Source organism: Hyla sarda, chromosome 7, assembly GCF_029499605.1.
Source record: "Hyla sarda isolate aHylSar1 chromosome 7, aHylSar1.hap1, whole genome shotgun sequence".
NCBI lineage: Eukaryota > Metazoa > Chordata > Amphibia > Anura > Hylidae > Hyla > Hyla sarda.
Window position 1 is genome coordinate 123,057,374 of NC_079195.1, and position 125,692 is coordinate 123,183,065.

The 125,692-nt window shown below is 42.1% G+C and overlaps 1 protein-coding gene across 5 annotated transcripts; it reads right to left on the minus strand.

Moving 5' to 3' along the window:
- Window positions 1–6,618: 6,618 nt before the first annotated feature.
- LOC130282421 (neurotrypsin-like) lies at window positions 6,619–113,001 on the minus strand. Of its 5 annotated transcripts, none has more exons than XM_056530644.1 (15): window positions 112,792–113,001; window positions 74,757–74,802; window positions 59,791–60,033; window positions 56,391–56,529; window positions 53,017–53,189; window positions 52,290–52,437; window positions 51,571–51,749; window positions 51,351–51,492; window positions 44,434–44,636; window positions 35,605–35,746; window positions 34,789–34,988; window positions 29,993–30,071; window positions 22,390–22,512; window positions 8,505–8,782; window positions 6,619–7,151 (listed from the first exon to the last, which is right to left on the minus strand). In XM_056530644.1, exons 1-15 carry the CDS (start codon window positions 112,867–112,869, stop codon window positions 6,841–6,843), a joined length of 2,484 nt encoding a protein of 827 aa, XP_056386619.1. In that variant the 5' UTR covers window positions 112,870–113,001; the 3' UTR covers window positions 6,619–6,840. The 5 variants fall into 5 exon arrangements, with proteins under 5 accessions (XP_056386619.1, XP_056386621.1, XP_056386620.1 ...); XM_056530646.1 differs by having other exon boundaries at window positions 112,797–112,879; XM_056530645.1 differs by lacking the exon at window positions 112,792–113,001 and adding an exon at window positions 102,297–102,590.
- Between the last annotated feature and the right edge of the window lie 12,691 nt (window positions 113,002–125,692).

The following is a 125,692-nucleotide window of genomic DNA, read 5'->3' on the forward strand; positions in this document are numbered from 1 at the left end:
CTTCAGATGTTGCAAAACTACTATTCCCAGCATGCCCAGACATGCTGGGCGTTGTAATTCTGCAACATCTGGCCCTTCAGATGTTGCCATTCTACAACTCCTATCATGCCTGGACAGTCTGGGTACGCTTGGAGTAGTAGTTTTGCAACATCTGGAGGTCAACAGTTTGTAGACCACTACACAGTGGTCTCCAAACTGTTCTCCAGTTGTTGCATAACTACAACTCCCAGCATGCCCTTCTGCTGTCAGTGAATGCTGGGAGTTGTAGTTTTGCAACAGCTGTAGGCGCACTGGTTGGGAAATACTGAGTTAGAGTCTGTTTCCTAACTTGAAGTTTCCCAACCCGTGTGCCTCCAGCTGTTGCAAAACTACAACTCCCAGCATCCACTGACAGACTGTGCATGCTGGGAGTTGTAGTTTTGCAACATCTGGAGACACACTGGTGGGAAGCACTGAGTTAGTCTGTTACCTAATTCTGTGTTTCCCCACCAGTCTGCCTACAGCTGTGGCAAAACTACAACTGCATGCACGATCTGTCAGTTTTGCAACAGCTGGAGGTTTGCGCATTTTCTCCTATTTCCCCTTGTGAAAATGAAATATTTGGGGTAACACCAGCATTTAAGTTATAATCCTATGCAATTAATTCCCCAACTAAATGTTCAAATCTGGGTGCAGTTATTGGTGTCCTCTACATAAGAATTTTCAATTGCTCCTGTGACAATGTTAAAAGGAATTAATTATTTGGATTACAAAAGCCCTTGGACTTGTAAAGAAAAGAAGAATAGCTCTTCTCTTAGGAAGGTTTTACATTATAATGAACATTGACCGTTGCTTTTCTGGAAGAATTGTAGGGTAAGTAGGTGAAAGTCAAAAACAAAAAGAAAATATCACTAGCAGCTTTCCCTTACTTCTACTGCACTGGTACAATTTTAGAAAATCATACATGATACGATGATGTATGATTAGATGTAATGGGCTAAGTAAAGGATAGATTCACATTTAAAGGGGTACTCCACTGGAAAACTTTTTTTTTTTTTTATCAACTGGTGCCAGAAAGTTAAACAGATTTGTCAATCACTTCTATTAAAAAAATCTTAATCCTTCCAGTACTTTTTAGGGGCTGTATACTAAAGAGAAATCCAAAAAAGAAATGCATTTCCTGTGATGTCCTGACCACAGTGCTCTCTGCTGACCTCTGCTGTCCATTTTAGGAACTGGACAAAATCCCCATAGCAAACATATGCTTCTCTGGACTGTTCCTAAAATAGACAGCAGAGGTCAGCAAAGAGCACTGTGGTCATGACATCACAGGATATGCATTTCTTTTTTGGATTTCTCTTTAGTATACAGCCCCTAAAAAGTACTGGAAGGATTAAGATTTTTTAATAGAAGCGATTTACAAATCTGTTTAACTTTCTGGCACCAGTTGATTTAAAAAAAAAAAAGGTTTCCACGGGAGAACCCCTTTAACCCCTTCACGACGAGCGACGTACATGTACGGCGCCGCGAAGTGTCACTTGGCGCGCGGCGACGTACATGTACGTCGCGGGGTTCCGGGAGCGCCGCGTCACCGGTAGCGGGGATCGGGCCGGGATGACTGCTGTTATCTAACAGCAGGCATCCCGGCACATCGCCGAGGGGGGTCCTGAGACCCCCCCCCCCCCATGACCGCAATGCGCGCAAATCGCAGGTCAATTCAGACCTGCGATCTGCGCGATTCCGGGTCATACGGGTCACTGGTGACCCGGAAAATAAGAGGGATCGGGGTTGTCCGAGATCCCCTTGAAGGGATAGGAGTTTGGTGGCAGGGGTGTCACCCCTCCTATCCCTGCTATTGGTTGGCCGAGCGACCGACCGATAGCAGACCGGGGGAGGGGGGGTTAAAGTTCGGTTCCCCCGCTTTGCCCACCTATCGGTGTCCGGGCAAAACGGGGAAACCGTCCAGGGAAGGTCGTGGCCGAAGGTCCCTTACCTGAATCCCGGATCCCCAAGCCCGATCCTCCCCCACGTGCGGCGGCGGCAGCAATGCTTCCGGGTCCTGCTAGGTGAGTTGTTGCCGCAGTTTACAGTGGTCTCTAAACCGTGGCCCGCCAGATGTTGCAAAACTACAACTCCCAGCATGCCCAGACAGCTGTTTGCTGTGTGGGCATGCTGGGACTTGTAGTTTTGCAATATTTAGAGGGGTTCAGGTTGTAGATCACTAAGTGGTCTCAAACTGTAGCCCTCCAGATGTTGCAAAACTACAACTCTCAGAATGCCCAGACAGCAGTTTGCTGTCTGGGCATGCTGCAAGTTGTAGTTGTGCAACATCTGGAGGGCCACAGTTTTGAGACCACTGGACAGTGATTTACAACCTGAACCCCTCTAAATCTTGCAAAACTACAACTCCCAGCATTCAGGAACAGCATAAGGCTGTCTTGGCATGCTGGGAGTTGTAATTGCGTGCCTCCAACCATTGCATAACTACATCTCCCAGCATGCCCTTCCGCAATCAGTACATGCTGGGAGTTGTAGTCTTGCAACAGCTGGAGGCACGCTGGTTGAAAAATACTGAGTTAGGTCATAGAACCTAACTCAAGGTTTTCCAGCCAGTGTGCCTCCAGCTGTTGCAAAACTACAACTCCCAGCATGCATGGTCTGTCAGTGCGTGCTGGGAGTTGTAGTTTTGACCCCCCTCCCATGTGAATGTACAGGCTACATTCACACTTGCGGCAGATTACAGTGAGTTCCCCGCTACAAATTTGAGCTGCGGCAAATTTTCTGCCGCAGCTCAAACTTCTAGCGGGAGACTCAGTGTAATCCGCCGTCAGTGTGAATGTAACCTAAAAACACTACACTACACTAACATAAAATAAAGAGTAAAACACTACATATACACACATACACTGCCCCCCCCCCCCCCACCACCACCCCCCTCCCCAATAAAAATGAAAAACTTATTGTATGGCAGTGTTTCTAAGATGGAGCCTCCAGCTGTTGCAAAACAAAAACTCCCAGCATTTCTGGACAGCAATTGACTGTCCAAACATGCTGGGAGTTTAGCAACAGCTGGAGGCACCCTGTTTGGGAATCACTGGCATAGAATACCCCTATATCCACCCCTATGCAAGTCCCTAATTCAGGCCTCAAATGCACACGGCGCTCTCACTTTGGAGCCCTGTTGTATTTCAAGGCAACAGAATAGGGTCACAAATGGGGTATCGCCGTACTCGGGAGAAATTGCCTAACAAATTTTGGGGGGCTTTTTCTCCTTTTACCCCTTATGAAAAGGAACAGTTGGGGTCTACACCAGCATGTTAGTGTAAAAAAATAAACATTTTTACACTAACATGCTGGTGTTACCCTATACTTTTCATTTTCACAAGAGGTAAAAGGGAAAAACGCCCCCCAAAATTTGTAACGGAATTTCTCCCGAGTACAGAGAAACCCCATATGTGGGCGCAAAGTGCTCTGGGGGCACACAACAAGGCCCAGAAGGGAGAGTGCGCCATGTACATTTGATGGGATTTGCACAGGGGTGGCTGATTGTTACAGTGGTTCTGACAAACGCAAAAAAAAAAACACACCCACATGTGACCCCATTTTGGAAACTGAACCCCTCACGGAATGTAATAAGGGGTGCAGTGAGCATTTACACCCCACAGGTGTCTGACGGATCTTTGGAACAGTGGTCCGTGAAAATGAAAAATTTTGCACAGCCCACTGTTCCAAAGATCTGTCAGACACCAGTGGGGGTAAATGCTCACTGTACCACTCATTACATTCTGTGAGGGGTCGAGTTGCCAAAATGGTATGCCATGTGTTTTTTTTTTTTTGCTGTCCTGGCACCATAGGGGCTTCCTAAATGCGACATGCCCCCCGAGCAAAATTTGCTCTCAAAAAGCCAAATATGACTCCTTCTCTTCTGAGCATTGTAGTTCGCCGATAGTGCACTTCAGGTCCACTTATGGGGTACCCCCATACTCAGAAGAGATGGGGTTACAAATTTTGGGGGGTCTTTTCTGCTATTAACCCTTGCAAAAATGTGAAATTTGGGGGGAAACCCACATTTTAGTGAAAAAATATATATATTTTTTTACATATGCAAAAGTCGTGAAACACCTGTGGGGTATTAAGGCTCACTTTATTCCTTGTTATGTTCCTCAAGGGGTCTAGTTTCCAAAATGGTATGCCATGTGTTTTTTTTTTTTTTTGCTGTTCTGGCACCATAGGGGCTTCCTAAATGCGACATGCCCCCCAAAAACCATTTCAGAAAAACGTCCTCTCTAAAATCCCCTTGTCGCTCCTTCGCTTCTGAGCCCTCTACTGCGCCCGCCGAACACTTTACATAGGTATATGAGGTATGTGCTTACTCGAGAGAAATTGGGTTACACATACAAGTATACATTTTCTCCTTTTACCCCTTGTAAAAATTCAAAAATTGGGTCTACAAGAACATGCGAGTGTAAAAAATGAAGATTTTGAATTTTCTCCTTCACTTTGCTGCTTTTCCTGTGAAACACCTAAAGGGTTAAAACATTTACTGAATGTCATTTTGAATACTTTGGGGGGTGCAGTTTTTATAATGGGGTAATTTATGGGGTATTTCTAATATGAAGACCCTTCAAATCCACTTCAAACCTGAACTGGTCCCTGAAAAATTGTGCGTTTGAAAATTTTGTGAAAAATTGGAAAATTGCTACTGCATTTTGAAGCCCTCTGGTGTCTTCCAAAAGTAAAAATATGTCAATTTTATGATGCAATCATAAAGTAGACATATTGTATATGTGAATAAAAAAAAAATTTAGGGGGAATATCCATTTTCCTTACAAGCAGCGAGCTTCAAAGTTAGAAAAATGCAAAAAAAAATTATTTTTTCATCAAATTTGGGGATTTTTCACGAAGAAAGGATGCAAGTTACCACAAAAATTTACCACTATGTTAAAGTAAAAACAATCTCAGAATCAGAATAAGTAAAAGCATTCCAGAGTTATTAGTGTTTAAAGTGACAGTGGTCAGATTTGCAAAAAAGGGCTTCGTCCTAGAGGTGAAAATGGGCTCCGTCTTTAAGGGATTAAAATCTCGGGTAGTGCATGGTAGCTAATTTACCCTTTAGATTTTTTTATTTAAATAATACCACCTGCAAGCCTCATTGGGTGTGGGGTACTATATGGCTCCATAGCAATAAGATGTTTCCCTTAATGTATTTAGAAGGTTTTTTATTGTTCTGTTTTTTAACACATAAAATCCCTAGTGGGTATGCTCTTCTATAGAGGCTGTTTATATACATTAATTTGTAGAAAAATCTAATATATATATGGCTGAGATGGAGCTTGGAACAATATGATTGCTCACAACCTGTTTTTTTTCCTTCAGCTGACCCGCTAATCCACTTACAGTAACATAGTCGATTGATGCACTGCCATACACAAATAGATTATTATTTTACTAGACTCTCCATACACTTGCAAGCTTGGCCAAGCATGTATGTTTACATATATGTTTTTGTATGTATGTTTTTATATACAGTGATCCCTCAACTTACAATGGCCTCAACATACAATAGTTTCAACATACAATGGTCTTTTCTGGACCATTGTAACGTGAAACCAGACTCAACATACAATGCTATGGAATCTGCAAAACGTGTCAATGGCTGGAAGAACCGACCAATCAGAATGGATATTACACTGGTAAAACCCCTGTATTCCTAAAGCGTATGCACTGACTGGCTGTCTGGTAGCGCCCCCTACAGTACAGGGAGGTATTACATGTTCTGTACTACTTTTAACCTATGCCATGGTTAGCTGCTCCTTTGGACACCAAGTAAGGGCGGCTCCATTTTACTTTTTTAGGACATTGCGTGTACTATCCAGGACCCTGAAGAAGTGCCTGTCCTCTACATAGACCAGTGTCCTGTGGTCGCCGGTAATCGGACCCGGAGCGAACACGCTCCGGGGACTGATTAGAAACGGGGTCCTTTGGATAGGGGATAAGATGTCTAAGCACCGAAGTACCCCTTTGATATTGTAACTTGGAGGACTACTGTATATGTTTTTATATATGGTCACTTTTAAGGCCTCTCAGCAGCTGACTAAATGTTGAGGGAGAAAAGGATTCGGCACGTTTGTTTTAACTTTGTGTTTTAAATTTGTTCATGGCATGTATATGGCAGCAACTTACCCCTCCTCTCTTCATAAAGAACCCATAAACACTTGTCTGAACCAAACGTTCATGTGTAATAAGGGAACAGAACTTCGGATCAAAGCCTGAGCAAAACTTTCTGTGCAGGGAATGGTTAGGTAGTCTTTTAAGCACTTAAGCATTCATCATACATGGCATAGAGATGTGTCAGAGAATGTTATCTGTGGCAGTGTGTATGGGTCTTCACTTAGAGACCCCCAGTGATAACATCCCACATGTCTCTATGATGCACATAGCATACTTAGTGTATGTCAAATAAATCAGATTTTTATAAAAGTACAATTTAAGTAAAAAAACTATATAACTACTATATGACTGACAACTTGTTGTAAAGTATCTGATGCCCAGATTACAGTCCAAAAGTTTTTTATGTCAAAAAAGTGTATGTATGTTATTTAGGCCAGTAAAGAATCAAACAATACACATGAAATTAAATTATGTATTTATATACACACAATATTTTTGTCACAATGACAAAGACAAAACATGAACACATTTCACAGCTTTGCTTCTTTATACATTTAAGGGCTATACATGGAATTAAGGCATGTTGTTGCGCATGTATTCTTAAAAGATGGATCTCATGGTAAAAAGTTCAGAGTTTTTTCAACATGAGTCATATATTTCACAATGAACAAAGATTGTTACGTTTTAGTCTCATTTCAGCTTTGTAACTCTCTTAATCCAAGGGATAAACCTGTTAACCTTGGTATATACTCCAGGATAATCCTTTCGTCCACATCCATATCCCCAAGAAGTTATTCCTACTATTATCCATTGTCCATTGGCATTTTGGCACATGAGAGGACCCCCACTGTCTCCTTGACAGCTATCTACTCTATTGTCTTCAGATAAATTTCCGGCACAGATCATCCTGTTAGTAAATTTCCCTTTGTAACGAAATATACATTTTTCTTTGGGAAGGATTGGAACTGCTCCCTCCAGCAGTGTCTTCGAATAGGAAGTTCCTATAACATAACATTGAAATCATTAGATAAAGATAAATTTAACTATTTCAAGCGCAACTGTCATGAAATATGGGTGCAATAACCTGCACACAGCCTTTGTACTGTGTGCAGGTGGTGGGTATAGCAATGTTTTTACCTAATATTTGCAGGCTTTCATGACCCCAAAAAATGCTTTTGATCAAAGCCACTGACGGTCGGATTGGCGTGGTGCGAGGTACGCGATGCCCCACCGCCGACATGCCCACCCCCTGTATGTCAGTGCTTGGACCGCTGTGTGATTGACACAGGTCCCAGCGCATGCGCCCTTCAGCTCATCTAACGTGCGCGCCGCTGCGTGTCATCCAGGCAAGTGCTCACTCCCCCAGCGAGCACTGGCTCCCGCCTACGTCTTCCTCCTCAGTGCGCCTGCGCAGTGCTAGGTGAAGAGAGTGCACTTCCTCTCTGCCCCTAGTATAGGGAACTGTCCTGCCTGCGCCCGTCTCCACCAGAGAAAAGAAAGAAGATAACGGGTATGTGTATAATAACCAGCCAAAAAAGTTGAGCTGAAGAGCGCATGCGCTGGGACCTGTGTGTCCCAGCGCTCACATACAGGGGGTTAATGGCTTTGATCAAAACCATTCTTTGGGGTCATGAAAGCCTGCAAATATTAGGTAAAATCATTGCCATACCCACCACCTGCACACAGTACAAAGGCTGTGTGCAGGTTATTGCACCCAGATTTCATGACAGTTGCGCTTTAAAGTTAATCTGTACTACAGTAACAAAATATTTCACATTTGTACATTTTATTTACAGCAAGGGATGACTGGGTATCCATATAATTCTGTTTATATAGTGCCTGTGGCTCTTCACACTAAACATTATGGTCACACTGCCATTGTATCAGGTATACAAAACCACGATTATTAAACGTTGCATGTTTTTTTAAATACTAGGGCAGGCATAGACAACCTTCAGCACTGCAGATGTTTTGGACTACATCTCCCATGATGCAAAGCATCATGGGAGATTTAGTCCAAAACATCTGCAGTGCCGAAGGTTGCCTATGCCTGTACTAGGGTCTTAAAGTCAGCATTTTTGTAGCTTGAATGCAGACCAGACAATGATTCTGATAACATATCAGTGTTGCAACAAATATTTATATATTGCCTAACTATTACTATTTCTGTGTAGAGAACAAAAGAAGTGGACTTTAACTCATTGTTTATGCATTCTTCGTAAGGATTATTATAGTGGTCACTGTCTTAACTCAATCTATTGTGTATGACATGCATTTATGTTGCAGGGACCAGATAATATAGACTATACAGTGATAATCTGTTACACGTGTCATATAATAATACAATATAATACCTGTGTCTCCCCATCCAGAAATGAAGCACGGCTTCTTGTATACAGATGACTCCTTCCTTTCTGGAATACATATTGGCAGAACATGGTAACTAAATGAAATGCAATGATCGTCCTTTCCTTGTAATCTGACTAATGCAATGTCATTGTCATTGCTGCCACTGTGGTATTTCTTATGTATAACAATCTTTTGCACTGGTAGTTCACGCTCAAAGTCATCTTCTACTCCAGTGTGGTAGTCACCGACCCTCAGTGAGTATTTATGAGCTTTGTCACCAAACCTGGAAGCCATACATAAAAAGGGAGTATTACATTTCACAGTATCATATCATACAGATATTTGTAATCATAGGTAAATGGGAGCTGTGGCACTAGGGAAGGCAAGATGTTGAACTGCTTGTTTATTTAGGTTTACCTGGCAGCAAAGTCTCATTGTCTAGCATCAAATTTATTCATCTGACTGGGTCCAAAGTGGCTGGTGATGTGGCGTTTTACTGATATACAGTGGTTAGTACATACCAAAAGTGGTCCAAGAAGGGACAACCACTGAAGTGGAAACAGGGTCAGGTGTGCCCAAGGCTTGAGTGTCAGGAATGTAGAGCTAGTGCAGCACCAATTGCTGGATAATAATACTGGCATTCCTAGATTACCTTTTTTTTTTTTGGGGGGGGGGGGAATAAGAGCCAGATACAGTGAGGCAAAAAAGTGTTTAGTAAGCCACCAATTGTGAAAGTTCTCCCACTTAAAAAGATGAGAGAGGCCGGTCATTTTCATCATAGGTCTAACTCAACTATGAGAGACATAATGAGAAAAAAAATCATAAAATCACATTGTCTGATTTTAAAGAATTTATTAGCAAATTATGGTGGAAAATAAGTATTTGGTGAATAACAAAAGTTCATCTCAATACTTTGTTATATACATACCCTTTGTTGGCAATGACAGAGGTCAAACGTTTTCTGTAAATCTTCACAAGGTTTTCACGCACTGTTGCTGGTATTTTGGCCCATTCCTCCATGCAGATCTTCTCTAGAGCAGTGATGTTTTGGGACTGTCGCTGGGTAACACAGACTTTCAACTCCCTCTAAAGGTTTTCTATGGGGTTGAGATCTGGAGACTGGCAAGGCCACTCCAGGACCTTGAAATGCTTCTTACGAAGCCACTCCTTCGTAGGATCATTGTCATGCTGAAAGACCCAGACACGTTTTATCTTCAATGCCCTTGCTGATGAAAGGAGGCTTTCACTCAAATTCTCACAAAACATGGCCCCATTCATTCTTTCCTTCGGATCAGTCGTCCTGGTCGCTTAGCAGAAAAACAGCCCCAAAGCATGATGTTTGCACCCCATGCTTCACAGTAGGTATGGTGTTCTTTGGATGCAACTCTGCATTCTTTCTCCCCCAAGCACGAGTTGAGTTTTTACCAAAAAGTTCTACTTTGGTTTCATCTGACCATATGACATTCTCCCAATACTCTTTTGGATCACCCAAATGCTTGTCAGGATCCGGGCTGGTAAGCGGGGAGGACACGGGTGGTGGATCCTCTGTGTCAGTGAGGTGATGATGTGGGCCGTAACAGGGGAACGTAATCTAAGGGGTTACTGGTTTTCACCAGAGCCCGCCGCAAAGCGGGATGGACTTGCAGCGACAGGTAACCTCCAGGTCGTTCCACCCGATAGCGACTCAGCCTCACTGACAGCTGAGACAGGCGCGGTACAGAAGGACAAGGCAAGAGCAAGGTCGGACGTAGCAGAAGGTCTGGGCAGGCAGCAACGGTTCGTAGTCAGGGGTAATGGCCAGGGTCTGGATACACAGGCAATGGAACACACAGAAATGCTTTCTCAGGGCACAAGGCAACAAGATCCGGCAAGGACAGGAAGGGGAAGTGGGTTTAAATAGTGTAGGGAGTGCTTGGAACTAATTGGGCCAGGCACCAATTAATGGTGCACTGGCCCTAGAGAGCGGGGCCGCACAGCCAGGACTGAGCAGAAGGACGGGGCCGGTGAGTGATACGGGATGCGATCCACGGGCGGGCACGTCCCGCCACGGGGATCGCATCCCCGCCGAGGGACACAGAGCAGCGCTCCCGGTCAGCGAGTCTGACCGGGGCGCTGCGTGCAAGAGAGAAACGACGCGAACGCTCCGGAGGGGAAGCGGGGCCCAGAGCGCTCGGCGTTACAGTACCCCCCCTTTGGTCTCCCCCTCTTTTTGGAGCCCAGGAACCTATGGATGAGCTCCTTGTCGAGGATATTGTCCTCGGGCTCCCAAGACCTCTCTTTGGGGCCACAATTCTCCCAATCAATGAGAATTTTTTTTTTTGTTACCTCTGACGACCTTGGAGGCGAGGATTTCTTTTACCGAGAAGACGTCAGAGGACCCAGTGACAGGAGCAGGAACGGTGACCTTGGGGGAAAAACGGTTAAGAATGAGAGGTTTGAGAAGGGATACATGAAAGGAGTTAGGAACATGAAGAGAAGCAGGAAGATGGAGCTTGTAGGAGTTGATTTGACTTTTGACTCTATATGGTCCGAGGTAACGAGGACCCAACTTGTAGCTAGGGACACGAAATCGAATATATTTGGCAGAGAGCCACACTTTGTCACCAGGGGCAAAGACAGGAGGAGCTCTTCTCTTCTTATTCGCATGTTTCTTCATGCGAGAAGAGGCCAGTGAGAGCGACTTTTGAGTTTCCTTCCAGAAAGAAGAGAAGTCCAGGGTCAAATCATCGACGGCAGGAACTCCAGATGAAGTGGGGATGGGGAGGGGGGGGAAGAGGGTGACAGCCGTACACCACAAAGAACGGAGACTTGGCGGATGACTCAGAGTTTTTGAAATTGTACGAGAATTCAGCCCAAGGTAACAGGTCGACCCAATCATCTTGGCGGGAGGAAACAAAATGTCGCAGGTAGTCACCAAGGATCTGGTTCACTCTCTCCACTTGTCCATTGGACTGCGGGTGGTAGGAGGACGAGAAATTTAATTTGATCTTTAATTGAATACAGAGAGCTGTTACGCCGAGCGCTCCGGGTCCCCGCTCCTCCCCGGAGCGCTCGCTACACTCTCTCCGCTGCAGCGCTCCGGTCAGATCCACTGACCCGGGGCGCTGCGATTCTGCTTCCAGCCGGGATGCGATTCGCGATGCGGGTAGCGCCCGCTCGCGATGCGCACCCCGGCTCCCGTACCTGACTCGCTCTCCCTCGGTCCTGTCCCGGCGCGCGCGGCCCCGCTCCCTAGGGCGCGCGCGCGCCGGGTCTTTGCGATTTAAAGGGCCACTGCGCCGCTGATTGGCGCAGTGATTCCAATTAGTGTCTTCACCTGTGCACTTCCCTATATCACCTCACTTCCCCTGCCGGATCTTGTTGCCATTGTGCCAGTGAAAGCGTTCCTTGTATGTTCCTAGCCTGTGTTCCAGACCTCCTGCCGTTGCCCCTGACTACGATCCTTGCTGCCTGCCCCGACCTTCTGCTACGTCCGACCTTGCTTCTGTCTACTCCCTTGTACCGCGCCTATCTTCAGCAGCCAGAGAGGTTGAGCCGTTGCTAGTGGATACGACCTGGTCACTACCGCCGCAGCAAGACCATCCCGCTTTGCGGCGGGCTCTGGTGAAAACCAGTAGTGACTTAGAACCGATCCACTAGCACGGTCCACGCCAATCCCTCTCTGGCACAGAGGATCCACTACCCGCCAGCCGGCATCGTGACAGTAGATCCGGCCATGGATCCCGCTGAAGTTCCTCTGCCAGTTGTCGCTGACCTCACCACGGTGGTCGCCCAGCAGTCACAACTGATAGCGCAACAAGGCCAACAGCTGTCTCAACTGACCGTTATGCTACAACAGTTACTACCACAGCTTCAGCAGTCATCTCCTCCGCCAGCTCCTGCACCTCCTCCGCAGCGAGTGGCCGCTCCTGGGCTACGCCTATCCTTGCCGGATAAATTTGATGGGGACTCTAAGTTTTGCCGTGGCTTTCTTTCCCAATGTTCCCTGCATCTGGAGATGATGTCGGACTTGTTTCCCACTGAAAGGTCTAAGGTGGCTTTCGTAGTCAGCCTTCTGTCCGGAAAAGCCCTGTCATGGGCCACACCGCTCTGGGACCGCAATGACCCCGTCACTGCCTCTGTACACTCCTTCTTCTCGGAAATCCGAAGTGTCTTTGAGGAACCTGCCCGAGCCTCTTCTGCTGAGACTGCCCTGTTGAACCTGGTCCAGGGTAATTCTTCCGTTGGCGAGTATGCCGTACAATTCCGTACTCTTGCTTCAGAATTGTCCTGGAATAATGAGGCCCTCTGCGCGACCTTTAAAAAAGGCCTATCCAGCAACATTAAAGATGTTCTGGCCGCACGAGAAATTCCTGCTAATCTACATGAACTTATTCACCTAGCCACTCGCATTGACATGCGTTTTTCCGAAAGGCGTCAGGAGCTCCGCCAAGATATGGACTCTGTTCGCACGAGGCGTTTCTTCTCCTCGGCTCCTCTCTCCTCTGGTCCCCTGCAATCTGTTCCTGTGCCTCCCGCCGTGGAGGCTATGCAGGTCGACCGGTCTCGCCTGACACCTCAAGAGAGGACACGACGCCGCATGGAGAACCTCTGCCTGTACTGTGCTAGTACCGAACACTTCCTGAGGGATTGTCCTATCCGTCCTCCCCGCCTGGAAAGACGTACGCTGACTCCGCACAAAGGTGAGACAGTCCTTGATGTCTACTCTGCTTCTCCACGTCTTACTGTGCCTGTGCGGATGTCTGCCTCTGCCTTCTCCTTCTCTACCGTGGCCTTCTTGGACTCTGGATCTGCAGGAAATTTTATTTTGGCCTCTCTCGTCAACAGGTTCAACATCCCAGTGACCAGTCTCGCCAGACCCCTTTACATCAATTGTGTAAACAATGAAAGATTGGACTGTACCATACGCTTCCGCACGGAGCCCCTTCTAATGAGCATCGGATCTCATCACGAGAGGATTGAACTTTTGGTCCTCCCCAATTGCACCTCGGAAATTCTCCTTGGACTTCCCTGGCTTCAACTTCATTCCCCAACCCTGGATTGGTCCACTGGGGAGATCAAGAGTTGGGGGCCCTCTTGTTCCAAGGACTGTCTAAGACCGGTTCCCAGTAACCCTTGCCGTGACTCTGTGGTTCCCTCAGTAACCGGTCTCCCTAAGGCCTATATGGACTTCGCGGATGTTTTCTGCAAAAAACAAGCTGAGACTCTACCTCCTCACAGGCCTTATGATTGCCCTATCGACCTCCTCCCGGGTACTACTCCACCCCGGGGCAGAATTTATCCTCTCTCTGCCCCAGAGACTCTTGCCATGTCTGAGTATGTCCAGGAAAATTTAAAAAAGGGCTTTATCCGTAAATCCTCCTCTCCTGCCGGAGCTGGATTTTTCTTTGTGTCCAAAAAAGATGGCTCCCTACGTCCTTGCATTGACTACCGCGGTCTTAATAAAATCACGGTTAAAAACCGCTACCCCCTACCCCTCATCTCTGAACTCTTTGATCGCCTCCAAGGTGCCCACATCTTTACTAAATTGGACTTAAGAGGCGCCTATAACCTCATCCGCATCAGAGAGGGGGATGAGTGGAAAACGGCGTTTAACACCAGAGATGGACACTTTGAGTATCTGGTCATGCCCTTTGGCCTGTGCAACGCCCCTGCTGTCTTCCAAGACTTTGTCAATGAAATTTTTCGTGATCTGCTATACTCCTGTGTTGTTGTATATCTGGACGATATCCTAATTTTTTCTGCCAATCTAGAAGAACACCGCCAGCATGTCCGTATGGTTCTTCAGAGACTTCGTGACAATCAACTCTATGCCAAAATTGAGAAATGTCTGTTTGAATGCCAATCTCTTCCTTTTCTAGGATATTTGGTCTCTGGCCAGGGACTACAAATGGATCCAGACAAACTCTCTGCCGTCTTAGATTGGCCACGCCCCTCCGGACTCCGTGCTATCCAACGCTTTTTGGGGTTCGCCAATTATTACAGGCAATTTATTCCACATTTTTCTACCGTTGTGGCTCCTATCGTGGCTTTAACCAAAAAAAATGCCGATCCCAAGTCGTGGCCTCCTCAAGCGGAAGACGCCTTTAAACGACTCAAGTCTGCCTTTTCTTCGGCTCCCGTGCTCTCCAGACCTGACCCTTCCAAACCCTTCCTATTGGAGGTTGATGCCTCCTCAGTGGGAGCTGGAGCTGTTCTTTTACAAAAAAATTCTTCCGGGCATGCTGTCACTTGTGGTTTTTTTTCTAGGACCTTCTCTCCGGCGGAGAGGAACTACTCCATCGGGGATCGAGAGCTTCTAGCCATTAAATTAGCACTTGAGGAATGGAGGCATCTGCTGGAGGGATCAAGATTTCCAGTTATTATTTACACCGACCACAAGAACCTCTCCTACCTCCAGTCTGCCCAACGGCTGAATCCTCGCCAGGCCCGGTGGTCTCTGTTCTTTGCCCGATTTAATTTTGAGATTCACTTTCGTCCTGCCGATAAGAACATTAGGGCCGATGCTCTCTCTCGTTCCTCGGATGCCTCAGAAGTTGAACTCTCTCCGCAACACATCATTCCACCTGACTGCCTGATCTCCACTTCTCCAGCCTCCATCAGGCAAACTCCTCCAGGAAAGACCTTTGTTTCTCCACGCCAACGCCTCGGAATCCTCAAATGGGGTCACTCCTCCCATCTCGCTGGTCATGTGGGCATCAAGAAATCTGTGCAACTCATCTCCCGCTTCTATTGGTGGCCGACTCTGGAGACGGATGTTGTGGACTTTGTGCGAGCCTGCACTCTGTGCCCGGGATAAGACTCCTCGCCAGAAGCCCGCTGGTTTTCTTCATCCCCTGCCTGTCCCCGAACAGCCTTGGTCTCTGATTGGTATAGATTTTATTACTGATTTACCCCCTTCCCGTGGCAACACTGTTATTTGGGTGGTCGTTGATCGATTCTCCAAAATGGCACATTTCATCCCTCTTCCTGGTCTTCCTTCAGCGCCTCAGTTGGCTAAACAATTTTTTGTACACATTTTTCGTCTTCACGGATTGCCTACGCAGATCGTCTCGGATAGAGGCGTCCAATTCGTGTCTAAATTCTGGAGGGCTCTCTGTAAACAACTCAAGATTAAATTAAATTTTTCTTCTGCATATCATCCCCAGTCCAATGGACAAGTAGAAAGAATTAACCAAGTCTTGGGTGATTATTTGCGACATTTTGTTTCCTCCCGCCAGGATGACTGGGCAGATCTCCTTCCATGGGCCGAATTCTCGTATAACTTCAGAGTCTCTGAATCTTCCTCCAAATCCCCATTTTTCGTGGTGTACGGCCGTCACCCTCTTCCCCCCCTCCCTACCCCCTTGCCCTCTGGTCTGCCCGCTGTGGATGAAATTTCTCGTGACCTTTCCATTATATGGAGAGAGACCCAAAATTCTCTCCTACAGGCTTCATCACGCATGAAGAGGTTCGCGGATAAGAAAAGAAGAGCTCCTCCCGTTTTTTCCCCTGGAGACAAGGTATGGCTCTCCGCTAAATATGTCCGCTTCCGTGTCCCTAGCTACAAGTTGGGACCACGCTATCTTGGCCCTTTCAAAATTTTGTGTCAAATTAATCCTGTCTCTTACAAACTTCTTCTTCCTCCTTCTCTTCGTATCCCTAATGCCTTTCACGTCTCTCTTCTTAAACCACTCATCCTCAACCGTTTTTCTCCCAAATCTGTTCCTCCCACTCCTGTTTCCGGCTCCTCGGACATCTTCTCTGTCAAAGAGATCTTAGCCTCTAAAAAGGTCAGAGGGAAAACTTTTTTTCTAGTGGACTGGGAGGGTTGTGGTCCTGAAGAGAGATCCTGGGAACCTGAGGACAACATCCTAGATAAAAGTCTGCTCCTCAGGTTCTCAGGCCCTAAAAAGAGGGGGAGACCCAAGGGGGGGGGGTACTGTTACGCCGAGCGCTCCGGGTCCCCGCTCCTCCCCGGAGCGCTCGCTACACTCTCTCCGCTGCAGCGCTCCGGTCAGATCCACTGACCCGGGGCGCTGCGATTCTGCTTCCAGCCGGGATGCGATTCGCGATGCGGGTAGCGCCCGCTCGCGATGCGCACCCCGGCTCCCGTACCTGACTCGCTCTCCCTCGGTCCTGTCCCGGCGCGCGCGGCCCCGCTCCCTAGGGCGCGCGCGCGCCGGGTCTTTGCGATTTAAAGGGCCACTGCGCCGCTGATTGGCGCAGTGATTCCAATTAGTGTCTTCACCTGTGCACTTCCCTATATCACCTCACTTCCCCTGCACTTCCCTGCCGGATCTTGTTGCCATTGTGCCAGTGAAAGCGTTCCTTGTATGTTCCTAGCCTGTGTTCCAGACCTCCTGCCGTTGCCCCTGACTACGATCCTTGTTGCCTGCCCCGACCTTCTGCTACGTCCGACCTTGCTTCTGTCTACTCCCTTGTACCGCGCCTATCTTCAGCAGCCAGAGAGGTTGAGCCGTTGCTAGTGGATACGACCTGGTCACTACCGCCGCAGCAAGACCATCCCGCTTTGCGGCGGGCTCTGGTGAAAACTAGTAGTGACTTAGAACCGATCCACTAGCACGGTCCACGCCAATCCCTCTCTGGCACAGAGGATCCACTACCCGCCAGCCGGCATCGTGACAAGAGCTCTCCAAAATGTAGTCACAAATTGAACTCCTCTATCCGAGACGATATGCGTGGGAAGCCCGTGAAGATGAAAGATCTGCAGAAAAAATTGCTTCGCCAACTGTGGCGCAGAAGGAAGGGCTGGAAGCGGAGTAAAGTGAGCCATTTTGGAAAAACGATCAACGACCACCCAGATGACAGTGTTGCCATGGGATACAGGAAGATCAGTGATGAAGTCCATGGCTATGTGGGACCAAGGCTGTTCAGGCACCGGCAGCGGATGGAGAAGACCTGAAGGTTTCTGACGAGGGGTCTTGTCACGTGCACATACTGTACAGGCTGGTACGAAATCGGTCACATCTTTTTCCAAGGAGGACCACCAATAGTGTCTGGCAATCAACTGTAAGGTCTTTTTTATTCCAGCGTGACCAGCCAGAAGGGAGGAATGGCCCCATTTGAGGATCCGGAGGCGAAGACGGGGAGGAACATAGGTTTTTCCTGGAGGGACAGGTACCAGAGAAGCAGGAGCAGAAGAGATCAGGCACTCAGGGGGAATGATGTGCTGAGGAAGGGTCTCGGCTTCAGAGGCATCGGTGGTACGAGATAGAGCATCAGCTCTGACATTCTTGTCTGCGGGACGAAAATGGATCTGAAAGTTGAAACGGGCAAAAAACAACGACCACCTAGCCTGGCGAGGATTTAGCCACTGGGCGGATTGGAAGTAAGACAAATTTTTGTGATCAGTATAAATGGTGATGGGGTGAAGCGATCCTTCCAGAAGATGTCTCCACTCCTCAAGGTCCAACTTAATCGCCAACAGTTCACGGTCTCCGATGGAATAATTTTTTTGGGGAGGGGAAAAGGTTTTGGAGAAAAATCCGCAAGTGACATTTTTTCCTTTAGCGGATTTTTGTAGGAGAACAGCTCCGGCTCCAACAGAGGAGGCGTCAACCTCGAGGAAGAAGGGCTTCTGAGGATCAGGTCTGGACAAGACTGGTGTAGAGGAGAAGGCGGCTTTGAGGTGGTTAAAGGCTTCCTCCACCTGTGGTGGCCAGGATTTCGGATTAGCATTTTTCTTAGTCAGTGCTACAATAGGAGCAATGATGGTGGAGAAGTGGGGAATGAATTGACGGTAGTAATTTGCAAATCCGAGAAATCTTTGGATGGCTTGCAGGCCAGTGGGACGAGGCCAATCCCTTACCGCAGAAAGTTTATCAGGATCCATTTGAAGACCTTGTCCGGACACAATGTAACCCAAGAGTGCTGCGTTCGAATAGACACTTCTCAATTTTGGCGTAAAGTTGATTTTGGCGTAGTCGCTGGAGCACTTGACGAACATGAAGGCGATGTTCCTCTAGGTTGGAGGAAAAAATGAGGATGTTGTCAAGATAGACTACCACACAAGAGTACAGCATATCCCGAAAAATTTCATTAACAAAGTCCTGAAAGACTGCTGGGGCGTTGCATAGACCAAAAGGCAAGACAAGGTATTCAAAGTGACCATCTCTGGTATTGAAGGCGGTCTTCCATTCATCACCTGCTCGAATACGGATGAGGTTATATGCGCCCCTTAGATCTAGTTTGGTGAAAATCTTAGCACCTCGCAGTCGGTTGAAGAGTTCGGAGATGAGAGGCAGAGGATATTTTTACGGTAATTTTATTGAGACCGCGGTAATCAATACAAGGGCGGAGAGATCCATCTTTTTAGCGACAAAGAAAAATCCAGCTCCAGCCGGGGAAGAAGATTTCCGGATAAAACCTCTTTTGAGGTTTTCTTGTATGTATTCAGACATAGCTTGGGTTTCCGGGGCAGAAAGTGGGTAAATCCTACCACGGGGCGGTGTGGTACCAGGGAGCAGGTCGATAGGACAGTCATAGGGTTTATGTGGTGGTAAGACCTCTGCCTGCTTTTTACAAAAGACGTCCGAAAAGTCCTGATAGGCCTTAGGAAGACCTGGCAAAGGAGTAGCCATGGAGACTTGGCAGGAAGAAACTGGGTGAAGACATCGCTTGTGGCAAGAAGATCCCCAGCTCTTAATGTCCCCGGTAACCCAGTCGAGGGTAGGCGAATGACGTTGGAGCCAGGGCAAGCCCAGAAGAATTTCAGAAGTGCAGTTGGGTAGCACAAAAAATTCAATATGTTCATGATGGTGAACTCCAACAGTCATGAGTAGCGGTTGAGTGCGGTAACGCACAGTGCAGACCAGTCTCTCTCCATTGACGCATGAAATGAAGAGAGGCTTGACAAGACGGGTAACTGGAATGTTGAATCTGTTTACTAGGGAGGCTTCAATTAAACTTCCTGCTGAACCTGAGTCCAAAAAGGCCACAACGAAGAAAGAAGTAGCATTAGGGGGTATAGCAATCCGCACAGGTAAAGTCAATCATGGAGAGGTAGAATTCACTGCTAGCAACGACTCTCCTACATTAACTAGGTGAGTGGGTGTGTTTCTCCGACGCGGAGTGCGGATAGGACAGTCTTTTAGGAAATGTTCGGAGCTTGCACAGTATAGGCACAGGTTTTCATTCCTACGGTGAGTCCTCTCTTGTTGGGTCAGGCGAGACCGATCCACTTGCATAGCTTCCTCGGCAGGAGGCACTGGAACAGATTGCAAAGGACGTTGAAAGAGAGGAGCCTGGGAGGCAAACCGCCTGGTGTGAACAAGATCCTTTTCCTGACGAAGATCCTGGCGTCTTTCCGTGAAACGCATGTCGATGCGTGTGGCCAAATGGATGAGTTCAGACAGGTTAGCAGGAATTTCTCGTGCGGCCAGGACATCTTTGATGTGACTGGATAAGCCTTTCTTGAAGGTCGCGCAGAGGGCCTCATTATTCCAGGATAGCTCAGAGGCGAGGGTGCGGAACTGGATGGCGTATTCGCCCACTGAAGAACTCCCTTGGACAAGATTCAGCAAAGCAGTCTCCCCTGAGGAAGCCCGGGCTGTATCCTCAAAGACACTACGTACTTCTGAGAAAAAGGAGTGGATTGTAGCAGTGGCAGGATTGTTGCGGTCCCAAAGCGGTGTGGCCCATGACAAGGCCTTTCCAGACAGCAGGCTGACCACGAACGCCACCTTAGACCGTTCTGTAGGAAATTGGTCAGACATCATCTCCAGGTGTAAGGAACACTGGGACAGGAACCCACGGCACTGTTTAGAGTCCCCATCAAATTTGTCTGGAAGAGACAGGCGGAATCTGGGAGCAGCCACTCGCTGCGGAGGAGATGCAGGAGCTGGCGGAGGAGATGGTTGCTGTTGTTGCGGCAGAAGCTGTTGCACTATAGCGGTCAACTGAGTCAACTGCTGTCCTTGTAGCGCGATCTGCTGTGATTGCTGGGCGAACACAGAGGTTAGGTCAGCGACACTGGGCAGCGGGACCTCAGCGGGATCCATGGCCGGATTTACTGTCAGGATCCGGGCTGGTAAGCGGGGAGGACACGGGTAGTGGATCCTCTGTGTCATGAGGTGATGACGTGGGCCATAACAGGGGAACGTAATCTAAGGGGTTGCTGGTTTTCACCAGAGCCCGCCGCAAAGTGGGATGGACTTGCAGCGGCAGGTAACCTCCAGGTCGTTCCACCCGATAGCGACTCAACCTCACTGACAGCTGAGACAGATGCGGTACAGAAGGACAAGGCAAGAGCAAGGTCGGACGTAGCAGAAGGTCTGGGCAGGCAGCAACGGTTCGTAGTCAGGGGCAACGGCAAGGGTCTGGATACACAGGCAATGGAACACACAGAAACGCTTTCTCAGGGCACAAGGCAACAAGATCCGGCAAGGACAGGAAGGGGAAGTGGGTTTACATAGTGTAGGGAGTGCTTGGAACTAATTGGGTCAGGCACCAATTAATGGTGCACTGGCCCTTTAAATCTGAGAGACCCGGCGCTCTCGCGCCCTAGAGAGCGGGGTGGCGCCGGGACTGAGCAGAAGGACAGGGCCAGTGAGTGATACGGGATGCGATCCGCAGGCGGGCACGTCCCGCCACGGGGATCGCATCCACGCCGAGGGACACAGAGCAGCGCTCCCGGTCAGCGAGTCTGACCGGGGCGCTACAGGCAAGAGAGTAACGACGCGAGCGCTCCGGAGGGAAAGCGGGGCCCGGAGCGCTCGGCATTACAATGCTCTATAGCAAACTTCAGATGGGCCCGGACATGTACTGGCTGAAGCAGGGGGACACGTCTGGCACTGCATGATTTGAGTCCCTGGCAGCATAGTGTGTTACTGATGGTAGCCTTTGTTACTTTGGTCCCAGCTCTCTGCAGGTCATTCTCTAGGTCACCCCGTGTGCTTCTGGGATTTCGACAGCTCTTTGGTCTTGGCTATAGTGAAGTTTGGCGTTTGACTGTTTGAGGTTATGGACAGGTGTCTTTTATACTGATAACAAGTTCAAACAGGTGCCATTAATACAGGTAAAGAGTGAAGGATAGAGGAGACTCTTAAAGAAGAAATCTTGCTTGTTTGTAGGTGACCAAATACTTATTTTCCACCATAACTTGCAAATAAATTCTTTAAAAATTAAGCAATGTGATTTTATGGATTTTTTTTCTCATTATGTCTCTCATGGTTGAGATTTACCTATAATGAAAATTACAGGCCTCTCTCATCTTTTTGAGTGGGAGAACTTGCACAATTGGTGGCTGACTAAATACTTTTTTGCCCCACTGTGTGTACATTATTATGAAGAAAGCCATATTGTCTGAGCTTCTGCTCTCTTAACAGCATTTATAGAAATGCTTTACAGCAGCCTTGTGTACCATAGGAAACAATAGTTTGGAGCTGACTCGTTCACTTCTAGTCCATTAGTTTTCTAGGCATGCTCTTTGACCTGTGCAGAGGTCATTGTGCAGGGATGGGGAGGAAGTGAGCTGTGACAATCCCCTATTGTTAATCATAAAGCTTTTAGTATCTATTTATTGGTGTTTCATGTAATCCTATCACAGAGGAAACTTAACTTTTTTCATTAACCCCACATATTTCTCTAACAAAGATTTGAAATGATCTCTAGCCACACTACCAATGTGTACACCAACACTTTCATATGACAATAGGCACAAACAAATGGACAGCTTGGCTGCTCACTACGTCTTTGGACATTATAACCCTGACAAACTTTTTTTTACAATTACATCCATGGATGACATAGCTGTGGGAACACAACCTGGGCTGGCAATTGCCTATGCTAAAACCTCTTACTTAATATGACAAGTCACATTTTTATTTCTTCACCTCCAGGCAGATGCCTATATTACCTATATACCAAATACTGGCACATCTCTCTAACCTTTTGAAGCAGTGTGCGGCTGTTAGAGCCCAGCAGTTGCTTATTAGAGTAGCTCCACAAAGTAGACGGGATTCTTTGCTAAATCCTTTAAGTCTCAGTGAAGCCTGCCATGGCCAGCCTCCCCTGCAGAAAGAAATTGTAAAATATTACATTTTTTTTTTTTTAATTTCTATCTTATTATTCATATAATTTATTAGACATCAGATAACAATAACATATGAATAAATAACCAAACTTATGGTGATAGCTATGGGATAACTTTCCTGGTTGGTAAAACCCTTTTAACTATAGGACACACCAATGTTTAGACAAAAGAACATAAGAAGAAAAAAAGAATTGATTAGTGGCTGAATTCCCTCTTGGTTATGGGTAGTGGTGGGTTTAAAGTGCAACAGTCACCCAGAATAGGCTTGTGAAGATGCACACATAGTGTACCAGGTATTCACAAGCCTATTCTAGGCATACCTATATAGATAAATAAGGCTGTGGTATACTATTCTATACAAATAACTCCTCTGTAATTCTTCCGGGAGTTGGGCAAACAGTTGGAGAGGCAGGACCTGGAATCGGCTATGCTTCAGTGCCACACCGCCTTTCCCCACTTACATCACACTAGTGATTGATAGCTGGCACGCACAGGAGAAGTATGTAGAGGTGAATCCTGTATGTCAATCATCTGAGTGACATAGTCAGAGAGAGGCTGTGCAGCCTCGGAGCATAGCCGACATTGGTCCCTGCCTCCTTGACTGTTGAGGAAATACAAAGGCATTATTTGTAAGTATTAAGCAGCCTGATTTATTAACACAGGTATGCCTAGAATAGGCTTGTGAAGCCCTTGTGCACTGTGTGCAACATCTAGCGGAGTAATTTAAATTCCGGTGTCCGTAGAAAGAATGGACATGTCCATTCTTTCTGCGGAATGCATTGGTGTCTATGAGATGGCGCATTTCTGAGTGGTCCTAGTGGTATGCAGAATGTTTGCACAAAGATTTCCTGTGCGGACATTCTGACATGTGAACATAGCCTTAGGGCATCTTCACATATAAATAGGGTATGTTCACACGTAAACAATCTGCTGCAAGCAGAACTCGCAGCGGATATTTACAGGTGAACATACCCTAAAGAGGGCAGCCCAGATGTCATGTGAATATACTTTGATGTAAATGGCCCTGCCTATGTTTGTTCTGCTTTCTGGGAGAACGAGGGATTCAGTGACTGCTTATATACATTAGAAGCTCTGTAGTGTCTATAATTGTTACAGAAAGCCAAGCCTATACCATAAATGTCAGTCATCGGGAAAAAAAAAACTTGAAAAGTGCTGGAGTAGAAGGCAAATAGTTTTCCAGTATTTATGCCCCACTTAGGAATGCTGCAGCAACATCTCACCTAAGACACACAGGCAGGTGCTAAACTTTACTCCATAGAGGTTCAAACTACAAGTTATCCATTAAGGCTCTGTTCCTTGGCAGTGACAGTAAAAAGTTTGTCAATAAAACTTTTATGAGGCACAGAGTATTAGTGTTTGCAGTCTACAAACATTAGGTCAGAATGGGCACTGTAATCCAGTATAGTAGTTGGTCGGCACTACTACAAAGTCTGGTGCCCGTGGATAAATAGTACAATGTAATAGAAAGAATCCCGGCACTCGTAGGAATAATGCTTCTTCTGTTTTTTATTATGGCATGCAATATTACAGCAAATGTAACGCAACACGCGTTGCGGCTGGATAGCATTTCTCAACTGCACAATTATCTACACATCAACACCTGTTTATATAGACATGAGAGGCACCTAATTAATATGTCATTAGTTTCCATAGAAACCAAGTAAGCAAAAACATAAATCAAAGAAACATAGATCCAAATACTTAAATCCACTTGACTGTATGTTGAAAGTCCCCATTTCTATCTATTCAAGTGGGTCTCTGTGAACAAAAAAATCATAATAAGCAATAGAGAATTAGACAAACATGCATATATAATATACTGGACAAAAGAAAAATTATAATTAGTAGAATCAGGAATACCTATGAATGACACTAAATGACTAATCTCATAGTCCCGGTTCATTCCCGTGGTTCCAGGGTATCCAGTTTATGGATCCAAAATGTCTCTTGTCTCAATAGCAGTTTTTTAATACTAGCTCCTCTGCGTGGGGGTAAAACCTCTTCTATAACCTGAAACTGCAGTTGTGCTATGTTATGCCCCATCTTTTTGAAATGTGCAGGTATCGGGAATAGTAAATTATTACAATGGTTGGTTGACTTGTGGCTGTTTATGCGGTCTCCTACACAACGCTTTATTGACGACATCATATGCATATGGGAGGGGCCACGTTTGGGATGAATCAAAAATTCATAATGTCAGTTTATACTGAGCAGGTTAATATTTTGGATACCCTCCTACTGAAGGATGGCAGACCACCCGTCTGTATACAGACCTCTATCAGAAACCAACAGATTAGAATAGCTTGTTATGCTATAGAAGTGCTCATCCCCCAGCTATTAAAAAATCTATTCCTTTCTCTCAGAAACAGAGGATTCAGAGAATTGTTATGGACCCTTCCATTAGAGAGATACGCATGGGGGAACTATCCAACAAATTTAGAGTGAGAGGGTACCCCGACAAGGTGATAAATGCCATTTCCACAGGTAGACCCCGGGAGAATAGATCTACGGAGAATCGTATCCCATTTGTCAGAGCGTATCACCCTTTGATGGGTAAGATTGATGCGGTTATACGTGCACATTGGCCTATTTTAGGTAAAGCATACCCTGAACTACAAGAGTTTCAGAATACCCCTTTGGTGTGTAATAAACGTATCCCAAAACTCAGAGATAAATTAATCCGTGTGGATAATGGATCCAACAAGAAATAAAAACAAACCTTACTGAGTACCAGAAAATTTGGTACATTCCCGTGTTTAAATTGTGCACAGAGCAGCAATAAAATCAGGGGGGATAGGTTTGTACATCCTCATACAGGTCAAGTTTTCCCAGTAAAAGTTTTTTTTTTCACGTGTAAATCAAAAAACTTTATATACCTGATTAAGAGTCCACGCGGTCTCCTATACGTTGTGGAAAGTTCCTAGCATGTATGAGACCCCATAAACAGACACAAATCAACAATCCGTTGTAATAATTTACTATTCCCGATACCTGCACATTACAAAAAGATGGAGCATAACATTGCACAACTGCAGTTTCAGGTTATAGAAGAGGTTTTACCACAGCACAGAGGAGGGAGTATTAAAAAAATTCCTATTGAGACAGGAGACATTTTGGATCCATAAACTGGATACCGGGACTGTGAGATTAGTCATTTAGTGTCATTTATAGGTATTCCTGATTCTACTAATTATAATTTTTCTTTTGTCCAGTATATTATATATGCATGTTTGTCTTATTCTCGATTGCTTATTATGATTTTTTTGTTCACAGAGACCCACTTGAATAGATAGAAATGGGGACTTTCAACATACAGTCAAGTGGATTCAAGTATTTGGATCCATATTTCTTTGATTTATGTTTTTGTTTACTTGGTTTCTATGGTAACTAATGACATATTAATTAGGTGCCTCCCATGTCTATATAAACAGGTGTTGATGAGCAGATAATTGTGCATTTGAGAAAGGCTATCCAGCCGCAACGCGTGTTGCGTTTCATTTGCTATAATATTGCATGCCATAATAAAATACAGAAGAAGCATTATTCCTACGGGTGCACTGTGACTGCTCTTGTCAGAGTTTCAAGGTCTAGTTTTACTGCTTGTAGCAGCCTCCTGTTATTTTCAATGGAATTCTGCTGCACTGTTCACACTGTGGAATTTCCGCTGCAGAATTTCCAATGCAGATTTGGTTCCGCCGAAATAATAAATATGTTCATTCTTTTGGCAGAATCTGTCTGGAAGGGCCCATGGGACATTGATTTCTGACACTTATTTCTGCAGTAAAATAAGTGCAGATTCCTCCCTACATTACCTCAATGTGTATGGGCACTTAGTGGAACACTGACATGCTGCACATTTGTCAGTCACAATATCTAGAAGTTTTTAACTTCTTACAAATGTCAGTAGCTTACTCTACCCTGCTTGACCTAAGGGTCTATTCACACGGGCAGAATTTCCGCTTGCAGAATTCCGCCTCAAATTAAAACCAATAGACTTCTGTGGGATTCCACACTCCCTTTCACACTTCTGAATTTCCTCGTGTAGAATTCCGCAAGCGGAATTCAGAAGTTTGAATGGGAGTGCGGAATCCCATAGAAGTCTATGAGCTTTAATTTGAGGCGGAATTCTGCAAGTGGAAATTCTGCCCTTGTGAATAGACCCTAAGGCTAGGTTCACACTCCAGAATCTCCGGGCAGAAAACTTCCGCAGGACATTCCGAGTGCAGCCAGGACCGTGTGGACACGGCAGTCTCCAATAGACTGCAATGTGTTCCACGAGTATTTCCGCTTCAAGAAAGAGCATCACCATTCTTCAGGCGGAAATTTTCAAGCGGATTTTCCATTCACAAATTCCGCTTCACAAATTTTGAAGTGTGAATTTGTAAACGCAAACCCATTCATTATACAGTACATTTTAGTAAGCAGAATTTCTGCCTGCAATTTCAAAGCGGAATTGCAGGTGGAAATTCCATAGTGTGAACCTAGCCTAATTTTCTTCTTGATTGGACCATATGCTTCTTTCCTGTGCTCATTTGACTAAAGGTGCCCCTACACCTTTTACTAAAGTCTATCTAAGGTGTAGGGAAGCCTCCCGATTCTCCACTGACAGGTGATGTCACTGGAGAGAAGGTCAGGAGTGTTTTTCAATGCCCAGTCCTTTTGTTCTAGGAGGGATAACCCAGTGCCAGAGCTGTGGCTTACCCCTCCCCATAGACAACACATGAGCATTCATCCATGACAAATGTTCCATACTTACATATTATTGTATATTTGCTTAAGTTTAGTTTACTAAATTGGCCCTCATTTCAGGCATACATCAGCTAAATCTGATAACCACTGTTGCTCTTAGCAACCAATCAGATTGATTCTTTTCATTTTGCAGAGGCCTTGTTAAAAATGAAAGAAGCAATCTGATTGGTTGCTATGGGCAACTGGGCAACTTTTCCCCTGGACAGGTTTTGATAAATCTCCCCCATTGTCTTTTAGTGATTTTGATTTGTAAAACTGCATACACATAAAATGTTACTGAACATGCTGAACAATGACTGCCCACTTAGCCAATCATCTGCTGAGACAGGACCCCATCTCACCGGCCCTCACTGTTCAGCATGATGAGGCTGTCTTGGAGGGTGGGACGAGTGTTGTGGAAAGTGGGGAAAAGCAGAGGTGAGAGACAGGTCTCAGTTTGGGCTCAGATCTCTCTCTGGGGGTGGGGGGATCCATTTGGTCAGACCGCCCGCAATCAGACATTTATCCCTTATCCTGTGGAATACCCCTTTAAGTCCTTAAAGAGACACTTCAGATTATGCAGCATAGGCTATTATTGGAGAATAATGTCGAGGTTCCTGTGTATATGTTGTGCTTACCTTTTTTTTTTTAGCTGATGTGGCAGGCATGAGGTTTGAAGTGCAATGTTAAAAAATTTATATATAGCTATTAGCCCAGACCTCTGAGGAAACTCTACAGAACGAAACATGTCAAGGTGTTGTAATCATTGTTGCTGGACGCTTGATCCTGGCAGGGTACCGGGTACCTTTTGTGGATTTTAGGGGGTTTCAGCCAGAATGCCAATCCATCACTGAAATAACCTGATAATGCTATGTACATTTCCTCTGAATCCTTTGGCTTTAAATGGGTATTCCAGGTTTATACATCTTATCCCCTATCCAAAGGGCGCTGCTTCAGAGACGGGGACGTGACGTCACGGTCACGCCCCCTTGTGATCTCACTTCATGCCCCCTCCATTCATGTCTATGAATGCCGGGGGCTGTACCGAGATCGCGGGGGTCCCCAGCGGCGGGACTCCTGTGATCATACATCTTATCCCCTATCCTCTGAATAGGGGATAAGATGCATAAACCCGGAATACCCCTTTAAGGGGTATTCACACGCTATTCCTAGCAGCAAGTTTCCCGCTGCGAGTTATGCTACCATTGATTTAAATGTGTCCACAGACAGTCAGCAATAGTGTCAGATTTGCGGACTGTCCGAAGACCCATTCAAATGAATGGTAGCGTAAATCACAGCAGGTTTCCCACAGCGGGAAACCCGCTGCTAGTTACTAGCGTGTGAACGCACCCAAATTGTGGTATTTGATAACTGCACCTGGTGATCTAATCAGGCCACTGGTCAAAGTGTTTTGACCTATAATCACAATTGAAGTGTTTTATAAAGATTTGAAGTCTTTAGGCTGTGTGCACACAATGGGGGACATGTATCAATAATGGTGTAGCAATTTGTGATTTTGTGTATGCTTTTTTGCATCAAATGGAGCATATTTGCGCCAAAATTATCAATTGTCGTAGGCAAGTTTGTAATTTTGGCACAAATGTAGCCCTACAATAGGTGCAGACCCCAGAATTCCAGGCAGTAAATCTGATTTGCGTCTAAATGAAGGTATTTGCACCTAAACTTGCGCCAAATCGAAAAGTCGCAATTAATGAATTCCAGACCAAAGAATGATTGTAACTGAAATCACGACTAACAAAGTGAAATCAGTGATTTTGTTCTAAACCATTTGGCGCAATTGTTTGTCGCAAAAAGTGACATGAAAGGAAATTTGAGACAAATCACAGTCAAAAAAACAGGGTAAAATCCTTCATACATACCCCCCATTGACTTTTTACAGAATTTTCCCATGTTTTTACTGCATTTTGGCTGCTTCTACTGATTTTCCAAAACTGTGCTAAAAATTACACATTTTAAAGTGATTTGCACAATTGTAGTAATATAACACCTTTTTTGCCCTCACAGTAAAAACTGAAAAAACGCAGCAAGTAACACGATGTGTAAACAAACCCTCAGAAGAGATGTATAACTACTATATATCCTTATATCCCATAAAGCTACAGTATACAAATACAAAGGAAAAAGGGGTCTGTGTGCTAGATGGTGAGATCTAATCGGGGATAATGTCATCCTGTAGTTCACAGGACGTCAACTGAACTAGGACTGACTTCTTTTTGATACATTAAGCCAAGTAACTTACAGGCTTAACTGGTGTTTACATGACTAAAATATATTAATAAAAGGCATAGATACATAGTGCTTTTTTTGAAAGACAAAAAAGTAAATGTTGCTACTGCAATTTAAGATTTGATCTAATTTTATACTATGATCAATTAAGATACTTTCTCTTTTACTAATGCTCCAAATGAAAACCAACATATAAAGCAACCAATAAATGTATCTTCCAACCATAACATCCCTGCATGGTCTTCATCTTGACCATGTTTGGTGAGAAATTAGAGCAATTTATCCTTATAACACAAGTGCTGTAACTATTAAATAAACATGTTCAGATGTTGAAGACACAGTCTTTTTGGCAAGTGTCAGGGATTTGAAGGGGGGTGAATAGTGCTAGTACTTTTCCATCTCTAATAAAAACAATAAATAAATAAAAAGGAAACAACTTTATACACAGGTTGCATGTAATACCTCATGGATTTGGTTCCACCAACAATTCTCTTCTTTCTCCGGGACACGTGACTTATACCACATTTGGCAGGTACTCCATCTAGTCATAAAAAATAAAAAAAAGAACACAAATCTTATTATATCAAATATTTTTAAATGTGATAGTGTGTCTTTTATATCCAGTATCACAAATATAGTAAGTCCATAAGAAAACAGTACTGTCTACAGCAGGGAGCAAGCCACTGATCGCTGACACTGTGTCCTCTTGTTCAATACAATGTTAAAAAAAAAAAAACAGCACTCCACAAATTTCAAACTGGATACCGTGATTTGAAATTTTATGGCTAAGTTCACACTTTTTTTTTTTTTATTATTATACATTAAATCTATACATTTTTAATACTCTTGATTGAGATAAAAACTTCTGTTTCCCATTTACTTACAATGTAACAAAACACACATTGCAACATGTATGCAGAAAACATACTGAAACTAAAACAGTGAAATGTAAACTTAAAACACTTATGAACCTAGCACACTAATTCTATGTAATTTATTAATGGTCAGTTATGATATTGACGCCTCCCTTCCCGCACTCTTTGCAAGGCCCACTAAATTAATATACAGTTTGTAACAAGGTACCAAGATTGAATAAATAGTATAGTGTATAGTGTAAAGATTGAATATACACAGTGACCCCCCTGACCTACGATGGCCCCGACATACGATCATTTCAACATACGATGGCCTCTCAGAGGCCATCGCATGTTGAAGGCAGCATCAACATACGATGCTATTGTATGTCGGGGCCATCGCATAAACGGCTATCCGGCAGTGCAGACGGCTTCAGCTACCACCGGATAGCTGTTTACGGTGCCCGTGTGGTCCGCTGACGATCACTTACCTGTCCTCGGGGCTCCAACGCGTCTTCTTCGGGATCCCCTTCATCATCGGCGCTCTCCATCGTCGTCATCACATTGCCACGCAGAGGCCTTGCCGGAGCATCGGGGACACCACGGGGACACAGCGACAGCGATGGAAGGCGACATCCAGGGCAGCGGTGACGAGCGGTGATGGTCCGGAGCGGCGTGGGACACGTGAGTATAACCTCCAATACCAGTGGTCTTCAACCTGCGGACCTCCAGATGTTGCAGAACTCCAACTCCCAGCATGCCCGGACAGCCGTTGGCTGTCCGGGCATGCTGGGTGTTGTAGTTTTGCAACATCTGGAGGTCCGCAGGTTGTAGACCACTGTCCCTTACTTTACATTGCACGGATCCCTCAACATACGATGGTTTCAACAAACGATGGTCCATTTGGAACAGATTACCATGGTATGTTGAGGGACCACTGTAGTGTAAAGAATCAAGCATAGAGAAAGGCTGCAAGAGGACAGCTAAAACATTGCTGTGACACTTGGTGAATAAACTGCATTGAGTTTATCACATACCGTATATCGGAGTGCTGCTGGATTTTCTTTATTGTGGATATCTATCTATCCATTTATCTATCAATTTCCCTCAAATCAGCCTGAATACTCCACATAATGTATGACACATGCTCGAAATTGACTTCCCAATTTTCCATTTAGAAATTCTATCCTTAAACCATAATGAATTATTTCAAGTTTTCAATACACAAACTGACTAACTATTCACTACTTTATTTCATCAGCACATGACGTGATCACAGTCTATTCTCTTTGTCTCTACCTCCCTGCAACCAATGAAAAGGATGGAATGTGATCCCATAACCATTGATGCCTCTTTGGTCATTATTCACATGGTGCCAACCCAAGCATCAATTTTAAACAGCAAACATGCAAAACATTTCAGCCAAATGAGTGGACTTTTTATCAAGTTGATGGAGGACATTTTAGTTTCCTAGTGTACATTATAAGTGTATATATCCAAAATGTTCATATTTGCTATATTTATACATTTCAGCCAAATTCTTCACATAGGAAGCAGTTAAATGGTTATATCCTCGGTCACGATCAACCAGGGATAACCTGATCACCTCAAAGATTTTATGCATATTGTTCGCTCCCAATAGATTCTTAAAGAATCGCGTGGCAGCTGGGTTTAGAACAATAAATATGAGGAATTAGTCAGTATGTATAAAGTTACAAAGGCTGACTTCATTACTCATTCCCAAAGGAATATTTCTTGTGGTAAATGCTGCTTTAGTGGTTGCCTTAGTTACACATTCATTAAAAAGGGTTTCTATACCCGCTTCTTTTTGTCCCTCCCCCATCTCAGTAGGAGAATGTTGGGGGTCACAGCAGAGGGTCATCACTACATGCACAATTCAATGTTTTGACAGGCTGTATCTTAGAAGTGGTTGGCATCCCAGGGAAATGTCTCTATAGCATTGTTATCATGGAAAAAGAAGAAGCGGTGGACAATTATCTGAAGGAGATGGAAAGCACTTACTTGTAATATTTAGGAGAAAGATAAAAGCTATTTTATACGTAGGACTGGCTTTAACATAGAAGAGTTCAATAGAACAGCAAGGTGCCATTTTAATTAAAAAGAAAATGAATCAATTTTTCATCAAGATTTTATGTTCAACTTTTTTTTTTAAAAGAATTTTTGGTGATTTTATTTGTCTCACATTCTAGGCTGAAAAATATACCTGAAAACTGAATTATCTCTACTCCTCTATGCAAAAACCATGGCACACAAGCAGGGGTCAAGTCCTGGGAAAAAAGGTGTGGAAACTCACCCAAGATATCCATTCAATGGGGAGATTTATCAAAACCTGTCCAGAGGAAAAGTTGCTGAGTTGCCCATAGCAACCTATCAGATTGCTTCTTTCATTTTGCACAGGCCTTGTTAAAAGTGAAAGTGCTCTTATCGGTTGCTATGGGCAACTCAGCAATTTGTCCTCTGGACAGGTTTTGATAAATCTCCCCCCAATGTCTGGATTCAATGCCAATTGGAACAGTGTTTCTGCTGAGGAAAAAAGTTCAGGAACTCCATACCCATGAGTACCTGCAGGACTTGAGCCCTGCACACAAGTAATTTGAGGCAGATCCAGGCAGAATTTACATGTGCCCCATTAATATCAACTGAAGAGGATTTTTTTCAGTGAGGAAATTCGACGAGGAAAATTTATCATAGCCTGTGTAAAGGAAAAGTTGACCAGTTGTCATAGCAACCAATTAGATTGAGTCTCTCATTTTAAGGCCTATGAAAAATAAAAGAAGATATCTAGGTTGATAAATCTTCCCCTAAACCTCATAAGGGCATGTTCCTATGGCCAAAAACTGTGCTAAAAAATTCACATAAAAATCAGCGTGGAATCTGAAATTTGTACAGTGTAATTTCCAGTGTAATTTTTTTTTCTAAGCTCCATTTCATTTTAATGGGAGTTCATAACAAAGTTGCACAGAAAAAGTGACTTTTTTTTTCTCTGTGGAAAAGCATGCAATGCAGTTTTTGAAAACTGATGGTTTTTTGTTTTTTTTTTAAGGCTAAGTTTCCACCTGTTTTTTTTCTGGCAGTTTTTGGAAAACTATCACTGCAGTTTTGGAGCCAAAGCCTGACGTGTATTCAAAAGGAATAGGACATATAAAAGAAGGACTTACACTTCTCCTCCCTTATGGATCCACTTCTGACTTTGGCTCAAAAACTGCAGTGGCATTATTCCAAAAACTGCCAGAAAAAAACATGTGGAAACTTAGCCTTAGACTATAAATGTGTGGTTTTTGAGTTGTGGTGTTGCCTGTGTAAACATATCCTTATGAGCTGACAATTCCTGTCCTGTAGAGATCACTTATCTGTAGGAATCAGGAGACCGTGTTCTAAACTCTATGTCAAGATGAAAACTTTGACTGACTTTTAGCATGTCACTTGGTCATCACTCTCAATAGGATGTTACTGAGTTGTTCAGTTGTGACAAGTTCATGACTATGTGTGTGACTTAATTTATCTTCAATATATCAGTCACCAAAAATTGTGCATGACATCGTGTGCCAGCCAAGTCAATAGCAATAGAAAACTCCTATCTCAACTATAATTTTTCTATACTACAAAAGTGGCCTGTGTATGACACATTTAAGGGGCATTTATCAATTCAAAAAATGATAAAACTTGCATTATTTTTGGCAAGGTAAAATTTTTTGCTAAATTATGCTACTTTTTGATCTTCTCCACTGAACTCGCCAAATGGGAAGGACATACTTAGGAGAGTAGGTGGTTTTGTGTAAAGGGGCATGGTCACTGCGTGCTGAATTTAATAAAGTTTACAGTTGTCAGTAAGTATAATCTGTAGTTGAAATCTCCACCATCTCAGAGCTGGCAGAAATTTCAGGGAGGGCACATGGGCAGCCTCCGATGCACAGGGATTTATGTAGAGGCATGCTTCTCCACATACATTCAGCAAGCCTGTGCCCTGGTGGGGGATTGATTCATTGCATTGGGAATTTCAGTCTTGATAAATCCCCCCTGAGTCTTTATGAGTTCTGAATATTGCATAATAATATTATAAGATATATAATGCATGTGTGATGTCTGAAGACTGATGTTTCACGTCTTATTCATTAAATGTTTTATGCATTCCCAATAAAGCAAAGCAAGTTTTACCGCTGGCCTATGTTCGTTTGTTCTCTCGATTGGAGTTCTTGGCCGTGCGGGGAAGTTGGGTGAGCGGACTTTGTGAATGACATTATGAATAAAGAGAAAGGAGACAACTATGCAACATATCACTAGTGTGTCATCTATTATATGTATTTAGACCCTAATAAGTCTTTATCCAGAGTTGAATACAAGTTGCTACATAATTGACAAGAAATCCACAATGTATTCAGGTACCTGTAAGGCCACTCATTTTCTTCTCTACATAGTCACATATGACTCCGGCATCTTCACTGTGCCAACAGTTGTGTATTCCACTGTCCTGCTTCTTGCATTCTGCTAAAGTGTTTTCTGTACCATTGCACTCTACATTATCCAAGTGAATTGGCCCTTGTCCTTCTCCAAAGTAGGCCATTGTTCTAGCCTTTGCAGGGCCCCTAAATAAAATAAATGAGATGTTTTAATTCATTCTTCTGAAGATGCACTTCAGTCAGATGACAGTAGTGTGTTCTATTTTGCTGGGTTATTACATTACATCACTGGACATTATGTCTTAGGTGACAGCCATTAATAGAAGTCAATGATGTTTCAACATGGTTGTTAGGCCACCTTTCTAAAGGTGGCCTTATCAACGACTTATTTTACACCAATTAAATCCTTTAAAAAGGATGTGGCAGCCATTTTGAGCAAAACTGCTGAATAGCCCAAATAGAAGTCCGGGAGGCCATACAAACCTGATGTCCACATCATGCAACTTGTATGAAATGAAAAAATGTTCCACTACAGAGTGCAAGAAGACCTTACTCCCTGGACACCTATGGTCAGGACATTCAATAATGTTTATCTCAGCCATCCAAGCTGCATGACCCAGACATCAGGTATATATGAACTACCTGACCAGTGTATGATACAAAAGAAAAAAATACTGAAAAAAACGTAACACGAAAAAAACCTTGCAGTGATCATCAGCATTTTGCTTGTCACTTGCAATGATCATCAGTAAGACAAGCAAGACTGCATCATACTGTATATGCAAAAGAAAGAAATATTCACCTGTGTCCTAGCTGGCGACAAACAACAACAGCATCTTTGTCATTCCAGCCATCATCGCACACGCTGCCCCACTCTCCATTCAGGAATACCTCCACTCTGCCTTCCTTAGTACCTTCCCCGTCCATCAGCCGAACAGGGGGTCCTGAAAATGTAAACCAAAGTAAACTAGGTGGCTATACTGTGGTGGTATAGATTCATAATACAGCATCCATAGCCTGCTATGGGCTTATACTACACTGCTCAGAAAAATAAAGGGAACACTTAAACAACACAACGTAACTCCAAGTCAATCACACTTCTGTGAAATCACACTGTCCACTCAGGAAGCAACACTGATTGACAATCAATTTCACATGATGTTGTGCAAATAGAACAGACAACAGGTGGAAATTATAGGCAATTAGCAAGACACCCCCAATAAAGGAGTTGTTATGCAGGTGGTGACCACAGACTACTTCTCAGTTCCTATGCTTCCTGGCTGATGTTTTGGTCACTTTTGAATGCAGGCGGTGCTTTCACTTTAGTGGTAGCATTTTTCCTCCAGTAGGCCACAAATGTGCATATGTCCACTCAAACGGTCAGAAACAGACTCCATGAGGGTGGTAAGAGAGCCCGATGTCCACAGGTGGGGGTTGTGCTTACAGCCCAACACCGTGCAGGACGTTTGGCATTTGCCAGAGAACACCAAGATTGGCAAATTCGCCACTGGCACCCTGTGCTCTTCACAGATGAAAGCAGATTCACACTGAGCACATGTGACAGACGTGACAGAGTCTGGAAACAACGTGGAGAATTTTCTGCTGACTGCAACATCCTCCAGCATGACCGGTTTGGCAGTGGGTCAGTAATGGTGTGGCGTGGCATTTCTTTGGGGGCTGCACAGCCTTTTATGTGCTTTTCAGAGGTAGCCTGACTGCCATTAGGTACCAAAATGAGATCCTCAGACCCCTTGTGAGACCATATGCTGGTGTGGTTGGCCCTTGGTCCCTCCTAATGCAAGACAATGCTAGACCTCATGTGGCTGGAGTGTGTCAGCAGTTCCTGCAAGATGAAGGCATTGATGCTATGGACTGGCCCGCCCGTTCATCAGACCTGAATCCGATTGAGCACATCTGGGACATCATGTCTCGCTCCATCCTCCAACACCACGTTGCACCACAGACTGTCCACCTCATCAGGAGCATGCCAAGGCATTGTAGGTGTTACGCCGAGCGCTCCGGGTCCCTGCTCCTCCCCGGAGCGCTCGCGGCATTCCTCTCTCTGCAGCGCCCCGGTCAGACCCGCTGACCGGGAGCGCTGCACTGACTCTGCCGGCGGGGATGCGATTCGCATAGCGGGACGCGCCCGCTCGCGAATCGCATCCCAAGTCACTCACCTGTCCCGGTCCCCGGCTGTCACGTCCGGGCGCGTGCGGCTCCGCTCCTTAGGGCGCGCGCGCGCCAGCTCTCTAAGATTTAAAGGGCCAGTGCACCAATGATTGGTGCCTGGCCCAATCAGTCTAATTAGCCTCCACCTGCTCCCTGTCTATTTAACCTCACTTCCCCCTCACTTCCTTGCCGAATCTTGTTGCCTTTGTGCCAGAGAAAGCGTTACAGTGTTTGCCTTACCAGTGTACCTGACCTCTTGCTATTGCTATTGACTACGAACCTTGCCGCCTGCCCCGACCTTCTGCTACATCTGACCTTGCCTCTGCCTAGTCCTTCTGTCCCACGCCTTCTCAGCAGTCAGCGAGATTGAGCCGTTGCCGGTGGATACGACCTGGTTGCTACCGCCGCAGCAAGACCATCCCGCTTTGCGGCAGGCTCTGGTGAATACCAGTAGCAACCCTAGAACCGGTCCACCGACACGGTCCACGCCAATCCCTCGCTGACACAGAGGATCCACATTCAGCCTGCCGAATCCTAACAGTAGGGCAGTCATACAGGCACATGGAGGCCACACACACACACTACTGAGCCTCATTTTGACTTGTTTTAAGGACATTACATCAAAGTTGGATCAGCCTGTAGTGTGGTTTTCCACTTTGATTTTGGGTGTGACTCCATATCCAGACCTCCATGGGTTGATAAATTTGATTTCCATTGATAAATTGATAAGTGTGATTTTGTTGTCAGCACATTCAACTGTGTAAAGACGAAAGTATTTCATACGATTCGTTTATTCATTCAGATCTAGGATGTGTTATCTTAGTGTTCCCTTAATTTTTTTGAGCAGTGTATATATCTGGGTGCCTTTAATTGTATGGATTGGATTGTATGGCGTTTTCTTATTGACTCTATATTATTACTTTATACAGGTACTGTTTGAGTATTACTTGTCCTTGGTAAACTACAATACAGGGGCATCAATGAGAAAGCTGTGTTTAAAATGAGTTTTCATTCTATGAAACAAAGTGAACAAATACATTATTACAGTGGTGGAATAAAAATAGTACAGTCTATGGGAACAAGCCATCATTGTTGGTGTAGGTGAACAATTTTTGTCCACCTTTATTTTGTGTGGTGCTAATGTGTACATGCGCCAAATTCTATTAAATGATCGCAAAGTATTTCCTAAATTTTGCACAGTACATATTTCCTGAAACTTTACTTTAGTACATCATTTTATATGGTTAACTTGTGAGAATGTTGAAACTTTTCATTTAGTTATACAAAAATTGGGGTAAAACTAATGATAAATTCACAGCCATTGTGATCCTCCTATATAATGTATAGATGCGGGTGGATGGCCGCTCTTCTGCACGATCCTGCACTATGTTCTGCGATCACAGATTCATATTTCCCACAGAGATCTGTGATTGGCCAAATGGTTCAAGCTAATCACAACTCCAGCCAGAGAAGAGCTGCCGCCCACATCTATACATTATACAGCAGGATAGCAACGGGTGTCAGATGTGACACTCCGGGTGATCCTTCCTTAAAGCGCAACTGTCACGGATTTTAACCCACATAAACTAGCCCAAGGATGACAAAGTTGTTAAAATTATAGTTCAAGCATACCTTTTACTGCTTTCTAGCAGCTTTAATCAAGTAAAAAAAAAGGCTTTTTTTTATTAAAGTCAGCAACAGTCGGATATCCCCTGTATGTCAGCGCTGGGACCGCTGTGTGATTGACACACAGGTCCCAGCGCATAGGCCCCTTATTCTTCTTATATGTGGTTGGCGCATAAACAGTGCCCGTTCTCCTGTGCCCAGCAGTGATGCGATGCGGGTGGCCACAGCAAGCGCTCGATCCCTAAGGCCCTATGCGTGGCATAATGCAGTAGCGGAATGAGCTGGCCGCCCATTCTCCTATCTTCCTAGAGTGCACAGCAGTGATGCGATGCGGGCAGCCACAGCAAGCTCATTCCGCTACTGCATTATGCCGCCCATGGGGAGCGAGCGCTTGCTGTGAGAGCTAGCCGCCCGCATCCCATCCCCGCTGTGCACAGGAGAACGGACACTGTTTATTCTTTTACAGTAGAAAACTCGCCACCCACATATAAGAATAAGGGGCCTATGCGCTGGGACCTGTGTGTCAATCACACAGCGGTCCCAGCGCTGACATACAGGGGATATCCGACTGTTGCTGACTTTCATAAAAAGCATTTTTTAGCCCGAATAAAGCTGCTAGAAAGCAGCAAAAGGTATGCTTGAACTGTAATATCTAACAACTTTGTCATCCTGGGGCTAGTTTATGGGGGTTAAAATCCATGACAGTTGCGCTTTAACTCCAGGTATTACTGCTCCCAACATGGAGCACACTCAGCTCCATGTTGGGAGCTGTAGTACCTGCATTAATCTACAGATCACAACAGGTATCAGAAGTGACACTCGCTGCGATCTGTCTATTAATGCAGGTACTACAGCTCCCAACATAGAGCTGAGTGTTTTCCGTGTTGGGAGCAGTAGTACCTGCAGTAAAGGAAAGATCCCAGCGGGTGTCACTCCTGACACACGTTGTGATTGTCCTGTACAATGTATAGATGCAGGGCACGGCCACTCTCCTCTGGTCCCCTGCACTGCAGTATATACCTATTATTCATTTTTACTGCAGAGAGTTCTGATTGGCTGGAATCATCTGGCCAATCACAGCTCTCTGTGGGAAATATGAATCTGTGATGTGAAGAACTTCACATGGCAGAACAAAGTGCAGGATCGTGCAGAAGAGCGGCCGGCTGCCCGCATCTATATATTATATAGGAGGATCGCAATGGGTGTCAGATCCCTGGGCAATCTGTCTATTAGTACAGGTACTACTACTCCCATCATGGAACAGTCTGTTCCATTCTGGGAGTAGTAGTACTACCTAAAAAAAATTTAAATAAAAAATATTCTATGGTTCCTCTTTGTACTGCCATTCTTATGCAAAGGGTTTTTGTTTTAGAGATTCACACTGAATTTGTGGGGAAAAAACAGTGCAGTATTGTTCAGTGCACTAGTTCTAGATGAGAATACAGCTCAATATAGAGACACCAGATGGCAGCATATGTATTGTTGCTGTACAGGGTGTGTGTACATGGCATTCCTGTTTTTTGAAACCAACAGGATTTGGATTATAGAATATTCCAGGTTTTTAGAAAATTTTTTATGTGACATTTTCTCTTCATGATTGTAGAGATAAGAGCTATATTTATGCAGTACGATGTAAATAGACCATTGAAACTGTTGTAAAGTGGTATACACAATGGGGGGGATTCATCAACCTATATAGAGTAATTTTAAGTGTATTTTCTTGCGCAAAATCTTGCGCAATTATATTTTTTGCGTTCTTTTTGTGCGTCTTTTTGGTGGAACTTTTTCTAAAGATGTCACCCTTCGGGTGTACCTTTGAGCTATTTTTCATATAGACATCGATTTACTAATTGCGGTTTTTTTTTTTGGACGCACAAAAAGAACGCAAGTCTCATTTTTTGGCGCAAATATACACCACCTCGGGAGGACACGTACCAAAGTGTGTATTTTCACACAGTATGGACTGCAACTCCCATCATGGACAGAGTCTGTCCATGATGGGAGTTGTAGTCCAGGGGCTGAGGTGCAGATCGCAGCAGGTCATTCTGCAGTGACCCGCTGCGATCCGCATTTATTAACTGTAAAAGTCGGCGGTACATGCGGCTACATCGTGCTGCCACCAGCTCCTGTATACACTGTCATAATTCATAATCCCCGCCGCCGGGAGAGGGGAGCTCTGATTGGTAATTAGCTATTCTCCAATCAGAGCTCCCCTCTCCTGGCGGGGATTACGAATTATGACAATGTATATAGAAGCCGGTGGCAGCGCGATGTAGCCGCATGTATCACCGGCTTTTTCATTTAAATACGGATCGCAGCAGATCATTCTGTAGATTTGCTGCGATCCGCATTGCATCTGTAGTGTACCAAGGGGGGGTCGTGGGGGGACTGACATGAGGCAGACATGTGGATCAGTGGAGGAGGCGGCGGCATCTGCATCAGAGGCAGCAGTGAAGCTCTTCACTGCTACTTCTGGTAGTTTCAAAACTACAACTCCCAGCATGCTGGGAGTTGTAGTTTTGCAACATCTGGAGGGCCGCAGTTTGGAGACCACTGTAATCTGTGCTCTTCCAGATGTTGCAAAACTACAACTCCCAGCATGCCCAGACAGTCCAGGCATGTTGAGAGTTGTAGTTTTGCAACATCTGGAGGGCTACAGTTTGGACACCACTACACAGTGGTATCCAAACTGTCCTCCTCCAGTTGTTGCAAAACTATAACTCTCAGCATGCCCTTTTAGCTGCCTGGGCATGCTGTGAGTTGTAGTTTTGCAACAACTGCAGGCACACTAGTTGGGAAACATTGTCTGTTTGGGAGTTGTAGTTTAGCAACAACTGGAGGCTCCCTGTTTAGGAACACACTGCATTATGTGCGCTCTTCCCAGGGGAGAGTGCAAAAAAAAGTACTGACCCATATTTCTTGTTTTTCTTTTCTTCTCATTTCAGGTACGTGAATGCGGAGGACTATGTCAGATTCGGTGGACTGCGACGATGACCAGCATTTTTTTTTTAATTTCAATGAAATGGTTCACGAGGGCTGTGGGGGAGTGTTTTTTTTTAAATAAACATTTTTTTTTCAATGTATCCGTGTTTTTTATAATTGAATTTTCAGGGTTAGTAGTGGAAGCTGTCTTATAGACAGAATCCATTACTAAGCCGGGGCTTAGCGTTAGCCCAAAAATCAGCTAGCGCTAACCCCCAATTATTACCCTGGTACCCACCACCACAGGGGTGCCGGGAAGAGCCTGTACCAACAGGCCCGGAGTGTCAAAAATGGTGCTCCTGGGCCTAGGCGGTAACAGGCTGGTGTTATTTAGGCTGGGGAGGGCCAGTAACAATGGTCCTCACCCACCCTGGTAACGCCAGGCTGTTGCTGCTTGGTTGGTATCTGGCTGATACTGAAAATAGGGGGAACCCTATGCATGTTTTTTTTTTTTTATAAATAAAAAAAAAGTGTGTGGTTCCCAAATTTTTTCAGTATCAGCCAGATACCAACCAAGCAGCATCAGCCTGGCGTTACCAGGGTGGGCGAGGACCATTGTTACTGGCCTCCCCAGCCTAAATAACGTCAGCCTATTACCGCCTAGGCCCAGGAGCGCCATTTTTGATGCTCCGGGCCTGTTGGTACCGGCTCTTCCTGGAAATCCTGTGGCGGTGGGTACCGGGGTAATAATTGGAGGTTAGCACTAGCTGTTTTGGGGGCTAACGCTATGCCCTGGCATAGTAATGGATTCTGTCTACAAGACGCCTTCCACTACTAAGCCTGAAAATTCAATTATAAAAAACACAACACAATGAAAAAAAAATGTATTAAAAAAAAAAACACTCCCCCACAGCCCTCGTTAACCCATTTATTGACATTTTTTTTAAAAATCGCTGGTCGTCGTCGCAATCCACATAATCTGACATAGTCCTCCGCATAAACGTATCTAAATTTAAAAGAAAAGGAAAAAAAAAAAGTTTAGTACATTTTTTTGTTTCCACACACCAGCAAAAATGCAATAAAAAAAAAACACAAGAAAAACTGACAAAACGCAGGAAAAAGCTGGGACAGTTTTTCTGGCATTTTTTATGATGCATAAAAAACCTCAATGGAATCCTGGCCTCAAAGCAATAGAGCAAAATCCTTATGTTCACTTTTCCTGTGAGGTAGAGAAGGATTGTACGGTAGAGCGAGGGGGGATGATTCTATATTTGCACAAGATTTATCAAAGTAGTGCAACAGCCTTAGTAAATTCTGAGTAAAAGTGTACAATAGTCAAGAGTGTAAATGGATAGAACTGTGTCTACAATAGACACATAATGATGAATCCCCCCCAATATTCCTTCTATTCATGTATTAGCTCCTCTATATAGTGTTTGTTTTTTAACGCATGTGTTCTTATAAATGTTTTTTTTCCTGTAATTGTGACTTTTTAAATCGTGAAATATTTTTTTTCTGATTATAATAAAAATGAACATTATTATTAGTGTTATTTCACACTTTCTAAATGAACTTTGATATCAATAGCTTACCAAATAGACATTACTATTAATATTATCTAGGAATTAACATTGTAATGAAAATAATAGTAAATACATAATTATATTATAAATAAAAGTATAGTGAACTTAACCCTGATAATCCAGAATATATATATATATATATATATATATATATATGAAAACATTTAGAACAACAGCTAGGATGTTTGTGTATAATTGATATAGAAGGCAATAGCCCTGATTTACTAACCTGATCCAGAATCTTTTTATCGGATTATGTGACACAATTTGTGCTGCACATTTTACTGGTAAAAACCCGACGGTTTTCCAATTACAGTGACCCCTCGACATACGATGGCCCCGACATACGATAATTTCAACATGAGATGGCCTCTCAAAGGCCATCGCATGTTGAAGGCAGCATCAACATACGATGCTTTTTTATGTCGGGGCCATCGCATGAACGGCTATCCGGCAGCGCTGACTGCTTCAGCTGCCACCGGATAGCTATTTACGGTGCCCCGTGAGCTCCGGTGATGATCACTGACCTGTCCTCGGGGCTCCGGCGCGTCCTCTTCGGGATCCTCTGCATCGTCGGCGCTCTCCTTCGACGTCATCACGTCGCTGCGCACGCCGTCCCATGATCCAATAGGAGGCGGCGATGGAGAGCGCGGTTGCCGGGGAAGCAGAGGCCTTGCCGGAGCGTCGGGGACACCTCGGGGACGCTGCGACAGCGATGGACGGCAACATCCCAGGCAGCGGTGACGAGCGGTGACGGTCCGGAGCGGCGGGGACAGGAGAGTACAACTTTCTCTAACAGTGGTCTACAACCTGCGGTCCGCAGGTTGTAGACCACTGTCCTATACTTTACAAACGATGGTCCGTTTGGAACGGATTACCATTGTATATTGAGGGACCACTGTACTCTGAGTATATTTTATATTACATTTTTCATTTTTTTATTTGTTTTTGGGAATTTCACATTTTTTTTTTTTGTAAATCTTGTCTTTCATTTCCTTTTTTTTTTCCTTTTTGTTTTTTAACCAATTAACAACTATGAATGTAAAGTTACGTCCTGGTGCAGAGTTACTTTGCTCTATTTATTTGCTTTATGCTTTATTTTTCCTGTGCCACACTTTTCTTTTCTCTGTACGACAGAATTTTCCCGACATGTGCAAAACATTGATAAATACGTGTGAGAAAAAATAGTCGGGGGGAAAAATAACACTCAGAAAATAACCCGACACTCTTAGTAAATCAGGGCTAATGTGTATGTTTGATATTTAAAGAAAAAAACTATAACCCTCAATATTATATGGCTGATGTCTGATTCAGAGGAAGCAGGATATTACCAGGTGGTGTTTCAATGATGTCATTGCTGTCATTTGAGCATCGGAGGCCAACATCTTCAAAGTGAGAGCAGTCATGCTGGCCCCAGCTGCTACGAGAACATTCCACTAGAGAGCGCTCTGTGCCTGTACAAGCCACGTCATCCAGAAAAATCATCCCATCTCCAGGTCCAAACTCTCCTTTAGATGCTAAGCTGGAGGGGCCACTAAAATGAATATTTAATCATGAGTTAGTAAATCAGTCATGAGCAGATATTTAATTATCATTTCTCTCAACACAATGGCTATAGGACAATGACAATAACTGGCATAATGTGGAGCTTCTGGACCCCAATGAATAACCTGTAACAAAAACTGTAACAATACAGTGGTCCCTTAATTTACAATTGTCTCAACATACAATATTTTCACCATACAATGGTCCTTTCTGGACCATTTTTATGGACAGTGCAGATCTGCAAAACATGTCAATGGCTGGAAGAACTGACTAATCATAATGAGCATTTCACTGGTAAAACACCTGTATTACAAGTGCATGCATTGACTGAAAGGCTGTTTGTGCCGCCCTACAGTACAAGGAGGTACTACATGTTCTGTACTACTCTTTCTCTGTGACAGGGTTAGCTGCTCCTTTGGACACCAGGTGGGGGCACCTACATTTTACTTTTGGGACATTATGTATACTGTACAGGACCCTAAAGTAGCTCCTGTCCTCTACATAGACAGTGATTAAAACTGTCATTAGTAAGAATTTTTTTTTTAAATGCTTAAAGGGGTACTCCAGTGCTCAGAGCCGGAGGCCGCGATCGTGAAATCACAACCACACCCCCTCCTGATGTCAAGCCACTCCCCTCCATTCATGTCTATGAAATAACAACCACACCCCCTCCTGAGGTCAAGCCACTTCCTTCCATTCATGTCTATGGGATGACACGCCCCTTTCCAAAGACATGCAACATCACAAGGGGGCGTGGTCGTGACATCACGACCACTGCTGCAGGAACCAGGCATTTGTTTAGAAAGCTGGGTGCTGCGAGAGATCTCGGGGGGCCCCAGCAGCGGGACTCCCATGATCAGACATCTTATCCCTTATCCTTTGAATAGGGGATCAGATGTGTAGCAGAGAAGTACCCCTTTAAGTCGGTGAAGTAATGTGCCCTAAAACCTGTATGCATAATAATATGCATGTATCAATATGTAAAATACCTTTTGATCTATGTATTCCTGTAATGAGTCTTTCTGAATTTCTCTGAGAGGCTGGGGGCATTTCCCCTGAAGAATGATAAGCTCCTCTTCTCCCCCCTCTCCCTCCCCTGTCATGAGGTCTACACAAACATTCTTACATTTGCAAAAGTTTTTACCTAAATGTATTTTCTATATAATTCTAATGCAGCCATGTAAAACGATATGGTGCACGGACAGAAGAAAAATCTGTGGTTTGTGCCAAAAAAATTATGATTTTTTACATTTTCACAGCTTTGTAACCATAGTGCATGCTTTTTATAACCCTAAAGCAGCCACGTGGAACCTATATGGTGCAAATACACAAGAAATAAGTTCATAAAATGATAGATAAACCATTTTGCATATAAATAATAGTTTAGCACCTTGTATTGCTTCTCTTCATAAAGACTGCAAGCCGTATGGATCTTGTCTGTGCTCTGAGGAACATAGTGGAGATAACCACACCTCCCTCCCCTCAGATATTTTGGTCCTTTCTTTGATGGACCAAAAAGGCTGGATTTGCAGGGTTCATTTGCAAAATTAAAAAGACAGAGAACACGAGTGGCCATTTTATTAAAACCTTTTTTCACATCTTTAGCAATTAATTTTTTTAGTGAAGTACCGTATATTAGGAACATGCTTAGTTTTTAAGGAAGTATTAACGAAAAAAAAGTTGTTTCTAATGACAGTAACGCTTTAACAGATTCCAGTAGCTCATTCTTACTTTTATTTTAGGGGCATGCTTTTTTGTATTAGTTACCCACCTATCTTTCTTTAAAGGGGTACTCCGGTGCTTAGAAATCTTATCCCCTATCCAAAGGATAGGGGATAAGATGCCTGATCGTGGGGGACCCGCCGCTGGGGAACCCCGTGATTTTGCGCGCCGCACCCCGTTAGAATCAGTCCCCGGAGCGTGTTCACTTCGGGTCTGATTACTGACGGTCACGGGGACAGAGCATTGTGACATCACGGCTCTGCCCTCGTGTGACATCACGGTCTGCCCCCTCTATGCAAGCCTATGGGAGGGGGCGTGACAGCTTTGGATAGGGGATAAGATGTCTAACCCCTTTAATCCTAGTTTTTTTCCCTATTTTTAAAAATTACAATTTAAAGCTTCAGAACATAATGGTCATCCTGGAACCAAATAATATGATAACTTAAAGGGGTATTCCAGGTTTATACATCTTATCCCCTATCCAAAGGATAGGAAATAAGAATTATGATCGCAGGGGACCCGTGGATCCCCGCGATCTTGGTGCAGCCCCCGGCATTCTGAGCCAGGAGTTGCTTCCGAGAGGGGGATGTTACGTCACGGTCACACTCCCTAGTGACACCACGCCCCCTCCATCATACGATAATACATCTTATCCCTTATTCTTTGGATAGGGGATAAGATGTATAAACCCGGAATACCCCTTAAAGGAACCACTGTACTAGTATCTTTTTATGTGGCAGATACGTTTTTGGACTCTTGAAATACTAAGGCCTGGTGTGACTTCCCCTATAGCTATTCTCCTAATATCTGCTTATGAGAACAAAATTACTTACTTTTATAAACAGTAAATACTACATTATTTAATACTCACAATCTAAGCCTTTTCAGGTATATTCTACTCAACATTATGGAGAGTATTCTTTCAATGCATTTAATTCTACTTTATTAACCAGGGTGTAGTTAAGAGATACAGAGACAGTAGTCACATTCAGACCCTGGTTCCTAAGAGGTTTAAAAAGTCCCCAAGCCAGATAAAGAGACACTAGAGTAATTAATGGCACAAGGTAGGTGAAAGACACTGTTACAGAGATTACGTTTGGGCTCCAGCAGCCTCTAAAAGAATCTACGATGTGTAAATGCAAATTTACATAATGTATGCAAAGATTTGCAGTGTAAACCATGTTGCACAGAAAATCAGCAAGGAATTGTGGGCATGCAGCTGATTTTCGGATCTGAAGCATGTGCATTCTGATACAGACTTGTCATGGATAGATTTTTGCCAAAATCTGTGGTGGAATAATTCTGAACATTCTGACTAGTTGTGCAAACTTTTGAAAAGTTTGGTTTGCCGGACTTGGCGAACTTATAGGAAATTCGCTAGTTCGGTTTGGCTCAGTGTGACTCGAACCAGCAATGACATAAGCCCCTAAACATGTTGATAATACGTTTATCACATATTTGGGAGTTGCTAGTCTAGCAAGTGAAGAAGATGACATGAATTTTTATAAGCGTTCCAAAAATTATCCCTCTTTTGGGAGTAGTAACAGAATTGGTGTTCTAAAACAGTGAAGACTGAAGAAGAAATAGCTCTTGCATGAAAAGCCTAAAAAATATTTATCCCTTTTATGGCTATGATGGGTTGTGTATCTGTAGGCCTGGCTGGAAGTAGGATGATGGTGGATTGGTGTTACTAGTAGTAACCCACGTACAGCAGGTGGTGGCAGTGATGTTTATAGTGTACAGCAAGAGATGGAAGACAGATGTCATTAGCGTACAGCATGAGATGGCGGACAGATGTCACTGGTGTACAGCATGAAATGTTGTACTTGTAGGGGTAGGAAAGTTGTGGGCTGGTGGCTAGCTGATGTTACTATTGTACAGCATGAGATGGCGAACAGATGTCACTAGCGTACAGCATAAGATGACAGACTGATGTCACTAGGGTACATCATGAGATGGCGGACTGATGTCACTAGCGTCAAGCAGGGTGGTGGTAGCACTGCCTAATCAGTGGCATCTGGCACAGGATGTTTAAAGGGGTTGTGCGCTGCCCTAATTTTCGGAGCTCCGCTCACAGCGTCCGGCCCGACGTCACGCCCGGACCCTTGTCCGCCCCCTCTACCAAAGTCTATGGGAAGGGGGCGTGACAGCGGTCACGCCCCCTTCCCATAGACTTTCATTGAGGGGGCGTGCGAGACGTCACGAGGGGCCGGGCATGACGTCACGCCCGGTGGCTGCGGACACGGAAGCCCGCACACAGCGTTCGGAGTAATGAACTTCCAGACGGTGTGAGCGGAGCTCCGAAAGTCAGGGCAGCGCACAACCCCTTTAAATTCCTCACTGATCCATGCTTGATTCATTTAAGTAAAAGTCAGTTTTTCCACACTGCTAGCTGACAATCTTGTTCGCTTCAGGGTGACCACGCCACCTGCTGCGCTGAAAACTCTCTCTGAAGCTACACTAGAGGCTGGACAAGGCAGAACACTCATGGCAAACTGGGCAAGTTCTGGCCAATGGTCTAATCTGGTGAGCTAGAAGTCCATGGTGCCCGGGCTCATGGTGTATGTCAGAGAAAGGGCACTGCTGAGGTAGGCCTCAACCTGGTTGTTAAGGTGGTGGTTTACATACCTTTGATGACTTATGTCAGGGGAGCATACAGGATGCAGATACTTTGGCATCATGTGCTCAAAGGTCAAGATGCCACTACTGCTCCTGCCAATGCTCCTGCCTCTTTCTGGGGAATTTTCACCAACCTATTTGTCAAATCTAAGTAGCAATGCTTTGAACGCTTTTTGCGTGGCAATGACAGCACAATGAGTACTGAAGGTGTTTGGGGAACAATTTTAAATGCCCCAGAACTGTATTAACACTACAGGCTACATACTTGTAGCTTCAACATGCTTTTTGCATGCCAGGGCACAATGAGTACTGAAGGTGTTTGCGGAACAATATGAAATGCACCTGAACTGTATTCCCACTACAGGCTAGATACGTGTAACTACAACATGCTTTTTGCGTGGCAGTGTTGACAGCACAATGAATACTAAAGGTGTATGCAGAACAATATGAAATGCACCAGAACTGTATTCCCACTACAGGCTAGATACGTGTAACTATATTATGCTTTGGAAAATAATCTTATACAGTTCTTTACATTAAGCACACCACCCTACACTATGGGCCTAATTTACTAAGCCAAATCCGACAGTTTTAATTGGTTATTGTGTGACACTTTTTGCGACATGTTTGGACAAAAAAACGACAAAATCACCCAATTTTTTTTGTCCAAAACCCGACAAAAATGCAGAGAAGAGTGAATTCTTAAAACCAGACTGGCAGAGGCTGGTGCAAAAACAGGTAAAATGGTCGTTTTTTTCCCCAGCATGGTTCTTATGGGCAATATGCATGAACTAGGTAAACCGAAATTTTAAAGATTGGTTCACTTAACTCTAATTTCATTGGAACTTATATTCCTGACTTGATAGGCTATATGGAAAAATATTTAATTTTTATACCATAAATGTGTGGAAATTTTACTGTTTACTTTGATGTTTGCAATGTTACATAGTAGTACTTTTAACAGTGATTTATTCAATATTTATTGCACAACTTTATTTGTAGGATTGCTTACATAATCCACTTTCAGCCTTTTCTTCCATCTGGTCTGTAGAATATTGTTGCTATGGCTCTCAGCCTCAGTGTCAAAATGCTCAAATAGTATTCCCAAATTGTGAAAGTGTGTTATTGCTTAAATAAAATTGTTATGGTTCACAGAGAAGATTTTACACCCAACTCAATTTCTCACGAATTCGGCAAATGCTTTGGAAATTTCATGCTTTTGCATGGCTGATTGTTGGGGTGGTGTCTCTTGCCTCAGATTTTCACAGACCTGAATGAAGAGTTCATTTGTTTATTTATTCATTCACTTTTGTTTATTCCCAAATTTTTTTGTACCTTCAGGTGTGGACAAAAAACCTTGTGCACCAAAAAATAAATAAAAATAAAATAAAAAAAGGACATCTTAGTAAAAAAAACACATGAAAAAAAGAAGGACAAAAAAAAAAAAAAAAAGACAGACCGACAAAAACCCTACATTCTTAGTAATCAGGGCCTGTGTGTAGACCTACCAAGCAATATTATTTCAACAATAATAATGCCACAATCATATGAGTAAAGCGAGAGGAAAAAAAAGCCGGTGCTATCTACCCCAACATAGTTTTGTCAAAATGATTATATACAGTATGAATATCCAACTTAAAAAGATCAATAAACAATTATGTTTTGTATAAACAGTAAGAGGGTATCAAATGTTGACCAGATAAAACAAAGTACTAGGTGGTAACTGCAGCTCAGCTCCAATTCGCTACAGTTACCAAGCGCTACCAATATGCAGGGCTTCAGGCCTCATTTACTGTGTAGTGTGGGTCAGCAAACAGCTGATCAGCTGGGCTTCCCGTGTCAGCACCCCACCAATCAGAGATTGATGGTCTATTCTGTGGATACTAAAAATATAAAATAGAGCGCTCCACAGTGTAAAACCGACTGGGTAGGTATTGGTAGAAGGATTCTTTTTAAAGCCTCTTACCCCAGGTGGTTGTGTGAGCTCACACACAACAATGGACAGCGTGTAAGGATTGTTAGAGCCGCGGTCTGCAGCCTCCCAACCAAGTAGATAGAGACAAATGGACTTCATGGCGGCTTCATCAGGCATCATGCCTGATGAAGCCGCGCATGTGCGGTGAAACGTGTTCCATTTTAATAAACCTTTTACACTCACCTGATGTGCCTGTTCCGAGTCAGCGCCACAAAGGACCCCCCACACCTTTGAAGTCCATTTGTCTCTATTCTGTGGATAGGCTATCAATCATATAGTTCTGGGGGAAAAAAAACATTTAACCCTTTGGCAGCCCTCTTCAATAGAAACAATAGTGGCCCATTGTGTCACATTTTTATTATTTCTTTGAGTAAATTTTATAAATACCTGAAGCCTAACTGTCTGCAAACCACCTGTGCATTCAGTTCAGTCCAATCATCATCACATACAGTTCCCCAATCTCCATTGTAATATACTTCTACTCGTCCTTCACCAGCGATTTGACCACCAGATAATCTCACAGCTCCATCTGTAGAAAGCAGAACTTTGAATTAGACTTTTTGTTCCCTTATATTATGGTGTTCCTAACAAACCAGAGCTAACCTACCTTTAAAAGGATTACAGGAAACTCCAGCATCTTCAATATGGTCACAGTTGTGATGTCTCCAATCGCTCTTCTGACAGAAATCTAATGAAGATTCATTGCCTATACATTCTACTTCATCAAGCAATATGGGGCCACTGCCTTGTCCATAGTGAGCCCATACCCAGGCCTTAGGCTTTCCACTGAAAAAAAAATATATATATAAAATATTCAGACATTGGATAATTAAAAAGAGCTGGTTCATAAACAGTTATATGACCTATTGGAGCATATCAAGATGATTGAAAAGCCAGAGGGGCAGAGTAAAGGAGGCCCGGTGGTGGCAGACCCTGATCATCCATAAATTAAATAGTTTTACTGGCCAGCAAGTCCTATTACATTTCCCCGTGAAGTATGTACTAAGCCAGAGTTTCCTCTGATAATAGCAGCTGTAACCAGTTGTTTGAGACTCGCCCCAAGTAGCCAACTATTAAGACGGCTATCTTTAGCGGAGGGGCTGTCTTCACACAACAATCCCTTTAATAAGGAACATATGAATAGAGTTATTTATAAAAAAGAGAAGTGCAAATAAATCTGTGACGTTGCCTATAACAGTCACTTAGAAAATAGCTGTCATTTTTGTGGTAGAGTTTGGAAAATAAATACATTTCTTTGGTGTTGCGTAGAGAATACCAACATTTGCATATTAAAAGCATACAGCAATAAGAATAACAAGTACTTACTTAAATCCTAGTTGTCTGCATATAACTTCAGCATCTTTGTCATCCCAGTGATCATCACAAATTGTTCCCCACTGACCCTCAAAAAACACTTCAACACGCCCCTCAAACTGGTCGTTTCCTCCCACCAGACGGAGAGGGGGCTTTAAACCTGCTCTTCAGAGAATGAAAAATAAGATCTTATTAGTAGTGGTGATTACTAACCTTTGAAACAGGTTTCAGGAAAGCACGCTCAAGAAACAGTTGTCTAAATTAAGTGTGCCCAACAGAAAAAAAATACAGAAAAGTAGTAGTGAAAAAAATTGGCACCGGTAACTGAAAAACTACATAAAATATCCAAGGAAGGGAAGAAGGATGCAAAAGACCCAACTCGCTAATGGTGCATCACGTGTAAAGTTCAAATTAATACTATCAGCATAGAAGAAAGGTAGAAACGGAGCACTCACACGATTGCTGGTCTTCAATTCAGGCTGTGTTCACGGAGGTACCAGCATCGGTGGCCTCTGCAGGGAGGTGAAGGTGGATTAGGGGGAAGCTCGGACAGCGGCCACGGTCCGTATCGCGAAAATGGGCGCTTTGTCAGGCCGATGCCGGGACTTCCGTGAACACAGCCTAAATTGAAGACCAGCAATCGTGCGAGTGCTCCGTTTCTACCTTTCTTCTATGCTGATAGTTGTCTAAATTATGCTAGAATGTTTTTTGTAAGGATGGACAAGTGTTAAAAATTTACCTTCAGGAGGAGAGCAGGTAATGGCAGCTATCTGTCTACTGCTGCAAGCTTTTCCCTTGGTATAGCTGCAGTGTAGTAAGGCTTTCTCATCACCTCGGCAATTGGCAGACTCCAAATTTACTGGGGTCGTCCAAGGAGCATAATAAGGAATCCTTTTGGCCGTGCCAATTTCACTGTTAAAATGATTAGCAGAATATATGGCTTCAGAATTTAACAGGACAGACACATCATGTCAAAAGTTTTGATTGGTCGGGGTGTTCAGACCCCCAGCGATCACTAAAGAGAGCGGCTGCTTTCCCTGATTTGTGGCATTAGATAGGTTCTATTGTACAATTAGGTGCATACTGTGGAATTTTAGAGCATAATTCTGCTTAGAATTTATGCTCAGAAATTTCGGTGCAGCAGAATACCATTGCAGTTAATGAGATTCTGCTGCACAGTCCACACTATGGAATTTCAGTAGTGGATCTTGGACATTCTTTAGGCAGAATACGTTGTTATCTATGGAGACGGCAATGTCCGTGCCGTTCTATCACTGACTGATTCATTCGGCTCCTGGCGCACTCAGAATCTCCGGTTGGAAATTCCTCGGTGTGAACGCAGTGTGAAGTTTACGGAGTCAGACTCCTGCAATGAGATGGATAGAGCAGGGAGCTGGGGAATAGAGAACTTGGCCACTAACTTCTCCCACTCTACCTAAAGATTGGTTGGAGTCTGAGCATCCAGATGCCTATGAATATTTTTGACATGTCTGTGTGATAAGTCAAACATTTTAAAAATGACAGTAACACTTTATAAATTACCTAAAAATCATTTTGGGGGATATGACATTTCCAAAGTAAAAAAAACTATATGTCCCAATATTTCCCTTTTTCTCTTTTGCTTGGGTCAATATTTACAAAATGTTGTATAAAAAGCCCCTATGTGCAGTGTCCAGTTTCATACTTTTGCTGTAAGTATTTTATGCAGCGTTTGTCACTTTTTGTGTAGCCTGATGTACAGTACCTCCATCAAACAGCCTTACGGGTTAGTTTGCCTCAATGTATGGAGGGCAAACGTTATGCTCGCTTTTACAGTCCACAGACTATGGGGGAGATTTATCAAAACCTGTGCAGAGGAAAAGTTGTCCAGTTGCCCATAGCAACCAATCAGAACGCTTCTTTCATTTTTCACAGACCTTCATGAAAATGAAAGAAGCAAGCTGATTGGTTACTATGGGCAACTGGGCAAGTTTTCCTCAGCACAGGTTTTGATAAATCTGCCCCTATGTATATATGCTTTAAAAGTTTTCTTGTTCACGCTCAGATGTTTAGTTTCTTTTGTCATTATGTGTTGCACTGTATACATCTTGCTTTTGTTTTGATAGGTCAGCTGGACCATGGGATGCAGTGCCCCATTGCATATGGGTTGTTGTAGATGGAAACTGGAATCATGGAATTCCCTTTGTTGGTTACAGGAAAAGTAATGAGGTCAGTTAGGCTGAGAAAGAGCCTGGTGCTAGCTGGGACTGTGCATGGTGGTGCGGACATGCTGTGCCCCATACACCTCATCTAGGGAGGTGGGCAGCCAAGAGAACATAAATAGTAGTAGGTTTGGTGCCAATCGTGGACCGTGAGTGAGGAGGCTGTTCAAGAGCTGTCAAAGAACTGTCAGCCTGCAAGTGAAAGATAGTTGTGGGCCTGTTTTCCTTCTGCTGACTTAAGGGCAAAAGACAAGATGCAGGACAGTTAAGAGCTGGGAAAATAGGGTTTCCTTGTGCGTATGAGTAAGTCTCTAATGTCTGCCATCTTCACCTACAAAAATTGTCACAAAGCAGATGGTGATCTGAAAGGATGACTGATAGTAACTTGGCCCCATGATATTGATGTGTACCTGTTTAAATAAAAACAGCTCTGTAAGGGGTTCCTGTGAAATTAAGAGACATATACAACAAGTTCTACAAAAGTGTAATTCTTTTTTTAACATTGTATTTCAGAGGCTTGCTAGCAACAGTGCCACCCAGTATGAATGTAGGTATTAAGCATTTGTGTTTTAACGGAGAGTTGTAACTATCAAGATTGCTGTGTCACAGTAAGTAAAGGTATGTTAAAGAGTACCTGTTATCAACAAAAACTTTTAATATGCTGTTCATAATCATTATTGAAGAAATATTGTAATATATCTTCATTAAAAAATATTAATATTTATACCAGTTTTTTCATTTTATACTTTTGGCCACTAGGGGTCACTCTTCTATGCCTGGTCTGCAAGCAGCATCCTATGCTTTTCATAGTAAGTGTACAGCTTTTAGGACTAATGCTGAAGGGCTCTGGTCCTTCCACAGGAAGTTCAGTACTCTCAGCTCAGGACTCGCTCCCAGCCTGTGAGCTACAAGCCTGCACATGCCTCTCATATAACAGCCAGTCACCTCCCCCTCCCCCCTGCTCTGTGTTCTCCCTGCCCCTCACCACAGTTATCTTATACATTGTATTATCTCACTGCACTCCCTTCTCTGTGCCCCCTCCCCCCTGACATTCATCTTAATCACTGCCTCTATAATTGCTCCCTCAGCCCCTGGTTCTCAGCATTGACTTTTTAGTGCAGAGAGACACAGGAGAGAGAGAGACAGGCTGCAATCCATCCACTGTACTTAGTCTGTATGCACACTGCAGAGCAGTGTTTCCCAACCAGGGTGCCTCCAGCTGTTGCAAAACTACAACTCCCAGCATGTCACGACAGCTGTTGGCTGTCTGGGAGTTGTAGTTTTGCAACAGCTGGAGGTGCCCTGGTTGGGAAACACTGCTGCAGAGGGAGAGCAGCATACAGGAAGACTGGCAGAATCAGAGCCCCAGCCAAGCTTCATGTGACATCATGCCTGCCAGGACCCGCCTCCTTCCACCCCTCAGAAAGACAGTGCTCCTGAGCTAATGAAGAGGGATGAAAAAAGGTATTTCCACAGTGTTTTAAACCTCAATAAACACAGGGATAGGCATAGTTAGAGAAGGGGACAGATGGGAAGGGGGATCAGGGAAAGTTTAGATGATGACAGGTACTCTTTAAGTAAATTTGTTCTGTTCAAATTACAATGGCCTGCTATTGTCATCTTTAGGCGAACAACTCGAGAACACCATGTTACATGTTGTTACATAACATATTACTTTAGGGCCACTCATATATGGCCTACCGGATGGACTCCATTGCCATATCAAAAGCTTTAGAAGCGAAATCTGACCCAGTTTAGATGTGTCATGCCATACTTCAATGACTACAAAGATAAATTATTAATGTGTTTATAGATTAAATTAAAGACCATACACCCCCCCATATATTGAACAGTGGCTATGCCTGGCGGACATGATTAAAAGCTACAAAAGATTTAGAATAGGTAATCTGACCTGATTCCAAGCTGTCTGCAAACCACACTGGCATCCCAATCTGTCCAGTAGTCACCACATATTGTTCCCCAAACTCCTTTTAAATAGAGCTGCACTCCACCACTGTCAGCAAAATGGTCACCCAGCAAACGAACAGCACCTGGAAGGAGTATGTGTATTACTTACCATGAAATGAACAGCAAATGATCACAGCTTTTAATGAAGTATCATTTTTTTTTATTAGCATAAGTTGAAAAGATACTTAAAGAAAAACTGTCAGCCTGTTCATCCACACTAAACCCAATACACTGGATTATAGTGTGGGTGAACCGGAGTCTAATGAGGGGTCACTTATCCAGTAGGTCCTGAGATATTTCCCCTTAAAGACCCTCTGCTAAATTCAATGAATCACGTGTAGGGGGGCTGTGCTTTACCGGCTCTATCTACATATTTATTGTCTGTGACTCCACATCCTAGTGAAGTGGAGTCACAAAGCCCTGCCCCCTGTGAAGCACCGCCCCCTGTGAGCGATTAACTGAATTGAACAGAGAATGTTCTAGGGACATATCTCAGGAACTACTGAACATATTTAAGTAAGTGACCCCTCGTTGGACTCCTGTTCACCCACACTATAACCCAGTGTATTGGGTTTAGTGTGGGTGAACAGGCTGATAGTTTTCCTTTGAAGGGGTACTCAGGTGAATTTTTTTTTTTTTTTTTACATCAACTGGTGACTGAAAGTTAAACACATTTGTAAATGACTTCTATTTAAAAATCTTAATCCTTCCAGTACTTATCAGCTGCTGTATGCTATGGAGGAAGTTGAATAGTCCTTTCCAGTCTGACCACAGTGCTCTCTGTTGCCACCTCTGTCCATGTCAGAAACTGTCCAGAGCATGAGCAAATCCCCATAGCAAACCTCTCATGTTCTGGACAGTTCCTGACACAGACAGGGGTGGCAGCAGAGAGCACTGTGGTCATACTAACAAGAACTACATAACTCCCTCTGGGATACAGTAGCTGAAAAGTACTGGAAGGATTAAGATTTTTAAACAATTTACAAATCTGTTTAACTTTCAGTCACCAGTTGATCTGTATAACTTTCTGAAACCAGTTGATTTGAAAACATTTTCTACCGAGTACCCCTTTAACACTTACAATAGGACACTTTATCTGTATGATTTCATTCTTAGCTCCATAGCTCATGTTCAGGACTAGAAAAATATGGCATCTTACTTCCAATAAAAGCACCAAATCTGTCCTTCAGGTTGTGTTCCGTACTTGGTTTAACCCCATTTTGCACTACCTTGAGCTGCAATACCAGTTGGAACCCATGGACAAGAAATCAGCTTTGTCTTTCTAAGTCTAGTTAAATCCCGGGTGATTCTTCCCATCACATGAGACAAGGTAGTGACTACTGGTTGTCATGGCTGACATAATTAAAAAATGTAAATAAAAACAACAACAAAAAGCTATAAAACACTATTGTATCACTGCATGCAGAAATGTTGGGGAAATGTTAATGAGGTAAAAGAGTACATGCACACTGTCTAAACAATTTTTTTCAAATCAACTGGTGCCAGAAAGTTAAACAGATTAAATTAAAATTAAATTACATTTAAATTACTTCTATATAAAAATCTTTCCAGTACTTATCAGCTGCTGTATACTACAGAGCAAGTTGAGTGTTCTTTTCTGTCTGACCACAGTGCTCTCTTCTGACACCTCTGTCCGTGTTAGGAACTGTTCAGAGCTGGAAAAGTTTGCTATGGGAATTTGCTCCTAACTCTGGACAGTTCCTGATACAGACAGAGGTGTCATCAGGGAGCACTGTGGTCAGACAGAAAAGACCAACTAAACTTCCTGTAGAGCATACAGCAGCTGATAAGTACTGGAAGGATTAAGATTTTTTAATAGAAGTAATTTACAAAACTATTAACCATCTTGAGCTAGTCGATATGAACCATGATATGAACCCCTTTAACTATGATTTTAAGGACCATGGCACCAACTGTAGCATTACCAAGGAAAACATTTTTACATGTCAGATTTACTATCTAGTTAACATTGTAAAAATGAAACCCCATAAAATAGTGGAATAGCTTTTTTGTATTTACATGATTATATTTTTTTCTTGGTTTTTACGTACATAGGGTACAATAAGGTAACCATTAGAAATGTAACTGCTAAAGCAAAATACAAGCCAGATTTGTAAATTACTTCTATTAAAAAATCTTAATCCTTCCAGTACTTATCAGCTGCTGTATACTACAGAGAAAGTTGAGTTGGTCTTTTCTGTCTGCCCACAGTGCTCTCTGCTGACACCTCTGTTTGTGTCAGGAACTGTCCAGAGTTGGAGCAAATCCCCATAGCAAACCTCTCCTGCTCTGGACAGTTCCTGACACGGACAGAGGTGTCAGCATAGAGCACTGTGGTCAGGCTGAAAAGAACTTTACAACTTCCTCTGGAGCATACAGCAGCTGATAAGTACTGGAAGGATTAAGAGTTTTATACAGAAGTCATTTACAAATGTTTTTAACTTTCTGGAGCCAGTTGATATGTGAAAAAAAAATTCCAAGCGTAGTACCCCTTTAACCCCTAATGAGCAGCAATTTTTATTTTTTCTATTTGTTTTTTACTTCTTGCCTTCCATGACCTCAGCCCAACCCTATATAAGTAGTAGTTAGCTACACATGGGCCTTTTCTTTCCTGGCAGCCTCCCAGTTTGACTGGGAGAGCATGGTAAGTGTGCTGTAGCATCCTGTTCACACTGGTGTGGTGCTGTGCGGCGTCCGTTGCTGCCGTGGAGCCGTGTCTGCGGGGAGGTGCGACCCATGGACTGGTTTGAGTGGCATTGGGGCTGCTCTGCCAGTGGGTTGTTCCCCCTGTGAGCACTGGTGTCGCGGCGGTGGTGGTCGTCGCCCAGTGTTACGCCATTTTATGCTAGGGACGTTAGGGACCCACTCTAAATAGGTGGCCTTGACGTGGCGAGTGGGCTTGTACTTTTTGATCAAAACGTATATACTAACAACCTGTTAGTTTTTGAAATTATGCTGAGAAGCAATTAGAACATTGTGCAAGATTGTAGATGTGCACCATGTCTGTTTTCTACCTGAATTCTCATTTACAAATCTGTTTAACTTGCTGGCACCAGTTGATTTTGAAAAAAAAGAAAGAAAAATGTTTTCCACTGGAGTACCCTTTAAACCGCAGCATAAAGGCATACTTTGATTGAGAAGACAGAACGTTTTTTCACCTGGCATTTGTATGATTTAATAAGTATTTGTACATTGATCAGGTTGCAGGAATATACTAAATGATCATGTAAAATGGTCAACAACATCATAAAAATGTGGAGTCACAGGATGTGTAATCTAATCTGTACAGTGCACAGGGTAAGTAGCGGTGACCATTCACATACCTTGGCTGCAGTCACAGTGAGCCCAGCTAATCATTCCAGATTGCTGACGATAAAAGCACCACGGTGTATTTCCTCCATCTGGATTCCTGCAGTGATTGTGATACCCAAGTCCTCGCCCTGGATATTGCTTCATGTAGTCAGGAAATTCAGCCCAGTTCAGACAGTCCGAGCCAGACTCCGTTATGGAAATCGAGCCATTGTAATATCCCAGAGAATCTACCCCATCAGAGCATGGGTTGTAACCTGCACAGGATATTACAACTGCATTAAAGAGGCACTGTCATTGTAAAAGACTTTTCATATATTGCAGGACTCATTATAATATGACATTTCACAATATACACCTGTAAAAAAAAAAGTTAATTTTCACCTGAAATTCAAGCTCAAAATAGCCACCACTAGGGGTTGCCTGTCTTTTAGCCAGACATACTAGACTAGATTTTACAGCATACTGGATACCGTCCGTAAAGCATACCGGTATCCAGTATAGGAGATTTCTATTGTGTATGCAAAACTACAGATAAAGGATGTGTGGACATGCTGGGAGCTATAGTTTTAAAACAGCTGGAGGCAACACTGCTGTAACACAGTTATTTACAAACATTGCAGCTTCAGTTGTTACTAAACTACAACTCCCAGCATGCTGAAATAGTCAAAGCTTTCTCGGACTCCTGAATGACAAAGAAGTTGATCAGGCATTCAGGAGTCTGTGAAAGATGAATGACACACAGTGACAGCTATGCTGATTAGCATCCAGCTTTACTAGGAGAAGATAAAACAGATAGAACATGTATTCATAAAAATGCTGTTCTTTTATCTAAAAAATCCTTGCATTAATTTTATAAAGATCTATTCTCATATTTATACATTTTATCCTGTTATGAATTCACCATAATGTCTTCTGATTACTGCAGGCAAACTCCAAGTATCTTCCTCTGACACATGACACAGCATAAAACCAGAGAGTAAAGGGTTACAGAGTAGAGAGTACTGATTGGCTGACTGCCCAGTCTTGCTCCTGTGAGGGAGACAGACTGACACGCCCCCTCAAGCCTGCACAATGAAAAAGTAACTCACCAGCAGATAAATGCTTATATCTCAGGATATATAGGTCAGAGACACATAAAATGATATGCACATGATCAGGATTGGGTCCTGAGTAACATATCACTTTTTATCTTTTTTTTGCACTATGACGGGTACGCTTTAAACAAAATCTGTCACCTAAGTTTTCTGCACTAGTCAGAGCCAGACAGTTAAACATGTTTTATTTTTCTAATTTGCTTCAACTTTTTGATGCTAAATGTTATTATTTTATTGCCAAAGCTTCTGCTCTACTCTGTTAACAGCATTTAAGATTCCTATGAGAGGGTTTTCTAGGCATGCTTAGAAACTGTGCCGAGGTCATTGTGCAGAGGTAGGGAAACGGTGAGCTGTGATTATTATGTATGTTCACATGGCAGAATTTTCATGCGGAATCTGGTGGAAAAATTCAGTTCAGAAATTCTGCTACATGCAGTTTACATTGCAGTAAATGAAATTTCCAATGTCCTGTATACATCCACAAAACTGCAAAAAATCCACTGCCTGCTTGACAAAACAGAATTTTGAGCGGAAAGCACATCAATTCTGCTATGTGAACATAGCCTGACTTATCTGAATGGGGAATTCTGTGTTATCTTGATACTGGTGTCACCTTTTATTGCCTATGATGAAAAGGAGGAAAGGAAGAAATTACTGGAAAGTGATCTCTACAGAACAGGTAAGCGTATTATTAGGCTTAGTGTCCAGAATGAAAACTGCATGATCATTTTTTAAATATAGATAATAAAATGAAAAATTAGAAAAATTTAAATAAAATGTTGTTTTAAATGCATTTCCTGTAAATTGTTTTGTTATTATTAACTCCTAGACACAGCCTATTTTTTTATTTTTGACTTTTTATATTTAACTCCTCCTTAAGCCATAAATCTTGTAATTTTTCCATCCACAGACCCATATAAGAGCTTGCTTTCTGAGTGAGCAATTGTTTGTTTGTTTTTTTAAATACGTTATTTTACCATAACAATTATGGCACAACCAAATTTTTTTTTATTTGTGATGGCAAATTTTATAGAATGCAATTTTGCTGATTTAGTGGGGTTTTCTTTTTACACAGTTCTCTTAAAGGTAAAAGGGACAAGTTCTCTTTATTCTGTGGGTCTATATCATTAAAACAATGGGTATGGGTATTATTGTACTGCTTTAAAAAAAAATAAAAAAAAATGTACCTTTTTTAACAAAATAAGTATCTTTAAAATTTCCCTATTCTGACCCCTATAAATTTCTAATGTCTCTATTTAGGGGGCTGTATATGGTCTCATTTTTTGCATCTGTAGTTTGCATCAGTACCAGTTTTGCATATATATGACTTTTTGATGTCTTTTTATTAATTTTTTTCTGTGATGTGACCAAAAATCAGCAATTATGCTGTTCACCGTACACAGGATCATTAAAGGGGTACTCTGCCCCTAACATCTTATTCCCTATCCATAGGATAAGGGATAAGATGTCAGGTCGCTGGGGTCCCGCTGATGGGGACCCCCGGGATCTCTGCTGCAGCCCCCCCCCCTCCCCACTTTCATTACTGCACAGAGCAAACTCGCTCTGTGCGTAATGACCTGACATCTGACAACTTGTCCCCTATCCTTTGGATAGGGGATAAGATGCTAGGGGCGGAGTACCGGTATTAAGTACTGGTATTGGGCTGGTGTCCGGTATTAACCCTTTAGATGCCGCACTCAAAGTTGATCGCAGCGCAGCTCAGTGGGCAGTTCGGGACTGCCGCGGTGAAATTGCCGCGTCCTGAACAGCTGAGAGGACAGCAGTAGGCGGGTTACCTTGCTCCTCGCTGTCTGATCGTTGCTTGATTGCTCCAAGCCTGAGATCCAGGCTTGAGCAATCGAGCGCAGATAATACTGATCAATGCTATGGCATAGCATTGTTCAGTGTATGCAATAAAAGTATTGCAAGTAATAGTCCTCTATGGGGACTAAAAAAAAGTGTGAAAAAAGTAAAAAAAAAAAGGTTATTAAATGTGATTTAACCCCTTCCCTAATAAAAGTTTGAATCTCCCCCCTTTTCCCAATTCAAAAAAAATGTATATGTACAAATAAATAAAAATAAACATATGTGGTATCGCCGAGCGTGTAAATGTCCGAACTATAAAAATATAATGTTAATTAAACAGCACAGTAAATGGTGTACACATTATATTACAAAGAAAAATTGGTGGCGCAAAACATAATCCCTCCTTTGATTCTGTAGGTGGAAAATTGAAAGTGTTATGATTTTTAGAAGGTGAGGAGGAAAAAACAAAAGTGCAAAAATTTAAAATGGCCCGAGAGGGAAGGGTTTAATGCTTTAGATTACAGCATCAAAAGACACACTGCAGGGCTAAGTAGTGTGCTAAGTATTAGACAGCCAGGGTGTACATTTATGCCCTACGCTCTCTAGGGGGTTAATAATAGTTCTATGGTTAATCCAGGGATTAATACAGTAGTAATACTGAAATAAATAAGTGCATCCTAGTAATAAAAACATTTTCCTTTGAATAAAAAATTAAAAACTAAATATTAGTAATTTCAATTTGATAACCTCATCATGTACTGTATACTAGTGTACGCAACAAATAGAAATTGATAACCTTCCATTGTTCTGGGCTGCACTAAAGTGAGTGTTGGCTATAGTGATGCGTTCGCACCATGTGGATCTGCTGCAGATTTTCTGTGATGAAACAGTAGCAGACCTAACACTGATTTTAAATGCATTGGGAGAAATAATCAAAACGGAATCTGTCTTTTTGTGTTTGTCTGTCTATACTGTGCCAGATTTGCTGAAAAAGTGGCACAGCACACATTTTCAAAAGAATGTTGCCGTGCTTGCACCATGTGAGCAGATTTTTATTTTTTTTTATAAAAAGGGTCATATTGTCTCTGGAAAAGTGGGCTTAAACTGCACCAAATTTTTTAAGGTCTGTGCTAAAAAAAAAAACCTTAACTTTGCCACCTCAAAGGTGATGTAGACTGAGCACACAGTGTAAGATGTCATTTTCAAATAGTCTGAGTCACTGTTGAAAATTAAAGGGTACCTCTCATCAAATAAACTTTTGATATATTTTAGATTAATGAATGTTGAATAACTTTCCAATAGCATGTTAATGAAAAATATGCTTCTTTCTATTGTATTTTTCCCGATCAGTCCTGTCAGCAAGCATTTCTGACTCATGCTGGGGTCCTAAACACTCAGAGCTGCCAGTCTGCTTTGTTCACAGCCAAACAGGCTGTGAACAAAGCAGGCTGGCAGCTCTGAGTATTCTCCTTTGTGAACAAAGCAGACTGGCAGCTCGTAGTGTTTAGGACTCCAGCATGAGTCTGAAATGCTTGCTGCCAGGACTGGTAGGGAGACCCCTAGTGGTCATTTCTTCAAAGTGGAAAATTAAATAGAAAGAAGCATATTTTTTTATAACATGCAATTGTAAAGTTATTCTGCATACATTAATCTATAATATATCAAAAGTTTTTTTTGATGAGAAGTACCCTTTAAGCAAGTTTAAACACAGCAAATTTTTTGCAACTGATCTGAAGCAGATCTACAGCTAATCAACTGCATGTCAATAAAGCCTTATACAGCATAGTACACCGCAGTTTAAATGGAGCAGGAGCCTATAAACAAAATATTTTTGCTTTATTTTAACCACAAAGGGATTTTTTTATTAGCTAAAAGTAATAATTACATTCTTATAGTAATATTGTTGAAAACCTATTGCACTCAATAGATAATCTTTTAATTAGAAGGAAAGTGCTTAGACGTCATTACCAGCAGATCATTACATCGCATATCATTACCAGATTATCTCTGAAGTCATGCAGTTATTTAAGGTAGCTGTACCATGAAGCGTTGTAGGAAACTCCTGTTTATTATGCTGCACCCTGAACCGACTAATCACTCTTGTTTGTCATTAACAGGAAATAGTATAATAGGCTGTCACATTTAGATTTATACCCTTTAAAAAATTATATATATATATATATATATAGATAGATAGATAGATTCAGAGGGACACCCATGCCCCCTCATCATGTGGGATATCTAGGGGAGCAGCTGATGGCCTTGGTGGCATCTTTGGTGGCTCAACATGGAACGTTGTGCTAGATTACTTATTGGTTTTGTGGCAGAGAGGTGTGCCAGGGACAGTGGCCTATGAGAGCATGGCGGGCGTGGCTTATTTTTCCATTTATTTGGTTGTGGAATGTTACAAAGCATTTGTAAGGCGCTTAAAGGGTCACCAAACTTAAAGGGGTGTTCCGCCCCTAGACATTTTATCCCCTATCCAAAGGATAGGGGATAAAATGTCAGATCGCCGCGGTCCCGCTGCTGGGGACCCCCGGGTTCGCTCTGTGCGTAATGACGGGCGATACGGGGGACGGAGCAGCGTGACGTCATGTCTCCGCCCCTTGTGACATCACGGCCCATCCCCTTAATGCAAGTCTATGGGAGGGGGCGTGACGACCGCCACGCCCCCTCCCATAGACTTGTATTGAAAGGGGCGGGCCGTGACATAACGAGGGGCGGAGCCGTGACGTAACGATGCTCCGGCCCCTGTACCGCCCATCATTACGTGCAGTCCCCAGCAGTGGCACCGCGGAGATCTGACATCTTATCCCCTATCCTTTGGAATACCCTTTAACTTCTAATATAGCCAATAGAAAAATTGAAAGAATGGAGTACTCACCCAGTCTTAAGGAAGAGCAAATTTCTTTATTGCATTACAGCTTGGTAGCTTTCCAAAACATGCGGGAGAGCAGAAGGATGCAGAGGGGTGGGGGAGTGGGTTGGGCGATGGTCTGTATCGCGCAATCAGCGCTTTGTCAGGCCCCTGTTTTTTTCACGTGTCCAGGTGTGTTTATAAAGGTAAGAGCAACCATAACCATGGTTACCATATCAACAAAAAAGAAAGCAAAAAAATGTGCATATTGACAACTGTAAAAATAAGCACCTAACATGCGAAACATGCCTGATACAGGCATAAAACATCAATAATAACCTTTTTCATTTCTTTCATTTAACCTTGACTTCCCATGGCGTCAAGTCTAGATATCCGCCATGGGAAGTCTAGGGTTAAATGAAAGAAATAAAAAAGGTTATTATTGATGTTATATGCCTGTATCAGTATTTCGCATGTTAGGTGCTTGTTTTAAAAGTTGTCACTATGCACTTTTTTTGCTTTCTTTTTTGTTGGTTATGTTTGTTCTTACCTTTATAAACACACCTGGACATGTGAACAAACCAGGGGCCTGAAAAAGTGCTGATTGCACGATATGGACCGTAGCCCAACCCACTCCCCCACCCCTTTGCATCCGTCTGCTCTCCCACATGTGGTGGAACACTACCAACCTGTAATGCAATAAAGAAATTTGCCGTTCCTTAAGACCATGTGTTCCATTCTTTCAATTCTTCTATTGGATATGTGAGCACCTGAATGGTCCTTTCACCAGAGGAGCTTAGCGGCATACTATTTAGTGGAGTAGCGGTGCCGGGTATTATCTGTTGTGGATTGCATCAAACTTTTAATATATTGTTCCTTATGTAATTATATGGCACTTTGCTATTTACTTGCTTTTAAAATTCTCAACCTTTATATGTTTTTAATGTGATTGAAAAAATGCCCACTAGGTGTGGTGTTCTGTTCCCTGCCATAAGTCAATCAGTTAGTTTGGTCTCCTCCTGGCCTAGCAGGAGACCAAACTTAGGAAGTGCGTGCAGGACATGGCGAGGCACAGCTCTCACAGACTTCAGTGATGTTGCGCCTGCTAGGGAACACCCACTTCCTCCTGCCAGGAGCTCACACAATGTGAGCAAGGGGAAAGGTATGATACAGATCTTTTTAAAGTTTGGAAAGATTGTCGCGCTCTACATTCTCACTTCCCCCCTGTAGTTGGTTCCGGAGGTTTGTCCCACCCACTCTTCCCAGCAGTTTGTTTGAATAGTTTTTGTTATTAATTTGTGTATTTTTTTTTTCTTTGGCAGTTCTGTATGTGAAGTCTTTTCTACATTTACAGCAGGCTGTCAATTAAAGATCTTAACCATGTTGTGTGGTTCTATCGTAGAGCTGTTTACTGGGTGGCAGCATAAAGCTTGGACATTAAATAAGAACTACTTTGGTAAAGAAGTGTTGTGTTTTTTAGATAAGTTTTATATATATATAAATATATATATATATATATATATATATATATATATATATATAAAGGCTGTGGCTGACCCCTACTTGTACAAGGCTCAGTTAGAAGCCAAACCATATACATCAATCATGCAGAACAGGGAGGGGTGGGAAGGTGAACTTGCAGCAGTACAGCCTTTGTGACTCTTGAGCTTAGAAGTAAATAATGATTTTATAACTTTGTCAACAGCCATCAGCTGATAGATGGTTTAATTAGATTTTTCTCTCTGCCCATGACTACAATGCTGAGCATGACATAGAGCCAACAAGTCCCCTTAAAGGCTATTTTCTGATGAACATAATATGGACGTAAAGGTTTGACTAAGGGTTTAATGATCCGAAATGAAAGGATCATAGATTTCTATGATGAACCCCCATGATGCCATCATTTCAGATCATTGGTTGGGTAAGGACTTTTTATGCTTTTCTAAAACTGACCTAAAGTCACAAAGATGTACAATGTCATAGAAGTCAGTCATTATAGTATGGCATTAATGAAACCTTTATATGATACAGGAGACACTCTGAGTCAGTAATTTTAGCCCAAACCAGATGTAGAATCAACACAGAGAAAAATTGTAATGCCTCGTATAACTTTTTTGTGTTTTGGACCCACCTCTAGTTTTGACTGCTTGTAAGTCCAGTCTTAGGGTACCTTCAAACAGGTGGGTTACTTTTCAGTTTCCCGCTGTGGGTTTTATGTGGCAAATTTTCCACTGTGGGAATCTGCAGTAGACCTCACTGAGATCAATGCTGTGGATTTTCCATTGCATAAATTCTGCTGTGGCTCAGTCCCTCAAAGAGAAATTCACTGTAAACCCACCACGTGAACGTACATAAGGGCACTTTCAGACTTCCTGCAGCTGATTTTGCTACCCATTGACTTCAATGGGTAGCAGAATCCACGGCAGAACATTTGCAGCAAAATATGCACGTGTGAACGTACCCTTATAGAGTGTTCGTTATATTAACAAAAATCGTATTATTTTAAAGGGAATGCGTCATCCAAAAATGACCACTGTTTAAATCAAGTTTTTATGTTATCCATATTTTTAACTAATTCTTGGGTGATATTTTTTCTAATTTTGCATTTTACTATCAATAATTTAAAATAATCATCAAATCTTGCTGTTTTCGGTTTGTCCACTAGAGCTAAAACTAGTTGAGACTTCGTGTTCTGTACAGATCATTTTCCAGTAATGTCTTTTGTTCTCAAAGCAGACAAGGGGTACAGTGAAAGTTAGACACCAGATGCTGGAGCCACTGGATCCACCACCACTCCCTGTAGAAAGACCTCTGAAAATGTCACAGAGAATACCTAGTAGCACCTTCAATTAATCTGAAAGGGAACAGGTCTTGTCTATTGTTGTCTATGATCCATAGGTTCTGCTGTAAAGCTTAGATCTAAATGCTGTTAAAATATCTCAGGCAAGATGGCAGTATCCGTAAGAGTGTACAAATAAGAAAAAAAAATACAATCAGAAAAAAGGTATTGATTAGAAAAAGAAGAGCATGTTTTAGTATCTGTCTGTAATCAGGTAAAAAAATGATGTAAGTGATGCATCCCCTCTAACTACTCAGATTATGATTTTGCAAGCAAAATGTTATACACAGTGGCCGTGATTTACTAAGAGTGGAGTTTGCTTTCTGAGTTTACTAAGGTTTCTCTACATCTAGCTATTTTTACACATGCTCTGATCTGTGGGGTTTTCCTAAGCTCAAATCCACTAAATTTTCTGTGGAAACCTTAGTAAATATGTTGTTTTTTTGTGAAAATGTTGGGGACATGCCCACTTTCACATTACCACGCCCCCTTTCCCTGATGGCCATGCCCCCTTTTCAGGTTTTCTAGGTAAAATGGAGTTAGTTATTTTTTTTCAATTCTGGCGTAATGCGCCAGAATCTGGCCCTCAACCCGACAAAGTATTTTGGGTTTACAATAGTAAATCAGGGCCAGTAAATGTATTGCACCAACCCCTGTCATATTAATAGCCCTCCTGCTACTCATCTTCATACACTCCTCAACATATAGTCATACTTGGTTGGGCTAACCACTCTGACACCACAACTATACATTTAAAACTTCTACAATTAATTACTAGGGAATTTTAAGTGAACACAATATCAGATATTTATAACACCAGTACCATAACAGCAAGAACTATGTCCATTACTATATGACATGGTAAAGAAAAAGCCTGTCTACTCCTTGTACTATGCTGTGGGTATATTTAGAGGTTGTAGGTTTGTGGTCATACCATAACACTTAGCAGATGATTCTTTTCTAAACAGACCTGGCATATTTACGATCCCCATGGGGATAAGCTATATTCGTTACATGTGAAGGGGATACTTTTAAAACAAGTGACAAATCAATTGGGTATATGTTGGGATACACTGATATAAATGACTGTGCATGTATATACTGAATGCGTCTATACTTATCAACCATAACACTAAAACCACCTGCCCAAAATGATATATGTCCTCCTCATGTTACCTATATAACTCTGACTCATTAAAGTATGGACTCCACAAGACCTGTCAGGAGTTGTTTTTTTCAGGATATCCCACAGATTGTTGATCAGACTAAATTGTTTCCAATGTTTCTCAAATTTATTTTGCATTGTTAAAGGGAGCATTATCCAGCTGAAAGAGGCCACTGCCATTCGAACATACTGTTGTCATGAAGGGATGTTCTTGCTCTGCAACAATATTTAGCTAGGGGGTACATGAAACTAACAGCCGAACAAATGCCAAGACCAAAGGTTCCCCAGAAGAACATTGCTCGGATATGCCATGATCTAGTTCTGATGCTTACGAGCCCATTTATTTAATAAAATATCCATATGCTTGAAATTATCCTGTTCCTTTGCTTGGAGAAGCGGCCCGGCATTCAAGTACAAATTTTCTCCTATTAGAGTTCTCCTCTGGTATCCACATGCCCATTTAGGCATTTTCATGGCAGACAGGGTTCAGCTTTGGCACTCTGTTCAGTCTGCAGCTACTGTATGCAGCCTCATACCAAGCAAACTGTAATACTCTGTACAAAAGGTCTTCTGTGGGATGGGACCAGACAGGCTAGCCTTCTTTCACAATGTGCCTTTGGAACCTATAAAGCTAGGTTCACATTACAGAATTTCTGGCCGGAAAAATCTATCCAGAGTGCAGGCAGCACTGACTGAATCAGTCGGCACTAGGACCGCGAGGAACTTGCTGTCTCTATAGATGCTGCTGACATTCCATAGTTTGCCCGATGCAGCAGAATTCCATTTCCAGCAATGGGATTCTGCTGCATCAGAATTTCCAAGTGGCATTCTGCTTTCAAATTCCAATCGGAAATTTCATAGTGTGAACCCAGCCTTACCCTATGACACTGGTTATCTTTGCTTGGACCACTTTTAGGTACTAATGAGGAGGATAATATCACACTACAGAGGAATCTAAAGAAGCTGGAGGCATGGCAAATTAACTTTATTGTGGATAAGTGTAAGGTTATGCTGTAAAAAAAAAAATAATAATAATAATAATAAAACATTATGTAAAACTACTACCAAAAAGGACTTAGGGGTAATGTGGACAGCAAGCTCAACTTTAGTGATCAGTGCCAGGCAGCAGCTGCTAGGGCTAATAAAGTCATGGGATGTGTCAAGAGAGGCATAGAGGCTTGTGACAAGGACATGGTTTTGCCTCTGCATAAATCATTAGTCAGACCACATATGGAGTATTGTGTCCACATTTTGGGCACCTGTATATCAAAAAAACAAGTCTTAAATGGAGAAGGTGCAAAGGAGGGTCTCAATGTAATTAATGGTATGGACGGTGTTTTGTAGTTTCGAGAGAAGACGTCTTTGGGCAATATAAGCACAATGTAGATATATGACTGGACAGTACAGAGATCTTTCTAGTGATCTTTTTATATCTAGGCCGGTAACCATGACAAGGGTCATCCTCTTCATCTAGAGAAAAGAAGGTTTCACCATCATCACAGACAGGAATTCTTTACTATAAGAGCAGTGAGACTATGGAACTCTCTGCCACATGATGTTGTTATGACATAGCTACCTGTTTATCACAATTTGGAGGAAAAAAGCAGAGGTAGCGCCGGGTGCGGTGTAGGTCTTTAGCCGGTATAGGTGGGTACCCAGATGGGGGTAGCATATTCCTTGCCGGTGATGGTAGCTTGGTGTGCAGGCCAGCAGCGTGAGGATGGAGTCAAGAGGAGAGTCCGTAGAGTAATGCAGAAGTATAGGAGAAAAAAGCTGCTATGGCGCTCCCAAGGAAGTAACCCAAGTCGTGGGCATTGATGAAAAATGATTTATTCTTACAGCATAAGAAATCAAAGAAAATAACAAATAAATATAAAGCAAGATGCGTTTCGGGAGTCACAGCTCCCTTTTTCAATTGCAGGTGGTTGCTGTAAACCACCTGCAATTGAAAAAGGGAGCTGTGACTCCCGAAACGCGTCTTGCTTTATATTTATTTGTTATTTTCTTTGATTTCTTATGCTGTAAGAATAAATAATTTTTCATCAATACCCACGACTTGGGTTAGTTCCTTGGGAGCGCCATAGCAGCTTTTTTCTCCTATACTTCTTCATCACAATTTGACAGTTTCCAAAGTTGCTCAAATCCTTACACTTACCTTTTCTTCCTACTTCCAACACATCAACAAAAACGGATTGTTCACTCACTGCCTAATATCTAACCACTTGACAGGCAATATTGTCATAGGAAAATAATTGTTATTCCTTCATCTATTTTGTTCATTTTTTTTAAACCAGGTTAAGACTACAAGATGCACATGGTCAAATAAAAAAACTCCACAACCTTCAATGGCGAATGTTGAAAAAAGCATGTATAATAAAAAAAAAAAAAAAACACGGTTCCACAAAAAAATACATATAGTGTATTACACACTGATTTTAAGGTGTTTTGTTTTTTTCAGAGCTACCATCACAAACCGCAGTTTTGTTTTAGTTTTTTAAACTGTCGCTGTAGTCTTTGATCCAAAACCAGTGGATTCAAATGGGCAGCTTCTCCTTCCTGCTAGATCCCCTTCTGGCTTTGGCTAAAAAACTGCAGAGACAGTTTTCCAAAACTACTGTGTGTGATAGCAACCTTAGGCTAGGTTTCCACTTCCACACCCATTCTGCCGCATGGCATTTTTTGTGTGAAAAAACACTGCGCCCAAAATTAGCTGCATGTCAATAAGGAACTGAAAAATGCCATATTTACTTGGCGTTTTTCAGTTTGGTGTTTTTTTAATCCTTTTGATGTTTTTCAGCAATTTTTGGCCCCTTGGCAGTTACTTTTTGAAGTCTATGGGAGTGAAAAAACGCCAAAAACAACGTCATGTGGGTTTTAACTTTGGCGTTTTTGCAGGCGGTTTTTATTCTTATTTTTTTGGGGGGACTTTAGCTATCCAAAAAAGGCATGGAGATAACTTTTTGATTAAAATTTTGTAGGGTACATTAAAAAAAAGATACAGTAGTGATGGAAAAAAATTATACTTAATAAAATGTATATTTTTTATAACAAAATTTTTATTAATTTTTAAACAGGGATATATTTATGTGGGCAGGCAGGGAACAAAAAATGTAGCCGACAATAATAAAAATGTAGAGAGGGGCCATTTAAATGTAAAAATATGTTTTTGAAAATGTATTTTGTTAAACTTTTTATTAGTAATGTATTTTAATAATGTGTTTATTAAAGTGTGTATGTGTTTTTAAAATTTTTCACTTTTTTTCTTTAATTTTTTAATATTTTAGGTAGTGCTACTACTCCCAGCATGGAACAGACTGTTCCATGATGGGAGTAGTAGTACCTGTACTAATAGACAGATCACCCCGGGTGCCACCTCTGACACCCGTTGCGATCCTCTTGTGTAATGTATAGAAGCCAGCGGCACGGATGCTTTTCTCTGGTCCCTGCACTGTATTATGCGAGGTGAAGTTTTTCACATTTCACAGATTCATATTTCCTGCAGAGAGCTGTGATTGGCCGCATGGTTCCAGCCAATCACAACTGTCTGAGGGAAACCTGAATAATAGGTATATTTATACGGCAGTGCAGGGGACCATAGAAGTGCGACCCGTATCTACACATTATACAGGACTATCGCATCGGGTGTCAGGAGTGACACCGGCTAAGATCTTTCCTTCACTGCAGGTACTACAGCTCCCAACATGGAGCACACTGTGGTCCATTCTGGTATCTGTAATACCTGCATTAATAGACAGATCGCAACAGGTGTCAGAATTGACACCCGCTGCGATCTATTAATTCAGGTACTACAGCTCCCAGCATGGAGCAGAGTTTGCTCCATGCTGGGAGCAGTAGTACCTGCAGTTAAGGACAGATCACAGCGGATGTAACTCCTGACACCCACTGCGATCATCCTTCTGAGATGCGGAGCGGCTTTATCCTACGCTCGCATCTCTGCACTATACTCCAGCTGGCCAGTGATATGAGTATAAATTCACATCACTGATTCATATTTACTGCTGAGATTGGTGATTGGATGCCACCATCTGGCCAATCACCACTCTGGGCGGAAAATATGAATGAGTGATGTGAATTCTATTCACATCACTGGCTGGCCCAGAGTACAGAGCAGAGATGCGAGTGCAGGAGAAAGCTGCTCCACATCTCCGCAATAGATAAGATGATTGTATCGGGTGTCAGGAGTGACACCCGGGGCGATCTGTCTATTAGTACAGGTACTACTACTCCCATCAATGAACAGTCTGTTCAATGCTGGGAGCAATAGTACTATCTAAAAAATGTAAAAAAAATAGAGAAAAAAATGAAACACAACACTTTTTTAAACACATTATTAAAATACATTACTAATAAAAAAAATGTAAATGTATTATATTGTATTATAATATATGTATTTAAATGGTCCCTTTCTATATTTTTATTATTGTCAGCTACATTTTTAGGTCCATGCCACATAAATTGGTCCCAGTTTAAAAATGTATAAACATTTTGTTACAAAAATAAATAATTTAGTTAAATACATTTTTTTCATCCCTACTGCATCCCCTTTTTTATTTTTATTTTTATTTATTTTTTAACCCAACTAATTAAAAAAAAAAAGGGGCCAAAAATACAATTTCCGCTCAAAGGCAAAAATGACAGAAAAAACGCAGGGAAAATCAGTGGCAGTTTTTCTGGCATTTTTTTTTATTTATTTCTTTACAAAAAATGCTAGAAAAAAAACTTAGTGGAAACCTAGCCTAAGGCTTGTTTTACATGTTTTAAAAGTCATAAAATAAAGCAATTGCATTTGTTGGCTGGTGCGACACATGGCAGTTATTTGGAAGACTGCCACTGCAGTTTTTAAGCCAAAGCCATAAGTAAATTTAGCAGGAAGAAGTTTTTCCATTATATTTCCCATTCCTTTTTTGCACCACTTCTGGCTTTGACTCAAAAACTCTCATGCCAGTTTATTAAAAACAAAATAAAAAAAGGACAATTTGAATGAATTCGTACTCTCAGCATGGTCTAAAATAATACTTTGCTCCATTCTGTGTCAAAATACACTGCAAATCCACCCTGTCTGTTTAAGTGTATACTGCAGAAGTGTTACATTACAAAAGAAAGCAAAAGTCTAATTATTAAGAAAAAGCAAATAAACTGGAAGAGGAGACATAGTGAAAGGTTATCAGTGATTCAGGGCAGAGTCGTGTCCTTACCTGTAGGTAGCAGGTGCTTCTGGGTTAGCAGGGAATTTACGATATCCTAGGAATTTGCAAAAAAGTTAATATATTCCAGTGAGATAAAGATTCTATAGACTGCAGTTAGAAATGGTTCAAAAACTTGCTACATATTCATAAAGGAAACATTGGTTAAGTCATTGCAATATGTTTTTATCTAAACATGGGAAAATGCTTCAAATAAATTGTCCATGCAACTTATTGTTAAAGTGTACCTGTCATTAACAATTTGCATATTTTTGAGTGAAAAAATGCTGTCCGTGCAGCTATTGGCTGTGTGTCTCTGTTAGGCTGCATTCACATATCGGTTTTACACTACGGGTGCCGGATCCGGCTGGGGGAGGGGCAAACCGGGCTCTCCCGTACCCCAGCCGGACCAGCGCTAAACTCCATTCACTTTAATGAGCCGTCAGGAGTCAAACGGTGACTCCGCTCGGGTCATTTTTGACCCGTATCCAGTTTTGTAACCGGACCTAAAACCGTAGTATACTACGGTTTTAGGTCCGGTCACAAAACTGGATACGGGTCAAAAATTAGCTGACCGGAGTCACCGGTTGACTCCGGTCGGCTCATTAAAGTGAATGGAGTTTAGCGCTGGTCCGGCTGGGGTACGGGAACGCCCGGTTTGCCCCTCCCCCATCCGGATCCGGCACCCGTAGTATAAAACCGAGATGTGAATGTAGCCTTAGGAGTCCAAATACAGGAAGTGAGGGCAGGACAAGCAGGGCTCTGTTTTTGTTAATAACAGGTACACTTTAACAATATACCATTGCTATATAAACACAATGAAACAAATGCCTGTGCAGTGTGACATCAATACATTACTCCAAACAACACCTGTCACAAATGCTAAAAAGAACAGACTATGGACGGCAATGTCTTCAGCGCGGATTCCACCTAAAGAATGAGCAAGCTCATTCTCTTGGCGGTGGAATTTCATACTGTGCACTGTGCAGGGATTGTACTGGAATTCTGTTGCAATTGAATTTCCAACTTACATTTCTAAGCGGAATTCCAGAATTAATTTCCGTAGAGTCAACCTAGCCTAAAAGGTAGGGGTACACACAGCCTAGATAAGGGTCTTTACATGGCAGGTATTATATGGCTCTTATGGTAGAAGAAGAAATAACGTCGGCGACTCACCAGGTCTTTTTTCTTGTGTTTATTCAAACATACTCACAAATTACATGTAGCGGGGTGAACGGGTCCTGGGGGGGTACAGTAGGCGACAACGGGCCATGTTTCACACAGGTGTTGTGCTTCGTCTGGCCTCAGGCCAGAAAGAAGACCTGCTGAGTCGCCGATGTTATTTCTTCTTCTACCATATGAATTGTTGTCTGTTTATTGACACCAGAGCACCACCGAACCTCACTATTCTATACTCCACTACACTCTACTGCAACTAATTTGAAGTACAAGGGTGAACAGAAGTAAACAGTGCCGAATATCTTAAATTTTTGTTCTAAATTATATGGCTCTGACTGCAGTGTTTTCTTTCCCAGTGTGGTCAGCAGTTATTCATGCATATGATTGTTGTTAATTGTAGATTTGTTTTACTTTGCTCTACAAGGATACGACGGTCTGCCTTTAGCCAGTGATGGTACTTCTCTTCATCAGAGTACTTCAACGATTCCCCTTATTTTCTGCATTCATGTTCTTTTTGCATGTATTGGTGCCATTTAGAGATGAGCGAATTTACAGTAAATTCGATTCGTCACGAACTTCTCGGCTCAGCAGTTGATGACTTTTCCTGCATAAATTAGTTCAGCTTTCAGGTGCTCTGGTGGGCTGGAAAAGGTGGATACAGTCCTAGAAGACTCTTTCCTAGGAATGTATCCACCTTTTCCAGCCCACCGGAGGACCTGAAGGCTGAACTAATTCACGCAGGATAAGACATCAACTGCTGAGCCGAGAAGTTCGTGACAAATCGAATTTACTGTAAGTTCGCTCATCTCTAGTGCCATTTTATGAGGTTTTTTTAAAGTTTTTTTTTCTTTTAAATAAAATGAAATTTATTGCTGACAATATAAGACATTTCGGAGCATGTAACACAATATTACTATATTTTCAAATTACTTGCTTTATACATAAGGCCTATTATGTTTTTATTAGATCATTCTAAAAAGCAGAACTTACAAGAAAACACGATGTCTTCCTGGAAAAATATCCATTCTTTTCAAGCCATTAGAACTAGTGAAGTAAAGTGACTGACCTATGCCTTTAGCATTTGGATCAAACTAATGTGAAGTTATCTCAAGCAGAATCATATGCCATAGGCAAATGACTTGAAAGCCTGAACAATGTAGATGATATACACCAGCCTGCTGCTCTCCAGGTTACTGAATAGGGTCACCTTTGGTGAACCTACACTCATATATTAGCTGCCTAGATATTCCAAAAATGTTTGCATGGTAATACAAATCTTATTGAAGCCTTATGCCCCAAATTTATCAAACGTGACATCTCAAATATTTGTCTTAATTTTGGCACAATATTTCACACAGCAAATAAAACACTACTTGGAGTACAATGCACCAGCAAAGCAGTCATAAATACATTGCTAAATGTGGTCTAATATTCTGTAGAGCAGAAGCAGAGGACATGTTTACAAGGTCAGACCCACCAAAATACCAGTAAGGGGAAGGGCTTGTATTAATTCAATTGCATTCCAGACAGTGGCTGCATCAGCTTATCTTGTTATAACCTTATGCCAGGTTTTTTCAATGTCACTGTTATAGCTAGAGATGAAAGTGTCTCCAAAGATCACCTCTGTGTAGAACCCTTCTGTGCTTTACAAGGACAGTTCAATAATATTAATGGGAGATGTGTTATGCTATAAACACATTTATTCATTCTTCTGTGCCATCTTTTCTAAAGGCATACCATTTTTTTTTTGCAAATGTATTACAAATGTTAAATACCGTAATAAAATTTTGAAAGGACAAGTATTCAGACCCTTTGCTGTTATATGTGAAATTTAGCTCTAGGGCGTCCCATTTCTTAGTCATCTTTCAGGTCAGAGTCACCTGTGGTAAATTCGAAGGGACAGGATTTGGAGAGACGCTGCCCTGGCTATGAAAGGACTCACAGCTGACAATACATATCAGAGCAAAAACCAAGTCATGAGGTAAAAAGAACTGCCTGTAGAGCTTAGAGACAGGATAATGTGGAGTTATAGATCTCAAGAAGGATACAAAAAATTCTGCTGAGCTGAAATTTGCAAAGAGCGGTCTCTATAATTCTTAAATTAGAGAAGTTTGGAACAACCAGGACTCTTCCTAGACCTGGTTGCCCCCCCAAACTAAGTAGGGGGGAGAAGGCCTTGGTAAGAGGGTTGATCAAGAACACATTGGACACAATGGAGCAAAGTATAGACATATCTATCTATCTATCTATCTATCTATCTATATATATATATATATATATATATGTAAAACTCAATGAGGGAGATTTATTAAAACTTGTCCAGAGGAAAAGTTGCTGAGTTGTCCATAGCAACCAATCAGATCGCTTCTTTCTTTTTTCACAGGCTTCTTTAAAGATGAAAGAAGAAATCTGGACAGGTTTTGATAAATATCCCCCAATGTGTGTATTTATGTATGTATGTATGTATGTGTGTGTGTGTATGTATGTATGTGTGTGTGTGTGTGTGTATGTTCCAGCATCACTTCCAAATGGCTAAAGATATTCCCATGAAACTTGGTACATATTTTACTAATATGTGAACTAAAAGTATAGGATAGGTTAATTATGTTTTTGTTTAACCACTTAGGGACCAAGGGCGTACAGGTACGTCTTCGCTCCCAGGGAATTAAGGACCAAGGGTGTACCTGTACGCCCGTGGGAATTTCGTCGGGGACCGGACCGACTGCTGATATCTATTAGCACGCACCCCACACCCCGTGCAAACGCCCAGGGGTCGGCGATCACCGCAAATCGCCAGTGTGATTTGCGGCGATTCCTGGTCATACAGGTCTCCGGTGACCTGGTGACCTGGAAAATAAGGGGGTCCGGGGTTGTCTAAGACACCCACAATCCCCCTGAAGGGATAGGAGTGAGGTGGCAGGAGTGCCACCCCTCCTATCCCTGCTACTGGTCATCCAGTAGCGACTACCAATAGCAGATTGGGGGCGAGGGGGTTAACTTTCTGTTTCCCCGTTCTGACCACCCACAATAGGCCGGGCAGAATGGGGAAACCGACGAGGACCGGTGCTGAAGTCCACTTACCCATCGGCATCGGCGGCAGCGGGCGGCGATCGGCGGGGCTGGTGATTGGTGGCAGAAGAGGACGGCGCTGCGGCTCCCTGGATCCTACGGAAGTCGGTGAGTTGCCTAGCAACATCTGGAGGGCTATAGTTTGAGACCACTCTACAGTGGTCTCTAAAATGTAGCCCTCCAAATGATGCAAAACTACAACTCCTAGCATGCCCACACAGCAGTTTGCTGTCTGGGCATGCTGGGATTTGTAGTTTTGCAACATCTGGAGGGCCACAGTTTGGAGATCACTGTGCAGTGGTTTCTAAACTGTAGCCCTCCAGATGTTGCAAAACTGCATATCCCAGCATGCCCAAACAGCAAACAGCTGTCCCAGCATGCTGGGAGTTGTAGTTGCGTACCTCCAGCTGTTGCAAAACAACAACTCCCAGCATTTCCAGACAGCCACTGACTGTCCAGGCATGCTGGGAGTTTAGCAACATCTGAAGGCACTCTGTTTGGGAATCGCTGGCATAGAATACCCCTATGAAATCCCTAATTTAGTCCTCAAATGTGCATGGCGCTCTCTCACTTCAGAGCCCTGTTGTATTTCAAGGAAACAGTTTAGGGTCACATATGGGGTATTTCTGTACTCGGGAGAAATTGCACAACAAATTTTTGGGGGCTTTTTCTCCTTTTACCCCTCATGAAAAGGAAAAGTTGGGGGCTAGACCAGCCTGTTAGCGTAAAAAAATAAAAAAAAAATTATACTAACATGCTGGTGTTGCTCCATACTTTTTATTTTCATAAGTGGTAAAAGGAAAAAAATAGCCCCAAAGTTTGTAACGCAATTTCTCCTGAGTACGGAAATACCCCATATGTGGGCGTAAAATTCTCTGCGACTGCACAACAAGGCTCAGGAGTGAGAGTGCAATATGTACATTAGAGGCCAAAATTGGTGATTTGCACAGGGGTGGCTGATTTTACAGCGGTTACCCACGTGTAACCCCATTTTGGAAACTATACCCCTCACGGAACGTAACAAGGGGTACAGTGAGCCTTAACACCCCACAGGCGTTTGAGGAATTTTCATTAAAGGTGTATGGGAAAATGAAAAAAATAATTTCACAAAAATGCTGGTGTTACCCTAAATTTTTCATTTTCACAAGGAAAAATAGGGAAAAAAAGCCCTCCAAAATTTGTAACCCCATTTCTTCTGAGTAAGAACATACCCCATATGTGGATGTAAAGTGCTCTGTGGGCACCACAATGCTCAGAAGAGAGGGAGCGCCATTGAGCGCCTTTGAAGAGAAAATTTGTCCGGAATTGAAGGCCACGTGTGTTTACAAAGCCCCCATAGTGCCAGATCAATGGACCCCCCCACACACATGTGACCCCATTTTGGAAACTATACTCCTCATGTAATGTAATAAGGGGTACAGTGAGCATTTACGCCCCACAGGTTTCTGACAGATTTTTGGAACAGTGGTCGGTGAAAATGAAAAATGCAATTTTTCATTTGCACAGCCGACTGTTCCAAAGATCTGTCAAACGCCAGTGGGGTGTAAATACTCACTGCACCCCTTATTAAATTCTGTGAGGGGTGTAGTTTCGAAAATGGGGTCACATGTGGGGGGGTCCATTGTTCTAGCATCAAGGGGGGCTTTGTAAATGCACATGGCTCCTGACTTCCATTCCAAACAAATTCTCTTTTCAAAAGCTCAATGGCGCTCCTCCTATTCTGAGCATTGTAGTGCGTCAGCAGAGCACTTGACCTCCAAACATGGGGTATTTCCATACTCAGAAGAAGTGGGGTTACAAATTTTGGGGGTCATTTTCTCCTATTACCCCTTGTATAAATGTAAAGTTTGGGGGAAAACCAGCATTTTTGTGAAAATATATATTTTTTTCATTTACACATCCAACTTAAACCTGTGAGGTGTTAAGGCTCCCTGTACCCCTTGTTACGTTCCTTGAAGGGTGTAGTTTCCAAAATAGTGTGCCATGGAATACAAAAAAACCAAGGACAGAGCATGTAGGACCCCTTAATAATGATAATGGGGAGGTTGTCACGGGCGATCAAGAGAAGGCGGAGCTACTGAATGGGTTCTTTAGTTCTGTATATACTATGGAAGAAGGAGCTGACATTGGCCAGGTCAGTGCTGGTAACACATCATATAATGTATTGAACTGGCTTAATGTAGAGATGGTACAAGGTAAGTTAAGTAAAGTAAATGTAAGCAAATCTCCAGGGCCGGATGGACTACACCCAAGAGTTCTTAGAGAGGTAAGTTCAGTAATATCTGTACCCTTGTTCATGATATTTAGAGATTCTCTGGTGTCCGGTATTGTGCCAAGGGACAGGCGCAAGGCTAATGTGGTACCAATCTTCAAGAAGGGCTCTAGGTCTTCGCCAGGCAATTATAGACCGGTAAGTCTAACGTGCATTGTGGGTAAATTGTTTGAAGGACTTATAAGGGATTACATACAGGAATACATAGGGGATAATAGTATTATAAGTGATAGCCAGCATGGGTTTACTAAGGATAGAAGTTGTCAAACCAATCTAATTTGCTTTTATGAAGAGGTGAGTAGTAGCCTTGACAGAGGAATGGCTGTGGATATAGTGTTTCTGGATTTTGCCAAAGCGTTTGATACTGTCCCTCACAGACATCTGACAGGTAAGTTAAGGTCCTTGGGCTTGGAAACTTTAGTTTGTAACTGGATTGAACACTGGCTCATGGATCGTACCCAGAGAGTGGTGGTCAATGATTCGTACTCTGATTGGTCCCCGGTTATTAGTGGTGTACCCCAAGGTTCAGTACTGGGCCTGCTGCTGTTTAATTTATTTATCAATGATATAGAGGATGGTATTAACAGCTCTGTTTCTATCTTTGCAGATGACACCAAGCTTTGTAGCACGGTACAGTCTATAGAGGATGTGCATAAGTTACAAGATGACTTGGATAGACTAAGTGTCTGGGCATCCACTTGGCAAATGAGGTTCAATGTGGATAAATGTAAAGTTATGCATCTGGGTACTAATAACCTGCATGCGTCGTATGTCTTAGGGGGGATTAAACTGGCAGAGTCACTGGTAGAGAAGGATCTGGGTGTACTTGTAGATCACAGACTACAAAATAGCATGCAATGTCAGGCTGCTGCTTCCAAAGCCGGCAGGATATTGTCATGTATAAAAAGAGGCATGGACTCGAGGGGCAGGGACATAATACTCCCCCTTTATAAAGCATTGGTACGGCCTCACCTGGAATATGCTGTTCAGTTTTGGTCGCCTGTTCATAAAAGGGACACTGCGGAGTTGGAAAGGGTGCAGAGACGCGCGACTAAACTAATATGGGGCATGGAACATCTTAGCTATGAGGAGCGATTAAAGGAGTTACAATTGTTTAGTCTTGAGAAGAGACGTTTAAGGGGGGATATGATAAACGTATATAAGTATATAAATGGCCCATACAAAAAATATGGAGAAAAACTGTTCCAGGTTAAACCCCCCCAAAGGACGAGGGGGCACTCCCTCCGTCTGGAGAAGAAAAGGTTTAGTCTAAAGGGGCGGCACGCCTTCTTTACCGTGAGGACTGTGAATTTATGGAACGGTCTACCTCAGGAACTGGTCACAGCAGGAACAATTAACAGCTTTAAAGCAGGGTTAGATACATTCCTGGAACAAAATAACATTAATGCTTATGCAGAATTATAAAACTACATCCCTTTCCCTTATCCCCTTACATCCTTCCCTTCAATCCCCTGGTTGGACTTGATGGACGTTTGTCTTTTTTCAACCATACTAACTATGTAACTATGTGTTTTTGTTTTTTTTTTTTTTGTTTTTTTGCTGTTCTGACACCATAGGGGCCTCCTAAATGCAAAAGGCCCCCAAAAACCATTTCAGCAAAATTTGCTTTCCAAAAGCCAAATGTGACTCGTTCTCTTCTGAGCATTGTAGTGCGCCCACAGTGCATTTTATGTCCACACATGGGGTATTTCCATACTCAGAAGAGATGGGGTTACAAATGGGGGCATTTTCTCCCATTACCCTTTGTAAAAATTGTAAATTTGGGAAAAACTGCACTTTAACGAAAAGTCGTCAAACACCTGTGGGGTGTTAAGGCTCACTGGACCCCTTGTTACGTGCCTTAGGGGGTTTTCTGCTGTTCTGACACCATAGGGGCTTCCTAAATGTGACATGCCCCCAAAAACCATTTCAGAAAAACTCACTCTCCAAAATCCCACTGTCGTTCCTTCCCTTCTGAGCCCTCTACTGTGCCCGCTGAACACTTGACACACATATGAGGTATTTCCTTACTTGAGAGAAATTGGGTTACACATTTTAGGAAGATTTCGCTCCTTTTACCCCTTGGGTCTACAAGAACATGCCAGTGTAAAAATGAATGTCATTTTTAATACTTTGAGGGGTGCAGTTTTTATAATGGGGTCATTTTTGGGGTATTTCTAATAAGAAAGCCCTTCAAATCCACTTCAAACCTGAACTGGTCCATGAAAAATTCCGAATTTGAAAATTGCTGCTGAACTTTGAAGCCCTCTGATGTCTTCCAAAAGTAAAAACATGTCAACTTCAAAACATAAAGTAGACATATTGTATTTGGGAATCAATGTATAATTTATTTGGAATGTCTATTTCCCTTACAACCAGAGAGATTCAAAGTTAGAAAAATGCTAAATTTTCTATTTTTTCATCAAATTTGGGAATTTTTCACCAAGAAATTATGCAAGTATCGACAAAATTTTACCACTAACATAAAGTAGAATATGTCACAAAAAACAATCTCGGAATCAGAATGAAAAGTAAAAGCATCCCAGAGTTATTAATGCTTAAAGTGACAGTGGTCAGATGTGCAAAAAATGCTCTGGTCCTTAAGACCAAAATGGGCCTGGTCCTTAAGGGGTTAAAGTCTCTCACAAGTAGGCATATGAACTGGGGATATGAGGACAGGCTATAAGGACAGGATATGAGGATGGGATTTGAGGTTGCGATATGAGAAGGGGATATAGGGTCAGTATATGAGGACAGGATATTGGGTCAGGATATGAGGACCAAAGAAGGACAAAAGCTTCTTGCTTTTTCTCCCCGACAAGGATTAGGTAGGAAAAAACGGGCAACACTGGTTACTCAGCTAGTTCTTAATGAAAACTATGTAAACTCACTGACATGACTTGAACCCATCTCGGGAGAAACCTTAAAGGGGTATTCCTGGAAAAAAGAAATGTATTTGATTATGCTACAGGGGTTGTAAAGTTAGTGTAGTTCATAATATAGTGTCTGTACCTGTGTGTGATGGTTTTCTCACAATTATTATGTGATTTTCACCGCAATATTTATTTTTACCAGCATACAAAATGACTGTTGTCTCAGATTTTTCCCAGCTTGCAGTGTGGCCGAGACCTTACTCACTAGTCAGCTGATGACAAGGGAGCCTGTCTGCTTCAATGGGTGGAGGGATCAATCTGCAACTAATGCAACAGCTGTAGGCACCCTGATTGAAAACCACAGGTCTTTTGAATGGATGCAGCACATTTATGTTTCAATGGGTGGGGTGGCTGATGTGTGGGAGGGAGGAAAATGGAATTGTGGGATTTGTAGTCAAAAAAAGAAAAGTCAAACAGGAAATTCCAGTTCACAAAAAGCTATCCAGAGTGTTATGGTAATCTCACAACATAGCCATTTAGCCCCAAGACAAGCACAGATCCTTCCTAAGCATGTCCATTACTGTCTGGCAGGTACGTACTAAAATCACCTTATGGTGGATAACCCCTTTAAAATGACTGTCCACCGACGGTCCCCACCCAACCTGACAGAGTTTGAGAAGATTTACAAAGTAGAATGACAGAAAAGCTACTAATCCAAGTCTACAAATCTTTTGGCATCATACCCCAGAAGACTAGAGGCTGCAAGGCAATATTTGTAATTATGGGGTATTGAGTGCAGAATGATGGGGGGAATTATTATTATTTTTTATTCTTGCAAAGGTCCGCAACATTACAAAATGTGAAAAAAGGGAAAGAGCCTGAAAACCTTCCAAATGTACTATGAGGAGATTTATTAGTAGCTCAGTTGCCCATAGCAACCAATCAGCTCACTTCTTCCATTTTTAACAAGTCCTCTGCAAAATGAAAGAAGCGATCTGCACAGAATTTGAGAGAGACTCTTTAGGGTGTATTTACACATACCATATCTACTGTGGATTTGCTGCTGCAGATTTGATGCAGTTATAACAATATAAATTCAACAATAAAAATATGAACACAGCATCAGATCTGCAGCAGTAAATACCCTTAAAGGGGTACTCCATTCCTCGACATCTTATCCCCTATCCAAAGGATCTTGCTTGTTTGTAGGTGACCAAATACTTATTTTCCACCATAATTTGCTAATAAATTCTTAAAAAATCAGACAATGTGATTTTATGGATTTTTTTTTATCATTATGTCTCATAGTTGAGGTATACCTATGATGAAAATTACAGGCCTCATCTTTTTAAGTGGGAGAACTAATTGGTGGCTGACTAAATACTTTTTTGCCCCACTGTGTGTATACTAAACAAATATTTTATGAAACTTATACTTTCAGATGTCTACTTTATTTTGACAGCATTTATTTTTTAAGATTTTAGATGGATTAGAAGCCTAACAATTTTACTTGAAATTTTGAAAATTTAGCAAATTTGACATTTCTATTTGCTTTTTTTTAATGTGCTATGCAAAGTTTGCAGAAACCTGAACGTGGTAGAACATGGGAACCAACACACACACACCAATGACCCTATTTTAAAAACTAGACCATTCAATGTATTCATTAGGAGGTATAGTGAGTATTTTAACACCATAGGGGGAGATTTATCAAAACCTGTGCAGAGGAAAAGTTGCCCAGTTGCCCATAGCAACCAATCAGTACGCTTCTTTAATATTCATGAAGGCCTGTGAAAAATGAAAGAAGCAATCTGATTGGTTGCTATGGGCAACTGCACCACTCTTGCTCTGCACAGGTTTTGATAAATCTCCCCCATAGTTTTCTGTCAGGAATTATTACAAAAGCAGTGTAAAACATTTAAATTTACATTAAAATTAGCATAATGTGTGGGACATATTTTTTGCACATTGCTTCTGATATTGGGATAAATACACCCTATATTTTTTTTTTAAGCTGCTCGTTCTTTGTTCAGAAATACACCATTTAGGCCATATTTGGTTCCTTGGCCGTGTGGCAGGACTCAGAAGGAGAGCAGCGCTATTTGGCTTTCAGGGCATCGTTTTAGGCCGAACTTCATGCTTGCAGAGAACCATACAGAACCCCCACAAGTGACCCCATTTTGGAAACTACACCCCCTAAAGTATTCATCAAGACTAAAATTGAGTAGGCTTTTTTTTTGGCTGAAATGGTTACAAAGTCATAGGAAAAAAATGGAAATTAGCTTTTTTTTCACAAATGCATTATTTGTGGGACATATTTTTTGCACATTGCATCTGAAAAGGAGAAAATGCACCCCATATTTTATTACGCTGTTTGTCGTGTTTGGCAATACCTCTGATTAGGTCATATTTGGTTGCTTTGCTACATGGTGGGACCCAGAAGGAAAGGAACATTATTTGGTTTTTAGAACATCATTATAAAAATGATAGGTCCCACTCCATGCCTGCAAAGGATTGAAGCTTGCAGAACCATACTGCACCCTCACAAGTAACCTCTTTTTAAAAAACTACACCCCCTTAAGTACCACTTGTGTTAATTGTGCATTCTTTGAGGCAGTGTAAAATATTTAAATGAGCTTTTTTCACATATTCATCATTTGTGGGATACATTAATAAAAATAGCTTCTGAAATGAGTAAAATGCACCCTAACTGTTATTTTGTTTCTTGGCCCATGTTAGGCAGTACCCTTGCTTAGGCCTAGGCATGGGTACTGCCTAACATAGGACAAGCGATCATTCTCGTGATTACTGTAGGTCCCAGTGGTTGGATTCCCAGGATTATCTTTCTATTCCCTATGGTGTAAATAGGGGATAACGTTGTGAAACAAATTGTACACTTGCAGCTAGGTTTCCCCACAGATTACAGCTGTTTTCTGGAGGTTCCAGAAATGAGATAATACCTTCAAAAACTGAAAATTGAGCTCGGATTGTCTAAAGACAGTTTAATTTATCCTCTGTATTCATTATATTGTCAAGGACCTCTGTAATAATCCGCTTGAAGGCTTGATTATTGCCTAGACAAAGAAGATATATATATCTCATCAGGGCCACATTTATTTTAAAAGGGTACACCGCCCCTAGACATCTTATCCCCTATCCCGCCGCTGGGGACCCCCGCATTCTACCATGCGGCACCCACCTGTAACGGCTCCCGGAACCGCTGGAGGCCCTCAGGCTAATACCATCCCAACCACGGGGACGTAAGATCATGACGTCATGACTCCGCCCCCGTGTGATGTCACACCCCGCCCCCTCACTGCAAGTCTATGGGAGGGGGCATGACAGTGTGGTCGGGATGGTATTAGTCTGAGGGCCTCCAGCGGTTCCGGAAGCCGTTACAGGTGGGTGCCGCATGGTAGAATGCGGGGGTCCCCAGCGGCGGAACCTCCGCTATCAGACATCTTATCCCTTATCCTTTGGATAGGGGATAAGATGTCTAGGGGCAGAGTATCCCTTTAAAGCACAGTAAAAGGGCATTGGTGACCATAAGAATTACTAAACGAATGATTTATTGGTCACAGTTCAAATACATACTGTATAAATCAAATAACAATAAAGGTCAGTGAGGGGAATTTACAATTCATTGTGCAAAAAATGCACTTGTTTATGCATGACCATGTTCTCCAGTATTAAATATTTCACCAGTAATCTTGTTTACAAATTACTGTAAAATAAGGTGAAATGTATCTTATGTGTGTGTTATATAGCAATGGATACAGAATATTATACAAGTGGGTGCTACTGCACATTTAAGTACCAGACAAACATGTTGTGTTGTGTTAAAACAACCAGACAATCAGGCAATACAAGGAGCCCTGTACATAAAAAGGCAGTTATTTAGGTGGGTGTAAAATAAAACATATACTACCTATACAGAACTGGGGCCCCGAATCTTGGCACTGTTTTTTTTTTTTTTTTGGCTTCATAATTACATAGCACAATAACATTTTAATACAGCTTTGTAACATCAGGGTTATAGGGTATAGCAAGGCCTATTTAAATAATGGAACTTATGACCTGCTGGAATGCTCCAAGCTAAAAGTGTTACTGGAAGTACTCTCTAAATGGTGGGCAATGTATATATAAACATATATATATATATATATATATATATATATATATATATATGTATATATATATGAACAGAGATGTATTTTTGCTCTCAGATGTCACAGTAACCATATATATATATATATTCTGAATTTGTAATTGTATACATAGTGTAGTTAAAGAATGCCTCCAGCTAAGGGGTGACTTTTCAGAGTATATTAAAGAATTGCTCTAACAGTAAATTTCAGATACAATGTGAATAATGTGCTCTTGTGCTTTTTAACTTAAATGGGCACTGTCAGATACAAAAACTTTTGATATGTTGTAAAGCAACAAATAGGTTTTGCAATTGCTTTCATTAGAAAATTCTCTGTATTTCATACTGAATAACTGCCCCCCTGCCTGCTTGGACACATACTAGTCCTGCTGTGTCCATGCATCATCACCTATGTCATGGACACACTTACTTGATTGACAGCTGTGAGCGCAGGGCTCAGAGCTGGAGGAAAAATCCTCCCACTGTCAGCTTGTGTCCCGCTACAGTCAGTGAGGGCAAGCTGGGAGTTGTAGTTTTGCTAATGCTAGGGGACTTGTGAGCAGACAGCATACTGAGGGAGGGGGCAGAGACCTACACAGTGAGGTCACACCCCTCCCTTTGAGAGGAATTCAGACTAGTGAGCTAAATTAAAAGTGTAATAAAAAAATAAATAAAGGTGCTAGACACATAAAAAATAGATTCATCAGGTTCATCATGATTCATCAGACCTGGAGCGATGTTCGCTCTAGAGGCTGATGATACCGGGGTGTTGCATGAAATATTGCGGGGTCCCAAGTGGCACAAAATTCCACGCGATCAGGGGGATAAGATGTCTTAGGGCTGGAGTACCCCTTTAATGCTTGTTACATTGCCCTTACTCCTGCCATATAGCCCAAACAGACCCACAATGTTCCCAAAAAGCTTAACCTACCTCCTGGATCTGTAGTCTGCATATAGTGGGTTTCTGGTTTAGCGTGTGATTGAGTGTGAATTGGGCTATGTGCAATAATGGATTATCTAGATTGGTATTAGGAAGTAATGATAATTTGATTGTGGTAATTACTAGGTGTTATTTTTTTTGCCTGATTTGTGATCATGTTTTGTCATATACTAACGGCACATATAGGAGTGCTTCAGTTTTATGGGGATATATGTTTTTTATGGCGGGAGTTTAGGCTAGGGGTTGTCCTTGTCTTGTCTTTTTTCATAAATGTATGTATTTTTACAAAGAGAATATCTAATTTATAGTAATATTAATATTGTGGATGAATCATTAAAGTGTACCTGTCATTTGCAAAAACTTTTGATAGAATGTAGATGTGGTAGCCCAGTACGGGAGGTGTTACCCTGTGCTCCTGCTGTCCTGTCAGGCAGCCTCCTTCAGTGTCCCCAAGGCCCCCTGCACTTGTTTCCCCATTGTAAATATCTTTTACCATGTAAAGTGTTATAAAATGTAATGTTGCTTTAAGAGTTATACCATGTGATATGTCATGTGATTGTTACCCAGGAGGTACCAGTGAGCAGGTGATCCCAAGAGTGACTTATGGGCTCCCTGCTAGTCTCCCCCATATAAGCCCTGGGTGGAGCTGGCTTCTCTCTCTCTTTGAGGTCTGCTCTTCTGCTAAGCTGAGGTCCAGTGCAGTTGTGTCTAGTGTGTGTGTCCAGAGTGTTGGAGGCCTCAAAGTCAAGTCCTGCAGCCACTATCAAGTCAAGTAAGCTAAAGTCACAGCTTTATGAGTCGGGTCAAGTCAGTCCCTGTCATCTGTCAAGTCAGCGTGATCTGCATTCATATGTCCAGTCCTAATACAAGTCCCAGCAAGCCCTTTAGGTCTCTGCGTCACTGATCACCTCCTTGGGCCCTGGATGAACTGTATAGACTTTGCCAACTGTCTACCCTCAGTAAAGCTACCGATGTCTGTAACTTGGCGTTGGAGTCTTTATTGCCCCTGTGCCTAGCCCAGGATCCAGCGGTATTCCTTCGGGTGGTAATAGGCTAAGCCATGCCCTGGCGTCACGAATACAAGTGGTTAATGCCATCTGCCCCTAGGGTAACAACATCTGCCCTGCACCACACACCCCGCCACCACATAGATAAAAACATTATAGATATATTCATAATATATATTGGTTACAAATTGTGCATATTTTGTATGAATAATAATAAATTCAAATATTCATTTAGCTGATTCACTTGCTTTAGCACATTATGTACATTAATATGTTAATGTCGTACTACTCATATAATAATTATAAAGTATTTGTATTCTAAAAAAGAAATGCTACCTTTTAAGTGGATCTGTCACCAGCCCTAAATAGCCACCCGGAAGGGGGGAGCACAGATAAATTTGTTGTTTGTCAAGTACCTTGCATGACCAAGAATACAGCATTTTAAAGGATTAAAAATATAACTTATCCCCTATCCAAAGAATAGGGGATAAGTTATACAGTCATGGCCGTAAATGTTGACGCCCCTGAAATTTTTCAAGAAAATGAAGTATTTCTTACAGAAAAGGATTGCAGTAACACATGTTTTGCAATACACATGTTTATTCCCTTTGTGTGTCTTGGAACTAAACCCAAAAAGGGAGGGGGAAAAAAGCAAATTGGACATAATGTCCCACCAAACTCTGAAAATTGGCTGGACAAATTGTTGGTACCCTTTCAAAATTGTGGAAAAATAAGATTGTTTCAAGCATGTGATGCTCCTTAAAACTAAGATGGGGCATGTAACAGGTGTGGACAATATAAAAATCACACCTGAAAGCAGATAAAAAGGAGAGAAGTTCACTTAGCATTTGCATTGTGTGTCTGTGTGTGCCACACTAAGCATGGACAACAGAAAGAGGACAAGAGAACTATCTGAGGACTTGAGAACCAAAATTTTGGAAAAATCTCAAAGTTACAAGTCCATCTCCAGAGATCTAGATTTGCCTTTCTCCACAGCGCACAACATTATCAAAAGTTTGCAACCCATGGCACTGTTGCTAATCTCCCTGGCCGTTAACGGAAGAGAAAAATTGATGAAAGGTGTCAAAGCAGGATAGTCTGGATGGTGGATAAGCAGCCCCAAACAAGTTCCAAAGATATTCAAGCTGTCCTGCAGGCTCAGGGACATCAGTGTCAGCGCGAACTATCCATTGACATTTAAATCAAATGGAACGCTATGGCAGGAGACCCAGGAGGATCCCACTCCTGACACAGAGACATAAAAATGCAAGACTACATTTTGCCAAAATGAACTTGAGTAAGCCAAAATCCTACTGGGAAAACATCTTGTGGACAGATGAGACCAAGATAGAGCTTTTTGGTAAAGAACATCATTCTACTGTTTACCGAAAACGGAATGAGGCCTACAAAGAAAAGAACACAGTACCTACAGTAAAATATGGTGGAGGTTCAATGTTTTGGGGTTATTTTGCTGCCTCTGGCACTGGGTGCCTTGAATGTGTGCAAAGCATCATGAAATCTGAGGATTACCAACAGATCTTGGGTCACACTGTACAGCCCAGTGTCAGAAAGCTGGGTTTGTGTCTGAGATCTTGGGTCTTCCAGCAGGACAATGACCCCAAACACACATCAAAAAGCACCCAGAAATGGATAACAACAAACCCCTGGAGAGTTCTGAAGTGGCCAGTAATGAGTCCAGATCTAAATCCCATTGAATACCTGTGGAGAGATCTTAAAATTGCTGTTGGGAAAAGGTGCCCTTCCAATAAGAGAGACCTGGAGCAGTCTGCAAAGGAAGAGTGGTCCAACATTCCGTCTGAGAGGTGTAAGAAGTTTATTGATGGTTATAGGAAGCCACTCATTTCAGTTATTTTTTCCAAAAGGTGTCCAACCAAATATTAAGTTTAAGGTGCCAATAATTTTGTCCAGTCCAATTTTTGGAGTTTGGTGTGACATTATGTCCAATTTTCTTTTTTTCCTCCTTTTTTGGTTTAGTTCCAATACACACAAAGATAATAAACATGTGTATAGGAAAACCTGTGTTACTGCAATCCTTTTTTGTGAGAAATACTTAATTTTCTTGAAAAGTTTCAGGGTTGCCAACATTTACAGCCATGACTGTAGAGCTGGGGCCCCCACGATCTCCTGCACAGGGCCCCGGCAGTTTGCCGGAAGCGGCCATTCCGACACCCGCAGGAAGCCGTGCCTGGCACACCCCCTCCATGTATCTCTTTGGGATACATGGAGGGGGCGTGTCGGAAGGCGCTCTGTGCGGGGGGTTGGCATTCCCCCTTCATGCCAGACTGCCAGGGCCCCGTTCAGGAGATCGTGGGGGTCCCAGCGCTCGGACCCCCCGCGATGTATAACTTACCCCTATCCTTTGGATAGGGGATAAGTTATATATCACCAAACTACTCCTTTAATGTCCTGGCCGCAGCTGCCGATAGGTTCAAGAGGATGGCTCTTCTTTCGGGTTCCCTGTAATGGGAGCATCCCTTAATCCACCTCTTACCAATGATTGACAGCTTTAGTGTCCAGTTAGAAGACTGCTAGAGCTGTCAATCCTGAGGGAACCCAGGAGTAGAGCCCGCTTCTTAGAACCATAGGCAGTTGCAATTGGGACAATAAAATTCAGTTTCCTCAGTTATGCAATGTGCATGACCAAGAACAAGGATATGTGTGCTCTCTTCTTCCTGATGACTTTTTAGAACAAATTGTGCTACTGCAAAACTGATGACAGATTCTCTTTAAGGCCAAGTTTTGGGCACTTTATATTTTCCTAATATTATTAAGGCCGAGATTTATCAAACCTTGTGCAATAGAACAGTGGAGCTATTGGGTGATTCCAGCTTTCACTTATTTAAAGGCCTCTGAAACATTAAATGTGGAATCTATTCGGCTTACTGTTCCTTAGCACAAGGTTTGATAATGCTCCCCCGAGTCTGCCATTATTAGACACATATCTCATTTATGGTATGTGTACCCTTGGGTATGTCTGTTATCCCAGGAAAGCATCTCCTGCAGACTTTTTCCATTTGCTGCAAACGCCCAGTGTTGGCCGCTCCCAGATGGATTTGTTGCAGGCTGGTTGTATTCTAGGGGTAATGCAGTATTGCAGTGTTCCTCAAGCCTGTTGCACATTTGCAGTATTATAGTGGCCCTCTAGAAGGATACCAGTGTTATAATGTAAAAACAAGCAATCTCCAGGTAGCAGAGCGGGATCAATGGAAGCGCTGAGACCAGATAAGAAGTTAAAAGGATTTATTTCCCATAATGCAACGCGTTTCACGGTCACCCGCTTCCTGAGGAAGCGGGTGATCGTGAAACGCGTTGCATTATGGGAAATAAATCCTTTTAACTTCTTATATGGTCTCAGCGCTTCCATTGATCCCGCTCTGCTACCTGGAGATTGCTTGTTTTTATCGTGATTCTATTTCAGCGGGACGAAGCTGCAGAGACCCTTTGATGATACGCCCTGTTCCATTGTTGTACTTGGTTGGAGTACAACTTCATGTGGTAAGCGCAATTCACACTTAGCGTTACCAACTCACCTTTGGTGTTACACTACGGAGCGCATCCGTTTGTGCTTTTTTATTTCAGTGTTATAATGTAGGCTGCTGGGTGGCTATTTCATGGATCCCACTGCAATCATTCCCTCCCCCCACACACACAACACAATTTATGATGGGGCTAAACCAAGTGAACTAAAAGGGCAACCCCTCCACTGCCCCAGAGTTCAAAGGTGAGTCAAGACAATGCCATTAATCACTAGTAAAAACTGCTCAGCAACTAATAGCTTCACCACAAAGTAATATGATGTAAGCAAAGCAATTTTATATGATGGGAACTTTATGGGTTGTTTTATGAAACCTTTTTGACTCGGGGTACTTTATTTAGACACCTTGAGAAACAGTGGGGTGTTTGGGGGTTTTAATAGCTTTTGAAAAACCAACCAGCAGCTGTTGTTTCTTTTCCAATACAACATTGACACTATTGTTTTATTAGGACCCAGATAATGTCCTGCACATAAACAATTCATTCAACTAGTGCTGCGCATGAAACACCCCTAGAAAATTTCACACAGATGGTGCTGACCAAAACAACTTTTTAACTTTTTTCGGTCACACAATATTATCAAAAAAGATGACACAGTAATTTTGATACCCCAAAATGAGGATACAGTGATCCCTCAACTTACAATGGCCTCAAAATACAATAGTTTCAACATACAATGGTCCAGAAAAGACCATTGTAACTTGAAACCAGACTCAACATACAATGTTATGGAATCTGCAAAACATGTCAATGGCTGGAAGAATTGACCAATCAGAATGGGAATTCACTGGTAAAACCCCAGTATTCCTAAAGTGTATGTCTAGGTGTCTGGTAGTGCCCCCTACAGTACAAGGAGGTATTACATGTTCTGTACTCTTTACCTGTGCCAGGGTTAGCTGCTCCTTTGGACACCAAGTAAGGGCGGCTCCATTTTACTTGTTAGGACATTGCATGTACTGTACAGGACCCTGAAGAAGCTCCTCTCCTCTACATAGACCAGTGTTTCCCAATGAGGGTGCCTCCAGCTGTTGCAAAACTACAACTTCCAGCATCCCTGGACAGCCAAAGGCTGACCGGGCATGCTGGGAGTTGTAGTTTTGCAACAGCTGGAGCCACCCTGGTTGGGAAACACTGAAATAGACAGTGATTACAGCTCCCAGCAGATCTTTATTACTTTTATATGTAAGGATTTGCTTTATCTGTTTTAGTTATCTGCTTATTTATCTTTAATCCTCACTTTTTACTATTTTTGGATGATATTATGGTCTCAGCATACAATGGTTTCAACACACAATGGTCGTCCTGGAACCGATTAATATTGTAACTTGAGGGACTACTGTATTACGGTTATTATTGCTATGTAGACTCTGTGCTAAGGCTATGTAACCCTGCAATTTTCCATAGTTCTTCCTTTCTATTGTGACTGAACATTTATCTTAAGAACAGGGTCATTTTAGTCCATATCATAATGTAATGTCAACAAACAGAATGTCCCTATTTGCTATCATGTAGTTGAGTCTTCTATGTGAGGTATGCACATGTGATCTATAAACACTGAGGATAGTAACCTTGAGCTGGAGGCAGAGCAGAATAGATGTTATGGCAGGCAAGGTATGAACTTACATGATTTTATTGCAGTGCATGCTATAAATACAAAACTCCATAAAAACCTGAGACCAATAGAGGATATCCTTTCTGAACCTAAACTGTGTGCATTTGTATTCAAGCAATAGACAGGATTTTCAGCTCACCCTCTACGGCCCCAGAGCGCACGGACTGTGCAAGGCAGCACCACGAATAGGAACAAGGAATGGAATGTCCAGCGCGGAGGATCGTGCAAAGATGAAGTTCTTTATTGATAAAAAGCCATAACAGGGGTAAAGGTAACGCATTTCAGGTGCGTTAGCACCCTTAGTCGTACATGTACGACTAAGGGTGCTAACGCACCTGAAACGCGTTACCTTTACCCCTGTTATGGCTTTTTATCAATAAAGAACTTCATCTTTGCACGATCCTCCGCGCTGGACATTCCATTCCTTGTTCCTTTTGTGTGCATTTGTAGTCGGCTCTGTGAACCTAATCCCCAGGATAAATACTAATGCATAATTGTAATGCATGTGGGTTATCTGTAAAAGTAAAAATGAGTTTTTTAATGTTTATATGCCAAGTGCAGTATGCAACAAACTGAATACCTGTAGCATTAAAATAACATGCCTAATATTGTGTGGGTCCCTGTGTACTGTAAAACCAGCTCTGACCCACTGAGGCATTGACTGCACAAGACCTCTAAGGCCATGTTCACACTACGACATTCTCGCGGAATTCCACGAGCGGAACTCCGCAAGCGGAATTCCGCGGTGTGAACTTAACATTAATTGAATTGACCGCCGCTGAAATTGTTCAGCGCAAACACAGAAGACAGAACATGTTCATTCTTTGCGTGGATTCCGCGAGCACTGCATAGCCGTCAATGGTGACGGCTCAGTGCCCCGCGGCCCTAGCGCCGAAGCATTGTCGGCGGCGGCCGCCAGGCGGAATATCCACTTGCGGAATTCAGCGAGCGGAGATTCCGTAGTGTGAACGCACCCTTAAGGAGATCTGTAGTATCTGCTAGGCTGCTACCAAGATATCAGCACATTCTTTGAATAGGCACTGTCAGGATCAAACACTTTTTATATGTTGTACATGTTGGCTAAACATTAACATTTCTTATATATTTCATAAAAAATGGATCTCATTTTTATAAAAACAATGGCTTAAAAAAAAAAAAAAAAAAAAGGCCACTAAGCATCCATCTTTATCCCAGGTGAAGTATAGGCTGGGACAAAGTCCAGGAAGTAAGGGCAGGATTAGCACTCATCTGTGCTCTCTCCAGTCCTGTCTATCAATTGAGACTCCTGTCTAAAAAGAGAGAGGAGGGGGTAAATAGCAGTCTGCAGTGATTGGATGAAGAGACCAAGCACAGTAGACTCAGGGAGAAAGTAAATGCATGGCGAGGGCGGGCTCAGTGCTTGCCTGGGACACATCCCTTCCTGAGCAGTGGATGTCAGAATGAGTGAGCAACACAACAGAGGGATGTGTGATTTGTAAGTTGCAAGGTAGAGCCTCCATAGTTTTAAAATGTTTTGCCAGCACATCCCACATATTAGCAATTTTTGCAGTGTGGCTGGACAAATTTTCTGCAATAAAGAGGCCTTGACCTGTAGATAACACCATTGTCATGTACTGTGAACCTAGCTGTCCACATCGTCATCAAAATGTGATTAATTAAGCATTTGTGGGATTTGTAGTTAAAAAAAAAAAAATGAAAAGTCAAACAGGAAATACCAGTTCACAAAAAGCTAGCCGGGTTATGGTAATCTCACAACACAGTAATTTAGCCCCAAGACAAGCGCAGATCCTTCCTAAGCATGTCCATTACTGTCTGCCAGGTATGTACTAAAATCACCTTATTCTGGATAACCCCTTTAAGGACACAGCCCATTTTGGCCTGAAAGGAGTACTCCTGTGAAATTATTTTTTTTTTTTTCAAATTTACTAGTGCCAAAAAGTTAAACAGTTTTGTAAATTACTTCTATTAAAAATCTTAATCCTTCCAGTAATTATCAGCTGCAGAGGAAGTTGAGTTGTTCTTTTCTGTCTGACCACAATGCTCTCTGCCGACACCTCTGTCCATGTCCGGAACTGTCCAGAGTAGAAGCAAATCTCCACAGCAAACCTATCCTGCTCCTTACAGTTCCTGATATGGACAGAGGTGTCAGCAGAGAGCAACAGAAAAGAACAAATTAACTTCCTGTAGTATACAACAGCTGATAAGTGCTAGAAGGATTAAGATTTTTTTAATAGAAGTAATTTACAAATCTGTTTATCTTTCTGGAGCCAGTTGATTGAAAAAAAATTGTTTTCCACAAGAGTACCCCTTTAACCCCTTAAATTGGTATTCCAGGAAAAAAAAAAACTCAACTGGCTCCAGAAAAATTAAACAGATTTGTAAATTACTTCTATTGAAAAAAATATTAATCCTTCCAGTACTTATTGGCTGCTGAAGTTGAGTTGTTCTTTTCTGTCTAACTGCTCTCTGATGACAACTGTCTCGTGAGCTGTCCAGAGTAGGAGCAAATCCCCATAGCAATCCTCTTATGCTCTGGACAGTTCCTAAGTCAGACAGAGGTGTCAGCAGAGAGCACTGTTTTCAGACAGAAAAGAACAACTCAACTTCAGCAGCTGATAACTATTAAAAGGATTAAGATTTTTAATAGTAGTAATTTACAAATCTGTTTAACTTTCTGGAGCCAGTTGATATAAAAAAAAAAAAAAAAGAAGTTTTTCCCTGGAATATCCCTTTAACCCCTTGCGGGAAATTAACCCTTTATACGCAGCGATCAAACTTGATGGCCTCATCTAAAATGAAAGTAAACATTGCCGGTTAGCTCAGTGGTGTTGTTTGGGACCGCTGCGGTCAAATCGTGGCGTCCCGAACAGCATGCAGGACGCACGGAGGATCCCCACCTGCCTCCTTGCTGTCCGATCGCCAAATGATTGCTCCGTGCCCGAGATCCAGGCAGGAGCAGTCAAGCGGGTGAAACACTGATCAATGCTATGCTATGGCATAGCATTGAACAGTATGATAGATCAATGTAATACATGTTATAGTCCCCTATGGGGGCAAAAAAAAAAAGTAAAAAAAAAGTAAATAAAGATCATTTAACCCCTCCCCTAATAAAAGTTTGAATCACCCCCCTTTTCCCATAAAAAAAGTGTAAATAAAAATAAACATATGTGTTATTGCCGCGTACGTAATTGTCCGAACTATAAAAATATAAAGTTAATTAAACGGCACGGTCAATGGTGTACATGCACAAAAATTCCAAAGTTCAAAATAGAGTATTTTTGGTCACTTTTTATATCATGAAAAAAATGAATAAAAAGCGATCAAAACAAAAATGGTACTGCTAGAAACTTCAGATCATGGCACAAAAAAATTTGCCCCCATACCACCCCATAGGCGGAAAAATAAAAACGTTATAGGGGTCAGAAGATGACAATTTTAAACATGTTAATTTCCGTGCCTGTAGTTATGATTTTTTCCACGCACAATTTTTTTTACAACAAAATCAAACCTATATAAGTAGGGATCATTTTCATCGTATGGACCTACAGAATAAAGATAAGGTGTCATTTTTACCGAAAAATTTACTGTGTAGAAACGGAAGCCCCCAAAATTACAAAATGGCGTTTTTTCTTCAATTTTGTCACACAATGATTTTTTTTTGTTTTGCTGTAGATTTTTGGGTAAAATGACTGATGTCATTACAAAGTAGAATTGGTGGCACAAAAAATAAGCCATAATATGGATTTTTAGGTGCAAAATTTAAAGAGTTATGATTTTTAAAATGTAAGGAGGAAAAAATGAAAGTGCAAAAATGGAAAAACGCTCTGTCCTTAAGGGGTTAAGGACTCAGCCCATTTTCACCTTAAGAACTCAAAACAATTAGAGATGAGCGAACTTACAGTAAATTCGATTCGTCACAAACTTCTCGGCTCGGCAGTTGATGACTTTTCCTGCATAAATGAGTTCAGCTTTCCGGTGCTCCGGTCGGCTGGAAAAGGTGGATACAGTCCTGGGAAAGATTCTCCTAGGACTGTATCAACCTTTTCCAGCCCACGGGAGCACCTGAAAGCTGAACTCATTTATGCAGGATAAGACATCAACTGCCGAGCCGAGAAGTTTGTGACAAATCAAATTTACTGTTAGTTCGCTCATCTCTAAAAACAATCTTCATTTTTGCACTTTTGTTTTTTCCTCCTCCCCTTCTAAAAACCATAACACGTTCAATTTTGCACTTACAGACCCATATAAGGGCTTGTTTTTTGCATCACCAATTGTACTTTGTAATGACATTACTTATTTTAGAACATAATCTGCGGCGAAGCAGAAAAAAAAACACGCCATTTTGCAACTTTTTAGGTCTTCCGTTTCTACGCAGTGCACTTTACGGTAAAAATTACACATTATCTTTATTCTGTAGATCCATACAGTTACAGGGATACCCAATTTATGTAGGTTTTATTTATTTTACTACTTTAAAGAAAAAATGATAACCACATGCACCAAAATTAGAATGTTTAAAATTGTCATCTGACCGCTATAACTTTTTTATTTTTCTGCATATGGTGCTATATGAGGGCTCATTTTTTGCACCGTGTTCTGTAGTTTTAGCAGTACCATTTTTGATTTGATGGGACTTTTTGATTGCTTTTTATTAATATTTTTATGGTGTATGAAGTGACAAAAAATTCACAATTTTGGACTTTGGTATTTATTTTACATGTACACCATCGACCGTGCGGTTTAGCTAACTCTATATTTTAATAGTTCGGACATTTACGCACACGGCGGTATCACATTTTTTTCACATTATTTTATTTAAAAAAATAGGAAAAGGGCGCTGATTCAAACTTTTATTAGAGGGGGCTTATTTACATGTATTTTTTCTATAAATTTTTTTATTTACTTTGTTTATACCATGCATGGGCGGAGCTTAGTGACATCACCGCTGCTGTTTACTAGCAGCGGGACCCAGCAGAGAACAGCAGCGGTGATGTCACTAAGCTCTGCCCATGCTCCAAGTCGGGCCTGGAGATGAAGATAGCGAAGAGGATTGCCGGAGAACCAAATATTTATTTGCCACATTTGGAGAGCCATATGGTTTTTAGATTTCCATTGATGAATATTTATGAGGGTCTGTTTGTTGTAGGAAAGGGATGATCTTGAAATATTTTTTCACTCCTTTTACCGTGCAATATAAATAACATTTTAACATAATAATGTGTATTCTTACAAATACAGCTTTACTATTTTGTTAGGCCCCTGGCTGCCTGGACAATCTATTATGAAAGTGAGCACTCTAACTTTATTTAATGACCTAAATGCCATAAATGCGATGGCACTGTTGTGGAGGCACCTTGTCTATTGTTATAGAGAATTGTGCTTTGTCACTTTATCACTAGTCTTCCTGACAGTAATATTTAAAAAGGTTGTCCAGGGTTAGAAAAACATAGCTGCTGTCTTCTAAAAACAGCACCACGGCCGTTCTCAGGTTGTGTGTGGTATTACAACTCCGCTCTATTCACTTCATTAAAATTGAACTGCAATATCACACACAAACTAATCCTGCAGAACCCTTTTAAACTGGTTGGTAGTATTTACCAGTCTTTGTCTATAGTTATCTAGTCTGAATCTATCTAAAGTCGTCCATATATATATATTTAAGGGGTACTCTTCCCCTAGACATCTTATCCCCTATCCAAAGGATAGGGGATAAGATGTCAGATCGCGGGGGTCCCGCTGCTGGGGACCCACGGGATCTCGGCTGCAGCACCCAGATCAACGGCTTCCGGCAACACTGGAGGCTTCGGATCCCGACCACGCGAGCGGAAGAGCGTGACGTCACGACTCCGCCCCCGTGTGACGTCACGCCCCGCCCCTCAATGCAAGTCTATGGGAGGGGGAGTCACGCCCCCTCCCATAGACTTGCATTGAGGGGCACGGGACCCCCGTGATCTAACATCTTATCTCCTATCCTTTGGATAGGGGATAAGATGTCTAGGGGCGGAGTACCCCTTTAAGAGCTGTCTGGCCAAGAACATACTTTAAGTTAGGAAAAAGTGAATTAGCCGCTGCCAGACACCTCTTGCAGCATCTTTCTCCTGTGAGAACTATGAATCAGGCATGTTGAAATCTAACATGCCCGATCATTCTTTCCCCCAACATATGCTGTTTGCTATGCATTGATCCACATGAGATAGATGGCCAATCCCTCTGAAATTGATGGGTTCAGCAAACCTTCCTATAAAGTGTGTTTAGGAAAAAAGTGGGTTGGGTCCAGATACTATTTATGCTTTTGTTGCAACAAGTGGCAGTAAGTAGTTAATTTACCAAAACATTTATTATCCTATCATTAATCATCTACACTGAAACATGACTTTTAAGAGAATTTCTACATGGATACGGTTCAGGTAGTCAGTATTACATAAATAGCCGAGTGCTTTACGAGATGCATGCAAGCGTCTTCAATGTATTAGAATAGCAGGACTGGGGAGATGCAGATTCCATAGATAACTCATACCCATTCCTCAGTATTCCAGTCACTGACAAATGCACTCTATGCCTGAGGATTGCCCTAGTACAGTCTTGGAAAAGACGTTAAGTGTCCCCATCAATTTCCCAATGAATCTTGTACTTAAAGGCCATTATACTTTTTGCTGTTACTGCAGTGCTGCTGCTTTGCCTGTAATACAGTAGGAAAGAACATATTGCAGCAGAATCCTGATTTACACCGCACAGTGTGTCACAGTCAACCAAAGCATAGCCCTTCCTCTGTCATATGCAATAGGTATATTAATACAAAGCAGCATAGATTGCATCATTAGTAGGACAAAGTCCAACAAACTGATAGTAAGAAACCTGTGACTTATTAATCGGAGATAGGACTGTCATAAATCCATACCTGGTGATCTCCAAATGCAAGGCAGATGCACATGAGAATGACCAGCACTCCATGGAAGTCCACAGGTTTCATGGTGACTCAACAGTGGGATGCAGCTGCTTTGTCTTCTATCTGGCAGGGTCAGCTGTCTGCTCTTCAATGAAGTCCTGGGAGAAGGCTGTGTTGCTGCTGTTGCAGTAGTGGGTCCTGTACTATTGCTGCATTGTGTTACTGCTGCGAGTTATAATCATCACCCAGATAGGTAATAGACAAGTGCAGGCTAGCAGAGTCAGTGTGTGAATGTACCAGGATCTCAGTCACATCTCCCTCCACCCACTCTCCTACTGTAGGTCTCAGTCAATCACCTCCTTTTTCTTCTGTCCCACCCTTATTCTGCACTCCAGTCCCTCATCCCCACCCCTTAAAATAATACATAAGTCTGTAACAATAAGTATATCTCATTTTATTACAGCTTGCTATGTATTAGTAATAATGCACATGTCTATACAGGATGCATACTTGCCATTTTATTTTCCTGCACAATTCCATTACACCCACCCTGGTAGATGTGCCCTATGTGACAATTTTAATTATCCTTGGAGTGGGATGTTCCAAATTCCATTGTGTCGGGTTATTTCAAGCCAGTGATGTCAAGTGAAAGTAAAGGCAATGATCTGTTTTTACCATGCAACAATTACACTACTTTCCCAGCACAACAATGTCATCTAAGGGCTGATGATCACATCGAGGGATGAAAATGAACATATTTAGGAATAAGAAATAACGTGGTTTATTCATCTAGACATTGAAGTGATTTACAATCTATGTTATCTTATTCCATGCTTACAGTACTGTATATTTGCATCTAAGAGGTGTGAACCATTGTTTTCTTAGTAGGTGGATAAAACTTATAAATGAAAGGGAGCAAAGGTCTCACCAGCACTCACAGGAGAAAAGAAATACACTGAATAGTAAGAATTTGCTGAATAGCAACCAGGACTGCTTGTACAACATGAGAAGTAAGGGTCTGCCTTTTCCCTAAAACAGTGGCACTCTTATTCATGGGTTGTCCCTGGTATTGCATCTCAGACTCATTAACTTAAATGGATTTCTGATGTTCTAATGATACCCGGAAAAAAACAGGATTAAGTAGCATTTCTACCCTTCTATTCTGTCAATAGGTTTTATTTTAAATTAGACTGGGGTCACATGGACTCTATTGACTACCACATGCTAAATGACAACTAAAGGGTATTTTGCAACTTTACTCATCTACGTACCATGGTGACTTAGTGGCTACCACTATTGCCTTGTAACACTGGGGTCATAGGTTTAATTAGACCAAGGGAAATATCTATATGGAGTTGATAAATTCTCCCTATGGTTGTGTGGGTTTCCTCCTCCCCTTTCCAAAAAAATGCATTTAAAGGGGTACTCTTGAGTTTGTATAAAAAATGTGAAGATGGCGCAGTGAACTACTACAAATGGATCTGGATAGGTTGGAGGTTTGGGCTGGGAAGTGGCAGATGAGGTTCAACACTGATAAATGTAAGGTAATGCACATGGGGAGGAAAAATCTGGGCTGGGATTATGTATTAAATGGGAGCACACTTGGGACGACTGACACGGAAAAGGACTTGGGAGTCTTAGTTTAAAGTAAATTTAGCTGTAGTGACCAGTGTCGGGCAGCTGCTGCCAAGGCAAATAAAATCATGGGGTGCATCAATAGGGGCATAGATGCCCACAACAAGGAAATAATTCTACCACTGTACAAATCACTAGTCAGACTACATATAGAATACTGTGTACAGTACTGGGCACCAGTGTACAAGAAAGATAAAGTGGAGCTGGAGAGGGTTCAAAGATGGGCAACCAGGGTAATACGGGAAATGAGAGGACTACAGTACCCAGAAAGATTATCAGAATTAGGATTATTTAGTTTAGAAAAAAGAAGGCTTAGGGGAGACCTAATAACTATGTATAAATATATCAGGGGACAGTACAGAGATCTCTCCCATGATCTATTTATACCCAGGACTGTATCTATAAAAAGGGGGCATCCTCTACGTTTAGGAGAAAGAAGGTTTCTACACCAGCACAGACGGGAGTTCTTTACTGTAAGAGCAGTGAGAGTATGGAACTCTCTGCCAGAGGAGGTGGTCATGGTGAATTCTGTAAAATTCTGTAGAATTCTGAATGCATTTTAGAAGTAATAACATTGCTGGTTATGTATACTAGATCTATAGGGACAGAACGTTTATCCAGGGATTTATTCTGACTGCCATATTTGGAGTTGGGAAGGAATTTTTACCTCTACAATGAGTTTGTTTTTTTGCCTTCCTCTGGATCAACTCAGTAGGCACATAGGTTGAACTTGGTGGGCTCTGGTATTTTTTCCACCTTATGAACTATTAGGGGCATCATTGTGTTTCGAGCTTTTTTTTTTTTGCATTGATTTGTCGCTATTTAGGAGCAGCACTGCGCCTCAGGCTATTTTTTGCGCCTTTTCGAATTAACACTTTTTTTTTTTTTTTAAGAGCATACAGGCCAGATGTTAAGGGTTAGTCTTGTGCAGTCATAATGAATTTCTCAACTGCGACTGTCGCAAAACCCACCATTAAGGCACAATTCTACATCAGCCAAAACTTGGTGTAGCTTTTTGGTGTATGTGAAAAGTGAAATTTCAGAAAATGTGTATCCTCCACAAAATTTATCAAATGCCCTGCGTCCATTTAATAAATTTGAGTCAAGCAAAAAAAAAAAACGTAAAAAAAAAAACAATAAAAAATGAACTAAATCACACACATCTTAGTAAATGCTTAGTAAATGTTACTACGTTACACATACCACTACATCCTAAACTCTAAACATGTACATTTACCATTTTTTTGTCACTTTATTGCTCCCTTTGGGCTCTGCAGGAAAAGTGGGTCCATGTGGGTAGCAGACTACAGTTCCCATCATGCATTGCTGACATATACTTTAGACTATTCTCCCATAGTATTTATCTAACTGCTTAAGAGTGTGTCTCCACCCTCTTGAGCACTACATACATAGCTCCCAACCGTCCCGGATCCAGCAGAACATTCCCACTTTTGGGTAATTTCCCACCTTCCCGGAATTGCCTTCACATATCGCGCATTTTTTTAATGAAAATGCCTCCTAATGAGGTGTCTACAGTTAAATGTGGTGCTCAGTGGGAAGTTTGACAGGGTTAAGAGCCATTGGCTCCTTACCCTGTCAATCACTCTTGTGCCTGCCAGCTACATTTAGCCAGCAAACTCAAGAGGCTAAGTTCTTCCTCTGCGCTTCGGTGGCTCTGGCGCACAAGTGATGTCATCAGGCACTGAAGCACAGAGGAAGAGGAAAGAAGAGGCCCTGAGGGAGCGACAGGGAAAGAAAACAGAAGAGCCACAGGAGGTAAGTATGCGGTAGGGAAGGGGTGTATGAGACTGCTGCCTAATATGGGGGACAATGCTGCCTACTATGGTGGAACTGCTGCTGCCTACTATGAGGGAACTGCTCCGGTCTACTATGGGGGACACTGCTGCCTATTATGGGGGAAACTGCTTCTGCCTACTATGAGGGAACTGCTCCGGTCTACTATGGGGGAAACTGCTTCTGCCTACTGTGGAGGAACTGTTGCTGCATATGGGGGAAATGCTGCCTACTATGGAGAAACTATTGCCTTCTATTGTGGGAATCTGCTGCCTACTATGGTGGAAATCTGCTGCCTACTATAAGGAACTAGTGCCTACTATGGGGAAACTTCTGCCATCTACTATAGGGGTACTGTCGCCTACTATTGGGAAACTGCCGCTTACTATGGGGAAACTGCTGCCTACGCTGAGGGAAACTGCTACCTACTATGTGGGGAAACTGCCACCAACTATAGGGGGGAAACTGCCGCCTACTATAGGGGGAAACTGCCGCCTACTATGGGGGGGAGGGCAACTGTCGACTACTATGTGGGGGTACATCTGCTGCGAACCTAATGTGGAGGACATTAGGTCTAAGGGTATTGATAAATCTAAACAAAAGACCAGCTGACTCTTCTCTAGGCTGACTAGGCATCTTCTTTTAAAAGCCAGGCCTTAAGTGATGAATACAGGGGGAGAAATCCTTTCTGTAGAAGATCTGGAATTGCAGGAAGTCGAAGATACTTTCCCCTTAAAAGCATTAAGATGAGCAGGAAGGTCTGTCTGCTTTAAGTTTCTGAAGAACATTTGGTAGAATAGGCAGAGAAGGAAATAGCCAAAGTGCAAGAGAAATGATAGACGTACATTCTTCAGGTGACCAAGAATGATAAGTGAGCAGTGTTTTGGTACCTTGGAGTTCTCCTTGGTAGAAAGGATATCTGTGATCCATAAAAAGATTTCCTTGTTCAGGGACCACTCATCTGGTCAGGCTCAGAATGCCTGCTTCTGGATTGGCGATACCTTTTATGTGGACTGTCAAGAGGTTCAGGACAATCTTTGTTGTACATGTCATAATTTGTGCACATTCTTTGGCCAGAAAAGGCTTTTTATTCACCTTGTTTGTTTAAAAGGAGGTCATCATGTATTCTTTCTGGATTTTGACATTTTGAGCTTGAAGAAGATTCTGAAAGTGGAGTAAAGCTAGCCTGATGGCTGATTATTCCCCTGAAAGGCTACTTTTTGCTGGATCCACTGTTTCCCTACATTGGCACCTCAACCCCAGCTGGAGGCATCTAAAGTGAGGATCACTTGCCATTTCATCCTTAAATCTTGGCACTAATAGATGTTCATTAGCCACCAGTGCAGATCGTGAACAACAGCCTGACTGATTATCATGATGTTGTCCAGAGCTGAAAAATGATGGGACCAATGATGAAGAATGGCCTGTTTTACTGCATTCTTGAGATTGAGAACCCTCTCTGGTGACAGAGACAGAGTCATTTCTACTAAGGAACATGACTTTTTGAGATGGAGCCAAGACTTCTGGTTATTCACAAGAAAGCCATATTGATGAAGGACTTGCAGCACTCTTTGCAGGTGAGACAGAAGATCTCTGGAAGGAGTATTTATTAACAAGTAATCAATATAGGGTATCAGGAAGATGCCATCCCGACAAAAATGAGCCACAAGGACAATAACTTTGGTGAAAACTCGCGGAGCCAAAGACAGACCAAAGGGCATGCACAGAAACTGGTAATATAGGATCTTTCCCTGGGGCAGAATACTGAACAGCAGAAACGACATGTGGGATCAAGCTATGGATATGTGCAGGATATACAGCAAAATACATTGAGCACTACAGAGGTCTTCTGCCTGGAAAGCACGGCAGACTACTGGCTCTAAAATAAATGTAGGCATATTTCCCAAACAGGAGACTGGAGTGGTATACCCAATATCTGCTCCTCACCCGGCTGATGGAGAGAAATAAACACAACAATGCCTGATGTCACTAACTGACATTAAATGGGGCGAATCTCCACTTTGTTCCTGTGAACATGTTTTTGGATGAAAAAATGGTCATATTATTAAGATGTTATTTAGGCTCTAGCACAACCTAGTACAAAAAGTGGATATTTTCAATTGGGACATAATTTGGACCATAATTTGGTCCAATCTAAATTACATGCCAAAATTGGCACATAAATGGCTGAAAAGGGCCCTGACACCTACATTTACTGCTACAGCAATTATGCCCACAAAAACTAGAGTGTAACAGTAAAAAACGCATTTGACATGTCATGCAGACAACATTTTTGATAGTTTTGAGGTCTCAGTGTGACGCGGCTCGATGCTCAATCCATCACTTGAGCACCGTAGCCTATAATAGAGCCTATCTCCTGCAATGAGCACCAAACCAGGGAGTGAAGCATGTTGCCATGCACTTCACCCGGTTATATCAAGCAATCAAACAATTTGAGTTGTCTACATAACATGTCAAAATGTTTTAATTATTTTTAATTTATTTTTTCATTCAATAGAATCCAATAGGTAGAATCCAAGCACTTTGAGCAATGACATATATTTCATACTGAATTATTGGAAGGCGTATTTTCAGGAGGAATACATGTTGGAATCTGTGTAAAACTGTGTGAACATACCCAAACATTTATTTGTTATAACTGACAGGAAGCTGATGGCTACATTGATAGCAGAGACATTCATTGCACAGCTTGTTGTGTTCATTGATGCAAACAGATGACAAATTCAGCAGAGTATATTGATAGATCTATACGATTTTTTACCAGATTATCAGTGTACAGAACAACTCTGTACTTTGTAAATTAGAAAATATAGAAACCGATTGGTATTCTGTGAAAGAAATATTTATTCCTAGAATAGTCTCCAAGCTAAGAGAATTATATCTACCGTATTTTTTGCCCTATAGGACGCACCGGCATATAAGATGCACCCAATTTTAAAGGTGCAAAATCTAGAAAAAAAAAAAAAAGATTCTGAACCCAACAGTAGTCTTCAACCTGCGGACCTCCAGATGTTGCAAAACTACAACTCCCGGCATGCCCGGTAAGGTCCCTCCCGGTGTCCTGTAAGCTGTTTGGGACGCCGCGATTTCACCGCGGTTTTCCCCAACAGCCCGACTGAGCAGCCGGGTTAGTATCACTTTCCCTTCAGACACAGCGGTCAGCTTTGATCGCCACGTCTGAAGGGTTAATACAGGGTATCACCGCGATCAGTGATGTCCTGTATTAGCCGCGGGTCCTGGCCGTTGATGGCCGCAGGAACCGCCGCGATAGGTGTATGTATTCGCCGTATAAGACGCACCAACTTTTTCCTCCCAGTTTTGTTGAAGAAAAAGTGCATCTTATACAGCGAAAAATACGGTATTTATTCCAAGCCATAACTAAAGCTTCATTAGGATTTCTAAAGTCGAATCAATGTAATATTTTCCTCATACAGAGACAGCTACAAGCATATTTAAGTTATGTGTCATAAGAATGTGTCTTGCGGTATTTCGTCATTTAAATAGAACATGAAAATTTTAAACAGCCATATGTCTATATTTCTTTTCTACAAGCAGAGGACAGTAGCCTTTAGTTATTATGCACAAAATGCAGACTTTCAGAATCCCTATTTAAGGACTTAGAATGACTCACACATGAAAAATGGTTGACATCTAACCTTTGCTGTTCATTCTGGTGAGACAATGTAGGTCATTTACCAACATCAGCATTGTGCATTTTCATGCAATGGGATAAGATGAGTCTGACTATGGGTTCCCTATTTTACGAGTCATGTGTGTACAAGATGATGATGATGAATCACTTAGATGTAGTTGTTCTTAAATAATATATTACAATAGCCATATCTTATTAATTAGGGTGTGTGGGATCTTTACTGTATTCTTGACTCCTTTTATAAAGAGACCACAGCTCTATATTGACTCATACAAATGAGGCATTGGAACATTTTGGTTCTTCTATCGCTCCCCCCACACGGTCTCCCAAGCAGAAGGAGATGCTGTACCGACCTTTAACATTGTGGATGCTCTTTGTGCTACCCAATGAGACGTTCTCGTGGGCTGATGGCCTCCTTAATGTTCTCCTTTAACCCCTTAAGGACACAGCCAAGTAAATTTTTGCATTTTCATTTTTTTCCTCCTCGCCTTCTACAACTCTTCTATTTTCATCCACAGACCCAGTGGAGGGCTTATTTTTTGCGCAACGAATTGTCCTTCGTAATGATAATCATTTTACCATAAAATGTATGGCTCAAAAAAAAAATTGTGTGGGAAAACTGAAAAGAAAACAGCAATTTTGCAAAGTTTTGTTTTCACACTGTACACTTTTACGGTAAAAATGACATGTTTCCTTTATTCTGTGGGTCAATACGTTTAAAATGATACCCATGTAATTTGCTTTTCTATTATTGTGCGGCTTAAAAAAAAAAAAAACATCAAACTTTTTAAACAAATATAGTTTAAGATCACTCTATTTTAACCACCTATAACTTTTTTAATTTTTCCATATAGGGGGCTGTATAAGGGCTAATTTTTTGCGCCGTAATCGGTACCGCTTTTGTGTATATATAACTTTTTAATTGCTTTTTATTAACCTCTTAAGGACCCATGATGTACGCGTACGTCATGAGTCCGCTCCCGATCTATAATGCGGGGACACGCGTCATAGCGGGTCAGTCACGGTCTCTAACAACGTCCGGGACCCGTGGCTCATAGCGCGCGGCATTGATTGCGGTGCCACGCGCTATTAACCCTTTAGACACGGCGTTCAAAGTTGAACGCCGCATCTAAAGTGAAAGTGAAACCATGCCGGTTAGCCCAGGGAGCTGTTCGGGATCGCCGCGGCGAAATCGCGGCATCCCGAACAGCTTACAAGACAGCTGGAGGATCCCTACCTGCCTCCTCGCTGTCCGATCGCCGAATGACTGCTCAGTGCCTGAGATCCAGGCATGAGCAGTCAAGCGGCAGAATCATCGATCAGTGGTTTCTTATGAGAAACCAGTGATCAATGTAATAGATCAGTGTGTGCAGTGTTATAGGTCCCTATGGGAGCTATAACACTGCAAAAAAAAGTGGGAAAAAAAAGTGAATAAAGATCATTTAACACCTACCCTATTAAAAGTTTGAATCATCCCCCTTTTCCCATAAAAAAAAAAAGTGTAAATTAAAATAAACATATGTGGTATCGCGGCATGCGGAAATGTCCAAATTATAAAAATATATTGTTAATTAAACCACACGGTCAATGGCGTATGCGCAATAAAATTTGTGCATTTTTGGTCACTTTTCAGATCATGAAAAAATGAATCCTATCAATCAATAAGTTCTATCAATGCAAAAATGCTACCGCTAAAAACTTCAGATCACGGCGCAAAAAATGAGCCCTGATACAGCTCCATACGCGGAAAAATAAAAAAAGTTATAGGGATCAGAATGACAATTTTAAACGTATACATTTAAGTTACATAATGGCGTTTTTTTTTTCTTCAATTTTGTCTCACAATTATAATTTTTCCTGTTTCGCTGTTGTTTTTTTGGGTAAAATGACTGACGTCATTACAAAGTAGAATTGGTGGCGCAAAAAATAAGCCATCATATGGATGCAAAATTTAAAGAGTTATGATTTTTTTTAAGATAAGGAGGAAAAAACGAAAATGCAAAAACGGAAAAAACCCCGGGTCCTTAAGGGGTTAAAAAAAAAATTGGGAATGTGAACGCTGCAATTTTGGATTTTTTTTTACTTCAAGTAGAGAGACATGGTCGCACATCTACATTTTGTATTTTGCTCCACTTGCTTCTCAGCATGAATAAAAAAACCGGTGTAACTGTGATGTGCTGCTCCGCCTCCAAAACTCACTGCACACATAGGGCTGCCACAGAAAAGCGAGGGATATACAGCGTATTTCCCATTGCTGCCGCAAATTTTGCGCAGCGTGAAATACGCTGCGTATAGGCCAGGTGGGAACGCACCCTAAGTAAGCATGGTGGGAAATGATATCCACCCACTTATGATTCTAATGAGTTCATCTGGGTGATCTCCAGCACTAGCATCATGATGAGATGGCAAGGGGCAATAATGAAACTCCCCACTCAAAGCCAGAATTCATGGAAAATGAAGGCCACATTACACAACCTACTTCATTGTCCATTTGTAAACCAAAATGGAGCATTTCTAATGCCTACCACAACAAAAAGAGGTAAGAAAAAGTCATATGCAAGGAAGTCTACATTATTCTCTACATAGCCTATGCTGCACTATATAAGCAAAAAGAAAAATATCTGGAATGCTCCAGGACTCAAAGGTCTGCTTTGTGCTGGATCGTAGTGACCCATTTTGCTATTGTGCTCAGATATTAAGTTATTGATGAAAGTAATGGTGAATTTCTTGTTGCCCTTATTCTGACACGAATACATGATGATCAGACTGACTTCATGTCAGGAAAGTTGACAGTTCATTATATTAGACAACTGTTTTTTAAATTTTATGTAAATACAAGACAATCCTATTATGCTTTATAAAACGTAATTTACTGATCAGCAGCAAAAGAATATTTATGAATAATATATAAGAAAAAACTTAGAAAACAAAGATATGGTGTAGCCAAGCATGCTACCATAATGCACCAATCAGGTAACAGTATGAGATATATGAGTGACAGTTATTCTAATATCTTCCTTCTTCTTTTGCTGCTCAGCAGTGCTCACAGCTAAGTGTCTTACCTCCACATATTGTGCAATTTATTATTATTTTTCATTTTTATTGTATTTCTATACCTGGATTTATTATTTCCCTTCTATTCCGATATCCATTACTTATTTATACCTTGTTTCTTCAATAAATTTATGTATCTCCCGTTTTATATTCTATACTACCTTCTCCAATATTGATATTTACTTCATTCAGCCCGAATTTTCTGATATTCTTATTAATGCCATTATTGCCCACTTTTTCAATATCATCTGTGTACTCTTTCTTTATCTTTTGGCTGTTTTCAAGTGCCTTTTCACTATATTAACATATTCACATTATTTACAATAAAATTTTCGCTTTCCTTATACTTACCTTACCTCTCTGACATGTCCGATCGCTATTCCGAACTTCTATCTTCGGTGTTTCTTCCCCGGCGCTCCGCGTCTTCATCTTCTTTTCTTCTGCGTCATCCCCGCCATCTTCTTCCTGCTCCCAGACTCTCACGAGACCTCGGCAGAGTAGTCATTACCTGCCGTTGAGTGGGAATCCTGTCAGTCAGGCAGGTTCCCTCGGTGACGCAACAGCTCCTCTCAGCATACTCCTAATAATACAGTGATTGGTTGATCATTAACAACCAATTAATTGCTCTTATATTCCAGTTTCCTATACTGTGCTGCCTTCTAGTGACTGATCTACTAATTGCTTTTATAAAAGCATAGTTTTTCTTCACTTTTTACCACAGAACCAACCTTGTGAGTACAGTACAGTTCATCTTACGGTCTTTACTAAACCTTGATATAAATTTTGATATCTGTGTCCATGAAATAAAAAATATTTCCTCATGGATATGACAGATGAATCTAGAAATGTCCCTAGGGATATTCGTCCTCGGTCTGTCACTGAGGTAGTCAATAATGAACACCTTCAAAACCTGATAATTCAGTGGCCCACTCTGTATACACTGCAGTGCAATCCGCAGTCCAATCTGCGGTTAATATTTTACAGGATAATATCCAGAAATTCATTTCTTTAGCACTATCCCACCATCCTTCTACCAGTAACCCAAAAACACCCTCTGACCATTTTTTTTCTCACCTGAGACTTCTGTATCAAAATTAGCTAAAAGGTTTACCATCCCCAAAAAAGCTAAATCTAAAAAACGCCACACCAATGACGGCGCTAATCCCCCTCTTAAAAAACGGGCTAGAGGGGTCCGCCATGACACTACTAATGATAGACTTATTTTAGGTCACCTTGAATGTGCTTCTCAGTCACAAATCATACCCTCTGCCCTAGAGGACATACATTAAAAAAGGGCTCAAAAAAACACCAGATCATTAAAACCTGATTCTTATGTTGAACCAGACTCTTCAGACTCTCAGGCTGAGGAAATTCTGGATTCTTTTGAATACATGTCTCAAGAAAGTGGCGAATTAATAGATGACCCTGATGTATAGGAGGATGACATTTCAGAGGAATTAGACCCTTCCTCTTTTGATCCATCTCTTATCCTTCACCCCAGGTCAGGTGAATGGCTTCCAAATCCATTGGCTGCAAAATTTTTGTCAAAGAGAATTAATAAGGGCATGGACAGAGGTACCCATAACAAACTAAAAGCGGAGTGCCCACGTCCTATCCTTCCCCATAACTCCTCTGTGACCCCCGAACTGGACCCAGTTCTTAATAAATTTCTAGCAAAATCTGGAAAGACTTCCAAAAAGGGCATAGACAGGAGTTTCAAAGCATGCCCCGACAAACTCCTTGACATTTTGGACCCTTTGTCCAAAATTTTGGACATGGTAGAAGAATCTTCCTCTACCAATAAACCAGTGGACACTGAAATTCGAAGAGGGTGGGCTCAACGTATTGCATGCTTTTTAGGTAATGCAAATACTGCTCTTTCCACTGAGCGTACATGCTCTGTTCTTTTGCGAATTGACCCCCAACTAATTTAGCATACAACGAACCTACACAACCCACCGATGGGATGCTTTTTGGGGAGGATTTTATCCACCAGATGGGTAAATATGTGGGATTATTCTCATCAATAAACAAAGCACAGACTTCATTAAAGAAAGTCTTTCCCAACAGAGTTTTGTCAGGGCCGGAAAGCCGCTTTTCCGGCCGCTATCTTCCCCCTAGACAGCAATCAAGAGGCTCCTTCCAACCATATCAGCAGTTCCAACCATATACAACACAACAACAAAATCCTCTACCATTCTTCCCCTACCGAGCATGATCCTGGCATCCCAGAGGACAACGTGGAGTCCAACGTGCCAAACCTTCCGCAGGTAAGTCCTCCACTTTTTTCTTCCAATCTTCCATTAGGCGGAAGACTAATACATTTTTTGACACACTGGAGTATGATTACATCAGACTCTTGGATTCTAAATACAGTTTCAGGTTTCCTAATAGAGTTTATTTCCCCTCCCATTCAATACACTCTTCCTCACCCTATCCGTTCTCTACAACAGAAGAATTGATCAATCTAGAGGTGAAAGATCTTATCTTAAAGAAAGCCATTATACCTGTCCCTCTCAATTCTCCAGGTTTCCTCAGCAACCTATTTCTTGTACAAAAGAAGGGCGGAGGTCACAGACCTGTAATCAATATAAGACTACTCAACAATTTTGTAGTGTACAGACATTTCAAGATGGAAGGTATCCATCTCCTAAGAGATATATTACTAAAAGACGACTGGCTAGTCAAGATAGATTTGAAAGATGCATATCTGACTATCCCAATTCACCCATCTTCACAAATTTTTATTCAATTTCTTTGGGACAACCAAAAATGGCAGTTCACTTGCCTTCCATTCGGCCTATCATCGACCCCTTGGTGTTTCACAAAACTTCTGAAACCAAATGTCTCATTGCTCAGAAGTCAAGGAGTCAGACTCATTATTTACCTAGACGACATTCTCCTAATGGCTCAATCCAAATCTCTTCTCTTAACGCACAGAGATTGTACTCTCTCTCTCTCCAATCCAATCTGGTTTTCTGATCAACTTCAAGAAACCCATTCTTCAACCATCTCAAGAGATAGAATTTCTAGGTTTCCTGATCAATACCCGACAACTACCCTGAGTCTTCCTCCAAAGAAACTCAAAATTATCCGGAAGGATATTCGCCAAATCCTTCGCAAAGATCTGATTTCTCTCAGGACTATAGCTCAGATTGTGGGCCTTCTTTCAGCCTCCATTCAGGCTATATTTCCAGCCCCTCTTCATTATCGAGCCCTTCAACGCCTGAAGATCCGACATCTAAGAGAAGGCCTGGGTTACTCAGACGAAGTTCATCTTTCCTCACATGCCAAAGAGGAACTTCTTTGGTGGCTCTGTCATATTCAAATTTGGAACGGAAAAACCATCTTCCATCCAAATCCGGATATCATCATAGAATCGGATGCAAGTCTCTCGGGTTGGGAGGCCCGTTGCGGTTCCCTCTCTACTGGAGGGAAATGGTATTCTTCCGAATCCCAGAGTTCTTCATATCAATTGCTTAGGACTTTTGGCTGGGTCCTTCGCTCTAAAGTGTTTTGTGAAGGATTCCTCGCATTGTTGTGTTTTACTTTGCATGGACAATATATCCGCAGTCCAATATATAAACCACCTGGGCGGAACAACTTCGAAAGCCCTTGCAGACATTGCCAAAGATTTTTGCCATTTCTGTCTGGACAGACACATAACGATCAAAGCGGAATATCTTCCTGGCATATCCAATTCAATCGCAGACTGGAATTCTCGTTTCCTGACGGATTTCAGCGATTGGAAACTCCTTCCCTACATTTTTCAACAAATCAATCAATTATGGGGTCCTCTTCTTCTAGACATGTTTGCTTCTCACTTGAACTGTCAGATCCCTCAATTTTTCAGTTGGAGACCAGACCCAGATGCTCTAGGGATAGATGCTTTCCTCCAACATTTGACACAAGAGACCCTTTATTCATTCCCACCTTTCAACCTAATCCCTCGGGTTCTACTTCAAACTTCGATTCGGTAATCTACCATGGTTTTGATCGTCCCTTGGTGGCCGACTCAATCTTGGTTTCCCCAACTACTCCATCTTCTCATAGATTATCCTCATGTACTTCCATTTGTCCCAGATCTCCTCCAGGATCCACTTGGCAATTATCATCCACTAATACTGTCAGACCAACCAGCAAAAGATGCATATAATGGAGGATGCCTGCAACCGACCGCAAGTACCACAATGGCATCCTTCCCCGATGATGGGTGTGGATGTAAATCATATAAAGTACAGTAGTACAAAAACACAACAACTACAAATATAGGTGCACTACTGTGGTGGATGTAACAATGACATTAGCTAACCCTCAAAACTGATATAAAATTGAGACATTAGCCAGTATATTCTTATATGAAGGACATACCTGAGCCCGCACACCAACGCCAAGGTTTCTCACATGGCACGGGACCTAACCTTAAACCTGCCTGTGCATGATAAGCAAAAAACAGGGGCCAGTGCACAATTACAAAAACTTTTGGTCCGACTTACAGACTGCTCCCACTGTTACCTCCAGTGTGAGTGAACACACATACAATGGGAGGAGGAACGCAGGCTATAAGCCCCATCCAAGTAGGCTGATGAGTTGCCGGCCTCACGTGCACCTGAATGCTACCTATACATGATAATACAGGCGCATTAGTATAACATTTCAGAGTAAACACGACTACAAGGGCGTGGTTTAAGATGACACGCAGGAAGTGCTCAAAAGCAAAATGCGGATGTGCATTTATACTAAGGGAGAGCAAGTCCTACACTTGTGGTCCGTTGCTAAGGGCAATCCCCAGCAAGAGAACTATCAATCTTTACCACTCCGCCATTTCAGCTAAGCATTCACTTATTGGTTCTGTTCCTATTGGACGTCATCCACTGATATGCAAACTCTTAAAAAGGCATACGTTTTAGACGACCACCTTTACATAAGCACAATTCTACATGGGATGTCAACATTCTTTTGAATCTTTTCCTCTCCTGGAAGGACAATGATTCCTTATCCCTTAAATTTCTTTCTTTTAAACTTTTGGTTCTTTTTTGTCACATTTCAATCAAACATTCAAATTCAAATATCTGACGTTAGAGCCCTTGACATCTCTAGGAGACAATACTCTCCGGAAGGAATTGTTTTTATTGTTTTACATTCTGTGTTCTACCCTACTTTTCCTCATCAACATAAATTATGTGTAGTTCGTTGTTTACGCTCTTATGAAGCTAAAACAGAATCCTTACCGTTCTCCTTCTTCTTGCCAACTCCTGATTTCCTTTTGTAAACTCCACAAACCTGTCTCTTCCAGCACACTGGCTCGATGGGTAAAATTAACTATGACTATGGCTGGCATTGATTCATCAACATATGGAGCTCACTCCACTGGATGTGCAGTCTCAAAAAAATTATTTCAATCAGGCGCTTCCCTTGCCGATATCATTAAAGCTGCAAATTGGTCTTCAGATTCAACATTTAAAACGTTTTATTTTCGACCTGATTCACATGTATCTATGGTACTTTTATGATCTATATATTGTTATTGTAATCATATTTCCTTTAGCTTTAAACTACCATTAATAGGAGCGTCTTATATTTACATAAAATTTAAGATTTTCCTATCCTTGGTGAAGGAAAATATAGATTTTATTAAAGACAAGACGCAAGTATTATCCCTCCCTATGAACCCATCCCTTTGATTTTCTCATTGCTTTTGTCTTCACAGCCACCTAAGAAGATTTTCTTCAAAATAATTTATGTTCTTCGTTGGAAGTTCTTTTACTGTTGACAATCTACACACATCTGGAAAGAAACTTTATCCTAGATTCTACAATCTTTTATGGAGACTACGTTTTTACTACATCTGCTCTTTCCTCAAGTTTTAGTTTGGATACCAAGTTCTACATCCGTTTATGCGCTGTCTTTACCTTCACTCAAAAGAAGGAGGAAGATATTAGAATAACTGTTACTCATATATCTCATACTGTTACCTGATTGGTGCATATTATGGTAGCATGTTTGGCTACACCATATCTATGTTTTCTAAGTTTTTTCTTGTATATTATTCATAAATATTATTTTGCTGCTGATCAGTAAATGAAGTTTTATAAAGCATAATACTCGCGTCTTGACTTTAATATAATCTATATTTTCCTTCACCAAGGATAGGAAAATCTTTAATTGTCAGATGGCTCTGGAAAGTAGGTCCACCAGGGCGATCAATTTACATGATGCTGCCAAAGCCATTGAGACATATGGGCACATGGGCTTTGCCTCTCAGTATTTAACACTAGTGCAACTTTTATATGCTGCTCTCCGAGCATGTATTTAGGTGAATGGCTCACGGCAATCATCAAGGGTGTCCTCTCTTAACCTTCTCCGATGACATCCTGGGGTTCCATTATGGGTCGCTAGAGGACTGCTTTACCTTATATGTTTACGATGTGTTGGTATTTTTGGGTGATGTGACACTGTCCCTACACCCTTTCTCCCCATGCATCTAAGTACGCATTTTGGAACTTATTCTGGATTACTCATAAACTGTGATAAATTGACTTGTTTTATTAGACCTATTTCTGCATATCCCAGTTATTAACAGTTCCGACACTTAAGTGGTGTCACAGTCACATTACTTGGGGGTTCAGGATACATCTAGAATCAGGGACTATCTTCAGCTTAACCTGGTCCTCTTAGTAAAGCGGAGTGCACACAGGGTTGGACATAGCAAAAGTTCCTGTTAACTGGTGTTTCAGTCAGTCAAACTTGTTTAAAATGATACTCCTGCCTAAATTTCTACGCATTTTACAAAATTCACCTCTGTGGGTTCCTAAGAAATATTGTTATATGATCCAGTTTTTACTTTGGGAACTCCTTTGGAATGGTAAGCCAGTTCGGATTTGTCTGGAAACCTTGCAAAGGTATATGGAACTGGGAGGGTTGGTGGTCCCCAATCCATGGCCATTTGGCAGGGCAGATGAGGAAAATGTAAGGGCAGGTGACATAAGACATGTGAATTATGGATTGGGTGGGAGGTGCATTTCCTATGTACCTTCTAGAATCTATGGCTCAAACTTGGTCCTCCAGACTTGCTTCTCACTGTAGCTTTAGTTCTAAGGTTTGGCAAAAAATGTAATTCTTTACCCCCCTCTATGGAATAACTGAGAAGGTTCTCAGGGGGATGGAGTACTGGTTGCCCAGTGGGGTTGACAGCCTGTCAACATTTTTGAGGTATGATCTTTAACTCTCAATTGCAAGAGGAATCCTTGTTGCTTCACTCCTTTCTCTATTAGTACCTATACCTGTGTCCTGCAGTTGAGGTCCAAGCCCAGATGACTCCACTGTCCATTTCATTCTATAGGGTAGGGTTACACAGGGCGCATCCACAACTCTGTATGTCCGCTCTTAGCTGCAAATTTCTACAGCAGGAAATCCCCCTCTTCGAGCTGACACACAGAGCTACCCGGCTGCAGCCAGGACCTTGCTCTGCAGTCACTCTGTGACTGCCGGCGACAGGCGCATTCGCAGTGTGAGATACACCTTCCAAGCATTTGCTGAGGCCGTTAAAGAGTATGAGCATGATAATGATAATACTGTACATTGCTCCATTGGTCTTTGAATTGAAGGAGGGGGGTATCTATGCATTTGGTTATTGTAAGCAACTGTGCTTGTTTTTTTGTGTGCAAAGAGTTAATAAAAGATTTGATTGAACGCCTCAAAAGAGATCTGTAGTGTACATTTTTCATAATCCCCCCCCCCCCTCGGGAAGCAAAATGTAACAAAACAAACTTTAAAGGGGTACTATGGCCCTAAGACATCTTATCCCCTATCAAAAAGATATGGGATAAGATGTCTGATCGCCCCTCCGATATACTTGCATTGAGGGGGTGGACATGACGACACAAGGGGACGGAGTCATGACATCACAGTACTCCCTCCCTGTAGTCGTGACCCTTCAGACACGGAGCGAACATCGCTCTGTGCAGCTGCCACAGGTGGGTGTCTGCATGAGATTGCAGGGGTCCCCAGGTTCCAAAAGATAGGGGATAAGATGTCTGATCACGGGGGGCCTGACCCTGGGGACCCCTGCAATCTCATGCAGACACCCACCTGTCGCAGGTGCACAGAGCGATGTCCGCTCCGTGTCTGAAGGGTCACGACTACAGGGCCGGAGTATTGTGACATCACGACTCCGCCCCTTTGTGACATGTCCACCCCTTCAATGCAAGTCTATCAGAGGGGGCAATCAGACATCTTATCCCCTATCCTTTGGATAGGGAATAAGATGTCTTAGGGCTGGAGTAGCAATAATGAAAAAACGCCACCAACAACTTGATTGCTTTATAGCTTGCTTTAGTGAAAAATTGTATAAAACGTTCACAGTATAGAAAAATGGAATCCTTATAAAGAAATAGAAATTACAAAATTTCAAATCACCCAAAGTGCACCTTCTTCGGACACGCTCGACACTCTCCAGGCTGTAGGTTATTTTCAGCCCATGTCCGGGCTTCCTTCAGCGCATAGACCTTCCTCTCACGAAGGGGAACAGGCTGGAGCTTGCGTCGATACCTTACGACGTTTTGGAGGACACGCCCCCTTTCTCAAGTATCCTTAACGTGCTCACCACCACCACATTACATAGGCATGTCACTCTCGCGAGACTTTATCTCTAAAAACGAGAGCCAAAGATTAAAATCATATATTAAAAACTGACATCAGTAAAACATCAGACAGCATACAAGATGACCAGGATGGTATAGTTGTGAAACGAAACAGGTGATTTATTTACTAAAGTGCCCGTGTGGCAGAATTTATGTGGGCCAAACAATGCGAAGTGTGAAATTCCGGATTACAGAACACCGTTCGGTAATCCGAAATGCACTAGCTAAGAAAAAACCAATGGAAGAGGGTAATAAATACAGTGAAACGGGTGTTGCCAGACATTTTGTCGAACAGAACCATAGGATCAGTGAATTGAGATGGATGATAATTGAAGAAGTACAAAGAAAAAATGAAAGTGAAATAAAGAAAAGATTGTTACAATGTGAAGTCTATTGGATCGAGACACTCAATTCACTGTATCCGAATGGTCTTAATGAATCATGTAATTATGGAGTTTACCTGTGAGTAGTCATCTTGTATGCTGTCTGATGTTTTACTGATGTCAGTTTTTAATATATGATTTTAATCTTTGGCTCTCGTTTTAAGAGGTAAAGTCTTGCGAGAGTGACATGCCTATGTAATGTGGTGGTGGTGGTGAGCACATTAGGGATACTTGAGAAAGGGGGCGTGTCCTCCAAAACGTCGTAAGGTATCAAGGCAAGCTCCAGCCTGTTCCCCTTCGTGAGAGGAAGGTCTATACGCTGAAGGAAGCCCGGACATTGGCTGAAAATAACCTACAGCCTGGAGAGTGTCGAGCGTATCTGAAGAAGGTGCACTTTGGGTGATTTGAAATTTTGTTATTTCTATTTCTTTATAAGGATTCCATTTTTCTATACTGTGAACGTTTTATACAATTTTTCACTAAAGTAAGCTATAAAGCAATCAAGTTGTTGGTGGCGTTTTTTCATTATTGCTACTTGGATTCCCAGTGAGTTTGAGCCCTCACTATTGAAAAACGCAGGACACCCGCCCAAATGTGAATAGGTGACATATCTATGATATATTTGTTAGGGCTGGAGTACCCATTTAAAGTTTGTTTTGTTACATTTTGCAGCCCGGGGAAAGGGGATTATGAAAAATTTACACTACAGATCTCTTTTAAGTACATCGGCATACATGTGCTCCCTAGTCCTGCTGCACATTGCGCAATCAGCAGCTGAGCGCGCTTCATACCTGGTGATAGCAACCAGGACCCACAATGCTAATACTGTGGGTCAAGTCGGTGTCTGAATGCAGTAAATTCTGTTCCCGGCTATATCAGAGAGCTGATGGGGACCACCGCAATGAAATTGAGGTCCCGATCAGTTGAGAGGATAGTGGTAGGTCCCTCCTGGATCCTCGTAGTTCGATCAGTGCTCCATTACTACAAGAAGCCACGGCAGGCTGTATTTATGGAGCGCTGATAACCCTAATCAATGCGGTTCTATAGAACTATTGCAAAACTGAGACTGGTCCCACACTTTCAGGTGTTGTGTTGTGGTCTGAAGGGATCTGGAGTGACTTCATGGGACTGCCGATATACACAAGCTCATTGACCCCAGAATCAACATTGCTTCCCATATTGTGATGGTTTTCCTCTGATAGCTTTTCTTTTTGCAGAAAAGAACTCTATTAGAATATCATCCAGAAATTTTTGGTTTCTTGATGGAATCTGATCTGATTTTTGATTCACAATCCAGCTGAGATCTTGCAAAGAATGGTCTTGCGAACATGCTGGGAGAGAAGGTCTTGAGAATAGGCTATTAGTAGATTGTCCATGTATGGGATTATCGTAATCCCTTGCAACCCCAAGAAGGCTACTACTTCTACCATCACTCTTGTGAATATCATCATGGCTGAGGAGCTCTTAAAAAGGTAGCTCCTTGAATTTCTAGTGAAGGGTATCAATGTTAAGATAAACTGCAAATCTTATTTTTGGTGGGTAATACATAGACTGATAAAAATATACCTCTTTTAGACAGCCATCCAGGCACCTTCAGGTATGAGAGGGATGGCTTACTTTAGGGTTCCCATATTTTGAACTGTTTGTACACTATAAAAAGGTATTTTCTAGGTTTATAATTGTTCTAAATCGCTCGATTAATTTTTCTGGAATACAAAATCTAGGAAGAGAGATGAACTCTAATTCTGATCACCATTGATTACAGATACTTTCATGCAGCACCCCGCTATCATCGCTCTGGGTCTGATGAATCACGATAACTAGGCCGGAGTATCGTAACATCACGGCTCCGCCCCCATGTGATGTCACGCTCCGCTCCCTCAATGCAAGCCTATGGTAGGTGGTGAGGCGGCTGTCACGCCCCCTCCCATAGGCTTGCATTGAGGGGGCGGAGTGTGATGTCACAATACTCCGGTTTCGTTATCGTGCTTCAACAGACCCGGAGTGATGTTCACTCCAGAGGCTGATTATAGAGGGGTGCTGCATGAAAGACTGCGCGGTTCCCCAGCGGTGGGACCACCACGATCAGGCATCTAATCCCCTATCCTTTGGATAGGGGATAAGATGTTTTAGGGCTGGAGTACCCCTTTAACATGTTTTGGTAATAAATGCCCTCTGGCAGGAGAATAGAAAAAGCCTTCCTCCCACCTGAACACCATTTTTTATGTTGGAGGGGTTGGGGTTAAGGAGGAACTCTGCCTTTTCGGTAGCTCCATGTATTCTTTATTTTTTCCAAAGGAATGAAAATTACGCTTTAGGCTGGGAGTTCGTACCCCTTTAGGCATAGGAATAGAGAATACAATTTTATCGCTCGGGATAAAATGTAAATGTAAATGCATTCCAGGACCCATGGCTAATGCCTGGCATCACTGACCAGGGTGATGTTCTCTATTAACCCTTTTGGTGCGCCTTCTGAAAGTGTCAAGAATAATTGCTATTAGCTTAGTGGAGCGAATCAAAACCACCTTGGCAAAATTGCAGGGTCCTGATTAGCTGAGAGGACAGGCAGAGGGTCCCTACCTGCCTCCTTCACGTTAGACCGATGCTCCGTCACTGCAGGCGGCCTCAGCAGTCTGTAGTAATGGAGCACCTATGGCACTGGATTGTTCAGTGTATGCAGTCCGAAAAACTGCATGTAATAGTCGGCGATCACACACACACACACACACACATACACACACACACACACACACACACACACATATATATAAAAACGGTCCCAACAAAAACTGCAGATCATGGCGCAAAAAAGGAGCCATATACAGGCCTGTATCAGGAAAAAAAATATTCAGAAGGGAACAGTTTTAAGCATACTAATTTCCATACACAAGTGTTTTTTTTTAAAGTAGTAAAACAAAACCTACATAAATTAGGCATCATTGTAATCGTAACCAACAAAAATACTGAACACAGATACAGTCAGAATATGAAAAAGAGTTTATTGAAACACCTATAAAAAAAAAAAAAAAAAAAAAAAAAAAAAGCACCCCACCCACACAGAGAACACGAAAGTCACAGAAAGGAAATTCTGAAAAGTCATAATTAATGCATCTAAACACCGACATGCAGCAAAGGCTCATGCACATTGCCTTCCTCTAGATTAACTCAGTAGGGACTCATTAGGTATATAGGCTGAAAGTGATGGACTCTGGTCTTTTTTCAACCTTATGAACTATGTTACTATGTTACAATTGGGTAAGGACTTTTACACCGCAGACACCTTTGTGGATATTTTCCTTTGGTTCTTCAACTAACCAGCTTCAGAAAAACTACCACAAGAGGACATAGTTTTAAATTAGAGGGGCAAAGGTTTATGCATTAATATCAGGAAGTATTACTTTACTGAGCTAGTAGTGGACGCATGGAATAGCCTTTCTGCAAAAGTGGTCGCTGCAAATACAGTGAAGAAGGTTTAAGCATGTATGGACAAGGACTATTCATAGTATTCAGAATATTGGGCAGACAAGATGGGCCAAATGGTTCCTGTCTTATGCTTTGATTTATGATTTTTTTTATAAGTGTATTTTGCAATGCATTTATGTTTTCTACTATTTGATGTACAAGTATCTTTATGAGCCTTTGTTGCAAGCCATAGGGGGAGATTTATCAAACCCTGTGCAAAGGAAAGCAGTCGCCCATAGCCAACAATCGGATTGCCGTTTTCACTTTTGGAGGCCCTTTTAAAAATGAAAAGGTTTTGATAAATCTTACCCATAGTGTTTAGACTATTTTGTGTTTTCTGTGTTCATGTCTGATTCATATATGTGTTTTAACACAGTATTTTTCATATATTTATTTTACAAATTACTCCTCATTATTGTTTGTTTATTAGTTGTCTTCAATTTGTTATTCGGTGATATCATTGTAATTGCATGGACCAACAGAATAAAGGTAACTTGTCATTTGTACAGAAAAGCAGACTGCGTAGAAACAGAAGCCCCCAAAATTTGCAAAGTGGAGTGGTTCTCCATTTTGCAAATAACGAAGAAAAAAATAAATAAATAAAAATACCAAAACTGCAGCCTTAAACTATTACAGTCATTAATAAAAGCTTTTGTCATGTTGCACACAAATGCCAAAAGTTTTGATTGCAACAAGGGGACGCGTGCCGCACACTCCCTATCACTCCAACTTTTCTCTGTACTAGTCTGCATAGAGATTAAATGA

Bases quoted from the DNA above. Each gene is read 5' to 3' on its own strand.
- LOC130282421 (XM_056530644.1), bottom strand. From the start codon at position 112,869: ATGAAGACGCGGAGCGCCGGGGAAGAAACACCGAAGATAGAAGTTCGG. The intron at 74,803-112,791 runs GTAAGTATAAGG...GCAAATTCCTAG, and splicing joins GGACATGTCAGAGAGGTAAG to GATATCGTAAATTCCCTGCT. The intron at 51,750-52,289 runs GTAAGTACTTGT...TTTTTTTTTCAG, and splicing joins TGCAGACAACTAGGATTTAA to TGGAAAGCCTAAGGCCTGGG.